The sequence below is a fragment of the Enoplosus armatus genome, chromosome 20 (genome assembly GCF_043641665.1).
Source record: "Enoplosus armatus isolate fEnoArm2 chromosome 20, fEnoArm2.hap1, whole genome shotgun sequence".
NCBI lineage: Eukaryota > Metazoa > Chordata > Actinopteri > Centrarchiformes > Enoplosidae > Enoplosus > Enoplosus armatus.
Window position 1 is genome coordinate 13,136,675 of NC_092199.1, and position 112,522 is coordinate 13,249,196.

The 112,522-nt window shown below is 42.2% G+C and overlaps 10 protein-coding genes across 13 annotated transcripts; 6 read left to right on the top strand and 4 right to left on the bottom strand.

The window, feature by feature from the left end:
* The first annotated feature begins 13,717 nt into the window (after positions 1–13,717).
* fscn2b (fascin actin-bundling protein 2b, retinal) lies at positions 13,718–22,299 on the top strand. 2 transcript variants are annotated; one of them, XM_070927308.1, is made up of 6 exons: positions 13,718–13,810; positions 14,008–14,734; positions 20,723–20,879; positions 21,437–21,558; positions 21,689–21,877; positions 22,094–22,299. In XM_070927308.1, the coding sequence occupies exons 1-6, from the start codon at positions 13,718–13,720 to the stop codon at positions 22,297–22,299; spliced, it is 1,494 nt and encodes a 497-aa protein (XP_070783409.1). The 2 variants fall into 2 exon arrangements, with proteins under 2 accessions (XP_070783409.1, XP_070783410.1); XM_070927309.1 differs by having other exon boundaries at positions 21,689–21,856.
* Positions 22,300–25,461: 3,162 nt separating this feature from the next.
* On the bottom strand, positions 25,462–29,847 carry faap100 (FA core complex associated protein 100). Its single transcript, XM_070927685.1, has 8 exons — positions 29,692–29,847; positions 29,464–29,582; positions 28,413–29,305; positions 27,915–28,053; positions 26,879–27,806; positions 26,657–26,779; positions 25,920–26,006; positions 25,462–25,593 (listed from the first exon to the last, which is right to left on the bottom strand). Exons 1-8 carry the CDS (start codon positions 29,845–29,847, stop codon positions 25,462–25,464), a joined length of 2,577 nt encoding a protein of 858 aa, XP_070783786.1.
* Positions 29,848–30,399: 552 nt separating this feature from the next.
* On the top strand, positions 30,400–33,605 carry birc5a (baculoviral IAP repeat containing 5a). Its single transcript, XM_070927436.1, has 4 exons — positions 30,400–30,564; positions 31,704–31,813; positions 33,087–33,204; positions 33,353–33,605. The coding sequence occupies exons 1-4, from the start codon at positions 30,457–30,459 to the stop codon at positions 33,443–33,445; spliced, it is 429 nt and encodes a 142-aa protein (XP_070783537.1). The 5' UTR covers positions 30,400–30,456; the 3' UTR covers positions 33,446–33,605.
* A 666-nt stretch (positions 33,606–34,271) lies between these two features.
* tmem235b (transmembrane protein 235b) lies at positions 34,272–39,107 on the top strand. Its single transcript, XM_070927630.1, has 4 exons — positions 34,272–34,449; positions 34,592–34,672; positions 34,824–34,961; positions 38,878–39,107. Exons 1-4 carry the CDS (start codon positions 34,272–34,274, stop codon positions 39,105–39,107), a joined length of 627 nt encoding a protein of 208 aa, XP_070783731.1.
* Positions 39,108–41,811: 2,704 nt separating this feature from the next.
* LOC139303804 (uncharacterized protein C16orf52 homolog B-like) lies at positions 41,812–49,701 on the bottom strand. Its single transcript, XM_070927659.1, has 3 exons — positions 49,596–49,701; positions 43,424–43,636; positions 41,812–42,130 (listed from the first exon to the last, which is right to left on the bottom strand). Exons 1-3 carry the CDS (start codon positions 49,699–49,701, stop codon positions 41,946–41,948), a joined length of 504 nt encoding a protein of 167 aa, XP_070783760.1. The 3' UTR covers positions 41,812–41,945.
* A 1,153-nt stretch (positions 49,702–50,854) lies between these two features.
* On the bottom strand, positions 50,855–56,544 carry uqcrc2b (ubiquinol-cytochrome c reductase core protein 2b). Of its 2 annotated transcripts, none has more exons than XM_070926764.1 (14): positions 56,458–56,544; positions 55,160–55,246; positions 54,598–54,747; positions 54,336–54,400; positions 54,185–54,241; positions 53,671–53,795; positions 53,075–53,172; positions 52,926–52,983; positions 52,656–52,751; positions 52,321–52,520; positions 52,073–52,153; positions 51,869–51,945; positions 51,345–51,498; positions 50,855–51,229 (listed from the first exon to the last, which is right to left on the bottom strand). In XM_070926764.1, exons 1-14 carry the CDS (start codon positions 56,488–56,490, stop codon positions 51,146–51,148), a joined length of 1,365 nt encoding a protein of 454 aa, XP_070782865.1. In that variant the 5' UTR covers positions 56,491–56,544; the 3' UTR covers positions 50,855–51,145. The 2 variants fall into 2 exon arrangements, with proteins under 2 accessions (XP_070782865.1, XP_070782863.1); XM_070926762.1 differs by lacking the exon at positions 55,160–55,246 and adding an exon at positions 55,022–55,123 and having other exon boundaries at positions 56,458–56,542.
* A 561-nt stretch (positions 56,545–57,105) lies between these two features.
* LOC139303429 (NHP2-like protein 1) lies at positions 57,106–58,550 on the top strand. The gene is made up of 3 exons (XM_070927248.1): positions 57,106–57,281; positions 57,467–57,587; positions 58,074–58,550. Exons 1-3 carry the CDS (start codon positions 57,279–57,281, stop codon positions 58,334–58,336), a joined length of 387 nt encoding a protein of 128 aa, XP_070783349.1. The 5' UTR covers positions 57,106–57,278; the 3' UTR covers positions 58,337–58,550.
* Positions 58,551–59,862: 1,312 nt separating this feature from the next.
* On the top strand, positions 59,863–62,577 carry crym (crystallin, mu). The gene is made up of 8 exons (XM_070927351.1): positions 59,863–60,055; positions 60,147–60,297; positions 60,731–60,793; positions 60,897–60,998; positions 61,160–61,343; positions 61,514–61,635; positions 61,831–61,915; positions 62,027–62,577. Exons 1-8 carry the CDS (start codon positions 59,889–59,891, stop codon positions 62,098–62,100), a joined length of 948 nt encoding a protein of 315 aa, XP_070783452.1. The 5' UTR covers positions 59,863–59,888; the 3' UTR covers positions 62,101–62,577.
* Positions 62,578–64,379: 1,802 nt separating this feature from the next.
* rac1a (Rac family small GTPase 1a) lies at positions 64,380–68,927 on the bottom strand. Of its 2 annotated transcripts, none has more exons than XM_070927116.1 (6): positions 68,636–68,927; positions 67,212–67,283; positions 66,850–66,967; positions 66,279–66,341; positions 65,383–65,538; positions 64,380–64,780 (listed from the first exon to the last, which is right to left on the bottom strand). In XM_070927116.1, exons 1-6 carry the CDS (start codon positions 68,668–68,670, stop codon positions 64,622–64,624), a joined length of 603 nt encoding a protein of 200 aa, XP_070783217.1. In that variant the 5' UTR covers positions 68,671–68,927; the 3' UTR covers positions 64,380–64,621. The 2 variants fall into 2 exon arrangements, with proteins under 2 accessions (XP_070783217.1, XP_070783218.1); XM_070927117.1 differs by having other exon boundaries at positions 64,380–64,752; positions 65,379–65,538.
* A 9,520-nt stretch (positions 68,928–78,447) lies between these two features.
* LOC139302935 (cytohesin-3) lies at positions 78,448–109,953 on the top strand. The gene is made up of 14 exons (XM_070926590.1): positions 78,448–78,529; positions 92,354–92,436; positions 92,826–92,890; positions 94,133–94,199; positions 94,400–94,518; positions 97,932–98,012; positions 98,130–98,242; positions 100,688–100,836; positions 100,983–101,094; positions 101,876–101,878; positions 105,207–105,283; positions 106,968–107,039; positions 107,178–107,332; positions 109,881–109,953. The coding sequence occupies exons 1-14, from the start codon at positions 78,511–78,513 to the stop codon at positions 109,951–109,953; spliced, it is 1,188 nt and encodes a 395-aa protein (XP_070782691.1). The 5' UTR covers positions 78,448–78,510.
* The last annotated feature ends 2,569 nt before the right edge of the window (positions 109,954–112,522 follow it).

Here is a 112,522-nt window from a genome sequence, read left to right on the forward strand (position 1 = left end):
GTGGTGTGGACATACAAAACAAAATACGTGATACTGTTGCCAACATCCCGACACTATAAAACCTCTTACTTCTTCCTGTTAATGAAATTCCAAGTACTTTGCAACTCACACAGGAAACACTTCAAAGTTTTTTTTAACAAATGTGCAGTGTTTTTTACCCCAAGGACGTATGGTACATTGAAATTAAGTAATTTGACATTATTTACCTATATTTTGATTTAATTTGGTTAAAGTTATCTGAAAAATGTAATGATGACAAAGAAAAATCTTTAAGGCCTGTTAAACTGAGGGAAAGACTTGGAACTCAATTTAGATAGATAATAAGATAAACTAAAAAAAAATTAATTACACTTTTAGCACCAAAGTAGAGTGAAATGCTTTTGATTGAAAGATGTAATCAGAGACAAGAAACCTTTACTTTTAATTGTCCAATATATTTTTGGTTCAAAATCCAAGAACGTGGTGTTCAGGATTTGCATGACAGCAGCTGAAAAACGACTGATTCTAAGTGGCTCTGCTCCTTACTGGCTATACTGGATATTCAATTTGTAGAATTTTCCTCCTGATCCTGCTTCCAGTGCTGTTATACAAAGCAAAACAGTGTGTGTTTTGATTTTGGACGTTTGCACAAGTTAAAAAAAGAAAAGCCTCCAGTTCTTTGAGATGACAAAGATGGATTTCTGCACTGAAGTGTTGAACTGATAGAAGGTGTTTGACTTCATTCTGGGGCTCATGAAACCACTCTTCAATTTCTCTAGCAGTGTGCATGCAGACATCATTATCTTGGAATATGGGGAAATGATGCACTAAAATGGCCTCATATTCCTCAGCTGTTATGAAGCCATACAAAGGAGCTATTGGACCCAATAGACTCCTGTGACACCTATAAGAGAAGCATGAAGACAGCTCATTAGATCATCTTACTCCTGTCCGTTGCTCAGGGCTCTGGGCATTGTGGTCTGTACACCGACTGCATCTTTGTGTATTGGCCTTGGCAGGAGGCAGTGTGTGAATTGCAGCCCCTGAATACCAGCTTTATGACGCTCACACTGCACAGGGTTGGTTGACACTGTGTCACAGACGGGTTGAGAGGTTGATTAAAATCTGCGGTCCCTATTTCTACGAATTTTATCAGCTTTCCTGTTACAGTAAATGTTTGTCTATCTCTGTGGCTGATCTTTGACTTGAAACCACTTTAACTCTCGGCCCCTTTCATCCATTAAATTAATGCATGAAAGAATTTTGTAGCTTTTGTGGGTGTTGCACGTGCAATTTGGACTCCTGTTGCTCATGAAAACCACATACTGATAAGGATTCTTTTATCATCACAATTTCAACTTTTCAGAAAATCTTTCTCTCATTTTTTTTTAATTTATGGCAGCTTATTTTTAAGGCTAACAAATAGATTTGCAGGCTTATTTTCTTGGCCCATAGAAATTCATCCAGCCCTTTAATGACAGCAAAAACATGAAAATCATTCAATCATGGGAGCACAACAGCAGCCATATACAGTAACAGCTGGGAGTTTCAGTTTTTATTGTGTTCAAGGACACTCAGACAGGTATATTCTCACCCTCCTGTTCAATCCAGACTAAGCAGTCCTGAAGATGGGCATGTTTTTACACGTTTTGTTCAGATCCAGAATCTAGTATCCAAATACATCTAAATGGGCATTTGGGTCATTTTATAACATTTTCTAATCTATCGCTGCTAAATTTGAGTGTGGACGTAGTTTGAGAAATAAAGATTTTAACTCTGTGTTCTCCTTCTGGCCAATGATTTTGACCACTTCATTAATGATGAAAGCTCCAGAAAAAGCTTGAAAGTGGACTTTGAGTTACAAAAAGGCTTTTTTGATCATACTGCTGCAAAATAGCTTTATGTTGCTTTTTTCCGTATGTTTTTCATTAGATCATTACATGACATTAGATTAGGCAAATGCACTACTTCATCATCTTTCATTGCAGTCAGACACACTTGTATGCATATTAAACTACATACAGTATGTGGTAGAGGTGGATATTACCAATCGCTGATTTCGGTTCAGATCGGTGCAAAGGTTCATCACTGACTATGTAGTTTGTTCACTTTTTTTTCTAAGTGAATGCATCACCGTTCATAATGTTCGGCGCTGATTTTGACCATCCTCAGCTCAACCTACATTCAGTTCAGTATAAAAGTAGGCCTGTACAAGCACTGTTTAGAAGGTTAATAGCTCAGCAGCCAGCTATTAGCGACAGTAAACACATCATTGTTTCTGTGGCTTTTAGTTGTCCTTTAGTAAGCCTTGCCAAATGCGACCGATTTGTTCAGTGACAGTGAGGATTCAGCGCAGTCAGTTCAGTTTGAAGTACCTGTGAGCCAATCACAGATGTCAGTTCTGTCGCTGTATGGTGTGAGGATGTAGAGGTGGAAGGCAGGCTACTGATGATGATGGCTTCCTGCCTTTTACATAGTCTACCCCCGGACAGATATCAATTAATTATTGCATTACGGTCACACATTAGCCCACCGGCCAGAAAACAAATGTTCCTCTGCAAACAATCAAAACCACGAATAAGCCAATGAATTAATTTATTCCTGAGGTGATGGCAGAGTCAAGCCCATGAAAACGGAACCAAACACAAAACCATTATTCAGAGCAGAAGCAATGCCATCTGGTTTGAGTTTATATCTCTATGTGCATGTAATTTGTGCTGTAGTTGATCCGAGTACTGTGTAAACACATTTTAATACACTGGGGGGGAAAGAGGGAGAAGAACATCAGGACAGAAACGAGTGACGTGGTAGCGTTCACTCGTTTCTCTTTCTTTCCTCCCTCTCTTTCCCCTCTCTCGGATACTTGTGGTGTGTTGATGGATTCAGCACACTCAGCAATATTTCAAGGAATGATAGAGGTGCAAAAAGAAAAAAACCTTTCATGGTAAAACAAACACGCTCCGAGCTGCTTAGGCTTGTGTTGACAAATGGGGAGGGAGCATTAAGTACAGTCAGAAATGGCAACGTGAATCCCCTGAAGAATAGAAAGGAAAAATCAGACTACTTGGTTAGACCATAACCATAACCATAAGGCTGGGTAAATCTCACACTGACACACACACACACACACACAGTCCTTTGATGAGCCTGGGGCCTAGAGGGAATAATGGTTAGCAACCTGAAAAATGCCCTCATCACAAAAGGCCTCCGACAGTAATAAATGAAATAGTTGAGCCAAACACATTAATCCATGCCGGTGCTTCTGTGCACATGTGTGAGTGTTTGTGTGTAACTGTGTGTGTGTGTATGTGCGTCACTGCTGTGTGTATTTGTCTGCTTAATGCTGCTGGTATCTGTGAGTATTTTTGTGTGTCCATACACACATGCATGCATGCAAGCCGGTGCGTGTGTGTGACCCAGAGAGAGAAAGAGAAACAGCTGCTTTAGTGTAAGAAAGTGAGAGGTAGTAACACGCTGTCAAAGCAAATGCTCTCGCTGTCACTCTCTTTAGGCTACTTCACACCGTGCTAATGTGGGAAACACTGTTTATGTCTGAAGACAATTGCATGTATAGTTTTCAGATTATGATTATGATTATTATGAAGCTGTCTGACAAAATCAACATAAAAGCCTGTATCAAGACCGTTCTCACGAGGAAGATTAAAGCATTCACTGTTCAAATGCCTTAGACCACCTACGTTTACCTGACAAGGAAGAAGTTAAGTCTGACTCCGTCAAAGGCAGAAGTGGCTCGATAGGAGGATGGTTGGGTCAACAAAGCGCGCGACTTTGACACAATTAGTTTTTAGAAAAGCCAATGTGGCAACTGATCTGGTCCCTGCTGTTCATTTCCTGTTTCCAACAGTTTCTTATAACCATGATCACGATCTTTCTGAACCTTAAAGGAATTGTTTGACGTTTTATTTGCTTTTTGGCGGAGGGTTAGATGATAAGATCGATACCACTCTCATATCAGTCTGTTAAATATAAGGCTATATCTAACCGGTCAGTTAGCTTAGCTTAGCACAAAGACGGAAACAGCTAACCTGGCTCTGTTGAAAGGTAACAAAATCCACCTGGTGGAAATACAGTATTTCTTCTGTGGTTCTGTAGGAGCTTATTAAACTTATCTTGGCTTAGGCTTGGAGACTACAAATATTTAGGTCTAATGAAAAACACTGTCGAGTTGCATTATGGGAATTGTAGGATGCAATTCAGGTTTTCCTTATCCACACTAAAATTGATGGCCTGTGTTTTCAGATTTATCTACCAGACCATTTTTAAGTTAAGTTATAACACCAACATAGAGAAAATGAAATATAGCCTAATTAATGTTGACATACTCTCTCTTGACCCCCAACCACTACTCACCTCACCCAATTTTGAATGTTTGGCTTCCCACTTCTTCTTCCACTCTTACCTTTCTCATCTTTCTCTCACTTTCTAAACTGTATACATTCTCTCTCTCTCTTTGTCTCTAAACTGTGTATTTTTAGTCACCATTTGGCCTCACCTTGTTCATTCTCTTTACCTTCGCTCTTTCTCTCTCTCTCTCTCCAAACTGTGTATATTTGGGTCTGTCTGTGGGGAGTCAGGGGTCATTATTAATCTTGCTAGCTCTCCTACCTTCAGGCATAACAGCAGGGCAGCATCTGTGTGTGTGTGTGTGTGTGTGTGTGCGTGTGTATAAGTGAGAGGGAAAGGAGTGGTTGCGAATGAGTCAGTTACGCTGTTCGAGCAAAGGTGTGGGAGAACATGTTTTTGTGAGTGCACCGTCTGTATGCCGTTTAGGTGTGTGTGTGTGTGTGTGTGTGTGTGTGTGTGTGTGTATGTGTGTGTGTGTGTGTGTGTGTGTGTGTGTGTGTGTGTGTGTGTGTGTGTGTGTGTGAAGGAGAGGGAAAGTGCATTTTGCCATGATGGATCATGAGAGACCCACATTCTTAATGCACACTCGCACAAGACAGACACCCATGAGAAATGAAGGGGGGAGAGAGAGGGAGCAGAGAGGGGGGGGGGGGGGGAGATAGAGGTGATGAGGAAACAGAGTGAGAGAGAGAGAGAAAGGAGAGCGAGAGCAGGGAGAGTCCCTGTTCCTCCTGAACTCATTAACCGTTGTCCTCTCCGCCCTCCCTCCCGCACTCCCACAATGCTGAGCAGCGGCGTGCATCAATAATACTGGTGACAGCACGAGGGGGACGGGTCAGACAAGCAACCGCCATCTCCCTGGCAACCACCACTACGGCCACCATTGCCACGACAACAATTGCCGAGCGCACACAGGGGGTATCCCCCTTCCCCGCTGGCCCAGCTCCCCTCCTGCAGCCGCCGCACAGCGAGGGCCGCCGTGCCTGCTGCTGCTGGATCAGAAGCAAGCTAAATCCGCAGCACGGCTCCGGCATAGGATGAGGCGAGAAAAAGCTGAGTGATCTCGATTCTGAGGTGAACTGAATGGACAGGAGATTCAATCTGAGCCAAGTTTAGCCGCATTATTCAACAATTCAAGAGGAGGAGGAAGGGTAAGGGATGTTCTGGTGGCAGAAATCCCCAAAAAGAGTCACTGTGGCTGGTCTGTGAGGCTCATGAAGTGTGGCTAACTGCATGGAGGACACAATTTAAAGAGAATGGTTGCCCTTCATCGTCAAAAAGACAGAATAACTCAGGTTCATGATACAAGAAGACAAGTTCAACATGATTTAAAAAAGCCTGATGGTTGCCAGTAGTATTTGATGATTTAGGGGTCGCTAAAATAATGGAGCTTTTTAGTCTCTCTCAGCTCATTTGTTTTGCTTTTATTGACCACATCTTCACTGCCTGAGCTGCTCTCCTCTTCCTCCATAGAAAGCTGTGTAGCAAAAAAGCTCTGATAAACCCACTGTACGCTAAAATAGAATTAGTTAGCAAATAGCTGTAATATGTGGAGAGCCAGTTGGTGGAGACCATGGCAAAGACAAACAGTGTCTTATGTTAAGTAAACAATTGTGATACGGTTGTAGTGGTGTACGTATCTGTCAGTTTTTTTCTGCCCCCTAGTGGCAAGAATTAGATGCAGCTTTGTTTGTGGTTTCATTTTATCACTGAGTGGAAGACGAAGCCTCAAATAGAGAGTAAAGGTCCGGCCTGCGCTGCTGGCAGGCTTTATTTCCAGGTTTTCCAGGTTTTCCATGATTTTCCGTAAACACGAAATATTGTAGAGTATCCTGTACTTTTTCAAAGCCGACTGTACTTTCTAATAAAATCTGAACACCTCATTATTTGAACAAAGCTCTAAGAACAATTACTTTGATATCATTCAACTCCCAGCACAGCTCCCATTAGGTTTTGACAGGGCGCCAATGTCAAAGCTTGTTAGGAGCAAACACATTTCTGGCATTGAGAATCACCATTTTGTCATTCAACAGGTTTAACCCGAATTGAATATGTTCAACTTTGATACAGACTCTCGTATTTTGTGTGTTGAAGGGAAAAAACTAATTACATTCAAGAAAAGCAAGAAGTTTGTTCAGCAACATCTATCAAATTGTGCCAATGGATAAAATCATGATAAAGAAACAGGCAGGGAGCGTTGCTGAAATGGATGTTATTTTCTTCCTTAGCTGTAATTGTAGTTGTAACTGGCTGGTAATGGACCAAATTAGTCTGCTAAAAATAAAACAAAGTTTGTGGCCCACACCAAAACATCTCAAGCAGTGTTTATGTGCATCTACTGCGAACCCTGCTCACTCATTTTTGTCAAACCATTAAAACATGGTTTCTTCATGAGAGCCATTAACCTATTTTGCTCGCAGGAATAAAAACCAATGAAGCCTCACGCAAAAGCATCGCCTACTGACAGGATTTGAAATGTAATGCGTGTCATGTGTAATATATCAACGTGTTGCATAAAAAAACACTAAACTAAGTATCAGTATTATTTACAGTACATGCAGCTAGTTTTCACAGTCCATGTTGTTACACCTCTTTTCTTCCAGTTTAAAGGCTGAGATGAGTTTAGATTAGCTTAAGCGATTTATATTTTAATAAATCCTTAATAAGACATTTGTACATTTTAATGTTGCAGATTAATATAATACTTAGGAAGCAAAGTTAAAAGAACCCAGGACTTTACCTACAACTAGATAGATAGATAGATAGATAGATAGATAGATAGATAGGGGCCAGAGGCTATACTCTCACACACCACATTTGATTAAGCTCCCTTGCCTGTTAATCTTTAGTAATATAATTAATTCATTAAAGGTTAATGGTCCTGTCACTGCAAAACTGCACATATGAATATGGACGTGTGTGTGTGTGTTGCGGTGCATGTCCAGAGAGAGCGAAGCGGCTGGCTGGCCGGCTTTATGAAGAGAAAATTAAGAAACAGAGAGACAGACACAGCAAACGTCTCGGGGAAACAGGCGATAACAGGAAAAAACGGGACGCTCCTTGCGCAGAGACGTCGATGCTTAGTTAAATATCATATCTACAAATCGTGTTTCCTTCGTATTTTCGGGCCGTTAAGAAGATCGCTGCGAAATGTCACATCTGAGTTCGCGCGCCTCCTGATAGATGTAGAGCGACGGCGACGGTGGCGCGGCTGCCCGCGCGAGCCCATGGAGCTCGCGAGAGGGATATTTCCTTTCCTCTCGGACGGAAAAACAAGGTGGGGAGGGGCGGAGGGGAGAGGGTGAGGGAGGGGGAGGGGTTGATTGCTGCAGCTTGGCCAATAATACAGTGAGACCCTCCACGGGCGGGTCTTGAGTGTGGGGTCTCAGCCAATGAGAGCTCGAGAGAGGGTCTGGGCCCCCACGTGTGTTCTGAGTCCCAAACAACAACGACCGGGCTTTAGGCCAATCACGGGCGCGCAAGGTGTTAATCTTGACGTGGATTGGCTCGCTGTTTTTCACAGAGTCCTCTCACTCATCACGTTTAGCCCGTTGTTATTAACTCTTTCCTACCACACAGGAAGGCGCTGCTCTGCCCATAAAACACGAACCCGCGCTGTAATAGCCAAATGTGAATTAATGAATGATTCAGAGGCGGTTTGTTTTTAGAAACGCGATACATCAGTTAATCCGGACTGTTTCAAAGCCTCGTTTCAGACGCATTTAAAGAAAAGCGAGGGTAATATACTGTACTATAGTGAAACACATGGGGCGACCAGAGCAGCGCTGCAGCCTTTTAAGCGTGCGTGCTTCCCTGATCATAATCAAATCAGCATGCAAGAAAACCAATGAGATTAAAAGCACATGAGAAATGCATACTTAGCAGCGAGGTATAACCCACATTCACACATCCAGGCTCCGGAACTGTGGGTCAAACCTGCTCCTGTTATGCCATGTAAAGCCTGCATTACATGGCAGAGGAACAGGCAAGGGTACGGTGACTGGAAGTGATTGAAACGGGGGAAATACTCCCCCTCCCACCCCTCTCGTTTTAATTGCACTGATGTTTTACAGTTGATAACGCTTTCACGTGTTGTTGACGCCTTTCAGTTTCTGCGAAGTCCCCCCAAAAAGCAGGAGACATTAAAAGCAGCCATTTTAAATAGCACTAAAGTCCTTCCCTCCTACGCTATGCAGTCACACAGGCACCAATACTGACAAACCAAGCATCAATCTTCTCTCTCTGTTTTTTTTTAACCTCCAAAAATATATAGGCAAGGTTCTCATAAAGGAGCCAGAGCAGAAGGCTGACACCGCCCCTCAGTGGTGGCTTTGGGGATTACAATTACGAGGATGCTCGTGTGTGTGAGGATGCAACAGTTTCAACATTCATACAAAGTAGAAGACAGCGATTGAAACGTTTGTTTTCTTACTGCCATTCTTTACTGAATAGTTGTATTGATTTTAGATGGAAGGCATTAATATACCTGTTTATAGGCTTTCAGCTGTTGTTGCTTTTTGTGCACATTGTGACAAAATGTTTTGTTGTTTTTTGGGGTCAAGTTTCTCTTGTTGAAAGTCTGAGAGGTGGTCTAATGTAGAAGGAGAAGAGAAGTGGGAAGAAGAAAAGGATGAGCAAAGAAATGGAGGTGTGTTGACGAGGAAAGGAGGAAGAGGTGGTAAGAAAAGGTTGATGGACAAAGGAGGACAAGTTTCACATGTATTTTACACAATTTTCATGTTGGAAATTGTAGATAGCAATTACAGTCTGGGTTTCCCCTTTCCTTTCCCTTTCCCCTTTTATTTTCGGACATGGCCGTCTTACAAACTGGTTCTTTTCTGGCATAACCCTGACATAGTTGTTTTTAATTGAATAACATTTTGCTTTGTAATACATACTCCCAGTCTCCCAAGTACAAATGTGGGCCCTGATACGAGTTGATCTTCACTGAAATGGACTCAGGGAAGAGAGGAAGGAAAGAGACAAAGCAAGACAGCAGCAAAACCCCTTACAGCTTGTTTTGGCATGCTTTTGCAACAGCAATAACAAGGACAACCAGTGGACTCAGAGATTGATCCAGCTGATCTCTCTTTCATTCAGTTCACAACCTCTAGAATTGAACTGAAGATGAGAGAGAGGAGGGGGGAGAAAGACTGAAAGAAAAAAGAGGGTAAAGAGGATGACTGGAGGAGGAAGAGTATAGAATGGAGACTGTGTGTGTGTGTGTTGCAGGGGGGTGTCTGTAGGAGTAGGGGGGCACTGTGGGGTACGAGGCAGCACCCCGCAGTCCCAAGTAATGGCAGAATAGAACTTAATAGGGTAGAAAAAAGCTGGAGGCTGTTAACTCAGAAACGGTCATTTTGAATTCCCCATTCTCTCTCTCAGTCACTCCCTTCCCTTTCATCCCTTCTTCCATGCACCTTCTATATCTTTAACTTGGTTTCCCTTCCCTGTCTGCCTGTGTAATTTTCCGATTCTCCCTCCGTCTCCCTACACCCTTAACCCGTCTCCCACGGTTCACCTTTCAGCTGTTTCCCCTTCTTTTCCTCTCTCTCACCTCCTTCTCCTTGTTCTTCATCTGCTCCTCCTCCACCACCCTTTTTCCTCTCCTCCTAGCCTTCACCCTTACCTTCCCATCCATCCCATCCATCCTTCCTTCATCCATCCCTGCCTCATCTCTCCCTTCCCTTCTCACCTCCCCCCTCCCCTCCCTCCCTCCTCCTCCCTCTGTGTCTCCTTGGAGGAGGTGTAATGATAGCTATTTGAGTGTCATCAGAGGACCGCTGTAATGGCTTCTAAAGCACCATCCCACGGTTGCCACGGTGAACCTGGCACAGCCGCCGTCCCAGAATAAGGGAGGAAAAAAAAAACATCTGGCTGGCTATCGACAGGCGTCACTGTGCCGACGGCAGCAGTAGTGTCGGCACATCAGCAGACGATGACGCGGCCCCCGGGGGCCACAGAGAGCAAGCTAATGATGCGTGGGATAGGATACATATGAGGAGGAAGTACAGTAATAGTGATAATAGTGATAGTAATGAAAATAATAGCACTGATAACAATAACAATATATTACTTTTTTTGATTTGTGAGCACTGTGTCCTCCTCCTACCTCCTGTATTCTCCCACTCTCTGCAGTATGTTTTCTATATATGTGTGTATTTGTGGTTTATATAAGACAGAGAGAGAAAGTGGATGTTTTTTTTCTCAGATGAGGATTTCAGGTATGCAAATGTGAGGATCTGATTTCCAATTCATTTGTGTTACTTTAAAGATAAGAAGTTGGAACACATACACACATATATGCACACATGCACGCTGCAGCTCCTCTTACCTAAAGGAGATTAGATGACTCGTCCAAGCAGAGACGCAGAGCGAACATTTTACAGTGAAGTGATTTATCACCATCATTAAGTGTGTTTATGAACAGACAGGTAGACTGGAAAGTCTTTCAAATGCTTTTGTCCTGATGCATATCATAAAGTAGGTGTGAAACTGCAACCTTATTGTACCCTGGTCATGCCCTTAAAGGCCCCTTTAATGTCTCAGTTTGAACTGTACATGTTGAAACCTAAAACTCTCATATGTTGAAGATTCACATCGGACTGTGTTGGACCTCCTGTCTGCAGAAAGCCTAGTGTAGTACATCAAGTACTTACTCGTACCAGTCAGTTTCAATGGCAGGTTGTTTTGTCTTTTATTTATCACAGCAATAGTCAATAAAAAGTAATATATTCATCCAATCACAACTACTTGTCAGTATTGCTATTTTACTAGTTTCTATGTGATGGATAGTTGGTTATATAATACTTACCAATACAAACTCTTTTTAACCAGGAGTGTTTGAATAAAGTGTCATTAAATAATTTCATTTAGATATTAACAGCTGATATACAGCACAGATGTGAAGAGTCAACATTTTAATGAACACTTTTCCTTATAATTTGGCCATTATTAAAAAGATATGACACACCTAGACGTGACAGCATCAGCTTAGGTATGAATCATCTGTTGGCCTTTGAAACTAGGTTACCCAGTGCCTATTGCATTACAGCAACTATAAAACTAGAATTATTGTTTATATTAGTAAAAAGTAACAATGACAAAAATAACTACAGCCACAGGTTTGGATTCATGTCTGTGTTGGTTCTAGGAGATTTATAAGGTTCCTATTTAAATATTGCAAGGATAAAAAAAAGAGAATTTTTATGATATTAAGACACTTGGATAGATGGTTTTGAAATCTGTTTTCTTCTGCAGAGCCAGTGGTCTGTTCCTGTCTTCTTGTCGTCTCTACAAACAATAAAACTACCCGTATAAATGCTGATTGTAGGTCCTTTAATGTATACTTATTACAGCAAGGTTTCAGTCTTTAAACAGGGAAGCGTCCCAGAAATGTGGGATGTCCGTTTGTTAAGTGTTCACACAGTCAATTACAGCACTCATGTCCTTCAGTATGTGTTTGTGTGTGTGACATGCATTGTTTATCACATTATACGTGAAGCACAGCAGTTCAAGTCTGGGTCAGGAGGAGTAAATCTTTGGGTGGGTGGTGTTTGCTATGAACCCTGGGACCCTCCACTGACCTTTGTATGTGTGTGTCTTTGTGTGTGTGTGTGTGTGTGTGTGTGTGGTGATGACGTGTATGTTGCAGTGGGTCAGTGAGTCTATGTGTATGTTTATAGCCATTGACAAGCAGAAGGGGGAGTGTGTGTGTGTGTGTGTGTGTGTGTGTGTGTGTGTGTGTGTTAGGGTAGTGGGGAGGGGTAGTGCTGATAGATTAGCCAGGTTGGGATGATTGGGTTGAGGATTAGATGGATTCAGGAACAGACACGTCTGTTTACTCTGCAAAGAAGACTTATAATAGGCTGATTGGCAAGGTTGATTACTCACAAACACACACAGGCTGACACACTTGCTGCACACACACATTCAATACCCCATATGTTGATTAGCTTATTATTGTTGCCTTGTCTCCCAAATTCAGATGTAAAGTCCGACTCCCTCGGCCTCTCGGACACATTTCCCATTAGGACCGACCCAGAGAGCTTGCAATCAGAGAAGGTGTGTAACTGAACCCCCAGCATAGGCAAGTAAGTGGAGCCTCGCTCAGGCAACTACCCCAAAGGCACAGGGAGTGCTCTGGTTACCCGGTGCTGTGTGTGTATCTGTGTGTGCATGCATTGTTTCTACTTACCTGTCTTTATGTGTCACAGAAAGAGGCGAAGTGCAGAGCTCAGAATAAAGTGCAGAGGCAGAGAAAGGCAGGATTATACACATGGCAGGTGAGAGAAAGGCAGAGAGAGAGAAGGAGAGGATGGCAGGAAAAAGCGACAGAGAGAGGCTTAAGATTACAGAGGCGAGCACCCTTTGTTGCTGAGTTCAGTTGTGATGGACGGCTTATGTTTAGGGAAAGAGTGAAGGAGACCGTCAATGTGCTACCATAAAATTTGCAGGACCGCTGAGGATGTTCTTCTTCACTGATCAAACTTTTGTCTGACAAACGAGGAACCTGGACTTCAAGGAAGGTGAAGAAGAGTGTTCGATGTGATCCAAAGATAGTACGAAAGGGAGCCAAAGGAGGGGCAAAAACAAAAACCCCAGGGAGGGCTAGTCAGGGGGGACCAGGTGATTGAGCCTTCTGGGTGAATAACAAGTCAAGCAAGAACAAGGCTGAGGCTGGGCGAGAGAGCACTGTTCAACAAGAGAGAAAGAGAGAGAGGGAGCGGGTCGACTGCAGAAGTGGAGATTAGCAGCCGAGAGCAAAATTAGTCCACAGCAAAAAAGAGAGGTTGACGGCGGACTAAAGAGAGATCAAGGTTGACTCAAGTCTTTGCTGCCTCTAACCTGATTAGGGTGAGGAGAGGTAGCAGTGGAGGGGAGCTGGGAGAACGGAGCAACAGAACGTGAGGGCCAGCAAGAGAGGGAGGAGAGGAGAGAGAAAGAATTACAAGAGGACTCCCGGTGAAAGAAGCCTCTTACATCTGGGAGCTGGAATTAGAGCCGCAGAAACTGCAGAGGGGAAGCCACAAAACCACAGTAAGTAAATTAGGAGGCTGTAGCTGGAAAAATGTATAATGAAGCCATGGGCGGGGGAAGGAATTTGTGGTCTTGGGAGTGCTTTATATACTGTACCTTAATGAATTGATTTCCTGTCTTAAATACTTTCTGATTTCATGATTCTCCATGACTTCATCTCCTTCCTTATTCCTCACCTCTTTCACCTTTTTCTATGCATGCCCCTCACTCCTGCATCCCATGTCAGGTCCATTTGCCTACTCTCTTTCTCCTTTCCCACTCTGTCCCCCATACCTAACTTGTCTCAGCCCTTGTTCTCCTTCTGTCTCTCACATTCCTGAATCCACAGGTGAAGATGCCTGCTAATGGGAACCGTCCCTTGAAGTTGCAGTTTGGGCTAATCAACCATGAGGGTCGGTACCTCACTGCTGAGGCCTTTGGCTTCAAGGTACAAACATCCCATCCAATGTAAAAGAAGAATTGGAACATATTTGCATGATTATTGGTGTCATAAATCTGCACAGGGCTGCACTCCTTTAGGCAGATGCGAAAGGCATTCAATAGCCAGGTTTGTTGTACATAGAACATAAGACCAAGGATGAAAAGCCTTCATGCTCTTTGTTGGAACATTTCTTTATCCATCAGGTGAATGCGTCAGCACCCAGCCTGAAGAAGAAGCAGATATGGACTCTAGAGCAAGACTCTCAGGACACCCAGGTGGTCTACTTGCGCAGCCACCTGGGACGCTACCTGGCCTCCGACAAGGATGGCAAAGTTACCTGTGAGGCTGATGGGCACAATTCAGACTGCCGCTTCCTCATCGTGGCTCAGTCAGATGGTCGCTGGGCCCTGCAGTCTGAGCAGCACCTCCGCTTCTTCGGTGGCTCTCGGGACTACCTGTCCTGCTTTGCCCAGGTAATCACAGATGCCGAGCTGTGGGCAGTGCACCTGGCTCTACATCCACAGGCAAACCTGCTGTCTGTGGCCCGCAAGCGTTACGCCCACCTCTCTACGGAAGATGGGGAGATCGCTGTGAATGTGAACATACCCTGGGGTGTGGCAGCGCTCCTGACCCTTGTCTACCTGGATGGGAAGTACTGCATTAAGACCTGCGACAGCCGCTTCCTCAGCAATGATGGGAAGCTCTTGACGCAGAGTGGGAGGGCCACGGCGTACACGCTGGAGCTGAAGTGTGGGAAGCTAGCCTTTAAAGACTGTGAGGGGAAGTATTTGTCTCCCATGGGGCCTACAGGCACCCTGAGGTCTGGCCGGTGCTCCAAGCCGGGCAAAGATGAACTGTTTGACCTAGAGGAGAGCCACCCACAGGTGGTTCTGATGACAGCTAATGGGCGATATGTCTCCATAAGACAAGGTAAGAAAACACAGACTCATCAGCAGGAGATGTCAGAAATCTGTTTTTGCCCTGAAGCCTTGCATGGATACACAAGCTGCAGCTCTTGCAGCTTCCTAGTTTCCATTAAATTTTACACAGAATCCCAAATGTCTGATTAAATGGACAATGGCTGACCTTATGTGCCACTGAGAGTGGTCACATGAGCCTTTAACTGACACACACTGACCTACACACATACATAATGAAGCAGAGGAGCAACAAATACTACAACTACTACAGTTACTACTACTAGCCTATATACAATGCATACTGTGCACTGATACGATCCCCAGAAAACTGAGCTTACAATTCACAGGAAGTACATTAACTTGTGGACTGGCTGAATATGCATGGCTAAGGGAATAGGCCACTCTCTAGTGATTGACAACTGATAAGGGATGCATGGTAATTATGGGTAATGTAGTCTGCACATCAACATGCATCGATATCACGTTGGATAGGGGCATTTTTCCAGGAAAACAAGATAGATGAGGCTGATATGGGAGACTATCAGCCTCATCTAGGAGACCTGAGACGAATACGTCATTTGTTTTAGGGCTGCAATTGAGGTTACGTTAGTCCACTGTTGGTTTTATTCCCCCCCCGGGGATCAATAAAGTATTTCTGATTCTGATTCTGATTTGCAGTGAGTTTTTCATGAGCTTTAATGTTGTGATAAAAAGTGAATGTTGTCAGAGAAGATGTTGTATTCCTGAAATGGTGGATACCCTGTTATAAAATGCTGAATATATTAGAAAACGTTTTACCAAACAATCTATCATCACTGGTGATCTTTTTGAATTTCCCCTTTCATTCCGTCTCAAATGTACCTCCTAGCTTTGTTGGGTAATGGTGTTAACAGTCTACGCTTTTGCCCCTTGGGCTCGCTGAAACAGCTGCTTGTAACCTATACGCTGTACAGTAATGCTCTGTTGATACTGTATTATGTATTTACTCTTCCGTCTTGTGACAGGCTTTTGGAGTGCGTTATTTGATCAGTATGCAGCCATGACACCACACTGCTTTACTGATGGATTACACCTGCTCCACATTGGCTTCAAAGTTGTTGTTTTTTTCTTTGATCGGTGTGAAAACTAGAAAAATTGTAATTGTGACGATCATGTTTCATCTAACCAGAAGTGCAGTAGAAGGACTTGCCAAGTGTTCAGTTGCTTATGGTCGAAATGGTTTGCTGGTCTGATTTGAAACTGGATTTGGGGTGGATTAGCATACACCTACAGTGCTTGTCAGCATACTTGGCCATGACACCCATCTGCAGGCTGCAGATTCTTGTCTGCAGGGTAGAGTTACTTCAGCCCTGGGTGCTGTAACTGAATCTCTCCCCGTTCATTGTTCCTGGTTAGCAGTGGGAGCTTCAGGCAGAAACCAAAGGACTGGGAGCACTGCAAACTGATTGGCTGAAGGGGGAGGAGAGATGTGGTGCAGGATAAAACACGCATACAGTGTAGCTTCATGTACAAATGTATGCACAGACAGAAATACTTGCAGCATGCTCACATTCCTTCTCTCTCTCTCTCTCTCTCTCTCTCTCTCTCTTCCTACACTTGTTCTGCACAAACAAAAGCTTTATCTGTCTCCGACACACTCGCCCACACACAACCATACCGTCTTGCTGCGGCGAGTGGTGAGGTGGTGTTTTGAATTATTGATGAAGTTGGCCCCTGTTCCTGGAAGGCGAGGGGGGGGGGGGGGGGGGGGGGTCTGCTTTCAGAAACCCAAGCTGCCTCTCACCTGGGGCCAAAGCTTCTGCCCCTCAGAGTCCTGCTCTAACCCGCTAATCTAACCTGCCAACCCCCAGCACATCAGTCGGCGCCGATATGCTGCTGAAAACCAAGGAAACAAACTGTTAAATGCTGTATTTAGCAACATATGACACTGGGAAATGGTCACATCAACGTACAAGATGAGATAAACGACTCAAATCAACTTCTCACTGTTGACATGTAACAACTGTTGACCAATGTTCTTATCAGTGGAAAAGTTTGTTAAATGGCCATGCAAGCATTAACTGACTTTCTGTGGTTTTCCAACTTCCCAGCAATTTTGTCCCTGAATAAGGAGAATGGATGATAGTTTGAAACAAACATTGAAAAAAATCGTTAAGTTGGACTAAAAGTGGGACAAAAGTACAAAATGGAGAATCCTTACATGCAAGTACCTCAAAATTCTTCCTTTCACTTCCTATCTCTGGGTTCAACATGATGATTAAAGGAGAAGGAGAGAATAGATAGCAGAGAAGGGAGGATACAACTCTCAAAGGACTTCAGGACAATAGGATGTATGTGGAGACAGGTGGGCTCTTCGTCCCCCCTAATGTCACCTGTGCCTTTACACATAAATTAGCACCTCTGCCTATGCTCCATTTAGTGCCGAGGAGTCACGTTGGCCATCTATTTTAAAGTGAGTACAAATGCAGTAAATGGGTTAGTGATAAAAGAGGGTCAGCTGTTATGAGGCAGAGCAGGAATTGAGATTTAAAAGTGTTAAAGAGAGGTTTTGTAGGCAGCAATGGGGTGCAGTATGTTCGGTTTGCCTTGAGTTGTTGAGTTTATTGCCTGCAGTGTGTGTGTGTGTGTGTGTGTGTGTGTGTGTGTGTGTGTGTGTGTGTTAGCATGTCATGTAGCTCTGTCATCATGTCTCTCATCACTTCGCTGTGTTCCCCTGGTCTAAGTGGTCCACTCTGCCCTGAGAGTGAAAAAGAGATGATAGTCCAAAGATACAAACTTTCCATTAACACACGTGAACACATGCACACAAATACATACATACACACAGGATGCATGCATGCACAGACACACACACAGCCCAGGAACAGATAAGTGAGAGAAAAAAATGAATGGACCGTAATAAAAGTTGTGAAGGATGAAGGATTAGGGGAAAGAGGGAAATAAGGAACAGGGGGATGGTGGCATCAGCTTACCATTAATAATAGATGTCAGAGCCATCTACCGCTGATGGATTAGTTAGGCCTGCTCCACTTGCAGGCTGCAGGTAGGACAACACCAGAAAGTGGAGCTGGATCTGGGGTCTGATCCAAAATGTGCCACTGCTGATGCGACCTATGTGTGAGTGTGTCTGTGTAGATGCACGAGGGAGTGTGCTGATGAGGAGTGCAACGCTGCATAGATAATCAGGGATGGATCGTGGCTATGATGACAACATCTTATTTCGCATGCTTGACCGACTGGTGTGTCAAAGATGGTCATCAGCACAGCCATTGATATCCTCAGATTGCTGGCGTGGATTTCAGCACATCTAATCTCTTTCTTCCCCTGCCCTGCTCTCCGTTTCCTTCTCTTCCTCCATCCTTCTCTCCTTCCTCTGTCTCCTCTCCTCTCATCTATCAGATAGTGAGCTGTGGGGTCCCAGCTGAGCCCTGTCGAAGGATCATTTCTGGGTTGAATTAGTGTGAAATGGACACATGGAATAGGTAGACAAAGCATGACATTGAGTCGGGATGAAAGAATGAGAGTGATGGGCCCCCAGGCATAAGGGCAGAGTGGAGGGGCAGAAATGTATGCTTCAAATGCACTTAAGATCAATGATAATTTAACCAGCTGTAAGACCTCATGATACCTAGTTTATCGTGTGTGAATAAGATGTGATTAAAGTGTCCCTGTAGCTCAGTAACCATGACATCTTTGTCGAAAGCCATCCCCTTTCTCTCTCCTCCAGTCTGTATCTACGGTCAGATATCAAATTATAGCAAAAGGCCCTCAAATAATCTTTAAACAGATGGGATTTACACCATCATGAACCACGAGCTAGGGCTTGAACAACTGGTATAAAAGATTTAAGTTGAAATTGGGTTTATTTTCTATCAAAAAACTGTGCTGTAGCCTGGCTTTTTCACTGGTACGTGTATGTGCATCTGTGTTGGATTATGCAGATGTCATTTATATGCATGCATCCATCAGTAGCCTTAAACCACTTGATGCAGCGTATCATAGTGAGCGCAGGTTTATTACTTGTGATACCCTAAGAGCACATCACTATAAAATGTAGGAGTAACCTGGGTTGGCCTCACTTAGGACGTACAGACAACGTTGCTTTTGGCCACGTTAGCGGATTGGCTCTCTAGGGAGGGCATTGTTGGTCTGTCGGTTGGTCCACCACTTTGGTCCAGACTGAAATATCTCAACAACTCGTGGATGGATTGCCATGAAATTCTGTAAGGACATTAAAGGTCTAGCGCCATCAACAGGTCAAATGTTTCATTCAGTTCATCATTCATTCATTTAGTGCTAATTAGCATTTGTTGAACATAACAAACATTATACCTGCTAAAAATCCATATGTTAGACTTGTTATTGTGACCACTAGTAGTGGAAATTACAAATCACTTTGTTGATTCGAATCGTTTGGTTCAGTTCAGCTCAAAGATTCGTATCATTTTTTATTGGCTAAGCGATTGCATTAAATTAAATTTTTCTGCACCTCTCAAATGTAGTCACTTGCAGTACCAGTTTATTACCAATAAACTGTGCAGACTGTTGTCACATAGAGTTTGTTTCTTTTTGGTAAAATAAAAGTACCCCTCTATACATTATGTATACTTTGTGATACATAAAACAATATAGCTGCATTTATGCATTTACATTTTTTAGCACGCTTTCCACATGTTTGATCATTCATAGCTCCATTAGCTTGAGGGTTGAGAGGGGCTGCTAATTATCTTCACGTCCTGCTAAGTGCGGACCATAAAATCCTCTGGTCTTTTCCTGTTTTCCCTTTATTCTTTTATTGAGGGGATTGAGGGATTGGACGGGTAGCACTTGAAAGCTGATTATATCAGAGCCCCGCTGTGCAGAGGGCAGATAGGCAGGGCCGGAGGTGGGGTGACGGTGGGAGGTGGGGGGTTTAGGGGGTCAGGGGTAAGGAGGAGGAGATGGGGGAAGGTAGAGAAGGATGACTGGAGAAGAGAGCAGGGAGAGATGGGGGGGGGGGGGGGGGGGGTACACAGTGTTGTTAAAGGATTAAGAAAATGTATTGGGGATGTTCTGGGATGCATCTAATTTGGGATTTAACTCTCTGCAATCTGTCTCTTGGTGGTGACACAATTGTTTTCATTTCTGCCAACATTTATGATAATGCTAACATATTACAGGGGCCTGTTGTAATGATAGGAACTGTAAATCACAAGGGACTTCTGAAACAGAGAAGAGGTTGATAGTAACGCTGTTTGCTTCTGAACCTGGAAGCCAAACCACCCATGTTTGGTTGGTCTCGATGTAATTGACACAGAATGTTATCTCAGTATAGCCGATAACAAGTATTACTGTGAGAAACATTTAGTGTGCGATAGGTTGCCTCTGTAAGATTTTCCTGCATGGGTAACACTTAGTTATTTAGCATCGGGTATTTTGTCCATAAATGCATCCAGAACCACAATCAGTGAAAATGTATTCACCCTCAGGAAGGTATATGCTTGGCACGTCACATCAGTTTAAGACGGAACCACTTGAAAATAACCCAACATCCCAGGATCAGACGTGATTACCAACTCTTTCATGCTGGGCCAAGCTAAACATAACAATACAACCTGATTAGCAAGCCGCTATGTCGCTGTTTTCCCAAACTACTTTTCGACTTGCCACTGAGAATCAAGAGAATATAAGTTTGTAGAGGAATTTGTTTATTTCATGCACCTATTCAGCACAATCAAATGTATTTTGTATTTTTGATGCTGCCTTAAGCCCATTGCCTAATACTCTAACCTCACCCACTCATGCATAAATATTGTAATAACACAACTGGTTCTGCAGTAAGTGCACATATGCAACATACAACACTGCAATACAGTTGAGAAATGTCTAAAATGGAAAGTGACCAGTAACACAAATTGTGAATAGCAGTGGATGGATGTATTTCTTCAGACACTAAATGGTCCTCACGTTTTCATGCTAAAGTATTAATGACAGGACGTACATGCTATGCCCCTCCCAGGAGTAAGCCTCGCAGCCAATCAGGAAGATGAGACGGACATGGAGACGTTTCAGATGGAGATCGACAAGGAAACCAGGAAGAGCACGTTCCGCACCAGCCAGGGGAACTACTGGGCACTGGTGGCCCACGGAGGCATCCAGAGTACAGCCACTGAAGTGTGAGTGCATGCTCTCATATCAGTTGTGCAGAGTGAAAACAAATATGTCATTAATGTGTCAGTTCGACATTTTTTATCAGAGATATGGGTTTACAAATGCAACTGAACTTTGACCTCTGAGTCCATGCGTTATAAATGCAAATAGTCATGATGTTTTATAAGAAATGAAGTGAATTTCAAGACACAATGGCATTTATTTGTTATCATTTATAGAATAATGCAACACTGTCACAGGACACAAGAAAATGTGGCGTTGAAAATGCAAGTCAGTCAATTTATTTATCAATCTATTGAAAATAGAAGTGATAGACTGATAACAAGAGGGATAGTTATTTGCAAGCATGAGATGGCAAATAATAGCATATAGTGAGAAATCAGTGGTTTGAGTACATGATCTCAACCCCCTAAACGTATCTCAGCAAATGTGATTTTATAGAAACCTCAGTATCTCTTAGTTTATCTTCTTTTGCATGTGCACTCAATATGTAATCACAATGTTTCCAAGAGCACTTCAGGACAAGGAAAGTCTAATTTTCTCTCCTGATGCACAACTGCAGGTCAGCGAACACCATGTTCTCAGTGGAGTGGCTTGGCCACAAGGTGGCACTAAAAGCTAACAATGGGAAATACATCTGCACCAAGAAGAACGGCCAGCTGCTCGCTGTCAGTGATTCCATAGGTGAGAGACTATTTGTTCTCCTCTTTTCTCTTCCACCCATGTCTTCACTAATGCACCTCCTCCCTCAGACCCTGCCTCAGGCTTCTCTTATGTTCCCTCTGATGTGCTTCCACTATTTACCTTTTGTCAGGTGAGGACGAACAGCTCACTTTGAAACTGATCAACCGACCCATGCTGATCCTGAGAGGAGAGAACGGATTCATCTGCCACCACAGGAACTCTAACACACTGGACGCCAGCAGATCGGTCTATGACATTTTCACTCTGCAATTCAGTAACGGGGCCTACCATATTAAAGGTCAGCACTCAAACAAGACTGGTTTGATCCCTCCTTCCCTTTTGCTCCCATCTCTCGAAGAAATCTGCATTTCAGCAAAGAAAAACTGGATGAAATAGCCTGATCACACATGTGTGCATATAGACAAACCCATCAACTAGAGTAAATCCTATGATGTGGACTTTCAGTTTGATCATCAGTCCCGCTCCTCCTGTTACTCCTGTCTGACTTGGTGTATTTACCCTTTAAATCCTGCAGGTGTGGATGGCCGGTTCTGGTACGTGAACAGTGTTGGGCTGGTGTGCTCAGACGGCGAGGTCCCCGAGGATTTCTCTCTGGAGCTCCAGGAGCATGGCCGCCTCGCCATCCGCGGCAGGAACGGCAAATACCTGCGAGGAGACCAGGGAGGCACGCTGAAGGGAGACGGACTCGGCCTGAGCAGCTCGGCCCTGTGGGAGTATTAATACAATCCAATATTAGAGACAGTTACTCATCAGAGGCGAGTTGCAGCCTGTACTGGTTTGGTCCCACTTTTTTTTCCCCTTCCTGTTACAAAGAGGTCGCAGCAGAGAACTCACGTATAACTGACTCACACGGGGGGAGAGAGTGCAAGAAGAGGAACTGACGCAGCATATTCAGCCAAGAACAGTCTTGATGAAGTGACCAATGACGTTGAAACAGCAAAATTAGTGTGAATGAACATTAGAGGTTTTTTGTTGTTCTTTTAGATTTTTTTTTTCCAATGAGCATTTGCTGCAAGATTTAATTGTCTGAAGCTAAACAGAAAAAAAAACTCCTTTCCATAGTATTTATGCTGTAAAACCAAACATCAGCGTGACATACAACTTTCATGGCATCTTCTCTTTCTCCTCGTCCTCGTCTTCCCAACCTTTCTGCCGCTCTTTACAGGTATTACATTATTGACAGCAAGGCGACAAAAGTGGTAATACAGGTGTGTAATGACACTTGTTACTCATCCAGTCCAAGAGGTACAGTGAACCAGGGTGCCATTTGAGACAGACAGACTCACCATTACGAGAGAGGTCACCTTTTAGAGGAGTTCAGGTCATTAGTGATGTTTGTTAGCAAACAAGAATGATTGGGTTTCTCGTAGTCACCTGTAGAAACAGTAGAAGACTTTAAGCAAGACGCATGTAAACATGGTAGTAATACTAACCTGCAACTGGAAGTGGGTGGATTTTTCATTTGTCCCTCTGTTATATTTTTCCACTTTTCTTCTTTTCTTTTATGAACATAAAGATGCAAAATACACCTGCATGGCTGGTTATGTTTTGTTTTATTAATGTGACATTTCTATCAGGATTATAGGAATCCAAACTTATCAAAGGACGCTTTCACAACTTTTAGATCTGGTCCAGTTTGTCTTACACAGACTGAGAGGTAAGTCATTCATTGGACAGTTTTGGCGACTGTCCTGCTGCATAACTGCACAGCTGGAAGCTTAACATCCACATACAAGCATACTCCAGTGTCCAGTGGTTCCCAACATAGGGGTTGGGACCCCCTAAAGTGGTGCCAGGATAAATGTGAGGCATCTCTTTGACTAAAAGGGATAAGAAAGAAAAACAATTAGGTTGATATTTCTCCCAAATAACTGCTCACCAGTCATGTCCATACTACAGCCATACCCTGTGATTAGGGGTCGCGGTAGCTTCATTTTTAGGGGGTCACAAGATTAAACTAAGATTTGAGAAGTTGAAAGTGGGTCCTTGGTTTTGATTTAAATTCTAGAGATAGAGAGATATGTGTGTGTCGGAACAGACAGCCTCACCTTTGTTGAGATCTGTGAAAAGGTAGATTCTGTAGCTGGAGCTGAGGAGTTTCACTGCAGGTGTTCCCAGCAGGACCTGGAGGAGTGTCCTCGAGTCAGCAGCTGCTATCCCTGAGAGTCATCTGCAGAGGTTTCCAGGGTCCATTGTTATGTTTGTCAAAGTCAAGTGGGAGTCGAGGAGGAGTTTCTGCTGAGGTTTCAGGTTGCTGAGCTTCACTGTTGTTTCCAGGCTCCACTTGTTAGCTGCCCTGTAGAAACCGCACAAGCATCAGAGATCAATATCTATACAGGGAGCAGAGACATCGCCCGTGAGTCTCCACAAGTCAGGACCTGCTGCTGCTTTGGGCATGTGGAGACCAGCAGCTCACACAGTGTACACCTTGACGTGAGCAGTGACCAAAGCAGCTGGTGCTGTGGTGACAGCTGGAGGTGCCTTCAGTTTCTCACCAGTCATGGCTGCTGTTTCACTGGTTTGCTTTTTTTGGACAGTTAGTGGTCGATGAGATCATAGAGTCTCTCTCTAGACCGGCCACTGCTGCTGCTATGGTACCAGAAGGCTTTAGTACTGTTCTTGTCATGGCAGGAGCAGCTATTTTCACTGTTTCTGATGTCGTGCTCGCAGGAATTTGTGCTGCTTTCACCACCATCTTAACTGTTCCTGCCGTAGGGTAAGCAGTAGTTTTCCATGTTTTTGCCATGACCTGAGCGGGAGCAGACACCGTGGTCAAACTGGGCAGCTGGTCACTGGTAGACCTGCTGTATCGGTTCCTTGTTCTCCTGCTAAATGTTGTGTTTCTTCAATTCCTTATTGAAAACAGTGATTATGTTATTCTGACAAACAGCCACCGACCCTGGTGGGACTGCCCTTCATCCTCTACTTCTTCTTCTTGTGATTAAGAGAATAAATGTTCACATTCTCTAGATGAAAATGATCCAAAGGCAGGAGGAACATCAGGTTCCACTTTTTAATGAAATATAAGGTCCTTCTTTATCATAGCACACACAGAGGTGACACCGTGGGTAGTTAGTGAGTTTACACCGGCTCTCTGTGTTCCTGTGCAGGTCAGGTGAACTGGAAAATCTGAACGGCCTGCAGGTGCATGTTTTCGAATTAAAACATATTTAGTCATTTTGACACAGTGGAAATGGTGGATTCAAATCAGACAATATTTTACTGGAGCCAAGGCTGGATTACCAACGGGAATACCAACTAAAATACATCATAAAACAATTTGATGAAAAATTTACTTGCCATATACTTGCACAACCTCTTAGTATGATTACACTACAGTGTGCACTCGTTCACCTACATCAGACACATCAGGAGACTGTGAACCAGAGGACCTTCACCCAGCTGTGAAACAGAGATTTTCCATTTGGACTGTAAGTGCATATATTTTTACTCCACCTGAGCTCTTCAGTCAGCTCGAGCTGAATGTAATGGTTTGTAAAGTGAAGTTGAGCTGAAGCACACAGCTAACAAAAAATGGTTAGAGCTGAACAACATGAGCAATAGCAAAACAATTATGAGTCACATGAGAATAACCATGGCGCGGAAAGAGTTCACAGAAATACAATTAATTTATTGTCATGTGACTGGAACCAAAAAATTGCTCTCCTATACATCCGATAATCTTCAGTCATGCCAGAAATAAATTATTTTTTGTATGGAATATAAAAACAGTAATGGCCATTTACAGTGATACAAAAGTACATTTAAAATAGCGATCACCCTTATGGACATTATTTTTCAATCAGCTTCAAAGACAGGTTGCATAACACAGAACAAGGCCTGGGGCAGCTGTGTAGGCTCGGCTGGAAAAGAAGAAAAGTGTTAAATTACAAGGAGAGGATTTTCTCGGAGTTCTCGGTAAACGCTGAGAAGAGATCGGGTCATCTGCCCCGTAGACACGCCCACGCCAAACACCCCTGAGACTCGACTCTGCTGGATCTGCTGCAACAGGTGCTGACAGGAGAGGAGGAGGAGGAGGAAAGAAACTTTAGAGGTAAACACAATCATAGACAATGACAAGAAGCTACTGGGTGCATCACTGTGGTCTTCTAAAAGTCTCGGGCTGATTGGGTTGATTTCTTCTTCTGTCTGTATTTAATAAAAATAAAAAAACTGGACTGAAAATAATGGAATAACATCACTTTGGGCTTTGGGATTTGCGATGGATACCTATCATTATGTTTATAGGCTAATTACTCATTCATGTAATTGATTACTGAAGAATAAAGACAGATGATTAGGTGATAATAAGAATTAATTGTCAGTGATGCAGGTCTTACCTCGGCCCGCTGCAGCGCACGTCTTAAACCTAAACTCTGGGCGCTCTTTGTGGCAGCAGCCCTCTCAGGAGCCCTCTGCAACAGAGTCTGTGTGAAGGAACGGAGCACACAATGAATCTGACGGAATTTCACATCAAACTTGCATCTAAAAAGCAGGGATACACATAATTATCAAGCCTAGAGAGATTGAGCTGAGGCACGGCAGTCTAGGATAGTCCAGTGCTGTCTAGTCCCAGCTACAGTCTAGTCATTGTGTGTGTGTAAGGGGATGATTTAGGTCTCTTAAGATACAAATTGGCAATGCCACAACATGTTTTTATCACTTAGTCCTTCCATAATCCTGTAGTATGTACTGTGACAGATTGATATTTTTTACATATTTTCTTTTCTGCATTTAAAAAAAGTTTAACTTTGTAAAGTTGAACAAAATAACATTTTCCAGCACTGTATGGAACTCCTCTCTCAATCTGTAACTTGCACCAGACAGCCTCTGTCTTTTCTTTTTCAGGGCGAATCAAAGCTAAACATCAAGCAGTGGAAGCTGCTTGGTTGCTTTGGAAACACGATAATGAAGAAAAATCTTTTCAAAAGTAAATCTTTAGATATGTCCTCCTCAAAAACATCCATCACATCTGTGACAAGTAGAACAAAAAAAGTCTGCAAATATCGGCCAAAACTCAACCTACTGTGAGTTTGTGTGAAACTGCTGTGAAGGTTGTCAGTGGGTGTGTTTGTACCTGTACCCGGCGCAGCACGGCGTGGTGCAGTCCGCACACTGCTGCTATAGATGAGCTCTCAACACGAACCTCCACTGTGGTCAGGGACTCCTCCTTCCCCACACTCTCCTCCCCTACATCCACCTGGAGAACAAAATGAGCACTCGTCCGTTTTCTTCAAATAACACAAGATCAAATATGCAGGGTAGCCTTCTGTGAATATAAAATTAGATCATTCGTTACCTCTTTTGCAGTCAGTTTGACTGTGTGTCCGTTTGGACCTCGAGCATGGACCACTGAGCTGCTGAGTGCAATCTCGTCTCCTCTGCGTCCCGTCTTCACTCCACCAGGACCTTCAGACAACAGCCATTCCAGTAGAGAAAGACACACGTTTTGGGGAGCCAACTTTGGCCCTTGAGGGTCCAAATCTGACACCAGCGTGTCCCTCAGTAACTCTGACGACACCCGTACATTTGCTGAATACTGCTCTCGCTCAGGCTTTGAAGCACCCTCTCCTCCCTCCGCCCTTCTGCTGCACCCGATCCAGCGTGAGCTTACAAAAGCTTGGATGGTATCCGCTGTGGTGCTGTTGGACTGAAATGGGGCCTTTTTATGAGTTGCTGTGGGACTGTTCACCTGCAGTGTGTGCAGCCAATCCACTGTCAATGTATTCAAGGGCAAACTGAAGCAGCTACTCTGCGAATCAGAAAGGTCTGCCGCCTCATCTCCCAGGAGACTTGACAGTGAGAAGATGAGTGAGCAGCTCACCGTCATAGGGAAGGATGCGTCGCCTGCAGCTGCTAGAGGCAGTGACACTTCTAACGTCTCCCCTGGATAGAGATTGTGGAATGGGAATGAAAAATTAGTGGAGGAGCTTTCCCCTCCGGTGCTGGGAGAATAGGACAGAGGAAACACAGTAATGTTCAGTGTCCAGCCTCCTTCCAAAACATAAGGACTTGAATTATCCAGGACACACGTCAGGTTCAGGGAGTCTTTCTGAAGCAATCTGCTCCACTTGGTCATGGCATGACATCTGATTGGCTTCTCCTGGATGGGAAGATGTTCCTCACTATTTGTGCTGGCTAATAGCAGGAAGCTGATGTTAAGCACCTGATTCAGGTGCCTCAGGATTTGGTTTTTGGATTTGATTTTGGTTTTCAGCGCCGATGCTCTAAAGGGAAAACAAGGAAAATCAAATTTATATCAACAGAAAGATAAAGATAACTACTAATGAATGTATTATATCAAAAATCAAAAAAAGAATCATGTTTGGGTATACCTGTCACAAACACCCCCGATAGCAGACAGGAGGTCCCTGACGCTGCGGCCCACCGGCGTGGACAATCTTGCGTCCTCTCTGCCCGCAGGTAAGGTAATCCTCTGCAGCTGCCCTCTGACAGACAGCCCCAGCAGCTGAACTTCACCTGGTATGTGAGGGAAAAAACAAAAAGTTTAGTCTTTAAACAACAACAACACACAAAGACGTATACAAGATAGAGGTAGTTAAGAGACTGAGGCTGAAGCAAACATAAAGGCTCAGTTCATTCATTGCGGCTAAACTCGAAGCATCTTAGATACAGAATACAGAGCAACAAAGTCGTTCAGAAAACTCTCTTATCACACTAGTGATATCAATTTATAATCAAACACGCTTGTCTGCCACGTACGTCATGTTAGACTGTTGTTTAGAACTGCGTTATTACACCTAAGTAAACCATAACATATCTATTGCCTAACTCACACAATGTTCTTCTATGTTCGGCCTGCGTCTGCTTACCTGCAGTGCTGCATGTAGGCTCAGCCAAGGCGATGACTCTACACACATTTAAGCTGGTGGGGGTTTGGAGGGCATCATCGGTCTTACTGGATGACTCTTCATCCCTCTCTTGGTTTTCTTTCCCAGATGATCCCTCTGATAGATTCAGTCCCAGCAGGTCTGACCCAGTGCTGTAGTAAAGACAGCTTTTATCCATACAGCCACACATCACAGGCCCCGACACACATCTCTCAATAAAACCAGCTACGTTTCCCCCTCCATCTGGCCCTCCCTTGTCCGTTTTGATCAGCACCATTCTCCCTCGTTCACCCACTGCCACCAAACACTGTGCATGTGCCGGACCCGTTTCCACGACAACAGATGCTCCAACAAATACGACCGGCTGCTCAAGGTTATGCAGGACTCTGGGCCGTGATCCTGGGGGGCGCAGTGGGAGGAAACACAGGCACCCATCTGGCAGGCCACAAAGGATAACCGGTGATTTGGCAAGGGCGGCGTCAATCCCAAACAGAAGTTTGAAGAGGACCGGCTCGAGACGGACTTGGCCGTGAGTTAAAGTTGCCTCTAATGAAGAAGTGGAGGAGGAGGATGGTGGTGCTGTATCACTAGAATGAACACAAATCAACACAGGCCTCCTTCTCATTCCTGCGTGTACAACACCAGAGACCAGTGGTAGACTGAATGACCTGAGCATCTCATAGCTGCTGGACGCTGACTGCTTTGGAGAATTGTACAGAGTCATCATCCAAGACGTGTCTCTGTGGGAAACAGTCAGGAGCACAGAGCCGACGAGGAGCAGCGATAACACCCCTTCTTCTGGAACAACAAGAAACTCAGAGGAGATTTTCAGCTCAGCTGGACTGGAGGATGCATCAGCTGGGGAGCTGTGAGCTCTGCAGAGGTGAGAGGTCACAGGTGTAAGAGGCATTGACAGGATTCAATTGAACACATTTTATACAACACATGGGCAATTATTCGGGGACTTGGAGGAACTGAATGAACCTAACTATTGTGAATGTAGTAAAATTGGACTGAATGTGAAGGTGCATACCTGGAGAGCAGAAATTGTAAACCGATACGATAAACTCCGCTCCCACAGGCTGCGTAGAGGAGATGCTTGTCATGATCCTCAACCAGGTCACTCACAGGACCAGGAAACTGGAGGACAGCCTGCAACAAAACACAGAAAATATGGATGAAGAGTTATCTTTACCACTTGACCAGCACAGAGTGGAGCTTTGCAGAGTAATTGGGATGCTTGATCAATGTAGTTACTTGCCGTGAGTTTTCTCTCCTGAATACTGAAGACACAGACCTGGTCACTGCCAGTGCAGAGGAAGACATCTGTCCCAAAACCAAACTGGACTTTCGGTGTGCATGACGTTCCTGAGAAGCCAAACTCTGCCCAGGTCTCAACAGCACACCGCCCTTCCATAGCCACAACACCGAAGAAGAGGACACTGTCTAGTCAGCATATGTAACGCCCGACACACTGTTAACACTGTTAGGGGAGTGAGGGATGTTAAAAGAGAAGGTTTGTGGCAAAACCAGACGAGATAATCCTGAACCAGTTGCTGAGGATGGGACGCCCTCACAAACTTCCGCGCGTCGCGTTTTAGACCAATAACCGCAAAGAACTACATTACCCATAGAAAGTAAACGGAAGTCTGATGCCAGACGGCGGGTGTGGGTTCTTTCTGGGCTCAGTGAAGATGGCAAAGGACGAGAGGAATGTGTTCTATCTTCTTCCGAAAATAATGTATTAAAGATGTATTTTTTTTGTCTGAAGTTTTAGCGCCATTAGCCTATCGCCAGTAGTAGTCAGGACAGCCGAGATCACTGGGTGGCGTAACTGTGCACTTTTCATGTTGTGAATCCATGAAGAAGAAGAAAATACGGGACACACGTGGTCTTCATCCGCCAATCAAAACAGTCGAAGTGAACATTCGCCGAAATTTGAAAACACCCTTTAGCTCGGTGGCTTTAAGTGGTGGTAATAGGTTCAAGCTAAAGTTATTGACATTTATTTTAACACCATAAAACAATGGACCCTTGCAACGAAGAGGATATCAAAATGTATTTTTATGAGAACAGGCTGAAAACTTTCGAGGGGTGGCCATTCGACGAAGACTGTTCGTGTACCCCGGAGAACGTGAGTGAATATAAAACGGTTGACTCTTGCTACGGTTAGCTAACACAACAACTGTTAGCTCTAAAGCAAGAAACAGCTAATATTCAAATGAAATACGCTGTAAACATAGCTAGGGTTCAGTTTTACCGCTAAATTAGTATATATTCACCCTAGGTATTGGAATATTTTAATTTAAAGTAACGTTAGCTCGAAAGATGAAGCTGAAAAGTTTGAATTTGAAACGTTACAGTAACATTTCATAGGTGGGTGTCAACTGTAACAAAAAATGTGTTGTTGCTTATATAATTCAGGTCGCTCTAATTTGAGGTAAACTAACAAAGCAAGTGCTCAAGATTATTGTTAATGTTATTAGCTAATTCCCCCCCGGGGGATCAGTAAGGTATTTCTGATTCTGAGCTATGATTTTACCTGCATAACTAACTTGGAGCTCAGGCCCACGAATGGCTTAAGTCAGGTACTACAGATATGATTAATATAAATAGGGCTACAACTAATTTTTTATTTTCATCGTGGTCTAACTTCTCAGTTATGTTTTCAAGTATAACCATTGAGTTTATACATTTTCAGAAACAGGAAAGAGCAGCACATCCTCACATTTAAAAGGCTGAAACCAACAACTGACATTTTGGGGTTGTACCTAACCATTATTTCAATTATCACGTAATCTGATGATTATTTTGTCCATTAATCATTTGGTCTATGAAATGTCAGAAAAAAGTGCCCATCACAATTACCCAGAGCCAAAGGGGGCATCTTCAAAGGTCGTTTGTCTGACTGGCAGCCCAAAACTCAGATATATTAAGATATTTAATTTACTATGATATATAATCGAGAAAAGCAGCAATTCGTCTCTCACATTTGAAAAGCTGGAACAAGAGAATGTTTTGGGTTTTTGGTTGGAAAATTACTGAAACGATTAATCGATTATCAAAATGTTGATTATTAATTTTCTGTGGATCTACTAATCAGTTAACATGCTTATTGTTTCAGTTGTGGCAATAAAAGATGAATAGAACAGTATAGTTGTTCATTAATTATCTGTCTATCAACTAGTCAATTAATTGACTAATCATGTCACAGCTACAAAAAATGGCTTCTTTTTTTTTTAATGTCGTCTGTCTGTTCATTTGTTTCTCCAGATGGCCAAAGCTGGCTTCATTCACACCCCTTCAGATAACAGCCCAGACATCGCCATGTGTTTCTTCTGCCTCAAAGAGCTGGAGGGCTGGGAGCCAGAGGATGACCCAGAGTAAGATAACCACATTACCAGGCTCATGGATCACAAATGCAAATAAAAGGACAGGAGATGTGTGCAGCTTCATTTCTTTATCAATTTGAAATCACCTTATTTTCCTAATTAGTCTAATTCTCTAGAGAAATAGGTTGGTGTTGTACAAAATATAATATGATTCAGCAGGGTATAAAGACAGATAGCTCACAACAGAATTATAAAAACAAATACTTAAGTAATAGTATGGGGACTTGTGAGAGACAGATTTAACAAAGCATGGTCAAATTTGAGGAAGCATAATGCAACTGGATAGCACCTATTTTAGATCCTCTCTGCCTGGTAAACAGCCACGTCTTTCAAACTCCACATTCTTCAGACTTCAGAGGACATATACTAAACTGTTTTTGCAGGCGAGTGGTACTCCACATGACTAATAAACTGATCATTAATGTGTAAAATCAATGTAGTGTCTTAACAAGGATGACTGGCCGTGTGTGTGTGTAAATTCATTTTTGAGGCAGCTCTCTTGACCTGGGGACGTTTTCCCCTCTTTGGCTGACAGGTAACAAAATCTAAATATAATGTCCAAAGACTCTAACGATAAAGGACCGCTTGCTGAAGCTGATTAATGAATGATTTTTGTTGTGACTAAGAGCTTCCGTCTTTTTCATTTGGTGTGTGTGAGTTTACTTGTGACCTCTCTTCCATTTCCAGTGAAATTTTCCACTTATGTTGTTATAATTCACAAAACTTTCCTCCTTGGTGTGTTACATCATTTGCAGTGTTTGCTACTGATGAAGCAGCACTTAAGGCATGAACTCTTTGTTACTCTGCAAATATTTTCTTTATATTCATGGTCACTGAAATGGCACCGCTCGGGTTACTGTGAAATTGTCACAGTTGTTGAACTTCACAATATGATGTGTATTCTTTAGTGTTTACTTGCGGTTTTCTCCACAGCAAGCAGACTTGCATTGGAAACCAGACTGTTTACTCCTCGCAGAAACCTTAAGGAAATACAAAGAGGTGTTCCAGGGCTATTCAGAAAATGCCATGCAATTACACCACAGCCACAGTGGACGTCTGAAACTCTGCTGAAACATTCTGAACAGGAGTTTCCCACATCCATATTCACTTTAAGTGATGTCCTTGGATGATGTAGAAAAAGTACAACAGTGCAGTCATTCTCATGTCCATTTTGCATGGTACAATGTCCATTCCTTCCTAATGGTCCTTGACATTAAATATGTTTCTCCTCATCATCACTCTTTTTTTTTTTTGTTGTTGCCAGAAAGGAGCACAAATCTCATTCACCATCCTGCCACTTCATCACGCTGAAGAAGAAGGTAGAAGAGCTGACTGTGGAGGAATTCTTCAAACTACAGAAGGAGAGGCACAAGTTCATTGTTGTACGTTCTTCAGAGGACTCCATAACTTTCATTACTGACTTGCTTAATGCATAATGTGTCAATTGACTGTCAATTGCCAAAACCCTAACCCAACATATTTTTTCCAATCTGCTCTTTTATCCTCCTTTTTCATTTCCTCCACTCACAGAACAAATCCTGTAACGAGGCCATCACCAAGTTTGAAGAGGCGGCCAAGTTGAGAAGAGCAGATATCATCAAGACGGCGATGGGTGAAGAGTGACACAAGAATAGATGCTGATGAATGAGATGGGCGGTGTGTGAGAGAGTAATTGTAGCTGGAAAGCAACTGACTGCTTTCTCCCTGAACTCATTTCCATGTTTCCTTCATATGCCTTCATGTCTTCTGTGTAAAACTGTACATCTGTCCTTTTTTATGTGTTCTGTTTCCATGTGATCTGTTTTTATTCATTAAAGATATTGTTTTCTGTACATTTAGTTATTTATGGGGGTGTTTATTCTGATGGGAAATGTACTTGTGTGTAGCCTCTATCTAAGAGGAAAGCTATACAACCCATACACTGAAAAGGTTATTGTGTTCCTTCTATGCCATCTTTACCATGAAAACTATTAGGGGGTGGTAATTTATTTGGACGTTCTTGGGTTGCTCTGTCCATTGTGGTGCTGGTTTACCAACCCCTGTAAGATATGAGGGCTGTGTGTGTATCCTTATTCTGCCTCCTTTTGTTTTGTTTAAGCGCAGCTGACTTTCCATATTCTTATTATTATCCATCTCGTGCGTAAACGTGTGTGCGCCTCCCAGATAAATCCAAGTCCCTCCCAGAGAGAAGCGGCTGCGGCTCGCTGACACTGTTCTCCTCTTGCAGCTCCGGGACTCGAGTCATTCATCCAGGGATAAGTTGGATCTCCGTCTCCATTCTGTAGATTTGAATTAGCGCCTCCTCGGGAAACATCCTGGACAACTGATACTGTGCGGGATGTTCACGCCTCGGAATGAATGAAAGGCTAGATCAACACGAGAAAATCCGCTTTGCGTTTGATTCAATCCGCCGCCGTTACGCGTGAATTAAACCCTCCATCCGCACAGGATGAAGGTTACCTTTGGCTCCCTGGTGATCTCAGCCGGCATCTGCGGCATCCTGAGCTTCGCTTTTTTGGCGACTTCCCTCGGAACCGAGTATTGGTACATCATAAAGATGAATCCCATGAACCTGAGCGACTTTGAGGACATGAGCTCCCACTCGGGACTGTGGAGCATCAACGAAGGTGGGCTACTTTTCCTTAACTTCCTCCCATAATGACTAAGCTCTCAACCAAGATATTTTTAATAACTTATTAGTGATGGAGTAAACTGACAAATGTCTATATAACTTAAGTGCGTTTCCCCCTTTTTAACCATAACCTCCAGGTGGGAAGACATATGCAGACACTATTGACTCTTTCAGTGCTGACCCCTCCAGATATTCTGAGACTGAGCTGCACATGCTGAGTGAGTCTCTTCTCCTCCAGCTTTAAAGAAACCCCGTGCTCATCATAACACACACTCTGCTAATGAAGTTTCACTATCAAGACGGCCATTACCTCCACAGATGCCCCATAACCCATCTGTTGTTGTGCATGTGGTGTGTGTTTCTACACAGGCATGCACAGTGCCATAGTGCTGGTGCTTCCCTTCAGCTTGGTCCTGTTGCTGTTCGGTGGCATCTGTGGATTGGTCAGCTCACTGGCTCGGAGCCCTGTCCTCCTCACCGGCACGGCCTCCTACTTCTTCGTCTGCAGTAAGTTGAGGTTCAGGTCTGCTCTCACTGTGTCCATCTTCAGCTCCACTGTAGGGCAAAGATCAGGCCCAGGGGTCGAGCTGTTACACCCCAGTGTCTCCTTGTAAATGTATGAGGTAATTACAGTGTGTGAAAACAGTTTTTGTTTTTTGCATCCACTGAGATTTCTTGGCAGCTTTTCAAGACGGATCCATTAAAACAAAAACAAAAAAACCCACTGGCACTCCAGGATGAATCTGTGCTACTAGTGTACCTACTACTACTGGTAACACTTCAAGGAGCTTCAAAAAGTAGAGCAGGGAGTTCCCATTTACACAGTACGGACTGTGCAGTCTCACAACTACTGTGCCAGTGTTTTCTGTCCAGAAGATAATGTGTCTTTTATGGCAATTAAGATTCAACGGTGGTTGAAGCGTTGAAATTACACATTATTTCCAGTAAGGTAGGAGAGATGGTGTTAATGAAAATGACATTAAGTGCAAGAGAGGTACGCATCAATGCTGCTTTGGATCATTTACCTCAATGTTACATAAAGCAGGAGCCATTAGGTGGTGGTATAAAGGAGAGAACGGTCAATTGTCCCGACACATGCTGTTGAAGATCGTTTTGCTCAAATGGCTGCATGCGGCGAGGAACAGTATCCTTCAGTATGGGTGCTCTCCATCTCTGTGCAATGCTCTCACCCCTTTTCTTTCAGTGTAAACAGCATTTTCCCCTCATACGTTTAGTGCGACAGTGGTACCTGTGCATGGAAAATTACTCCCACTGCTTTAGAAATGAAATTGAAAACTGTTATTCTTGGGGTTGGACTTGGTCACACAAAACACATTATTTAACAGATAATGGCATGCAAATTACAGCAAGGTCCCTTTGTAAGTAACTATTTCATTTGATGTTTTAGTTCTGATGGAAAACAGAAGCAGAATGATCAAAAATAAGATCAAAAGAGCCCAGAACAGGTACCATTTCTTTGTTTTGTTGGCTAAGATTAGAAAATCAGAGACTCCATTCATACTAGATTTAATGCACTGATGATATTACAGAAGAAAGTGGCAAACACTAGAAAGCTTGTAGGAATGTATATATGGCTGGAGTGTTGCAGTAAAGGAAAGCCACGTGGTTAATTTGAGCAGACGGTAGCACTTTATGTGCAGGGCTGAAACTGACCTCCGTTATCGTTACTGACGCCATGTGGTCCCAGTGACGGACGTTTATTACCACCCAAGACTGATGGGCTGTTTGATTTGGTCACATTGGTCAAGTATGCATGAACGGCAGAAGTGTGTGTGTGGTGTTGTTTCTGTTACATCAGAAGCGCTTCATCCTGTACTCTGTCTGAAGGATTATAAGAGCTTTTATTGGTCTGTGGGGAGGCACGACAGTGAAGTAAAATTGACTTGGAAACAACTGCATCCCAAATCTGCGTCCCTCTAACGTCTTGTGTTTCATTTCAGAACGACTGAAAGAATGAATGAAGAATGACATGACATGACATGTTCATATTGTAACAATACTGTTTCACTCTTTCACTCTGCTAAAACTAAAGGACGATATTGAAATTGATTAATCGTAATGTTAAGATGAAGTCTGAACATCAGGAAATCTAAATCAAGTTCATAATTAGAGTGAGAATAATTTAGTTAATAGAGCTTGATTACTCATCCGTTTTTTCTAATTAGACTTGCTAGTTACTCACCAGAGTCTTGTTTCTTTTGGTGTGTGTTTAAAATCTGTTCCACAAAGGTAACAGAATAAACGAAGAAAAGCTGTGTGTTTCAAAAAAGGGAGTCATGAGAATAAAAATGAAATTAGAAATACAAATGGTGTTTGTGTCACAACTAAAGAGGTCATATAGATTTATCAACAAAAATAACAATAACGGCTAGCAAAATCTCTTTCTATACTATGCTATACTACTATACTCCTGCTCCCTGTAAGCTACCACACACCTGACTTCATGATAATTATTTGACTATCAAACTAATCCTGTAAATTTGGGTTATTGGGACAGTTTGATTAGTGTTAACCATGTTAAAGCTATTATATTGACCTGGGTATTTACAGTAATCAAGTTATTCGTGTGCACACAAACAACAGTGCCTGAGCATCTGGCTGAGCTCGTCCCTCTCCTGCCAACGCCTTATGACCTCCATAAAGAGGGCCTTGTGATGGAGAAACACATACTCAAAAAAGACTCTTTATAGTCCCCCTTTAACAAGCAGCACATGGCAATGTGTGGACTGAAATAAAGGCTTGAATTAGATTGGAGCTGTCGTGAACTTGTTGACTGTCCGACTTTTAAAATATCCCACCCTCCCCAAGACAAGGCATTTCTTTCTCTTTGGTGTCTCTGTTGTCCCCCTTAAATCTTTGTTCAGCCTTCTGCTGCTCCTTAAATTTATATTATATTTAATTTACTTGATGTAGTAACATTCTAGAGTAAGTATTAAATGTTTAATGCCCAAGCATTTTTGGAGTGCATCCTATACAGTATATATATAAACTGATACTTAGAATTCTCTGTTAATTGCTTTGTTCTGTCTTCCTTCTGTTGTTGCAGCTACTTTCCTCACCAACCATTAAACAGCCTAATGAGTATTTGCCTGGGCTCCCTGCAGGCTCGTTCCATTCAGCGTAAATTCAGGTTTCCTCTGAAATGAGACCATTTACAAAGCGCTTCCATGTTGAAAACCTATCCACACTTATAACAGAAGCAGAAGTACATGTTGTGATGTCACTGATGTTGTGTAACTGAACACAAACATTGTTGTTATTATTGCTGATGCTGTCTACATTACAGAGCCTGGAAATCTGAATCTATTGTGACCAGTTACAGCACCAGCAGGACGAGGGGTAAAAACAGATTGTCAAACCTTTTGTGGAAGTTTTAGTTGTTGTAAGTAGTGAAAGTATTGAACAAATTAAAATTATGACTCACTCAAACCACAAGTGTCAACCTCATGGTGGCGCTAGAGGAAAAGTCAGAGGATCACCAAGGTGGTGGACAGGCTGACTGATTGACACACCAACACGGCCATCTTTCGAGCCATCTCTCTCCATCCCTGGCTAAAAATGCCCATCACAACTTCCCAGAGCCCAAACTGAGGCCTTGCGTGTTTTTGATGACTGTCTGAAAACAGTCCCAACCCCAAAGATATTCAGTTTCCTATCATAGAACATAAAAAAGCAGCAAATCCTCACATTCAAGAAGCTGGTACCAGTGAAGTTTTGGTACTTTTGCTTTAAAAAATGGCTTAAATGATTTATCAATTATCAAAATTGTTGCAGTCGTTGCAGTGAATCAACTATTAGTTTCAGCCCTGGCAGTAGCACTTTATCTGAGACGGTTTCTGGTCTGTTTCTCTGCTTCTCTGCTCCTCACCGTGAACTGCAGAAGAATGGGATGCAGCTTCCTCATCAGCCTGTAGCACCTTGGGGTGTAATTGTAATAAAAGGATTATTAGTCCCACCCTGGGTAGCCTCTGTGCTCCGCTTGCATCCCCTTATAACCAGTAGCAAGCTGTCAAAATTAAAAGGGTTTCCAATAGCAACACTGTGAAACTTGTGAGGACCGCGTGCGTCTCTGATGACTAGGTTGTCATGTAACCAGACAACACATGCGTCAGTATGTTTCCTGTCTCTCACAATATGAGATTTTGGGTGGCTAATGGCTTGATGTCATTGTTGGTTTTATTGATGAGCCCTCAGCACAGAGCACTGACTGGTGCAAATTTCCGTTTTATAATTGCTTGTGCATTGCCTTAAGAAGTCTCGAGTGTTCGTGCATGAAAACATGAATATATATATGAACTGTTTGTCCATTGATAGTGTGTGTGTGTGTGTGTGTGTGTGTGTGTGTGTGTGTGTGTGTGTGTGTGTGTGTGTGTGTGTGTGTGTGTGATGCATCTCTCTCCAGGTCTGCTGACCCTGTGTGGCGTGAGCCTCTACATCATCTACTCGTACCAGGCCCTGGCTGAGACGGAGAGGCTGGTGGGGCAGGAGGGTCTGGCCCATATTCAAATCTCCTTCGGCTGGTCTCTGGGTCTGGCCTGGCTCTCCTACTGCCTGGAGCTACTCGCTGGCATACTGCTGCTCATAGCTGCCCGTATGGCCAGGCTGCAGAACAGCAGTCCCACCGTGGCCTGACACAAGCCTCCACAGTGGATCCAACACATTCAGGATGTGGATTGAACTGTACTGGACTGTATGTGTTGCTGCCTTGTGGTTCTGCCTTAGAACAAGGTAACAAACAATAGCTGGATAGTATTAAGGCTTTGACTAAATGCAAAGGTTGAACTAAAGATGATTTGGACTGTTTTAAAAGAGCAATTACGCCCCCTTGTGGCGATAAGTGGCTCCTCATATCCACTGTCAGTGCACCTGACCATGTTGATTGTCATACTGTAGTAACTTCATCTGTGCCAAACTAAACTAGACCAGCTTACAAAATCACATCATTTCATGTTACTTTAAATCTATAGATCCATTTTTATTCTCGCAATATTTCACATAAACATTGGCTATATTTTAAATCATGCAGATTAATTTGATGTAAGCTGTATTTGTTTGTTGAAAAAGTGTTGTATATATTGCTGTGCCGTGCTAGTTTACATGTTTTTCTATTGTAAATGTGTAATAAATATTTCTTTTCATGTGACTGCAGCTGAAAAACGTTACGACTTATTATGTGTATTTCGAGCCCATTGATCTCTACACAGCAGTATCTGTATCATACAGTGTTCTGTCTTAGTAATCACTTTTACCTGTTACTTTTATCTGATTAATGCGGTTAGTGTGTCATATAGTTAAAGTGTCATGTTGGTGTGAAATGACTCACTTGCATTAATCAAACTTGAACGTCAGATTCTGTTTTGCTGTTTGTGAGCAATAATCTTGCTCCTAATGTGTGCATCCAACATGCTCTTATCTTTCGTATGCTTAAAAAAACCTTTATGTAATGCATTTGTGCAACTGATTTTTCTTTGAACATTTCATCCGATCATTTTCTGAAAAACCTCTTTCAAAGATGATATTTTAAAGTATTTGTGTCAGTTGTCAAGTCTATTTCTTTCTGTGAGTATTGTCAATTAAATATGTCAGTTTTCCACCGTAGAGAGATTGAAGCTACTCATCACTTTGTGGCACCAGAACAAACGTCGCTCTCTCCTCCTACTTTGTTTGTTGCCCTGAAAACTGCAACATTTGCAACAAAAAAACACACAAAGACAAAGCAGATACACTGCAAAGGCTTAAAATAGAAGTACTTGTGACTGGGAGATTTGGTTCGAAGGTCAAAGTCAGTGAGCCACACATTACCAAATACTTCACTAAAATGTTCCTATGGCAACCTATACATCTTGTGCATCTACACAGACAAAGGATGAAAAGTGGGAGTGAGATTCTGCTCTAAACAAGCTCTGCCTCGTTGTTGCAGACAAACATTAAAGGCAAAAAGCATCTGCAGAAAACTGAAGATTCATTTTGGCCATCAGAGGAACATGTATCTATGTATTTGAACTAAAAAGCAGCCTTCGTTTTTAGCTCTAACCTTAAGATGCTTGACGTGACTGATTGTTTTCAACCCAGAGACAAACCATGTAGTCCTCCAGCTGGAGTTTAAAGATTAAGGAAAATAACAAAACAAACAGCAATATGTTGGTTTTACAACATCATGTCTGAATTAAGAATATAATTACATTTCTTTTGCGTGATGAAGCTTCTTAACTGCCACTAGCTCGTCTGCATCTGGCCGTCTCTGACAGTAAACTGTTTTGGATTATAAATAATTACAGTAATGTGGTCCTGAAAGAAATTGTTAAAATAAATTGATGAGACCATCCGTGTTCCAATGAGTAATTTTTAATGAGATGAGATCCTCCATGCTCATTCAAGAACATCACAGTGCTTATAGAAAATGACACAGACTGGCTGTCTGTTCATTTATACAGAAATGAAGTTGGCATCAAAGTCTCAAATGTATAAAACAAACTAGTCATAAGTTCAGTAATTTCTTGATACAGTGTTTAAACTGGAAATGTTCAAAAAGTTGAATAATACATTCACTACATCACTAAAAATAACAAAGCTGTAACAGAGAGACCAGAGCAGGAGAGACCTGTTGGTGGGAGTCTTGCTCTAGTGCTCACCACTGATCCTGCAACACGTCCATGGATACAACTTTACACTCACTCACCCCCATAATGATACAGAGAAGAGCTGGATTTAACACAGATAGCCCATTTTACATTCCAGTTTGAACATTTTTATGCTAAATCATTTCATGTATCCAGAATTTTAGAATTAATGCCATGAAACTCAACAGTATTATAGTTACTTTAAGGTTAACAGCTCTTTAAGGCAAAGTGATCCACCACACATATTAATGGCAGGGAAACTCTGGGATACATTAGGCCTTTTAATAAAAAATACCTTTACAAAAAAACACAACCGAACAGTTAAACAAATAAATAAAATGTGGCCAGAATGTGAAACGTCATCGTATATATTACAGATTGTTCCATGTAGCTGTGGTCAGGGAAGAGCCTCCGTCCTATTGGAGGTGACTGGCCCATATTTGGTGCTTTGGCCAGTATCAGGCCTGACATCAGTCTAATCTCAATATGTGCATCTTGGTTGATGGGATGAAGAGGAGCATCTGTCATTAAATCTTAAGATGGCGGATAAGTCCTAGCGTTTTAATCCATTTCCATCATGGTTTTTAATATTCTCCCATCTGTTCACCACTTCACCCTTGTCGTTCCGGGGCGGTCGATGGTGAGGACCATTGGATGAAACGCAATGATTTCGGCCCCAGTTACGAGCGTCGTGACAATTCGTCCAAAAAGGAAAAACGCAAACAGGTGCTTCTCAGTTTTGTTCTACTTCGATGATACTTCCAACACTGCCACGGAAGAGTCCGTTCTAACAAAGGTTGCCTCCAATGGCTGTGTTTCTCCAAAGATACAAAAAGAGGAGGAGGGTGTGTCAGCCGGGCAAGCATACCTTCCCAGCAAACAGCAGTCCCACTATGGTGAAGAATATGGACAGAACGAAGAGCACGTAGGAGGAGCCCACCACTGTGTTGTTGGGGAGCTTATACGGCTGTCCTCCAACCTCGTTGATGTAGAAGCCGATTGGGAATATGAGGGCAGCCATGCAGAACAGGACCACTGGGACAGAAAGGACAGAAAGAAGAGCATTAATAGTGATTCCCAACTACTTCTGCAGTTGCCAGGGAGCATGAGGAAAGACTGCAGAGTAGCTCAACAAAGAAGAACTTATCTAATTATCCAAATATCAAATCAGCTGTACCACCTGAATACCTCGTGTTGGGAGTGCATGAGAAGTAGTTAGCAGGCCAGTAGATGAGTGGAAACAGTTAAATGCTAAATGTGTTGACATAGATAAAAATAGTTACATTAGCTAAAAGTAATGGATAAATTGTGAAATAACTAAAGGTATTGGATAAACTGGTTAAAAAAAGATAGCTACAAAAAATAAACAGTTAAAATTGTTAGCTATAAGTAATGGATAATTGGTTAAAACGGTAAGACTTGAAATAGTTAGATAAATGACATAGTTGAAACAAATGGCGGTGTAAATGAGGGTACTTCAGTACAAAACCAAAAACACTTCTGGGGAACTTTACTGCCCTTAGGGCAGCTTTCAGGTATTAAAACGTGTGGAAAAACTGTCCTTGGAACTAAGAACTGCCCCCAGTATTGATGGTGTACTCAGGACAACCTGCTTCATATTCTTCTATATCTATGCTCTGGTCCTCACTAATAGACAAGCTCTGTCTCTTTGCTGTAAAAATAGGAAGCAGCACATCAATTACAGCTCCTCGGCAGTCACTTTGTCAAGATGTTCATTATTACCAGACTAAAAAGCTTTTGCTGAAATGAAATGTGGAATTCTGAGGTCAAGGTAATCTCCATTTATTTCATCTGAGATTCTCAAGCAGCATCTCTTACCTTCACAGGCACTGTATAAACTATAAAGGGCAGTTTTGCCTCCTACTGTTCAGTTTATTTCTGACCTTGATGTGGTACTTTACAGCCAAAAAGTTTTAGCGTGACATTTAAGCAACTTTGCAGCTTTGATCTTCATAAATCCCGTCAACGGCTGCAAACTGGACACAGACCAATTATGTTTACCAAGGTCACGGACGCTTTATACCAAAGGAAGAAGATGCAAAAGATATAATGCTGAGACATCCAGTCTTCTAACACAGAACATTTAATGTTTAAGATTGTCTTCGACCCTGGAATGTCATTTGCTAAGAGAGAGAAAATCAGTTCTTTCTATACACGGTGTGGATTGGACACTGTATGGACATGGAGGTGCATTCCTATAAAAATATTGATACTATTGATTCAGTTCCCACATGGTGACACGCATCACCTGAACGCATCACAGAGACACACTTGTGGGCGGAATAAGAGGTGACAGTGAACACCTACTCCCTGTGAAGGCGATCCATCGGGCGTATCGGGCGGCCTCGCGGCGCCAGCGCGACATCACCAGCAGGCCACAGGTGGCGGTGAGGGAGATGATGCCCAGGATGATGAAGAAAAGCGTGATGATCCACTCTGGAGGCAGCTGCGGGGGGATGCAGGTCCGGTCTCGGCCGTGGATGGTCTGGCACTGCCGGATCAGACCCACAGTCAGAGAACCTAGATGGAGGCAGAGAGGAATAAAAGACGCAGCAGTTAAAAAAAACTCTTTCCTGTTGGATCATCAATAAAACGACAAAATCAGAGAGTCAGCTGTCTAAAAGCACTCCATTACCAAACTGGCTCAGACAAACCACATAAATCTGCAGTTTGTAGTGATGGGCTAATCGCTACAAGCGACCCCTTTCACCTTGTCATTTGATACATTGTTACTATAAAAATATTGGTTACAGGCGCTTTGATATTGTAGAAAAATACACCTGGGTTTTCGGGGGCTTTTAACTTTAAATTTTTTGTTTTTGTAATTGTAAGAGATAAGACGTTATCCAGGCTCCACAGTAACATCCATCATTCCAGATGGTATTTTAGCATTATATGAAAGGCAGCTTATAGCATACCGGCATAGCATATCTCAGTAACATATGACATAATTTGTTCATATGTTTAGTCTGGCTGTAAGACATGATGACCTCCCAGGAGACCCTCTGATTCCCCACCATGGCCGAGGGCCGAGGAGCCTGTTGGTATGGAAACGCTCTGATGGGTTGGTGTGCCAGCGGCAGCAGTGACCCCCAGTGATTCATGCGTGACGTCAAACAGGTTCAGGCTTCTGGCATGAACCACCAAAACATTGCAAAGAGAGAGAAACTGTCACTGACTACATAGAAGCCTCCACACAACACAGAGCACCTAAATGCAAAATTAAATCCTCCCACACCTTCATTTATTCTTTTGTCTCCCTCCTTTTCCTTACTTATTATCTTCAGCAGGCGGTTAGTGCCTGCCAAGCAGACACAGAAGAAAGAGGAGCTTTATACATTTTATGGAATTATTCAGGGAAATTTAAACCTGACTGAGGAATTAACATAATTGTCATGATGGCCAAAATTACAAGTAACCAATATCACAAAGAGAGCAGGAAAAACACAGGGAAGCACTGAAACATCTTTTAATTAGGAGGAAAATTAAATGAAATAAGCTGCTTTTGAATAAACACCTGGTACTTAAAGCCATTAAGACCCCCTCAATTTACATTTAACTGTTTAGTATTTTAAAAGTACATAATGTGTAAAAGATGTACAAGTAAAATTATGGATAAATACAACAAACACAACAAAACAGACGCCAGATTTTATCTACGCTCGAGACAATCCTAAAAAGACTTCCCACATAATGCTACTCCCATATCCATTATGCCATGAAAATAAAAATCAGCCCTTTAAATATTTATTGTTGGCTTGAGATGGCTGCAGTTCCCGTTCATGGATGCTGGGTGATGATAGGTCCAGGCTGAAGGGAACATCAGGCCTGCACCACATCCTCCTGCAGGCTGACTTATTCCCCCTATACACAGGACATCCTGTTCCCTCTCAACACATCCTCTCATACCGCAGGGTGGGGGACAATGTAAATAGTGCATTCATTTCCCAGCATACTGGACTCCATGGCAAAAAAAACATGCCATTATGGAAAGTCGCTTTTGTTTTTAATGAAAATATGATTAAGAGAGCAATATCTTAAAAACTTAAGTAACAAAAATGAGTGACTATGAATAAGAGCCATGACAGCATAATAATCTAATAAGAAAGAGTGAAAAGAAATGAGTAATTTTACTTTATATGTTTGAGAAGATCTACACATGCCTTCATTTTATAGGAGCCACAACAACTGTATGTGTTTGTCTGCTTACGAGTACTTCACGTATTAGTACTGTATTATACAGGGAATTAAGACTCGCCGTACTGACAGTTCCCTGTGATGTTATGGAATATCGTATGAAAGGATTCAGTTCAAGCATTTGCAATAGCTGACGATTATAATACTTATAATCAAAGATCAGTAATATTATACATGAGATGTCCATGATAAGACAGACCCATAGAGTCCTGACAGTCATACTGTGGCCTTACAAAACTAATACAAGACAGAGGCAGTAGGAAATAGAGCTGGTGATGTTTTCATTTCTCAAACAAGGATTATTTGTTAAAACGGGCTAAAGGGAGATGAGGAGAACAAAGGACTAGACCAGTTTAAACACAGTGTAGAAAAGGGTCTTAAAATTGCCCTGAATGCAAGTTATTCAGCATATGTTTTTTGACCTTTACTCATCCAGAAGGGGTTCAGTGCCTTGAGGGACCGGCAATCTGCCTTGCTTTTTAAACATCATATTTTTGATACTGAATCATTGAAAGTATCATTCAACAACTATTGGTCATTATTTAATATTTTAAAAGGTAACCAGAAATCACAAAAAAACATATATATGTGTATATTTAGATGGAGTATTAACTAACTGCAATACATATTGAAGCTGCTCCTTAAAAACTGAGTTGTATCCAGTGGTGGAGGGGATTCCCGTCCCAAGTACCTCATGGCATTGATTTTATTTGTTTACCTCTGTGAGCCTGCCAGCTGTGACTTCAGCTGTTTGCCAAAGCCATGGTGTGCATACTAGCCAGCACTCTGTGTGTGTGTGTGTGTATGTGTGTGTGTGTGTGTGTGTGTGTGCATGTGTGTGTTTTACAAGTGGACAACCTTAACCTGTACTTAGTGAACACTTTGCAAATTCAGACACTCCTGCTGCTTCAAATCTCTCAACACAACACAAGCACACAAACACACCAAGCACACATGCTCCTATTGGTGCACAGTTCCACACACACACACACACACACACACACACACCTTTTGACTTAGGTCAGTTTTGGGGACATTACATTCATTTCCTAGACTTACCCTAACCCTAAACTTAACCACTGACCCAAAAACCATCTTTTTCCCATTTGGGGATGCGGTTTTTGTTCCCAATTGGACAAGCCGTCCCCAACTGGTCTTTAGTCCGAAATGTGTCCCTGAAGGTAGCCTGAGTCAGAAACAAACACACACACACACATAGTGCTAACAGGCATGCATACCGACCAGTGGATGGCAAAGCTCTAGGAATGATAGAGCAGCTCATGAAAGCACCAGTGTTTGAACAGCAGCTCTAATAAACTAAAGCGATTCTAAACGATCATGATAACTAATAAGTTATCAAAGTGCATAGTCACAGTGAGCTTGGGCTTATCAATGAGTGAGAAAGTTTATTCTGTTTTATTCCCCTTCCTCTTCTGGGTGTTCAAAAAATCTGGAGAGCCAACAAAATATATTTATCAGAGCTGGTCTAAGTGCAGAGGCACTGTTTGAGAGAAAATTCTGAAACGCTCTTTCTCTTCATGTTTTTGACTTCTACGCATACACTAAGCACTCCCGGCCAAAATAATATACGTCATGACGGAGCCTAAGGAGCTTTAATTCTCCAGGTGGGAAGCATTACTCTCCCAGGAGGCCTAATTAAAAGTAACACATCTTCATTCCCAAACAACACTTCCCGCCTTCAGGAAATTACTACTCGGCTAATTAAACAGGAACGAAAGGCGTTTAGTACAGTAAGTATAGTCACTTCCCACCATCGTGTACTATGGCAAATGGGAGGGTAAAACCCTCAGAGTGTGAGTTGTTCTGAAATTTTGTTTTATGACGATTGAGAAAAAAAAGATTCAGCGCGTGATTACTCATTTAATTATGCAAGAAAAAGCTGCTTTTTATGTACTCAACTTGCAGCTGCAGTCAGTATTATTTTTACACCAAATTAAATCCCGTAATAACCACTCAGCACGCCTGTTACATGCTTATCTCTGCTCCGCTGTAGCGTTAGGATAGAGGCTGACAAGAACTTCGGGCAGCTGTGCATATATACTGTAGTGCTTTGTTTGTCTGTTGCATCAGTTTTAGTCAATGTTTAGCTTTTGGACTTTGCAATAAGCAGAGAAGCTGACTGTAAGTACAAGACTGTATTCACACACTTTAATTCTTGGGTTGATGTACAATCAATGAAATTTGCCTTCCCACAAATGATAATTATTGGCTGTGATATGATCATATTGGTGATAACTAATTCAATGAAGAACAACAGTTGACACTGATGTCAGATGCCAGATGCCGGATGCCAAATCATCAGTAGCTGTAAATCAGGGTTAACCTTTCAGACCAAATCATTTGTCCCTAGTGGTGCATAATAAATGTTTTTAAAGCTCCTGAAAATATCATTTCAAATCTTAAGTATTCTCTATAATATTAAATACCCGTGACTAAATACTAAACAATGAAAGTTCAAGTTAAAGAAATCATCCATTAGTTACGATTTGTTAGAGGGGAACTCCGATTCTACTTGATCCGTCAATTTGGTTGTGTGTTTTATAATTTCTACGCTGATGATACACAACTCTACTTATCCGTTAGGCCCGGTGGCATCTCAAACTTAGCTACTCTCAGCAAGTGCCTGGCCGAGATTAGTAACTGGATGTCTCAAAATGTTTTCCAGTTAAATCATAGTAAAACTGAGGTTCTGATCAGGCCTCCACTAACATCCTTGATTCATTGGCTACTAATAGGAATTCTTTTCCCAAAAACCTAGACTTCTTTGTTGGCTACCAGCTGAAATTTGATAAACACGTCAAGTCAGTTGTTCAGTCCTGCTACTTTCACCTGAGGAATATTGCTAAAATTCGCCCACTGTTATCTTTCCAGCAGTTGGAAATGCTTTTGTGTCCTCGTGCTTAGACTCTGTTACCTGGTTACAGTTAGTCCAAAACTCTGCAGCAAGATTACTTACTAAGTCCTCATATCTCACATCATCCCGTTTCTGATGTCACTACACTAGCTCCCAATTAAATTTAGGATTCAATAAAAGATCCCCCACCTCATCTATAAGGCTTTGAATAATCTTGTTCCACAGTATATTACCAAACTGCTATTGCCTTATACTTCTGGTAGGCCCCTCAGGTCCTCTAAACGAGGCATGCCAGTTGTACCTTGTTCCTGACTGAAAACAGGTTCTCAGTCCTGGGTCCCAGGTGATTGAAAAAAGTATTTTTTAGGGCCTTTAAAGTGCTCTGCACTATAATGACAGCATTTATTTACAATATGAGTGGCTCCTAAGGAGAAACCCCTGACACTGTAGGTGTCACACTCCCTATTTTATGTTGAAAGACAGGTGATGATGATGATGATGTTGATGAACATGTTACAATAAATGCCACCTAGCAGATGGTGAGACAACATTCGCAACATATAGTAGTTGTCACTTTGTAGTATCTAAACTTTGGCACTTTGGTTACATTTGCCTAACCTTTGCTGAACTCAGAATCTGCATTTGTCACATACGATCAGCCCTCTGTATTGTTGCAGTAATTACTGTTTCCTTCCCTTTTTGTTTGTCTCCAATCCTCTAAAACTGTGATTCCCAACGTAGGGTCGGGACTCTCCACGGGGTCCAAAAATAAATCTGAGCAGTCACCAGATTAAAGTACATTAATTGTACTGCACTGTATTTCTTTTTGCTGATACTGTATATATCTTGCTGTTTATTTTATACATATGCACATTACCCTGCAATGCTAAACTACCTTCTGTTGTCTCAGTATCCATACGCTGACAATGAAGTTGAATCTAATCTAAAATGAAAGAAAGAAATCTGTTTCAGATAGTTGTTTTTTTTACTTTTCTCTAATTTCTGCTTTTTTGGAGTGAAATACTGAACACTTTCACCTGAGAAGGAAAATTCCCTGCCTGCAACCCATGATCACAAAAAGGCCAACATCTGTGATGACATTACTTCATCTTAAGGGGTCACAAGCTCAAAAGGTTGAGGACCACTGCTCTGACAATTTAGCAGTGTTTGTGTGCAACTGTTGCCTGTAGGTTTGTTGATATTCAGCTGAAAACATTACCTATCCAGAGTCTGAGCACACTTTTAAATGCAGACATAGACATAGATGTCTGCAAAGCCTCATAAAACCAGTGCTGATGGACAGAGGACATTTTAGATTTAGAGTTTAATTTCATAGCCAATGAACTGACCTCCTATTAAGAACCATAATTGCACTTTTTCCAGAACAAAGTGCCAACAACAACCTACCAGCTGAGTCTCCGGTGCTGATCCAGTCCGGGTTGGCGATGCTGGCGATGGCGAAGATGTCCGCGGCGAGGAAGAGGCATCCTGATATCACGGTGAGTTTATCCATGTCGGTGGACACAGGTGGAGGTCAGAGTGTTTTTGTGCCACTATCTCACCTAAAGGGAGGCGGGACATTTAGAAGTCAGCAACATAAACCCCTATCTTGTGTCCCATCATCATCATCATCATCATCCCAGCCAGCGTTAAGGAGAACTCGCGGTGATAGTGAAGGGGTCGCTTTGATCCACGATTTGTCCGCACATCGTGTTTGATCCCATGCAGGCTGTTCCCTCAAAATATCCCCTTTCATAAGTCCTCCAACAGCCAAGCCTGGTCCGACCTGCTGGCCCTTCTCCAGCCCAGGAGGAGAGGATCGCTGCCCGGGCTCATGTGTTGCTCAGCTCCGGATGCATCCCGGTGACATTTGCAGAATTTACGGAGATCGTTTGCTTTAATCGCTGATGGATCCTCCAGCTGTGAAGACGGATTCATGCATTCAGTCCACTTATTTCCTGAGTGTGCATGGAGCCCCCGAGCTCTCTCCCCCCATATGGAAGCAGTTTCTCTCCTCTGGACGCACACACACGGAAAACGCCGCCCATGCTCACATCAAAGCGCCTTTTCAGGAGCTTCAAATCTCCGCACTCACACGCTGCACACCGTCATTTTACCCCTCTTAAACAGCTCCTGCACGCACTGCTAGTGTGTTTTGTGCAGGGCGATGCAGTCCTCTCTCAGCGATGGAAACTAAAATTCAGGCAGCTCGCGTCTCCATGTCTGTGGTAGTCAACTCTCGCGAGAAAATCCGTAAATGACAAGGGCGCTCCTGCCTCCTGGTAGGTTTGCATCACCATAAATTACGCCAAGGGTGCTAAAACACCTCTGTTGGCGCTGGATAGTAGCAGCTTTTGTAAGAGCTAATCCTCAAAAGTTGCTAAAAAATAAAAAGAATTGCTTGCTCTGGAGCTTTCGACTGTATTACACTGTCTTCCTCAGGAGATTGAGTGTGCTCAGTTGAACTGTAGATGTTAAAACTTTCCATGATTATGAACACATCTTGGACTTGGACACATGTTGAGAGTTGATTCTTATTTAGTCTGATTCGGTTGAAAGCTCCAGAACAAGCGAGTAAGTAGACCTTGAGTCAAGAATGAACTGTCATGCTAAAACTGATAGATTAGTATCAAAGACATCAAGCACCACAACAACACACTTAAAAACTCTGTAAGGTAGATAGAATTTATTCATTATTTTACATGAGCTATACAGTTAACGTGGACAGATGAGTGGAGCACGACATTGTTGATGCGCCAGAGCAGCACCACCTGAAAATATACTGTTACAACACCTATAAATACCCAGTGGTGCTATGACATTATATCCCTCAGAATAACATCATTTCAAAAAGATGATGATGACCTCTGGTTTTCTTTTTCTGTGTTTGTCAAAATGTAGAGGAAACAAATTCTGCCGTCAGAGTTGGGTTACAGTACGAGGAGACGAGGAAGGCTTTAGATCTCATCCACGAAGGGTGTTTTTATGAGGTTCCCGCTGGATGCCATAGTCTTCTTGCCGGACACAAATTTCTTGGCAGCCTGGGAATAAATGGCAAGAAAGTTTTGTTTGTTCGTGATCTAACGGAGGTAAATTCAGTAATTTATGACTACATCCTGACAATAACCAAGCACTGACAGCAACCAAATGTCTTACGTTGGCGACATCGGTCAAGGAGACGTTGTCAATGTTTTTGGAGATTTCCACAGAGGAGCAGTAGGATCCGTCGGCCAGAGCCTGAGTGCCCATGGCCTCCAGCAAACCCTCTGAAGTCTCCAGAGACATAAGGAACTGCCCCTTCAGCTGGGCCCTGCAGAGAAAACAAACACAAGCTCATCATGAGCCACAATAGTGCAAGCTCGCACCGTTTCCCTCTGTTTCCAGTCTTTATGCTAAGCTAAGCTAACCTGCAGCTGGCTCCAGCTGCATATTTACTGTACAGATAGGAGAGTGGTATCAATCATCTCATCTAATTCTTGGCAAGAAAGCGAACTTACTGAAATAACCTCCACTGCTTATCGGCTACAACTTCATGCATACTCATATTTTCAGTCAGATGTTACATAGGCAGTAATGATTTTAAAGTGGTGGTAGCACGATTTCTACATGCAATGATAATTTAGATTTTATGTTGGAGAGGGGCAACATATCAAAGTAGTGTCTCCGTCTGTGTGTCTTACTTGGCCCGAGTGAGGTCAGCAGCTGTGACTCCACCATCAGCAACAGCCTTCACCTGGGCAAGAGCGGCTTTAATCACCTGGAGAGACAGAAGAGGACATTTACCCTTTCCAGTTTCATTTGGGAAAAAAAGAGAGAGACTACAGCTACTTTGTGCACAGTTTGTGCTGATGCAGAGACTCTTGTCATGACTATGGGATACTCACATCACCAGCAGCTGCAGCCTGGGAAATGGTGTAAACCCCAAACAGACCAGAGTCAGAGTAGCTTGCATTGAACGCACTGACCTGTTCAGAAATAAAGAAAATGGGAATGTTTTGCAGGTACAGATTTGTCGAGAAGGTATAGAGTTTTCATGACAGATGCACAAAACACTACTTCAGTCCCATGTTGGGCCAGTCAATGCCTTGGTGTATGTTTCAAAAGTGTATATTGTAAACTGACAACCACTCACATCAAAAGGGTCAGCAGTTGCCTTGGTAACACCCTGGACCAGTTTGCTGGAGGCGCATGAGCCCCTCTTGACATGCAGACCAGCTCCCAGTAAATGCTGCAGGACACTGAAGGCCAGAGCCTCGCTGGTGCCTGCTGCTGCTGACTGGCTCACCACCGCTGAGTGGACCATGCTGCTGGTGCTGGGCAGACGAACCTCACCTAGAGAGAGGCAGGAGGAGGCGAGACAGGGAGGCATACAGGGGGTTAAAAATGTCTTGGGTCGGAAGTATTAAAGCTGCTGTAAAACTCCAAGTGGCATGCGAATAGCATGCAAAAGACGTCAGTTCAACTCACCTCCACGGTACTGAGCCTTGGCCCCGGTAGTGCCATCCCCGCTGCGGATGTTCAGGAACTGCTCCCCAACTTGCTTCAGCACTGAGTGGTCAACACCTGAAGGAAAGGCGAACATCATACACTTAAAGATCCTTTGGTCATTTAGGATAACACTGGGTATGTTACTTGACGATGTCCATTTCCATTAATAGCATCACATAAACACATCAAGTTAAAACAGTACTGATATCATTTTAGTGTTATCATGTTATAAGGTAAAACGACTCTTACCAAGTCCAACAAGAGCCATTCTTGAGCTTGTGAAGTTGTTCTGTACAAACTGGTGCAGCTGGAGAAAAGCACAAACATTAGAAAGAGGGTTTAAATGGGGGTGTTGACACCATAAGTCTTAAAACAATGAACAGTGGAAAAATACTTACATGTTCAGACTGGATGTTGCCAACCATGTGGTCGGGACAGTACAGGGAGTTACAGAGAGTGTTCTTGTAGGCAGCGCCATGCAGACCTTCAACCACACCTGAAAAAGGCAGAAAGAGGCATGATCACAAAGTACAATACTCGATACGATGTTAAAGCTAAAATATGCGTCATCTACCTAATTGTTAAACCATCATCTGTTGGTATATGGTGCAGTGATTGGATTTGGTGAACCTGTCTAATACCATCAACTTTTGTCACTTAAGTACACTTTCACCAACAATCAGATGAAACAACTTCATAAACTAGATGCTGGATGCTTCATCATCTTGGCTGGAGTTTATCGCGAGGAGACTTACTGCTTGGTAATACCATATACTGTCTGAATCTACAGCTTACTTATCATATTGCCATCTTTGGTCATTAATCAGGCTATGTTCTGTAGCACTCAGGTGAGAATAAAAAGTAAGAAGTTCTATGATCAACCAATGTGGATGTACAGACCTAAAAACCTATTTGGCATGAGGTCCACAGTTGGATTATTGCAGACCAAGTAAACAAAGCCTGTGTGTGCATTGCAAGGGAAATAAAGGCCCACCTATTTGAGCACTCTGTGCAGCCTGGGCCTTGTCCATCTTCACTCTGGGCGTGAGGTCTGACACCTCCCACGGCCGGAACTCTTGGGCTGTCGTCACGTTGATCAAATACTCCATGACTGTGTCACTGCAGGCAAACAATGAAGGGGGGGGGTATGCGTTATATTTATAGGGATATGAAGCGCTGAAACTGTGCTATCAAACGGGAACCTAACATAACCACTCCTGCAGCATAACCTGCCTCTCCAGTGAACCAAACAGTCATTGTTTCAGGAAAATATGGTGTAAGAGACTGCTTTCATATTACGCTGTCACCCTCATATAATTGACATTAATTCAAGCTGACCTCAGTCACAGTTCTTTGAGAAGAAGCAAACTACAAGGCTTTAACAGATACATTTCTAGTCTAAAAAGGAGTGAGTATTGATACTCTCCTTGTGCTAAAAACATGGGACGTTTCAATCACAATCCCGGTTAATTTCTGACTTGTGTAGTATTAATCACAACAAGACTCACATGTCATCTCTCAAGCAGTCAACGGTGTAGATCATGTTCTCTCTGGATGAAGTCACACTGCAGAGAAGCACAAACGTGCAGATAAGAATACTGATCAAGGAAGAAACTTTTATTCAGTGGTTTGTTGTGATGTTTCTTGGAGATTAATGACCTCAGGCTGCCTCCCACTGCCTCAACACCACGGCATATCTTGAAAGCTGAAGCTCCTTTAGTTGTCTGGAAAAGCACAAACGCCAAGTCAACACCAAGTGGAGACAGAAGGCAAATATTCATGCTTGAAAATATAAAATATAATTGGGTATATTCTTGCTCTTGTGCTTTATAGCTATATGAATAACACTATATTAAAAACTGGGGGAGAAAGGACGACCACGTGAATACTACATTATTAACAGTTGTTTGCAGTATCATACCAGGTTGGAGGCCAGCCGGAGGAGGTGGGTGACCCCCTGGTTGTCAGGGGTCTCATAACGGCAGCCGGCCTTAATGAACACTCCGATCTTGGAGGCTGGGGAATAGTTCTCCAGGGAGGCGATCACCAGTCCACTGGGCAGTCTGGTCACCTGGACAGAAGGATATTTATAGAGACGTCCCTTCATCATTTCCATCAAGTATAGATAGACATTTAGTTAAGACATCAGTTGACACTTTTAAAAGGATCATCCATGATCATTTGAACATTTAGTTAGATGATTTGAGATTTTATACAGCATACATATGCTACATATGTCTTTTTCTATAGACAAAGCAACTAATCTCGTCATTCTCAGACCCAAAACCACACTATCTGGACCCAGCCAACCCCAGCACAGCCATCTTCATCACTCCCCAACATACATGGATGTCCTGGTAGGAGTGGGCAGCCCCTGGAGAGAGCTTGAGGCCAGCCAGGGGCTGGGCAAGGGACTGGCTTGTTCTGGCAGCCGCATGGAAGTGTCTCTGTGGGAGAAGAAAGACAAGTCAACAACCACTGACCTGCACATCCTGCGGCTGAAACTTAACGTGTTCAGCAAACCCACCGAACTCCACCTTACGGGCAGCCTGTGCCGCGTAAAGCCTTGTCTGGAAAAACAGAGAAGATGGGAAGGCGGGACATTACAACTAATGTGTTGCTGGCTTGCTGACTGATGTGAGGGCAGTTTGAGGAGAAAGGAAAACAGAGGCATGAAAGATTGTGTAATGGGTGGTGTTACATACCTTTACAAATCTAATAATTTTATTCAGTTCGCTTCCTCATATAGTACACATAGTGTAGCTGTGCTCATTGTGCAGCCTTGGTGCTGTTAAAATACTGTATGTTTTCTAATTCCTCAACAGATCATACATACATAGATGTTCTAGTAATTGCCCCTGAACTGATTTCAGACAGATGGCAAAATAATCTCATCACAGTCTATTTAGTAGCTAACTTTAGTAACTTCAATTTAGTAACATTGACAACAAATGTAAAAACAGTTAGTCTCATTTTAGATCTACATTAGTATTTCAACCAGCACATGAAATGCCTTCTGTGCGCCAATTCACCAGAACCTGGTCGAAATATATTTGTGTGTTTTATAATATAAATAATATGAGGCATTTTTTTCACTACATGAGGTTAGTGTTGTTATAATAGAGAGCACCGTTTTTTTCTTATGGTTAATGATAATCGCTGACTAGACTTGCATTATATTTTCTACTTCCTATGTTTATTGTTATGCACTAATGTAACACGGCAAATTCCTTGTATGGGAAAACCTACTTGGCAATAAACTTGATTTTGATGTTGTACAATGTTAGACAACTCTCAAGCGTTAATACAGTTGGCTATTATGGTTAATACGCTTGGAATAGAAATGTAAGGTAAGTAAGCCTCACAAGCTTCAGCTAACGTCAAAATTAATTGTAGGAGGTATGCTAGTTAAATCAAGTCTACAAGAAGCTAACTAGCTCTCACTTGTGTTGTAATGTTAAGAACCTTGAGGTAACAGATAGACCCTGAGTTGAGTGAATTGGCTTTAACAGTATTGAAGTGTATGTATGTACGACCCGACCTGTCTGTCTGGTGTCATTATGTAACGTTATTGTTAACGGTGGTTTAGTGCTGGTTAAGCACAGAGTCATGCCAGGGTTCAGTTGACTGCTTCCTCGTCTGCTCTTCATCACACCTTGTCAGGACGCGACCCTGAATTTTTACTCCGTCCGACAATCACGCAAAGAGTGAAACGCTCGTCTGACGCGCGTACAGCTGTCCCGACACACAAATATATCAGATAGGTTAGCTGAGTCCTTACCGAAAGCTGACTGATTCCCCGAATCCCCTTCATCGCCCCTCTCTCCTTCAGTCAGGACGATTAAGCAATATGGCTGGCGTGAAAGTGCCCTACCCAGAATGCCCAGCGCCTTCCTCGCTCGAAAAAGTACCGCTGAGCGAATGAGCGCGCGCCCTCTGCTGCCAAGGAGATGGACAGACGTGTGACAACCACAAACTGTAAAGGTTGAACAATATCGTACTGATGTGTTCAGAAAATCAGTTCAAAATATATATATTTTTTACAATCCTTATAAAACGAATAGAGCTAACCGTTATGTTTCTTCTCCACTCAACACCTGCAAATAAGAATAAGGAAGTGTCCGTTCAAGTTATACACCAATGTTATCTCGTAACACACATTCTCAAAAAATTAAAGAATGATAAATAAATAATGATTAAAAATGCGAGAAAACAACACAAAATACATAATGTACATATATTGAAAACCCTATAAGTAAATACTGGGTAGCAATAAATCTAATTTTCACATAGGCGTATGTAAAATAAAGTAAAATATAAGTTCAAATTGTATTGTAATTGAGCAACAAAAAGGGGGGGGGGGGGGGGGTCGGTTTTAGCTGTTGTCCCCAGTGCGCATGTGCATCACCCCACACGTGCGGTGAACGTTTGGACTGGCTGCATGCAACACAGCTCAGAGACTTCGTAGCGCCACAGAAAAATATTACCTACATAGAACATATATTACGTCTTGTTGCCCTTTCTAACCTAGGTGAAAGAAAATAGTCCTCCGTGAAGCATTTCGCCGAGAGGGCCGGAATACCAGAAAAAAAACTATTCACAATGGTGAGTGTTGTGTTCCGAATGAACTAACAAGCTAACAGACTAGCTAACCATTAGCAAGCTAAAGAAACTAGGCTGTAGAGCGAACTAAGCTTTCTTTAACTCATAACATCCTCGTGCTTGTCCACTTCATACACCGCTTTCCCGTAGTTAATGTGGGTATCTTTTGTTTTATGCACCATGGCCAGACTGAAGCGCAAGTGAACCCAAAGGCCTACCCGCTGGCCGACGCCACGCTGACCAAGACCATCCTGGACCTGGTGCAGCAAGCCTCAAACTACAAACAGCTGAGGAAGGGGGCTAACGAAGGTGAGGAAACATACGTTTTGGGACAATAATGTTACTATTCAGTGACTTCACATTCAAACTGGTAAACTGGTAATGTGACTGTCCGCCACTTCCAGAGGAAATGTAAGCTCAGAAAAGTCTGTGCAACGTGGTGTCTGTTCAGGTTAACGCAAACAGCCTCATATGACGATTTACTGCTGCTTTTGATCATATACGATAAATTAAATGCATTTGTTTGGATAAAACTAAACCGAATTAAGAGTAAATGTTTAATGGATCACTGTATTATACATTCCTGTGTGATGTAAAGCCTATACAGTCCTGAAGACTTGTTGATTGTTAGAGTGGTGGTGTTTCACTATTAGACACTGAGAATACAATGTGGTGGTGTATCTCAATCAGTTGTAAAAGCAGTAGGCTGCCAGTGCAAAGCTGCCAACACAGTAATTAAAGTAATAGTGATGATGTAAAATACATAATACTAACTATGGTCATCTTCTTCCCCAGCCACTAAAACCCTGAACAGAGGCATCGCTGAGTTTATTGTGATGGCCGCTGATGCTGAACCACTGGAGATCATCCTCCACCTGCCACTGCTCTGTGAGGACAAGAATGTACCCTACGTGTTTGTCCGGTCCAAGCAGGCCCTGGGCCGGGCCTGTGGGGTGTCGCGTCCCGTCATCGCTACCTCAGTCACCATAAAGGAGGGGTCTCAGCTCAAACCGCAGATTCAGTCTGTCCAAATGGCTATTGAGAGACTTCTTGTGTAATATTTTTTGTTGCACTGTTGTGACAGTCTCCTTGGAGAAAAAAAGGAGACAAATTCCAGATTGAAAATAATCTTGTCTCCTGTTTGATGAAAAACAGTTGATAAGCATGACAAGGAAACTTTTTTTTTTTCATACTTTTTAGGACGGTGCGTCCATTTCAGTGTATCTGTTTGCCATGGCATCAACTGATTCATAATAAATTTTTTTATTTAAACCTGGTGTTTTCATTTTGTATATTTTGATTTTCATGTTAATGTATTGGATTGTGTAGTAGTAGTAGTAGTAAACATTTAACAATATCATGTGTCCAAGGTTTTTTGTAATAGTTGAGTGGTAAAGATGAGGATCTGAGAACCGGTGTGCACCATGTATGGCCTACTATACCAGCAAGCTAGCTCCTGGCTACTGTGTGTGTGTGTGTGAAGTAGCTGCTAACAGAGTTAGCTTGTAAATGTACTTAATGGGGAAAATTAAGAGCCAACTCCTTTTAGGTACCTGTCAGTGCAACACCTCTATCCTGACTGACAGGTCACTGTGGTAGTGATTTGTCAATCACAAGTTACCCTTCTTTGTCAATTTTACTCTAAGTGGGACTACAATTTACAAAATGAACATAATTCTCTATTGGAGGCTTGAAACTAGGGATTGAGGCCATAAACTCATCAGGAAAATGTTTACTGAGGTAATAAATCAAGTGAGAAGTAGGGTCATTTTCTCATAGACTTCAATACAATAAGACTTCTTTCTGCAACCAGTGGAGTCGCCCCCTGCTGGCCATTAGAAAGAATGCAGGTTGAAGGCACTTAGACATTGGCTTCACTTTTCAGACCCAGTGGTTGCTGCTTGTATATGACATTTTAATACTGAAGCATCAATGCCTCAGTAGCATTTTACTGTTGAAGATGGTTGAGGTGGAGCTAGTTTTAATTAACCTACTTAATGTACAGTGAGCTAGTGGTCCAGCCAAGCCACTGTAGAGGTCGGCCTCCTCCAAAGGGTTACAAATACATCTCAAAAGTCAAAGTGTTGGTCTAATCTTTAGCACTGCATTATATTTTAAAAGCTTATCATGTGTAATAAGTAAAATCTGTAAAATGTATAAATGCGGTGGAGTGAAAAGTACAGCATTTAAAGTGGTATAAAATAACACTCAAGTAAAGTACCTAAAAAGTGTATTAAAGCTCAGTTCTGTAGTACATTTACATATTTATTTTCATATCTAATTACCTGTAATACTTAAAGTAAATATTTTGCTTGTAATACTTTTGTACTAAATTCTTTGTAGTAGTTTTCCATTAGGGTGACTACTTTCACTCAACCTCCTCGACATGTCGATATCTAAACCACATATTGTTTATCCTAATGCGTTCTTAAAGAATGTATACTACTACCACAAAGCCTACTCTGCCCGTGTCTGCGACACTTATCACTCCTTCCCACAGTGTTGAAACAGCGTTACTGCGGCTCTTGAATGCAACTCGGAAAGTTCACAGTCAGCGGCTCGAACTTTGGACCGACCACTCGCCAGTTCCTCATCTGAATCGCAGAAGCCATGGCTGACCCCCCTGTCATCATATGGGAGCGTGAAGTGGAGCACCTGCTGCACTACAGGGAGCTGATCCCCCGCGTGGAGGACGCTTTGGGGAAATTCTCCAGCCGGAACAGCGCAGAGGTGATCCAGCCTGTGCGCACCGCAGTGCCCCTGCAGAAACACAACGGGTAGGCCTGTTCTGTACTGCCAAGCGTAGCTTTGATTTAGTTAATTAACAATCTGTTGCTACTGCTGGCTGACACTCAATCACTTGTGCAGCTTCCTGGGTGTGATGCCAACATACATGGAGAACGACGGAGTCCTGTGCACAAAGTTAGTGTGTTTCTACAAGAGGCAGAGTGGCTCAACTTTGCCAGCCACTCAAGCCACAGTGGTGCTGCTGGACCCAGAGTATGGGAACGTGAAGGCTGTGAGTAAAACTAATGCACGCGTAACACTCAACATTCAAAGCACGGCAATAAACTGGCTTTCGTAACTCTACATAAAAAATAACCAATGCAAACATTTAGGCCCTGCAGCGTTAACAGCTTCACCCAACCAGGTCAGGGATGGCAGGGCAAGCAGCCAGACAAAAATGTCCAGATTAACAGGAGAAACGATGAGGGAGAATTGTTCGTTGTTGTTGGACAGGTTGCTCACGGCAGAATGGTGAGAAGCCGGCTGTCGGTGAGTAAAGGCCTCCTCTGAGTTACAAACACTCATCTAGTGCCCTGGCCTGGACAGGATCCAACACCCATCCATTTAAAAGGGACCAACTTTATACTAATCCCAAAATAAAGTTGATTTTACAACAAAATAAGAGAAATACACAAAAGGGACTGCATTCTGTGTGGGTCACGCAGGTCATGGATGGAGAGGTCATCACAGGCATGAGGACAGCTGCGGCCTCGGCCATCTCTGCTAAGGTACCATTTATATTAACACGCCTATTCACACTCTCGAATCTTGCGCTCGTGCTCCAACTTTGACTCTCTTGGGTCTGTCCCGGTGTGTTTTTTTGTCACGCAGCTGCTGATGAGTCCTCATGCAGAGGTGCTGGCCATCTTGGGGACCGGCAAACAGGCCCTGAGTCATTACAATGCCTTCACAGAAATGTTTTCATTTAAAGAGGTATGATTATAAAAAATGTCTTGTTTGAACAGAGGCCTGCATTTATCAGTTTAGGGCCATGTATGTTTGATAAGGGGCGGGGTGGGGCACTATTCTCTTGTTCATGACTGACTTTTTCCCAACACAACATCCGTCATACTTCCCCTGGACCTTCACCACAGGTGCGAGTATGGAGCAGCTCAGGACAGAGAGCGGAGAGGTTTCGCAGCTCTGTGAGTGGTCCGGTGACGGTATGTGTCTCAGTGGAGGAGGCGGTGAGGGGAGCAGACGCCATAGTGACAGTAACACGGTGTACAGAGCCAGTGCTCTTTGGTCAGTGGGTCAAACCAGGAGCCCATGTGGCAGGTGAGAAGAAATAATGAACACTCAAGCAAAATTAAAGAGGAAATAGGTCAGAATTTAGGGAGCGTCTTTTAAAGTTTTGGGTGAATCATTTGGCGTGCGTACTGTGAATTATGTTGCTACGAAAACAAAATGAGTGTATCCTGCTGTGTTTCTCTCCTGTTGCTGAGCAGCGGTGGGAGCTTGCAGGCCAAACTGGCGGGAGCTGGACGACGTGTTGATGAAGGAGGCGGTGGTGTACGCTGACAGCAGGGAGGGAGCAATGGCCGAGTCCGGTGACATCATCCTCTCTGGGGTCAGTCCGTCATTGTGCTTTTGTAACCTGTGCCTCATTGTTAATCAGAATCAGAATCACAAATACTGTATTGATCTCTGGGGGGGGGGGGGGATTGTACAAAATCGAATCGATAGGATAACTGAGGTGTGCGTTATTGGCTCCCTTTGCAGAATATGTGTGGGGGAAAAATATGATCGTGGATCTTGTTTTCAGGCTGAAGTGTTCGCAGAGCTTGGAGAAGTTATTAATGGGACAAAACCTGCCCACAGAGAGAAGACAACCATGTTCAAATCCCTTGGTGAGCCCCACCTGATGTAGGCCTAGTCAATATCACGTGGAAAGTACGGATCCAGGTATTTTCTCATGGTATTCGGCGTAGCTGTGACTTATTTTGTTTGTTTTACAACAGGAATGGGAGTTGAAGATGCAGTGTCTGCTGAGCTTGTGTTTGACCGATGGAAAGCCACAACCAGCCATTCGTGAAGTGGCCATGTAACCTACCTCAATCCTGACCTATCTGTTTGACCTTTATGGCACACAAGCTGGTGAAGATCAAGGGGAATATAAGAAATAACTGAAAGATATTATAAAAATAATGTCTTTCAGTCCAAATGAAGTTTGTCCATCCTGGAAAAAAAAGCTACTGCTGTATAACCTGATAGTAGTTGATGAAATTGATTGGTTTGTAAAATTTCAGAAAATAGTCAGAATGATTAAAAATAATTTGAACTTATTAAAATAATTGCAAGGAAAAGCAGCAAACGTTTGAGGAACTGGAATCGTGAAATGTTTTTACATAAAAAATGACAATTACTAAAATAGTTGCCATTCATGTTTTGTCAATCGATTAATCAACTAATTGTTTCAGCTGTACTTGTATATATTGTTAGGTACAGATCATTTATAAGAAACCTCTTAAAATCTTCATTTGTAAAATAACTAGTAACTAAAGCTGTCAGATAAATGAAGTACAATATACTTCACTCATTTCATTGCATGAAAAGAAAACACTCAGTACAAGGACCTCAATTGTGTACTTAAGTAATGTACTTGATTAAATGTACTTAGTTACATTCCACCGCTGCATAGCTTTCATGCTAACATGCTGATGTTTATCAGGTGTAATGTTTACCATGTTCACCATCTTTAGTTTAGTATATTAGCATTCACACTCACTGACATTAATGGTTACATGCTGAGGTTTAGCTGGTATGCTTACAAAGTTCGCCATCTTAGTTTAGAGTTTTAGCATGCCAACATCCACCTCGTAGCACAAAATACAAAGTACAGCTGGGGCTGATGGGAAGGTCTTAAGTTCTGATCAAATGTTGACGTGCTGGTGGCGCTAGAGGAAGTGGTGGACCAACAGCCGACACTTCCGTCCCGAGAGCCACGTCGCTAGCATAGCTAAAAATGCTGAGCGTTCTTCTTTTTGTCTTTTTTTATGATTGTAAATCAATTTTAATTGCATTTTAGACTTTCACTATTTTCTGACATTTCATAGACGAAATGAGAAGGAAAAAAATAACTTATTGCAGCCTTACTTATATTATTTCCCCAAACTATTGTGTTTTGGAAAGAAGGTGTAAAATACAACTGAGTATTTTCAATGAATTTATTTGCTTTTTAAAAAAAAAAAAAAAAAAAAAATCAGCATTTTACTATGTGAAAATGAAACCACATTTAGCGAGAAAGTAAAACCCAAGTATGCACTTCCATCGCGCCACTGAAACACTGATCAAACATGGGTCCAGATTTACAGTGGCTCCCCAGGGCACCCATGCAGTTGATCATTGCTCATTTCAAAATTAAATGTATTTGCTGAATAGTCACTGCTCAAGGTCATACTGTACAACAAAAGACAAAATCAGTTGCAACCTCCGAGTGCTAATACACTGGCTCGTAGACTAACACAGTAATAGATGGGGTCAAGGTGACACGGTGATATGAATGAGAACAGAAAATAAGCCTGAATATCCAAAGCACTTTCTGAGCAAGAATTTAGCGAGAACTTCAAATGATGATAAAACCTTTTAGATAGATTGAGAATGAACAAGCACAATAACAGTGGCCGCACTGCACCTTCACATGCCCGACAGTCAGTCTAAAAATACTGTGTTCACGTAACACATACCGAGAGGAAAGCAACGGATTCATCTAGAAAGGTTTTAGGAACAAAACAAGAGAATTACCTGTTAAATATCTAGCAGAGGCTGTGTGAAATGCTTGTTAATTGTAGAGAGTAACTATTACTTGTCTTAGCAGCTGCTACAACAATGGTTATAAGTCATTTAAGGGTTAGTGTTTCTACATGACTGCATGATGGTATCTTGTACAAAATTAAAAGGAATTTTAGTGTTCATGGATTGACTACAAAGTGATGACCGTCGACGGAGTTTTGGCAACACCTCAGTCTAGTCAGATGACACATGTAAACAAAACGGTCCGTCAACCACAGCTGACAAGAGACTGATGATGAAAAAAGGAGAAATTAGCTTCTAAAAAAACTTGAAATTTCATCAAGGTAGCAGGAATCTCTTAGTGTGTAGGGGGAAAGAGTGCAGTGCAGGACCTCCTTCTCTTATGGAGTTAAATCTACGGTATTTTCATGATAAAAAATCACGTTCAAGTAGTGTTTCTTCACAATGTCTGAGAAAAATTACATGAATATTTCTTTTTTTGTAAAATCCTCCCTGTTTCTCCTTAAATCAACCCAAATAACCCCCCCACCCCACCCCCACCCTCACATTCCCCAAGGCCTTAGTAAAGTCACTTCATTTCTATCAATCTGAAAGGACTAAACAGATGTAAACAACCAGAAACCAGATCTGACAGAAAACCTGCTTAAATCTGTGAAGTTCTTTCAGATGGATCTACCAGAGCTTCTATATAAGCAAGGACACAGGGGGTGAACAGATTTTTGGGGAACCCAGCCATCATCTTCCTCCCTCTGAGTAGGCGAGTTCTGACTGCAACCATATTTTCTACTCCCTGTGGTTCTCCATTACAATATTCTGCACTTCCTCTTCCTCTTCTTGATGGGCGGGGGGCACAGGACCGCCCTGATGGCTTCGTCAAACACTGTCTTAAGGCCGCGCTGCGTCAAAGCTGAGCACTCCAGATACTTCACTGAACCTGGCGGGCAGAGGAGAGGAAAATCGGAGAAAGCAGAGAAACGTGTCAGCACACCAGCCTGTTTTTGTTTGCATAGCATAATAATACAGTATATTTGAAGCTTGAGTAATACGAGTGTGACTGTACACTGTAATATCCCACACAAAATTTTCCACACTTTAGACTACAAAGGGTGCATATGGTTTTAAAACAAATGTGGCTTTTTAATACCCTACAAAGGGTCGCTGGAAATGGACTTTGAATGACGTTATAAACCACAATGAGTAAACAAAATGCTTTCAAAACCACCTTTACCAATAGAATGTTTTTAACCATAACTCTTAAGTATATAAAAAGAATATGGTGTCTTTGGGGACATCACATCTTTCAGTTGCACAGAACATCATGCAACCATCTGTCAAATGCAGAAACTGAAATTTAAAGGAAATTTAATGCAATATTAGGAAATAAACCTTATTCATTATTGATCTCATTTCACAGGTTGATGTTGTTAAGTTAGCAAAACTTAACAGCATCAATTTTAGTTTAGACAGCTACCAGAAACACTACTCCCTCTTAGAAACCAACATACCGACATTAATATTATCTAAACATTGGATCTGTGTATGTGTAGTGTTACAACTGACTTATTTCTTTAGCCATGGCCAAGCCCTGAGGGTAGATAATGGGGGACAGTTTCTTCTCCTTGAGCTTCTCGATAGTGTCCTTGTCGTCTCTCAGGTCCAGCTTGGTGCCCACCAGGATGATGGGCGTGTTGGGGCAGTGGTGTCTCACCTCAGGGTACCACTGAGGGAGGAGAGAGGAGGACAGAGTCAGAGGCTGCGGGATGCAGATGGACAGGATGGCCGACAGTGTGGAATATGAGTGGGTTGCTAAAAGAATTTCTTTGTTCTTATCCAAAGTCAACATGATGTGACCTTTGAGGAACTTGATAGCAACAAGAGGACACAAACTTCCACCAACACTGAACAATTCACAGTCCTGCTGTTACAATGTGTGACATTTACTCCTGTTACTTTACCAGCTGAAGCCCAAATAATCCCCTTCAATTGAATTACTACCTTTGAAGTAGCTGCAAAATGAGAAAGAAAAACATGCATGTCCATAAAGCAAAACAATGCCCACTACGCTTCAAGACAAATTAGGATGTCTTTTAAACAAAGGGCCATTGTGTATCTACAGGTGACTGAAAAATGTTTTTATGGCTGCATCATTACATCAAACAGAGCATTTTGGATGTCTTCTGCATATTTATCTTTATATTTTTATATATTTTGGGACCATGAGATTATGACTAGTACTAAAAGTACTTTCTTAAGGGTTTGAAATCAAGTTAGTTTTAGAGCTGTGTCAAAACTGGTAATTGTCTGATGACTGAAATCCCAGATCTGGCTCTCTGTCAAAATCGAATCAATTATTCCTCCATCCAAGCTGATCTGACCGTGACATTTCATGGAAAACTCTTCAACCCTACCGTCACTGGCAGAGGTAACAAACTGCAGAGATGAAGAGCAGGTTGTTCTCACCTTGGCACGGACGTTTTCAAAGGAGGCTGGACTGACGAGTGAAAAGCAAATCAGGAACACATCCTGAGGAGAGAAAATAGCAAGCGTTAATTATATAACATTAAAAAACAGCTTGACCACAACCTAATATTTCAATTAATCAACACTATAAAGCTGAAGATAAACAGATATACAATATTGACTTAACAGACTCCAAATATTCAGATATGAGGGTCCACAAAACAAGACAAATCTGGATTCTGTAGGTTAAATACTAACTGACTTCCAGCTCCCTGTGAGTCTCTGGCACAGAGGCCAGTTTGTTGTAAGGACAAAGAGTGCAAACAAGAGCTCCCTTTCACTTCCTCCAGCCGTCCTCCAGACAGTGTATAGGTACTGTGGATACAAGGCTCTACTCTGCTGAGTGCAAAGACTCAGGCCAGTGAATAGCTCTAAATCAATGCTGGCAAAGTGAAGCGAAGTGAGCAGCGCTCATGCTAACATTGTTTGGCTGATACTTGTCTGTGTACAGCAGAGGGTCTGAGACAAGCGGTTGTCACTACTGTGTATGAATGCATGCATGTATACATACGGTCTGTGGGTAGGAGAGAGGCCTGAGCCTGTCGTAGTCCTCCTGTCCTGCTGTATCCCACAGGCCCAGGTTCACTGGTTTCCCATCAACCATCACATTGGCAGAGTAGTTGTCAAAGCTGTAGGGAGGGAGGTGGACATTAGGTTCCAAATTCAGCATGCTATAATGTCCAGCATTGTAACGTATAATACAATGAAGAGATAAAGTTGTGCATAGATTTTAATATGACTGTTATCTTCCCATCGCACTGGTGGGCTAGCTTCATCATCTACACCTTGGCACATTTCCATTTGCTGACCATCTCCATGTCACAGCTGTTCACGAAAAGTGTGTGTGTGTGTGTGTGTGTGTGCATTACTTACACTGTGGGGATGTACTCTCCAGGGAAGGCATTGGTAGTGTAGCTGATGAGCAGGCATGTTTTTCCCACAGCCCTAGGATTAGAAAGGAGAGCAGAAAGATTGGCAGAGAAGATACAATGATGAGAACTGAAGATTGCTGCTTGGTTTATTCTCACACTTTTGTTAATTACACCTGACAGGTTAACAAGTCAGGCTAGTCCAGTTTAACCTGTGTTGCCTGACTTGAAGAGATGTCATCAATGGAATTAAGCTTTTAGCTTTTGTGTTTTTTATCTTTAATATTTTACTTGTACGTCAGTACTGGTGTTTGCAGTATTATTGTCAAATAATATGAATACAGGATGTGCACTCAGTAACAATGACACATCAGGGGGGGAGGCAAACTCTTGTGCACCACCACAGCCTCAAACATAAATCAACAGTGCCCTCACAGAGTCTCAAAAAACAATAGAAAGTTAAAGTGTCTGAATGTTTCAAGTTATGACTTTGCCGGTTCTAACCTTTGGTTTGAAAGGACATTGAGGTCAAAAAAATTCAGACATTAGCTCATTATCTTTGTGAAGACATTTCCATGTACACATTTTTATTTTACAGTTTAGTTTTATGCAAGTAATGCTCTGCTTTTTTAAAAGCTTATTTTTTATTTTTGCATTGAATACTTTTTATATGTTCTAAAACTTGTCAGGAAAATACTCACTACATTAAAAACGGTGACACTTTTTTTGCCTAAAGAGGTAAAAGGCGTTTTGTAAGGTCACAGTTTGTCGAGTTTGTTTTTATTCTACGTTTGTCATAAATATGAAGAATTAATGTGTCAAGTAAAACGACTAATGTGAAGACCTGCTTCTTTTGCTCTCTCTCTCTTAAATCACCCCTAAATGGCTGGCTTCTTTGGGTTACTGAGTAAACATATATAGATATGTATATATCTATTTGCCAGGTTAAATAATCAGCTACGCTAGTTTTGTAAATCACAGGGTTATACGAGGTTGGGTGGGATTTCTTGTAATTCTAATATCCCGCACAATACGATTGGTTCCAAGGCCTTAACTGGCTGAATGGTTAAAGGATGAATGGTTAGAGTGTACAAAACATATCTAAGAGACCAATTCGAAAACTTATATCTAGGACAAGCTATCAAGTAGCTAGCTTAGCAGTCGACATGGCAGCCTGCGTCATGTCTAATAAATGACATACTGTGACCCATTCAGTCACACCTAACCGGAGCATGTAGATAAATCTGTCTGACCCAGCTGGACTGAGTGCAGGCACAATAACAGCTGTCGCTCAACTTGGCATGTTATCCGAGGCTTGTTAGCAGCTAGCCAACTGTTGGTAACTGGGTCAACTATGTTAGCTTTAAACCGATATCATATGAGTCAAACTGGGATTTTTTTATCTTTTAAAAAGATAGTTTAACTCACCCGTCCCCCACTACCACACACTTAATGGCCTGCATCGGACGGCTCTCTCGCTAGCAGCCTAGCCAACGTTACAGCAGCTCGATCTCTGTTAGCTTAGCTAGCTAACGGCGGCTAAAATAAAGCAGTCGGCGTAGCTTGAAAAGTACAACGTAAACAAAGTGAAAGGGCCTCGACCGCGGTTCAAAAAGTTGGAAATGTTGTCGTTACAGAAAGTATCCCGGCTTGTCGCTCCCTCTCGTCAACACCCGGTGAAACTCCAAAGTTGTAATCCAGGCAGGCAACACCCAGGAAAAAAAAAACTCTGGAGTCAAGATTGAGAAAAAAAACGCCCACAGTTTGGAAGCTGCAGCTCCGAGATCCCTGCAAGTCACATCCGGTCAGAGTAGGACAGTCAAACACTGCCACCTACTGGTCATAACGGCAACAAGCCACTGAGAGACGATAGAAGAAGAATTACAGTCATACGGAGCCCCAGAAGGGTCATGGAGATACTACTACTTTTGCCTTCCCTCGCATTAATGTGATGCACTTTACGACCCACAGTTTATATAGTCATTAGCATCTTTGACCAATTGCAGCAAAAATATTGTATAATTAATGTATTTGCATTAATAATCCAATTGCATAATCATGTAATGCTCGGAAAACAGCCATTTGGCATAATGAGTAATTTTACATTTGATACTTTAAGCATATTTTTTCAATAATACTTTTGTACTTTTACGTTGGTACATTTTTATTTCCACACTGTGGTACGCTACTTTTACTTAAGTAAAATATCTAAATACTTTTGCCAATCACTCTGCAGTTTTGCATGTGAACACGAGAGGGCAGCATTTTACAGTTTTACTATAAAAATGCGGTCTATGATGGATTACTGTCAAAATCGTTATTGCCAGGCTGAAAAATATCAAATGCAAACATCTAACAGACAGACAGACAGACAGACAGACAGACACACACACACACACACACACACACACACACACACACACACACACACACACACACACACACTCACTCTCTCTCTCTCTCTCTCTCTCTGTATCTTTCCTCAGTTTCTTTCAAGTTTAAAGTCTTTAACCATCATCTTTGTAATGGTATTATATCTCCATCAATTAATCACTGACTCCATGGCAACCATGCAGTGTAGCATCAGCTTTGTACACACACACACACACACTCACAGGGGAGACACGCACATTAGTAACCTTGACTCTGGGTTATGTTATTGGGGGATTTTTCCAGCAAACAACACATTAATAGGATAAACGTCGCCATTAAGTGGGGGGTTAAAAGCATCGCAGAGAGATTAATGAAGGATAAACAGGCCTGTCGCTGCACATCAGGGAGGCTGTAAAACACCGTGGAGTCACACTGCAGAACATTAAGATGTCAAACTGAGAAAAGATATTAAAGGGGAAATCTGCTCTGAGGCAGTATTCACACATCTCCAGAAAAGAAAAAAACATTTTATAGTTTAGTATGTCTTGAATGAGTTTCAATAATAATAATATTAATTTAGCAGGTTTTTTGTTTTTTTAGCAGTGCACCTAACTGCAGTCAGGCCACAGATGATTTGGAGCTCCGTTATCAAAGTGCTTCTTGCTAGACCACTTTTATCACTAATAGTGTTGCTTTAACTGCCTTTCAACACTATATTGTTATTCATTATTATTATTATGTGCTGGATGATTTCTTGGCTGAAGCAAACAAGATATAACGTGTTAATTAGTGAGCTTTAGAGGTGCTGGTAGGTAGGTTTTGTTACCTTTGCACAGAGCCAGGCGAGCTGTTTCCAGTCTTTATGCTAAGCTAAGCTGCTTGTAGTTTCAACAACAAACATAAGAGCAATATCATATCATGTGCTCTGTTGTTGCACGTGTGTGGTTTTGCTTAGCTAGACTTGTGCCTTTAACAACCCAATTTGAAGAGAAATGTGGGAGTTCTGTCATCGTGGCTATGACAACTGGCTTTGGAGGAAGGATTGGTACAAGAGCTTCGCGTCAGAGATGTGAGGAAAGAGGTTTTAACAAGCCTGAACTACTATTAAAGAGAACTTTTTTGGTGAGGCCTTGTTGTGCACTGCCACGCTCATCTCTCTCCTCCCGCATCCCCATCGGGAGGATGCAGTCCACATGCATCTTCCTTCAAACTGCAGCTCAGAGAGTCATTTCATCAGATCATTATGCTCAACCATTAGCTCTCTAAGTAATCACCAAGATTTAATGACCCCTGTCATGGCGCTCTCATTTGCATCGGAGTCAGATTGACAGTCTGCAGGCAATCAACACTTAAATGCCAGAATGTGCTCTGTAATGGTGGCACTCACAACAGAGTCCACAGGACGTCTGCTATCACACAATGTAGAGAAAGTCAACATTTTGAATGGGGTGAAAGGAGGAGAGCGCTAACAAGTTATTCCCTGGATTTCATCATTTCAGCTAAACTGAGCGCATAAAGCAGATGGCTGAACCCAGCCGAGGCTTTGGCATTTGTGCCGCTGCTATCTCTAGTTCCCATATGATCAATGTAAGTCTGTATACCATGGTAATAAGATCCTGTAGATAACTATCGTTGCTATGAATCATTCAGCAGCTCGAACCGTGACATCTGATGAATTTTTTGAGATGGATTCGTCTGTAGAAGCGAGTCTGATTAGGGCATTGCCAATGTGCATTTCTGATCAGATAATGGAGTTTCATAAATGTGTTTTTTAATGCTACAGCTGCAACAAAGAACAATATTTTGCCACCCATGAAGGCCTTTCTATCAAACTCACCCACTCACTACGCATACATGCTCATAAATACACTTAAATACTCTTCACTCCTGTGCTAAATCTGCATGTACAGCTGCACAACACAACAAATCCCACCGAATCAATTCCTTTTTATTCTTTGAAAGCCGTGAACTGCCTCCAGACGCTCCCCGCAAACTTCCTCAAACCTCTCATCCGACTGCATGTTGAGCTGTGACAGAAGGATGTACTTCGGCTTGGTTTCAGGCAGCTCTGTGCAGCTTGTTTATTAGCCAGTGGCAGCAGATGTGAGGCTCCCTAAAAATAAAACGCACTTTTGAAGGAGTCCTCGCTCTGCACCAACAGCAACACGCAGCATATGCAAGAGCTTTTAGTCATCGGATGGAGGATTACTTGTGTCCAGTCCATTTCTTTTTCTTGATGACGTTCCAACAAATCAGCCACGAGTCATTTTTGCAATCAGATTCGATCAGATGTAGTAGAGCTGTTAGGTGCGTCACGTGCTGCTGGAGTGGACGTGATGGGACGTTTCCAGCCTCTGGGTCAAACAACAGCCAAATGGCAGCCCTTTGCTCCCAGTTGGAAAGATGTCCCACGTGTTTCCTTTGTCCTCCCTCTCATTCTCCAGCTCTCTCTTCCGTTCTTCGCCTGCTTCACTCTCTCAAACCATTGTGAGGAAGGAAGTGTGTCACATTACTTGGGTGTGTGTTTGCATTAGCAGGAATGTGTGTGGGACTATTGCGGAGGCTTTTGACAGGATTCAGGGATTCCTCAGAAAACTCAAACCTCAAACACAAATGGGTCATATTTTCAAAAGAACCCTAAATATGTTTTACACAATCATTTCCAGTAGCAGACTTTCCTCATTGACACACAAGAGAGGTGACAAATGAAGTGTAGCTGGCTCGGCCCTATTGCTAAACACAGTCCACATAAACGCAGCAAGTTATTTTAGGAACATTTCCCTACGTGCCAAACAGACATATTGGAGGGCTGAGTAGACACTGAATAATAAGCGTGTCTCAATCAAAATAAATCAGACTCTAATGCAGATGACGGAAACTCTGAAGCTGTACAGCTCAACGTTTACCTCATTATAACAGCATGGGTCATGAAGCAGGTTACTTGCTTACAACGTTGCTGCCGTACAAGAGATGCGCTGGATGGATCCGGTTCCACGCAGCACAGGGTCATTTCCTTTATGAGTGCAACAAAAGTTCAGGGCACAATTTTTTTGGGATGTTTGGAGGACAGAAAAAAAGCCTGACTGCCACATTGAAGAGGTACTGACCAGAACAGAAAAAAGACAGGCCGGAGAAAAGCCTTTGAGAAGAGTGTGTGTGGATTTGGGATGGATTCTGGGTGTGTGTTTGTCTGCCGGAGAGGATGTCTCCGTATGTGTCTCTGTGTGTACCAAATGGCATTGTTTGTGCTCTTTGAGATTCCACTTTTGATGAATTGTTGTGAGTTACTTCTTTTTAGTGTAGCCTACTCTCCTTCAAGGTTTGTGATCTCCTGCATTTCCCAGAAAACCCCCAGTGAAGATAAAGTGAGACTCGTATTCAGAAAGTACATGTCTCATTCTGGTCTATGTAGGCTGCAGTATCAGAGAAACTGGCTTATGGCAAATTGCAAAAATCTCAACATGACATATGCGTGCTCTACATCTGGCCACTTATCTATAGGGAAAGGAAAACACAGGAGTAGTACTGTACTTAAATAAGAAGAGTTTTGAGGTACTTCATTTGAGTATTTTCATATTCTGCTACTTTATACTTCTACACCTACAACACTTCAGAGCCATATATTATACTTTTTACTCCTCTACATTTAGTTACAACTTGAGTTACTAGTTACTTTGTAGATTCAGATGAAAAACACAAAATATAATCAAGAAATAAAATATGATGTATTATTATAGATTAAGATAAGATAAGGGGGGAATTCAGAAGCTAGCAGTGTATCAAGCAGTAGTTACAATTAGTCCCACCTTTCCCAGCTGCAACATTAAAGTGATAATAATTATAATCCAGTGATATAATATACATCATTCTGAAATGAGTCATTTTGCATAATGAGTACTTTGATGCTAATACTTTTGTACTTTTACCCAAATAAAATGCAAGACTTTTATTTGTAACAGAGAAAATCAGAACATACATGTCTTGTGGTTGCATTGCATTCTGGTCTATGGAGGCTCCTGCCAGCAGAGGAGAAAATTGGCATTGAAACCACAAAGTCTCGCCATGATATAATATTGTCTACATTTGGTAACTTGCTGGGGGACGATTACTAAATCCACCAAACAACAAAATAGTTTGAGTACATCACGTGTTTGCATTTGCTCGGATGAAACTGTGATACAGCATGGTAAACTGCAGCTCATGCACATGGTTGTCCATGAGCACTCACCAGGACCCCAGGTCAGTCCATCCTCTCCCTGGCTCTGATGTTTTAATATGGCTGACATATGCTGCCTTGTAGGGAACCCGCTTCCAGTGAAATATGAAGTGCATCCATGCAACGTTTTTTTCTGCCGGCTTGTAAACGGAGGGAAAATAAAAACATTTTAGAGCGGGCAAAAATGATGTCAGACTGAGGCCAAGTTCATGGTTCAAAAATGAATCAAAGAGGCTGAGCAAAACAAGGGCTGACTCTTACATCTTCTGTTCTTTATGTTTCTATTTCAGATTAACTTATCTCAAGATAAGATATCCTCAATTTGACAGAGACGGATGCTTCATTTCCAAATGATGGTAAAACACTGTGCACATTGTGAACAGCAGCTGAATTAACTCTAGTGTTTAATTGATTAGAGGGAAATAATTGAATTGTAGGATGGAGGGAGCTCTTGCTGGACTCCACCCTTTTGGTTCCACTGTAGCTGGAAATGGAGCCTCTTCCTGTTCTGGTCCGGACATCTGCACTTAACACAGGATTATTCCCAAAACTGACGGCCTCCACTTCCCCGACACAAAACCCCCTTTACTTTTTGTCTAAATGTCAGGGACATACACCGGAAGAAAAAATGAGAGAAAAAGAGAGCTGGCAATGAAGACGTCATGCGTCCAATCAACTTTGCCCTCGAGTTTGTCTGTACGCATGAAACCCGCTGTGTTCGGGTCCTGGCTGCAGGCAGGTTTGAGGGTGTGTGAGGAGGAATTTATGGGAACAGGCTATAACTACCAACGCTGTGGAGTCAGTATTTGTTTATGCCTGGAGCTTTTGAGGGGGAAAAACATGTGAGACGATTCATTTTCTATTTTAGGGAAGAGAGTTTTTTTTCAGTATTCTGTCATCCAGAACATTTCATTGAGAAACATTTTTGAGGAAATGATAATAAAGACTGATCTTTATGTCCCTGGAGAGCGTAGCATTTGTATCAGCAACATGTGATCAGATCATGAGACTGATGCTCTCTTTTGAGACTGAAATAATCGATATTTAAAGGTCATTAAACCATGCAGACTCTTTGAGCTTTGGCCATTTGATCTTTTGGCCATTACACACACTGTAGTTTACTATAGTAAATATATAATATATATATATATATATATATATAACATACACAGTAATCCACCTTACTCCACTACTGTCAGTTTAAGACATTGAAACAAGTGAAGCTGATCTCAAAGAGAAAATAAACATCACTTTACCACTTTTTGTCTCTTGTTTTTAAAGACAACTTATCCTACACTTTTGCAAATATGTGTACTTTTTAATGTCCTACATCATGAGCAAATTTGCACTGATTGGAAATGCCTGTAAATTTAGTCTGTTACTCATTCCAGTAACACTGAGGTCATTGCTGGAGCATGAAACAATGGATACATGCATCAGTTATGTCACCATGGCCGTGCTGCCAGCAGGTGGACTTTTAAAGCAGGAGAGGTGCACCGAGATTAAACCACAGAAGGGAAACTAAGGGTGGGAGTAGCGTACCAGTTTCCATACTTGTTGCATAACAGTTCAAGCTTTGCATGAGCAAAAGGAAAATCCAGCATATTCAAACTCACTGTATAATTCACTGCAACAATCACACTGTGTCTGCGCGTTGAAGGTCAAGCATATATGTACATGTTAAGGTTGGCCACTTGCAGTAACAATGAATGAATACATGAATCAAAAGATATAATTCAAATTAGAAAAATGAATAAACTGCGCTGTAAAAAGTGAAAAAACAGAGCTGAGTGATGCTATTTCCTCTCTTTGTGCGTGTACAACTTGCCAAACAGAAATCATGACTTCTCCATTAGATAAATTCTATGTGAGCAAAACACAGGTCATTACATTAGCAGCACCCTGCTGCTATTACAGCAAACCAGAAAGAAAGAATAATGTGCTCCACACATGGGACAGCACCAACCCAAATGTTCAACCCTCCAGAGACTGTAGACCAGATAAAAATAGATATTTTGTGACAATGGGCTACCTGTACTGCATGTTCTGCTCACATGATTATAGTAGATTATACAAAATAGCAACACTTTTGATAAAGAAACCACCAACATTGAAGGCTGGATTACAGAGTGGGCACTTCTAAACTGATTCATTTCCTGGTCCTGCATTATCGACTAATGTTACCTAATGTCAAAATCTAGTTTAAACATCTTTATTATTTGAGATAGTGATTATTTTAGTTAGCCAAATGACACAGGTCAGATCAGATTTCATAATATAGTAAGGGTGTAGGAGGGCAGGCCTATCACATCACTTCCTCTTCTGTAACTTTCTTCCATTGTCCCCCTGCAGTGCTGCACAATGAGTCCTCGGCACAACTCCCTTCCTGGACCACACGCTGGGTCCTGCCTTCACATATTCCTCGCTGCAGCACGTCACTGCTGGTGTGGCCGGGGATCTTCCCTGGAAGACCCTCAAAGTAAGTCATGAGCTCAAATGGGCAGGGACAGACAGGAAGTACCAGAGCTGGATTCTTTTGGCCATGAGCCTTCGAAGGTGTCCTCATGCCTGGAGTGGGGCGGATGTATGAGGTCAGAACCAGAGAAGCAGGTTTTTAACGCAGATTTTAAGAAGTTAATCAAAGGTGTTTTTAGGAAGACTCTTTGAAGCAGATGCGTGGATCATAAATGAAGCAAATAATAAAATCAGAAATACAAATTTGAATGTACATGCATGCACTAAAACATCTCCATCTGATCTGCAATAAAACCAAAGGCATGTTTATATACGCTTATCAGTGCACCTTCACATTATTGATTAAGAGGTTTAACCCCTGACTGAACTTAAGGAGCCTGCCCTCTGACCTTAAAGAGTAACTAAACTCAGTCTGGACGGCTGGAGGTCTGTAGAGAGTCCAGATGGATCTACTTCTTGGCTGCTGTTTGCTGGTGGAGTTGAAAAATGTGCCTGCGCTGAACAACCCAGAGAGTGACGTGTGTGGTCCGACTCTTGACTTTGTCCACTGTCTGCTTAGGCTTCTTTTATCTTGTCCACACATGTAACTCAGTTGTGTGTCCTCACTGGTCTGATATCTTCATGAGAGAGAGTTGTTAGTCGATCACTGTTTATGGCTAAAGGTGACGGAGGAGGGGTGTTTTAAATTCACAGATGACAAACAGTAAAAACTGTTTCATTGTGTATCAATACTCAAATGGAGACTTCACAGACTGGTGGCTGCAGCTCAACTGCACCATGTAGGTCAAAGGTTCTTTTGTACAGGTCCTGTAGAGGTCAACAATGCTTTTCTGCCATAAAAGATTTAGAAAAGTGATAAATCAAGTCATTCTTGTGTGCAAAGATTCAGAGTGATCCCCTTAACATTAAAACACAGTGTGACAATGGCACATATATATGAAGTATTGGTGTGTTTTTAAAACGACTTAGTGCTAAGTTGAGACTGAAAGTTCGTTCTTGAAAACAATCTCACCTCAAGGTCCATTAGTGGCTGTTCTGGAGCTTTTGATCGTATCACACGGCCTTCCTCAGCTGATGGAGTTTACCTGTTGTTGCTGAATTGCAGATGTTCAAATTCCGATGGACTTTTTGTCCATATTGGCTGAGGAAGACCATGTGATACAACAGAAAGCTCCAGAACTTCTAATGTTGGCTGAAATGTTGGCTCATCATTAATCCCCTGAACGATTGAAATGTACAGTGCATCACTTTTAACTAATGAAGAGGTGAAGTGATTCTTAAAGCATTTAAAGGGACGTGTCCTTTTTTTCTACATCCTGGCTCTTCTCAGTGTCCCTTTGGCCGCCATTCCTTCCGATTAGAGTAACATCTTACTCAGACCCTCAGGGGGGGGGGGGGCAACACTACTAGAGCAGAACCAGTTAGGGCCGGCCACATGAACGGTCAGACACGCTATAAATCAGCCCCCAGTTTAACCCGTTTTGATCTGAATCAAATTGAGAATGAGGGCCAAATGTATTCAGACAGGACAGGCTAATGATTAACACCCACCTTTATGTTCAACTTCCTGATAAGTTGATTAGATAATTCCATTTATTTATGACATGTTTACTGACAACATGCCCTATTGGACTCTGATGTAACTGAACTCAGCAAATGACACTGAAAACTATGGAAGTGACCCCCCCAAAAAAACTTTGTCCCATAGACCCCTACCAAAAACATCCTCATTTTCTGAGGATTTGGGGGGTTAGGCATGGTTGTTGTTTTTTTATAAACAGTATGTGTGTGTGTGTGTGTGTGTGTGTGTGTATGAGGTGTAGGTGTGGGGGTGCTCTTAGCAGGGGCGGGGCTTGCTGACGTCGCCGTGGTTGCGGTGCAGCTAATGTGAATGCAGACGGAACAGCTGAGGATGGAGCAGAGAGAGAGAGGAGCCCCGCCGCCGCTGCTGTCTCACATCGCGGTCAGACACCTCGGAAATATCCCTTCTAACAACTGAAGGACCTGCCTTTCGTTTACACGCAGACTGCGGCTTGCCTTTCTTTCTCTTTTTCCTTTAATTCCGCCGCGGTGACATCCACGCACCAGTCCACTTCAGCCGTCCGTCTGTCAACACACCGGCTTCGACCGTCTGTCAAAGAAGAAAACCCGCAGAAAACCACTCAGAGAAACAGATTTTCTGCGAGGTTCCAGCCGGACACACCTTCCGCCGGACTGCCCTGTCACCGCTACAGCCAACATGGATGAGGACAATCACGGTAAGGCTGTTTCCTCTCAGCCCGTGAGCAGGGATGGATGGACGGCATGGATGGATGTGTGTGTGTGTGAGTCAGGGGGACTCGGAGGTATTTCAGAACCAGGATGCTGTGTGTGTGTGTGTGTGTGTGTGTGTGTGTGTGTGTGTGTGTGTGCGTTTGCAGACCTACATAGAAAAACAACTAGCTGTCATGATTTAAAACCTGACAATAAAGGAGCATTTCTCAGAAATACAGTGTTGGTGTCCTCACAGGTGGGAAAGAGGCTGTTCATGTACATGAACATGTTTAGAAACGCTGAAGTCATGGGAAAGAAATACCAGAAAACACTGCTTTTTTTTTTTTTTTTATCATGCATGCACCTTTTCCATCTGTTTGATGTCTTGCTGTAAGGCTTTGAAGTTGCTTTCACTATCTCATTACGTCTGAAGCCTCTAAACTGGTGGGAATAGATAAGATATCTGAGTGGCAGCCTTCCATGTGGAGGATAGACTCGGCAGGATCTACATCCTTTCACAAAAATTAAACAAAGACAGAAGAATAAGCCCCTATAGGGTGATTTGAGTTGTATAGTGATACCACAGGAGATTAAACCACTACAAAAATATGATTAGGTTGCTAGTTTACTACAAAAGCTGCAAAGTATGTGCAAAACACCACCCAAAATCACTTAAAAGATAATAGAAAACAGAGGAATATAAGGAAATGCAATTATTGAGTTGCATATAGAAACTAAATGATGTTGAGCTTAAGTATAATAGGTGTTATAGACCAGTTTTACTCACTCAGTAGTGAATATTAAAACAGTCATAGAAGGTAAAAATCAACTGGACTAAGAAAAAGTGGTCATAATCTGAGCATTTAGTGACTGCGATTCAGTGATAACGCTGAATGGATTGAACCTGTGCCGCTGCATGTTGAACCCAGATTACTGCGAACATGGTGGCTCCCATATCAGTTATTATATGATAGTGTCGAAACCACACATGCAGCATGCGTCTGGGCAGATAATCCAAACCGCCTTGTGGGCTGAGGGCCTTGAAGGCAGCGTAGTGTAAACAAGCGGCTGTAGTGTGATAACAGTTTGTCAGTTAAACTGTGAGAGATTAGCAGAGCCAGGAGAGACCCTTATCAGGACTTCTGAACAGTTTGAGTATAAAACCAAGAAGCTTTTCCCTGAAGTTGAATGGAAATGGGAATGACCCAGTTTGACCTACTTAAATGACCTTAATTTACATGTGTGCATACAGAGGCTGTGGTGTAGTAGGCATCACTATTCCTGTCTTTCTATAATCATACTCTTCATGCCGTTATATTGTTACATACATTTTCATTATGTTTTGGGGGGGATTTCCATAAACCTTGCTGTGTATATGCATGGTCCCCAGAGGATGAGTCCCAGGGTTTTTGGTGACCCCCTGACATTTCTTCTACAGTGCCAACTTTGGACAGGAATTCTGCACAAGACATATCAAAGTCTAATGGGCAAATTACCATGAAACTGACAACTGGAGGACATTCATGATCCAGGGGGGAAGAACCCTTCATATGTTGGACACAGCATCAGCGGCACTCCATTAAAAGAAGAGGTCAACTTTGCGTCATCAGAGGTCATCATTGTGTGTGTTTCAGGGAAAAGGATTTAGTACGTCATCATGGTGTAAAGGTTGTTTCAGAGGCTTGTTGAAAATAATAATATTCTGAAATCACAGTTTAGGATTTGTCCTCTTTGTAAATGAGAAAAAATGAGTCCATCACATGTTCTGCCTGTGCCCCCACCATACATGAGGCCAGTCAAAGAGATGCCAGTCACTGAATCATGTGACGAGGGGCAGCAGAGGCACGCTGTCTGTGATCAAACTGGAAACACAGGACACATGCTCGGAGAGATTATGTGCGGCACCGCGCAGTGTGTGCGTGTGAATTATTAAAATAACTTACCATAAATGTTGAAGTAATTAAGAGCTCTCGTTCGCTCGCTCGCACTCTCCCACTGCCTCTTGCCGTCATGCTCACATCGCTTAACATTGTTCACATGCACACCCTCATACGCTGGTATCACAGCACAAACACTTAGTGCTAAATTTGTCTTCCCCAGTCACTTACAGCAGCTGAAGTCAGAGTTACACCTTCATCGAGAGCAGACTAATACAGCACAACATGTCAGAGTCAGAAGTGTGTGTGAGTGTGTGCCTTTTCTGTTGTATTACCTTGTGTAAGTTCTCCCAAATAAATATTTAGGCAAATATGAGCATCGATCAGCTTGGTATCGGCAGATAACCAATATTAAAGGACTTGGGATCCGGGCCAAAACCTCTTGATTGGGACGTCTATACAAAGATTTTAAGACTTGGGACAAAACTCATGATGTCAAAGCCATTTCCTGGGACCTTTCAGCTCAGTGGCTGTGAATCCTTTCAATGACAAGCTGTGCTGTGTTGCTCTGAGGTGCTTTTTTGCATGCCAACATATGCGCACATTACTCTCGTGTGTCCACATTATCTCATGCGTGCATGTACAGTATGCATGCAAACATGTTCAAAGTTGGGGCTATCATTTGTTCTGCACCAGTGAACCAACAGATGTCATGATACTCTTTAGGATTAATGAATAGTATATCAACAGCTAAGGCTGCAACAAGCCGCCTCTCATGAGGCTGAAACAGTATGTGGGGAGCTGCTGCATTTGGGTGGTCAGAGTTACTGATTACCCACAGCCCTATAATCAATATTTTTATATTAATAATGGAGCAAGTGACTCCCTGTAATGTGAAAGGGGTAGCTTGTAGTGACGAACCCTCAGAGAATAAGCACCTGCAACTCTGCAGTCCCTCTCAGCTCTTTAAGCTCTTTAACTCATTGTTTTTGGTTTTAGGGCTCACAGCTTTACTGTTTTGGTTCAGTTTCACCGCTTTCATCAGAGTCCAAATGCAGCAGGCGGCAAAAAAGAGACACAAAACGACACACAGTTAACGACTTGCTGGTGAACAAAGTGGAGCATTTAGCAGCTTAAGAGCCAGATATTTCCCTCTGGAGAGCTAAAGGGAGATGGAATATTGGACTTATTTTGTCAAACTAATACTAATGTTTCAACTGGACGTGTAAAGAAGATGCTGTTTGCTAACACGTTCATCTTTATAAGGTGATAATATGTCAGTGTTGTGTTTCCAGCTTTATGGGCTGCCCCCAAGTGGCCAAAAAAAACAAATCATGCAGGTTTAAACTGTTATTTTAGAGTCCTTCGATTGTGAAAGAAGATTTGCTGGAAATTTGCAAATAACATCAATCAAGGTTTCTTAAAAATGTGGCACAGCAACTACGCAGGCAACACACAGGAATGGATTTTAGAGGCATACTCCCTGTGCAGATGGAACAAGTCCTCTCAAAATAAATATAGAAAAGAGACTACTGGTCTAAGTTTGGATATGCCCCATCAGATCATTCCAGTAGGGGACATCATTGGTGGAATAATGGTGGTGTTGGTCCATATTTCTCAGCTAAACTTAGCTACAAAGTGAATGAAACTATAAACTGTGCCAAAGTGCATTATTTGCGGGCCTCAGCTGAAGCATGGGATTCATTAGTACATGTTTACTGCGCTCGCTAATCAGAGTTGGCGCTTCTCTGCTCAGTTTACATGCCACAGAGCAGACAGGGCCTGGCCTCAAAATGGATGAAAATCAGCAACAGGCTTGAAATCCTAAGTGTTTTTATTACTCATGTGTCTGTTTTTAGCATCATTGTATAGCTGGATGGAGAAGTGGAAAGAACACAGAAGCAGGAGTTGGCTGGAAAGCAGTTCACTGAGCGGCTGGATGGAGGCCATGAATTTTAACACTCAGCTTTCTTGTACTTTCTCTTCTTTATAGCCGCTCTGCGATGCCTCAGTCAAGGGATTAATACGGGCTGAGTAAATGGCTGTTTTGGAAGTTAGGGGTATTAAAACGCTGAAATGAATGGAATTCACCTTTTAAACGTTTCCTGCGCCTGAATAAAGATGTCTGTGATGACTCAGGCTCCTAAACAAAACATGTCTTGTGTTTTTCGGTGCAGACGCCACAAGATGTGCTAAAATGTTTGTTTATGGGGTCCTGTGAGGTTTCTCTGACCATATTTCCTGTGTAAGTGTCGTGATAACCCCGCTGTGTCAATCAACGCTCTTCTGTCTATCTGACCGTGGGAAAAGCTGAATGGGAAAGGCCTTTCCTTCAATTCTTCTACTCTCTTTGCACTGAATGTGTGAGTGTGTGCTAAAATAACAAATCATATCTGACTGCAGCACTTCTGTTTTGTCTGTGAAGGCCATGGGAGACATAAACACTCGCCATGGCTCTCTTATTGGTCTGATCTTGCAATGAAATATCTCCCTGAGAAAGAAAAGCGGTGCCTTTCTTCTCTGCAATTTTTGCAATCATCTCCTCAAACTTAATGGACACCTGACTGTATGCCGCTATTTCATATCACGTTCACCCCAGCAGGCATGAAACCCAAGCTGAGGTGGCTTTTAGAAAACCTGAATCAACGTACGGTAAGTGTGATTTCTTGGCGTCTAGCACTGTAGTTCTGGGGGGGATTAGTTGGTAAGAAGGGGAAGTTGGTGTGATCGGGGTACAGTCTCTGTTGTGGCTGCAGGGTGAGTGTGTGGGAGGACGTCAGGCGGTTACTCGAGGCGAGCTGCGGCTGCTCTCTAGCTATACTTTGCCCTGGGAGGCAGGCTGGCTTATTGTGAGTGGCTGGCGCTGAATGGCTCGACAGCAGCAGAAGAGAGCTCAGACATCTGTGTCTCTCTGCATCTGCATGTTTCGTTTACCTAACGTCGCCTAATAGACGTGCTGCAGTGCTGCACGTGGAATCTGCTTATATGTGAAATGCATCAGTCCTGAAACAGTAAGTCTCTTAGTTGGTCGACAGAAAATTAATCGGCAAAGTACAAATTTTTTTAAAGCAAAAATGACAAAACATTCACTAGTTCTCAGCCTCAGACTTAATATTTTGTTTAATTAGTTCAAAAACTGAGGTGTAAAAACAAAATGTTGGGCTTTCACGGGGGGGTTATGTGAGGATTTTGTTTTGATAGAGAAGTTTCCACCTGTTTCCAGTCTTTATGCTAAGCTAAGTTTACCGGTAGCTTCATTACCGTGTAGATATTTTTTATTCACAAGAAGGTAAACAAGTGTATTTCCTAAACTGTCAAAGTATTCCTTTAAAATAATAATTGACCAGTACCAACACCAGCAATACTGCATGGTGATGTCTAAGCGTATCTTTAGCTATAAACCTTTTATAACTTAAAACTCTTTGCTTTAATGTGAACGTCTCTTATCATTTGCATCACCTGGCTGCAGAAAGAATTCCCCCTTGGGTATAAGACCATGGAGTTGGATTGAATTCACCACGTCCAAATTTCCTGCAACACCCCAGTAGCCTGAAATAAATGTCTGCTATGGTTTAGGCAAAATGTGTCTCTTATTTATGTCGACACAGATGCCAAAAAATGTGCTAAAATGTGCTCTTTACAATCTCATTGGTTGACCCGGCAGGCTGGCTGTGTTGTTTAACGGCTTAAGGGGAGATTTGGAAAGAACAGAAATTCATTTTGACTGCCAAGATTATGGGTTTTGTGGCGCAACATTAGAAGATTAAACATACAGTACATTATACCACATGCAACAAGACAAATACACAAACACGCAGACACTGACAGTGCTGCTGCGTGACGTGCAGGGATTGAGCCAGAGCTTGCAACAAACTGTACTATATAAGTGTTGAGAGAGAAGACTACATATGGGCCTGATTAGGAGAGAGACTGAGGAGGCTTCCTGACATGTTCCCATCACCATGGCAGTGTGTGTGTGTGTGTGTGTGTGTGTGTGTGTGTGTGTGTGTGTGTGTGTGTGTGTGTGTGTGTGTGTGGGTGTGTGTGTGTGTGGGTGGGAGACAAGACATTGTGGCTGTTTGTCAGTAAGACAACATTTCTGCTGTTGTGAATAGAGGTGCTCTTTGCCTGGAATTATTGCTTGGAGCTGTTGAGAGGGGAAGCCCTTCAAGCGCGAGACAGAGAGCAGATGGGAGACAAAAGGAATGGCAAATTAAATGAGACGGAGCTGGGGAGGAACACAGACAGACATTAAGGGCAGCAGAGATGTACTGTGTTCGAGTAATCCACACCAAATTTCAGTGGAAGGAGGGTTTAGAGAAAACAGGGTCCAGCTGACCATACAGACAGGATGAAGAGGAGAGGGGTGGGGTGGGGGGAGTGTTCAGAGAGGCTGGAGGGTAGGCGTGTGTTTCTTGGCTTCTGGGCTCAATAGAAATGGAGAACCACACCAACGCCCAGCTCATTCTCACCTTAATAACACGTCCTGGCACTCCTTCATTTCATTTCCTTTCTTTTTATGATCAAGTGTGTATTTTCTCTTCTGTTCTGTTTCTAGTAGACTTACTGAGGACAGAGCTGCTTTTTAATGGAACGTCTTTGATCCAGCAGGTAGCCATGGGACAGGTTGATATTTAACGTGATCCATCTATGAGGATCTGTAGTGAACTTGGAGCCAATACCAAGAGAGACCAGTTATCTAAACTTTGTGGGTGGTTTCTGTTGTTTTGATCAAAGGTAGCTCTGGTCTCATTGCGAGTGGGATCACGGAGGTCTGCCAAAGTCAGTGTTTTTGCGGGCAGGCGCACAAGCATCACAGGAACCTAATGAACCTCCAAGCAGGCTGGAGGCCTTCATAGAGCTACATGTCCTTTTCACCAGAGCTGCACACGGAAAGGTTTGAAGTTAGTGCCAATCATCCAGGTTGACCCTCTCCCTGCTGGCATCTGCTCATAGTCAACCTCTGGAGATGTCAAAACTCATTTCCTCTCGTTCATTGTTGTGAGCAGAATGAAAAGCACCCAATATAGATTTCAAAATTGAACCCAAGCAGAGATATCTATCACAATAATGGAGGCGAGTGTGTTCGTATCAGATAAAGCATTACACTCATTCTGCTCCCCGTCAATCACCTGACACCTTCAGGAAGCAACTGCAGTGTCTGTCAGGAAATAATCCCTCAAACAGATGTCGCCTTTCAACATTTATTGTCACATCCACGTCTTCCATCCTTGTTTGTCAACACCAGGATTATTTCTGAGTTATTATTTTACAATAATAAATGCAAAAGACTAGCAGCTATGTGAGGTTGTACTTAAATGCTGAAGCCAACAGGCTAACATGCTCATAATGACATAATGCTAACTGATGTTCAGCAAGTAATATTTACCATGTTCACCATTTTAGTTTCGCAAGTTAGCGTGCTAAAATTAGCTTATTAGCACAAAACACAAACAGTTGAGGCTGATAAATGTATTTAGTATTTGTATTTATTTAGTTATGAACCAAAGTATTGGACAAATTAGAAATTTGGAAATCATCCTGGGGGGGGGGGGGTCCACGATGCTAGCATGGCTAATGTTGCATTCGTATCGTTTAGACAGTAATTGTGAGAAAGAATTGTGTGAAACGCTCCAAATAGCCAATAGATTCCAGAGTGATTGGAAGTAATGTGAAGTAGATGATGATAGTACTAAAAGAGACTCTATGTACACCAGTACTCAGCCTCTGTTTGTTGAATTTTAGATAATGTAGCCCCGTGAGAGAATACAAATGAAAGATATAGACGCTTTGACAGCTTCCCTCTAAATTCTGTCTAAAACCTGGATGATTGTCTGAGATCTGTTGCAGTGAGCGAACAGGGAGCCACTTGGACTGCACTCAGCCTGTGAAAGCCCCTCATCCTGCCCGGATGCCAGGAGAAATAGCATCCATCTAATTCATTCTCAGGCCGATCAAATCATCAGATTGTGGTTACTTTGGCCGCCAGCATATGGCAGTGGAAGCCCCTCAGATTCAGCTTGCGGTGTCCACTGAATCCAATATTGACATAGTGCTGATGCTGAGCAGATGTGTGATATAAGGAGGACATCGTGTGCAGACCACCTCCAATGCAGCCCCACACTCGCACAAATGCACTCACAGCAGGGGGTCCCTCCCCAAAACTGCAGATTAATCAGAGCAATCAGTGTGAGGGCTCTTCAGCTCCCCGAGCCCCAGATTCTCCTCGTGACCCCAGCAGTAGTTAAAAACTAGAAGCCATATTAGCCCCCCAAATCTCTCTTCTCACGCAACGGTCAGGACTGTTGTTACTGAACTATTACTGTACAGCCTACAGCACAGCGTGCTCTAGTAATGCAGGATTTCTCAGGCACAGATGCAACACACAGCACAAATACACATTTATCAGGAATCCATACAATCTGAAAGGAAGTCATTTGCTTGTTAAGACAAACGTGCTACTTGTGTAGGAGTAGTCTGATGTTTTGCTTCTCCCCACACCTAATTAATGTAGCACAATAATGATCCAGCATACGCACACACACGCTTTCATGTTTTCTGTTCTAATTGATTTCTGTTTGTTAGGTCTGTCCTTGTTTTTTCTTTTGTTCTTTCTCTCTGTGCTGTGAAACTGCTTTGTTCTCAAGTGTGTTGTATGTAAAGTGCCATGCAAATGAAGGTACAAATGAAATGTTCTTGCAGTAAGTGATGTATTTACGCAGAGCTACAACAACTAGTCACTTTTATTTTCAATTAGTTGACCAACACAACAAAAACTATTTTGATAATCAATGAATCATTTAAGTAATTTTTCAAGCAAAAATGCCAAAACATTCTGTCCTTCCCGCCACTCAAATAGTTTTTTCTGTGTCGTATGTGATATTAATTTGAACATCTTTGGGGGTTGGACAAAAGAAGCGATTTGAAGACGTCGCCTTGGGCTTTAGGAAATTGTGAACCAGACAATGAATTGCTTAATTGAGAAAATAATCTGCAGATTGCACAGTCATGAAAATGATTGTTAGTTACAGACCTAATTTTACAGTTTGAAGAAAAAATTAAAACACGAAGAAGAAGTATGGTCGAAGCTAAGCATAGAAAAGAGCCTTGCAGATGAATATTTTTTAATTTAAATTTTAAAGGAGACTAGAATGAAATGAAAAGATCGGGTTAACTTCGCATATTCTAAGACAAAACAGCTCTCGCAAAGTTAAACAGCAATTAATTGAAAGTTAAACGACCATTAATTAGAAATACTACAGCTACCATGAAAATGCGCATGTATGGCAGCGTGGTTTCTTCCATATACATGATATTCACCGACGCTCTCTATTAATGTCATTTCCCCCAACTTTTCAGCTGTAATCTCTGCAGTATAAAATGTCTACACCGTCTTTATTAAACATACAACAATATCACAATTTTCTTTTAAAATGTGCTATTCTTATCTAGACACATGGCGTGAACCACGGACATACTGTGGCGGTTTTGTTCCAGGGTTGAAGTTTTGCGTTTTTGTTTTTGGAACAGAACCATGTTTCAGTTTCATTTTATCTCTGTTGTTACATGGCAGCATGCTTTTTGCAGCATGCATGTAGACTCCTGTGTGCACGACCTTTCACCCTCAGCATTCCTACATTGTGCGCCTCTGCAGACAGCTACTCCAGACTATCTGCCGCTGCCCATACTGTCACATTACTATATCCAGCATCAGTGATGCAAAGTAGGTTGAAGGCAGGCAACGGCTGGTCGGCGGCAACATCTGTGTATACGCTGTTATACATCATACTTCCGCTCTAACAGACTCGTGTTGGGCTTACAGAGCGGCTGGGAGGGCGAGTGTGTGGGATTAGTGCCAGCTGGCCTTGGTGTGTATGTGCTCATGTTCTAGCCGCATGTCTGTCTGTCTGTCTATGTATGACCCAGGCTTTAATACAGAACATGTCATTGTCTACAGTTAGAGGGATTGGGAGCGGCGGGTTTCAGATTAGAGTCTGGATCAAGAGGGAAGTTTCACTTGCCTTCCTGCTTCCTCGCATGTGTCCCAGTGCACTGCAGGGCCAACCAGGGTAGCAGGGTTATCTTTTTTTAAAGCTCACCCACTTTAAAAGACATTACGGCGTTTAAAGTCGCTAGTTTAAAGCCAGTGGATCTGGACAAATCCTCTCTCACTCACACGAGTCATTGAAAACTGGGACCGCCGCCAGTGTTAAGTGAGCGTGGGATTTTCACTCTGAGCTCCATGTGCTTCAGTGTACTCGCTGCTTTTTATGTGCATGGATAGGGAAGTCCTTGAATCATTTCTCAAGGCCTGGAAATTGATTTTCTTTCCATCTCTGTCTGTCCACTCAAACAAATGGCTTAAACAAACATTGTGAAAGTTATGAAACTGACTGTTGTGTGTGCCAAAGCATCCCTGCATTAGTGTAAATGCCATCAAAGCCTCTGGTTTCAGTGGGTGGCCAGGGACAGTTGTTAGTTTTGGGTGTGAAGCGCAGCAGGGGATTTACTCCTGAAAGTAGGTTTTGAGGGATTTTGTTTTTAGGGGGGGGAATTACTGGAGCCTCTTGTTCTGTGGTGCACATGTTGGAGTCTAAACCCTTTGGACCCTCTCAACCCAGCGCCCGATATAGCGGATTTTGGAGCTTTCACATAGCAGATTTCTTTTAGAAGTCACAGAGGTTAAAATGGTCTAGTTTTTTGCACATTTACCTCACACACAAATTCAAATCAGCTACCCCGCTATTGGAAGATCTGACCCTCCCAAGGTCTATTGTTTACTATGAGGCAATGACTCACACCGTAATTGATTTTACTAGATTATCATTCAACCGTGGCTGTGTTTGGTTTGAGCCAATGTGGAGGTAACAACCAGCGTTGGCCCCGTGACTCCCCCTGTGCTTGCTGAAGTCACTAAACTCATTTCCTGAATGAGTCATAAAAGGTCGCAGAAGGAAGTGTGTTAATAATGTAATTGGTGGACCACCTCTGTAGAAGAGCCCCCTCACCACTAAACAAGATTATCCATTGGAACAGAGACGTTGGCACTGGTTTTATAGTCCCTCTCTGTTATCAAGCGTGTGGTTTGAAGGAGATGTATTACAGTATATCCAGTGAGAGAGACCTGGATTGGAGGATAACGGAAATGCTTTCCCGTTAATGGCGGTAGTCTTCTATTAACGGGAGCATCCTCTGCTTTTCATTAGATTTGTAATGAATCAAGATTGTAATGATGCACATTATTGTAGCCAGTGGATATCTCCATTAGCTAATGCACAGCCTCAGGCAAATGGAAAACTATGGCGCTGTCTGCTGCTGGCACATCATCTCCCTCTGAGCAACATGTTCAAAAAGACAAAGAAAATGCTAATATTAAGGCTGCACCTAATTAATTCTTTCTCATTATTGATTTATCTGCTGATTATTTTCTCAACTATCAATAATGGTTTGCTCTATGTCATGAAGATATAAAATGCCAAATCACAAGTGAACATATTCAAGTAGCTTGTTTTGTCCGAGCAATAGTTCAAAACCATAAAGTATTAAGTGGGATGAAGTAGTCGTAAGTTTACCATCATAGAAGACAAAGAGAAAGAGAAAGATGTTTCATTGACATTTTTGTCTACAGACTGGCTAGCAGTGTGCAAGTGGTGCTTTAAGCTAAATGCTCGTCAGTATGCTAACATGCTGACGTTTAGCAGGTAATGTTTACCATCACATGGGCAAATGAGCCCTAAACACAAAGGACAGCTGAGGCCGATGAGGAATGTCATTATTTTTGCCGGTATTAGTCATAAATTGAAGTATTAGAAAAATTGAACTTTTGACCCGATGATGGCGCTAGATGATTTTCAGCTCTGCAAAATGTAGTCCGGTTTGTGTGTGATCTCTGTCACACCAGATCAAGAAAGAATAGAAAAACGATGTGCTTAAACCTCGGGCCATTTAGTGCCAACATGTGTCAGTCTGTGTGTCAGTCCCTCAGTGAGCAGTGCAGTGACAGTGTCAACCTTTCTTTAGTTTGAAATGTTGACCTTTAATTACAGTGTCTCCTCAGGCCAATCACTTTTCCCCCCAGGCTTTGTCAAAATGCGACTGGTTGTATCTGAGTCAAACATTTTCACATTTAATTTTGATGCCCTCATTTGTTCCACATTTTGGGAAGTACCCTTATTTTCTTTCTTGCCGAGAGCTAGATGAGAAGATTAATACCACTCTCATGTCTGTCCGTTAAATATGAAGCTACAGTCAGCAGCTTAGCTTAGCATAAAGACTGGAAACAATGGGAAACAGCTAGCTTGGCTGTCTGAAAGTAGCACAAGTTGATCAGATAAACAAGATATAAGATTTTAATTAGTGAGCTGTAGAACTTCTGGTAGGATTTTCTTTCCTTCAGAGAGAGCCAGGCTAGCTGTTTCCCCATTTCCAATCTCTATGCTAAGCTAAGCTAAGATAGCTGGCTGCTGGCAAGCCTTATATTTACTGGACAGATTTAAGAGTGGTGTTCCCATCTAACTCTTGGCAAGAAGGAGATTAAGAGTATTTCCTAAAATGTAGAACTATTGCTTTAAGTTTTAACTTTCCCCCAGGATACCTTTTGCTGTGTTTGAGATATCCTGTCGGACAGATGGACTCTTCCCTAATTTTATTGCCTGTAGGCCAAACATTCAGAAAACATTCCTCAAGTAGAAGATTAAAGAACTGTGTAAAACAGCCTTGAAACTTTTTAAGAGCACTAATTGGCTTTAGAGCCACATTCACAGCGCTCATAGTTGTATTGCATAAGTGCTTGTGAGGTTGCCGGAGGTAAGCAGCGCTAATTAACATCTTTATTTTCATTCTTTTCGTCATTGTGCATTTATATCCCCCTCTCTTGTCAATTAAAAACATGGCCCACAAAGGAAATCCCTCAGCTGTTTCTCCCGCTGTTTACCTGACCCTCATCACGGCGCTTCAGGATTACATAACTAGGTTAGGAAGCGCCTTTTGTCCCAGCGTTAATGTGAATACCATGTATAACAATACTTGGCTCCCCTGAACGCAACTCTTTTACAAGCTAGTGAATTAAAAGTGGGCTGAACGCTTCCTCTTGAGCCCAGTGACCTTGTTTTACTTTAATTGGTGCTGCTTCCCGCCCGCGAGGGGAAATAACAAGTGATGTTTTTTTATATCTCTCCTTTAGCAACATGTAGGCACAAATCTTCGCCTGTGATATTAGATGTGCCATTTTCCCATTGAGAGATTTGCGGTTTCTGCCTCTAAGCTGGCTTAATGAAGCAAAGATCGCGCATAGGCTCACTGTGCTACAGAAAGAGAGATGAAGTGTGCGTGGGGGAGAATGACACAGAGAGAGAGAGAGAGAGAGAGAGTGATGAAAGATGGAAAAACAAGATTGAGACAGAAAGTGAAGAACAGGGGGGAGGAAACACCGAAACAGAGAGCGAGTCATCCTCTTGCTCTTGCTCATTTTTGCCCCGGAGGTCTGAAACCCTCGCGGCCTGGAAATCAGGGTCGTAGGCCGTGTTAAATTACCAAATTCACTTTTAATGAAAGAAAACTTAATCTGGATTGGTTTTATTAATAGAATTTTCCCCATGAGCCAAGTGGAGAAGGAGGGAAGGGGCAAAACACTTTCAAGTGGAATAATTAAGACCCTTCGCCTTCTCTCTTTCTCTAGTTAATTAAGACGAACATGCAGGCTCTTGATATGTGTTGCTGAACAAGGCGAAACAGTCACTGCAGCAGCAGCAGCCCTGTCACTTAACTGTATGAGGAGGATTTTTTTTTCAATTTTTCCATCTCTGGCTGTGAACTCCTTTAAGAACTTGAGGTACTAGATTGGATTTAGGGCTCACTTGTGTTTTTTCTCATCTGCGGCGAACTGTATGTGGATGTGAGCTGGGTACAAATGAGGGTTAAGGTGTGCTGTGTTTTGTCCATCATGTGTTTCAGTTCCTGAGGATCTGTCGCTGGAGGAGAGGGACGAGCTGTCAAACATCCGACGCAGGAAGAGAGAGCTGCTCGATGATATTGAGGTGCGTGTTTGGGAATATGAGCGTGTACAGTAGGAACAGGACACATTTGAAGCCACTGCTCATTAGCAGTGCACTGTAGCTCTGATGGCTTTTTCCATTAAATGTCATGTAACCTGGGAAAAATATCAAAAATATTTAGAAGTACAGTATATTCTTGTTATAAATTTTTAACTTTAGTCACAACCTTTGACCTGTTCATTCTTTTTGCCTATCTACTGCAGCACTGTAGCTCTATTTGCATGCTGTAAGTAATGCAAATAGACCTACAGTACATCTTTGCACGCCCAATTTGCTCACAAAAAAGTCATGAATGTTCCACTGCGTACAGTGCAGTCTCTGTCCTTTTAACTTAAAGAAAGAAACCGACATGTGTCACTCTTGTCTCTCAGAGGTTGAAGTTTGAGATAGCAGAGGTCATGACGGAGATCGAGCAGCTGACGTGTGTTGGAGAAAGGTGAGTCGCTGAAGTCGAGGTGCTTTGTCATACCATCTGCTGCACCGGTGGAGTTAATGCATATTATGTTTACATCTCTAATGTATCAGTAACATAGTATTTAGCAAGTATTTTTAAGCGCTTTGAGGCTTTAAAATACAGGTGTTACATTAGAATCTAGGCATAGCTGTATTGTATTGCATTAGGTTGTACAGGTGTACCTTATAAAGTGGTCACTGAGTGTCTGTCATGACTCATTTACCTAGAAACATTATGACACCAGGGCCAAAGCAATAATAGTCTTTAAAATGTTCTGGTAATTTGTAATTTATTTTACATTATTATGTTTCAGAACCGTCTGCACACTGTCAGCAGTAAATGTATTGTTGGGAAATACTGAACCCTAAAAAACAAAATCAAGGACGATGAATTGAAATATATTACTAGTCCTTCAAGTCACTAAAATTATCAGAAAAATACAAAGAATGTGACCTCTATAGTCCTAAATACCACTAATAGTGGTTTTTACTTTACCTTAGGTGACTCATTGCCTTTATCTTAGTTGAGTTTTGGATTTGCATGTTAGGACAGAGTCATCAAAGGCAGCTGGATTACAAAGGTGTTTTTTGTTTTAAATGATGGAGGCTGAATATGCTACAATGTAACTGGAAACAATATGACTTTATATGATGGTAATATTAGGTTGTCATAGCTACCTGGTTGTTTGTACAGATAAAATATTGACTTATTACACCTATTGTTTGTCAAAATGTTATCAGCACCGCTCTATATAATATACTATATAATATAACAGCCTGGCTAGACAGCAACAGCTGCATAAAACAAACAATGGGCAGCATATGTGCTCAGTATAAATCAATCAGGCGTGTTCTCTATACATAAACAGTGTGTGCTGTTTGTCACTAAGGTCATGTCTGCTTTGTCCTCCCATCTGTCACTTTATCACCTGTGTTACACACTCACACACACACACACACACACACATTTGAAGCCTGTAGACTTCTTTTTTTTTGTTGAGGTTGACTGTGTGCATATGTTTTTCGGATTAGACTCAAGCATGTACACATACACATATAATGGCAAGAACAGATGTGGCAGGAAGTAATACTCAGAGTTGCGACTATAAATAAAGTATATTGTTGTGTTTGACAATCTGTTATTTTCAGTGTTGTTTAGGGTAAATAAAGGAGTAACCTTATTCAATTTATATTAAATCCCTACATTTATGTTTCTGTGTTGCAGTAAAACTTCCCAGAGAAACAAACAGATCGCCATGGGCAGGAAGAAATTCAACATGGATCCAAAGAAGGTAATGTGTGTCTTGTAACAGCTTCATGTCTGCACTGTAAACCGCCACAGAGCTCCAGTGTCTAGTAGCCTTGAAAGGAGCGTTTTTTTCTTTTTCTGAAACTGGTGTGAAGAGAGATCAGTTCACAGCCGTGAAACCCTGTCATTTTCCATCATCCCTCCTCAACTGAGATGAACCTGTTTTCTCCTCTTCCCCTCCAGGGAATCCAGTTCCTGCTGGAGAACGACCTCCTTCAGCACACTCCCGAAGACATCGCCCAGTTCCTCTACAAAGGCGAGGGCCTCAACAAGACCGTCATCGGAGACTACTTAGGCGAGCGGTGAGACATTTATCAGGCTGCCGGAGAAAGTCCTCCTTACAAGTGATTCATTAGAGAAGGAAGGAAATTATGGGCTGAATTTATAGATTATAGAGGGAGAACATGATTGACCTCCCCCCAGCATGAAACTGTGTCTTGTCATAGTCCACCCATGTGAACTTGGTAGTAAAAGGGCCATCCAGCTCCTCAAATCTCAGGTCCGACAGCTGGATAATGAAGAAGAAGGGAAGTCCTGCCGCCAGTGAGATCCGAAGACGAGATTAGATGTTAAACATACTGAATGAGGCGAATAGGGACAAAATACAATGAATCAAAAAGCAGGAAAAGAGAGTGCACATCAAAGGTTTAGTGTCCCAAATTTATTAGGCCCAAAACCACAACTTTGTTATGTCCAGCTTGATTCATCATTTGTCCAGATTTAATTTGGAATAACTCATTTGGAAAGGTTATTTTAAATTAAAGGAAGTATCCTGAGAAAATCATGAACTGCACACACTTTACATAATATAAGGTAATCATCAGTGCTATTTCTTTACATACAGCACTGTCAGTTTTGCTCCTCAGTATTCTCAGCAATGATTCAACCTATTGTCAATTCAATTCATAATCCTTACATTTGCTGTTCTGAACACTCAGTGTGATACTGCACCTTAGCTCTTTTACATTATTCATTCTAAAGTGATGCATTTTTTATTTCAGGCAGCAGTAACCCTTTTTTTTACATGAACACATATCATATCAACAGTTTAAAGTTTTTATGCACAGTTTTTTTTTCTTATCGGCTAACACTCTTACCAGTATATCTGTATTAAGCCAGTGTCTCCCGATATATCGACCTGGACGATTTATCGATCTAGCTCTACTTTGTTTTGAATATGCAGAAGAAGATTTGGGTAGTTAGCATGAGTATGAAATATTCATTTTATCAACAGAAAACCTCATGAAAAAAAGTGTCACGGGCAAGGCTGCGCTCTTTGATTGACAGGTGATCTTTGAGACGTGTAGAGCAGAAACAGTGAGTGATCAGCACAGCAAATGTCACAGGAGAAAATGTCATAGAGAAAGAAAACATTGTGTTATATCCAATAGTTTGACATACTATAAAATATTTTTATTGTAAAGATTTTTTACATTGATTTGATATATACACAAAAAAAGGTTCAGTTTGTATCTAGTGCAAAATACAAGGCGAGTTAGATATGGTAATATGGCGTATTCATGTACAAATGTAGAGATGCACAAAAAAATGATTCATTAAATAAATCAAATGAAATTTCAATAAACTGAATCTGTGCTCTCTCTGTAGTCCGCTACAAAATTGAATTCTCATAGGCTGTGGGACAGCGTTAGGATGGAGTACTATAAAGACAATCCCAGTTGTGCTGTAACACTGGTGTATTCGTTGTTTGACATCTTTACTGACCGAGGAAGATTGCTTGTCAGGTCTGCGATGTATTGTTTATTGTTTATTGGGATCCCGAGTAGTTTTTCTCTTCCTGGGGTCCATATTCAAATAAAATACAACATTAACATTGCATCCAACAATACAATTACATCAAATTCATACATATGCTAGACATTACCACAATTTAAATCAATTGACAGGCAGAACAAAACAACAATAATAATCTCAGTTCATCTAAACATCCATATTGCAAAAAAATCCAAATAGAAATATTAAAAAAATCAAAGGAAGCCTATTTTATTGTCAGGCCTGTTTTGTATCTGGGGATGGTGAATGAATCCGTATGTTTGGCTGACTGCACTCTATACACTGACACAACTGAAGCCAATTTTGGTGCTTTGTTTTGGTCACAAACACACTGTTTTCCCTGTGTGAACAAGCCAAGTGAAATGTCATATTGTCTCCTGGCACAACAAAGTAAAAAATAAATAAATAAATAAATAAATAAAGCTTGTGTTTGGTAAAAGTCTTATAAAAAGGATCATAAGAAAAGCACTAAACTAAACACATGCTGCACTGCCTAAACTCTTTCTATGCAGGAAATCACATCAACTACAGTCTTTATTATCTTAGGTACTGATTGTGCCTCAGTAGACAGATGAACAAGAGTAAGAAACAATAAAACACACACACAAACACGCACTGTGAATGATGCTGAAGGTTTGGGGTGGGGGGGCTCTGGGGGGGTGCTCTAGGAGGGGGGGTAGTAGGCTTTATTGTTGGCAGTAGGTTTTATTCAAGGAGAATCATCAAAGAGGCCACCTACCCAGTGGAAATCACACTAAACACAGGCTGATGGTTTACACTCAGTAATTACCACTAATTGAGCTTATGCAAGAAGCAGGAACCTATCATTACATGCTGAGCAGAGAGGGGGAGAGATGAAGAGATGGGACAACAGGAGGGAAACAGAGAGAGAGACACACGTGGAAAGGAGATGGAGAGAAAACAGCCAGAAGGAGGATAGATAATGGGAGATGGATGCAGGCTGAGTGGGTGATCGACTACCAGTTATTGTTCCTGTATAATTCAGCTTTGTTTGTCTCATACAATACACTCACTGTTATCACACTGAGAGACACATATATGTATATGACATTTTTAATTGTAACAGCAGGACGCATTCAAGTTTCTTTGTAATAAATGTACCTATAGCAATAACCTTCTATTTAACCCTCATAGGACTGGATTCATTTCATTTGGCTGCAGACGCCAGTATAGGTTACAATACAGTCACCAACACTCAGCGGAGAAAAAAGCCTCCAAGCCATCGTCCAAATAATCCGAGAATGTTATTGCAATACAAGTTTTGTTGTTGTTTGCTTCCCGTAAGCCAACCCCCTCTGTCCTCTTCTCAACCTCTCCACACTCTCTTTCCACAAAAAAACACAAAAGTCTGAAGATTCCTGGTTTCATTTGAACAATACACAAAACAAAGACGATACAGGATGAGGATCATGGACCCTGATGTACAACAAACATGATCAGAGAGGCTGTGACCGCAGCCTGAAAGCAGCTGTTGACTTTTCCTCCAAAAACCCCTCCGATGGCCAAACAAACCTCTGACAAAAAGGAGCCTGTGTGGGTTTGGTTTGAGCTGCCCCCCCCCCCCCCCCCCCCCTCGGGTGGAGAAACACTCAGCATTGGCCAGCTGTTTAAATTGCTTCCAGACTCCACGCTCAGGTCCGGTATGAATAAGGGCGCAGACATGACAGGAATGCTGAGAAACAGGAATTCAGGTTGAGAAATGCTTTCATGGAGGAAATATGGTTTTCCCCACCCTGTCTCCTGGGTTCACACTGTGTTCAGAGTTATCTTAAATCTTCTCTGAGGTATTTTTGAAATATCCTGGATGGTCTTCTTGTTCTTTGGAAAAAAAGGAATGGCTTGGAGATAGAATAATATTGGAAAGCTGATTTTTCTCAACCATCTTTGTTTTTTTCACCAGGGATGACTTCAACATCAAGGTGCTGCAGGCTTTTGTGGAGCTGCATGAGTTTGCAGACCTCAACCTCGTCCAAGCACTACGGTCAGCAGAGTTATTAACTCAAATATTGAGAAGAAAAAAGTTAATTACAACGGCTATGTCCTGTGCACCCTGACTTCTTGTGCCATCAGGAATTAAACCTCTCCCAATAAATTGTAGGCAGTTCCTGTGGAGTTTCCGTTTGCCAGGTGAAGCCCAGAAGATCGACCGTATGATGGAGGCGTTTGCCTCGCGGTACTGCCAGTGCAACCCCGGAGTCTTCCAGTCCACAGGTCAGACACAAAGCAGGCTACTTTACTGTGTAAACCAGCGGTTCCCAACCTTATGTACCCCCAGAGGCCTGTCAGATGAGATCCAGTGCCTCTTCATCGACCCCACCGGCCACATTTCAAATGTGTTTTTATATAAAAGTGGATATTGTTACCAAATATTGTATACAAAATATTGGGACCTCTCCTAAATTTAATAGTCAATGTTTGGGTTGCATTCGTACTACTAACACTCAGGCAGAACCTTGACGTTTCAGCATTTATCCATGACTTTTAGCTTTTCCATTACCATTAATCTAGCTATCTATATTGTCCATTTATCCATTACTTTTAGGTAGCGTTAACTATTTGTATCATTTATAAATTACTTTCAGTGAACTATTTATTACTTTTACTTTCAGCTAAATATTTATTACTTTTAGATAACCATTTAATCCATTACTTTCAGCTAACTATTTCAACCATTTAAACCATTTTCATGCACTCTCAATTGCCACAGTGTTGATGTTACAGCTGACTCAATGCAAATTTCTTCTTTTTTAAGCAAATCGTAACTTCAGTTTTTCTTTTATGAATTGAGCTAATCTTTCCACTTGGAAACTGTAAAAGTGCCCCCTGGGATAAGTACCCCTGGTTGGGAATCAGTGGTAAACAGTCACGTTGTCTAGTGTGAAATCCAATATGTTGGACAAAGTCAATGCACTGATAAGCAGCCTAGCCTATTGTGCCAACATAAGTACAGCCCGAGGGTCTAGGATGCAATGAGCGATGGCCTGTTTTTTTTTTTAATGCATTTCAATCATTAAACCTTAAGAGTTACTGTAACTAAAGCTCGATGAGGATTAACCAGATTACAGTAACTACAGATCACAGCAGGAGAGGAGTTCAGAGTAAACAACCAGCAACAAACAAGGGACATCCATTATTCAAGAAGACTCAACCTGGCTGAGTGATACATGGCCTTGTGATAAACAAAGCCTACAACTACAACAGTCAGTAAATAATTAAAGACGTTATAGAGCAACATATTGTGTACAGAATTATTGTTGTCCCATTGCGGGAATACTCTAAATTCAGTTGATGGATTCCCTCCTCAGCAAATCAACTGCTTTTAAATACAATGCAATTATGTATGGTGGTAAAGCTACACATACACGTTTTTTTTTTGTACTTTTTAGAGATATGGGTTCTACAGACAGCGACAGTATGCAGGATGAAAGCCTCAAAAATGACACGGCTTGTAAATCTTTCAGATGCTGATTTAGGCCTTGTTACTGTTCACATTTTCACACCCACATAGTGCACGTTTCTCTGAGATGTAACAGTGCCAGACAGTTTGATGAATAAAGTGTGCCTTCTTTTTTCATTGGGCCCATAAAGTCTGCACAATCTCTGCATAGGCAGGCATGCATGTTTGTGTGTGTGACAGTTGTAGGTGCAGCTTAGAAACATGTGTTTAGCAGTAACTGAGCCCATAAAAACATAAAATGATCAGAGATCTCTCAGTGCTTCATCATGCTCATCAATTTTTTGATCACGCTGACATTCCTCTCACAGTTACCAGCACCTCTTGCCCCGTAGTACACACTGTGTGCAAAGCTCCTCTATTTTTCATAGAGAATGTGTGTTATCGTGCAGACAATAGGCAGCACCAGGACAGCCACCACCAAAGTGTGTCAGTGGAAGGAGACAGACAGAAGGGAATGAATGATTCATTTACAGGCAGCCACTGGCCCGTGTGTGTCTGAACATTAACACCCCCCCCCCCCCCCCGACTTACTTTGTCTCTCACTCATACTAAACCAGTCTTTCCTCTGTGTTTGTATCCATCTCACCCCTACCAGCCATCGAGAAAATGCCTACATTTAGAACAGTTACGGCTCACTTCCCTAATCCCGTTTGCGGTCTATAATAACAATATCACAAACGGCAATATATGTAAGAAGAAACGGAAACACAAAAGGTCATAATACAAAATATCCCCATATGCTGACGACATTGTCTTATATGTACAGAAACCTGAAAATGTCGCACCACACAAGCTAAAAACAATTAGGTTCCCTGTCTAATGTACAAAGTAAATGTCCACCATAGAAAATACAAGGAAAATAAAAACTGGGCTGGGCTGTAATGATCTGATATGTATTTCTGATATGCGTTACTATCCAAAAATACAGTGGCTATGGGAATTATGGTAAATGTGTCGTATTTTTGGGCAGCTTATGTCTTTGTCTGTTATTACTTGTTCCATCTACGCATTATTCAGCACTGTATGAGTAATTTATACAACTCTCATGTAATTTAGACCTGGTAGTAACATGCAATCTGTATGTGATAAATACAGTGGATACCCAGGTACAGATTGTGCGTTAACACCAGGTATAAATGGGGTCTCTAATGCAGGACATACACTTATAACCCATTTGATTCTCTCGCTGTTGCTCTCAGATACCTGCTATGTGCTGTCATTCGCTATCATCATGCTCAACACCAGCCTACATAATCCCAACGTCAGAGACAAGCCCCCTGTGGAGCGCTTTATCTCCATGAACAGAGGCATCAATGAAGGAGGAGATCTGCCAGAGGAGCTTCTCAGGGTGAGGATTTCTCTGTAATGAGGATGTGTGTGTGTGTGTGTGATGATTGATCTCTGTGACCGTTCTGTCACACCTACTCCATACGGATGACGCATTTCCTCCACTGTTACCCTTTTTGATTAATAGTTTCTCTCCCCCGTCTGCAGAATCTATACGACAGCATCAAAAACGAGCCCTTCAAAATCCCAGAGGACGACGGGAATGATTTGACGCACACATTCTTCAACCCAGACAGAGAAGGCTGGCTCTTAAAGCTCGGTATGTGCATTTAGAGTCACAAAAGTAACCTTGATTATGTTGATTTATGTCAGCAGAGCCTCGACATCAATTTGATGAGCAGTGTCCCTCATTTCCCTGGTGATGACTGTTGGTGTTGTTTCTTTGTGTGATGGGCTTTCAGGCGGCCATGTTGGATGTCGACAGCTCTTGGGCAACAATGGTTGAAAACAGCTCATTGTGTTGCTTAACTTAGAATATGTCAATTTAAACATTAAGTCCATGCGTGTCAAAAAGAAATGATGCAAGGACCCTACTGACCTTCATGAGCGGAAGCTAACACCAGTTTCACCTGTAAAAGATTAACATTTAGCTAACCAGGCGCTAATTCAATGAAAACCTCTGCCTCACCAGACTTATAATGTTAGTAACAACATTAAGTAGCACTACAAAAACACATTTTAGTTAGCTCACGATTTATACCCACGCAGCCCCATTTTTGCCTGAAAACTGTCCACCTTCATGATGGTGCCTTTTCTCTCTGCGCCCTTCATCTCGTGACCTCTCCTCTTTGTTTTGTCTCGTATTGTCTCTCCTCTCCTTCCTCTCCTCTCACTTAAAGCATGCTCCTTTTTGTGACTTCAACTGCTGTCTCTCTCCGTCTCTCTGGCATGGTGATTTTTTGAGCTTGTTGTGTCTTTCAAAATCCTTGTGTGTTTTTTGTTCCCTCGCTCCTTCTCTCTAACCTTTCACCCTTTCACCTTTTGTTCTGCTCTTTCATTCTGTTCTGTGATGGCTGTTCCTTCTTAAATCTCTGTATTAGGAGGTAGGTAACATTCCTTCCTCCATCCTCCCGGCTCATCACAGAGTGCCCTCATACTGGCATTGGCTGCCATTATCTCCTTAGCGCAACTGGGCCCCTGAACATGCTAGCCGCCTCATTTAATTGGCTTATTGTATCAGAGCTGTTATTGGGCAAATGACAACAGCATCGTGAAGTGATGGGTTATCTCATTCAAAGGCAAGGCGAGTTGGAGGTCAGTGATCTCTCTCATTCTGCATGGGGATTGGCTGCATTCCTCTTGGGGCTCTGGAGGAGGCTGGATGATGCACAGGGCTCGTCTCAGTTGGTGCACACGCAGAGCACTAATTATTATCCCAAGAAGCCTTAGCATCAACGATAACATCCCCTTTATTATCCTATTAAGGGTACTATGATTACAGGATAAAGAAGGAAAAGTCATGTATGTCAGAGCCACAAGCAAATAAGCGAAGGGCTTTTAGCAGATAAAATGGAAAGCCTATGTAATTGTAGATTACAATCATTAGTCCACATTATTTAGGGTTATTTAAACACCTTATTTGGAAGTGAAAATTAAGGTGAACAGTACTTTCTTATTAACACAACTATATTTACTGTAGTTGCGGTGCATGCTGTTTAACAATGCTGTGGATCATTTTATTGGAGATTTCAGGTGTCTTCACCTTCGAGATTACTTCCATATTGGTGAAAACTACTTATTTAAACTGCACTTGTTAAAATGAATAGTGCAATATTTTGGAAAATATGCTTATTTGCTTTTTTTGCTGACAGTTAGATGAGAGGATTTGTACCACTCTCATGTCTGTACGGTAAAAATGAAGGTACTGCTAGCAGCCAGTTAGCTTAGCTTAGAACAAAAAAAAACGGAAACAGAGGGAAACAACTAGCTACCTGGCTCTGTCCAAAGGTAAAAAAGATCTGCCTGCCAGCATCTCTAATGCTCATTACTTAACATGTGCTGCTTCCCCTTGTTTCCAATATTTGTGCTATGCTAAGCTAGCCAAGCTGCTGGATGTAATGTTAGCATACAGACATGAGAGTGGCATCAATCTTCTCAGCTAACTCTCGGCAACAAGGTGAAAAGTTTGTTTTTCTTTAAAGCTGTGGAGTCACAACATTTTATATGACAACCCTTAAAACATTAGCAAGTCAACCAAACGACTACATCAAATTCTTAATTAACGAAACAGCTGCCTGCTCTGGAGTGTTTTTCCCAAGTAATGCTAACGTTGCTCTGACATAATTTTGACATTTGCTTCCTCGTGGATTCCCTGAAACAAACACCCAGGGGTCAGCTGAACGGGTCACATCATGCTCTGTACCATAAGAGGCCGCCCTATGCGTCATGCAGCTCCCATATAGCTATCTGCCAGAACACACAGTCACGCTCCAGCTTTAGTGAATGGGCTGCTTGAGTCTGCGCTGTGGGAATGCGTACCTACCGCTGCGTGGCTGGTCATGCAGTGATATAATAAAGGCCTATTTTCATTCCTCTGTTCCTGCCCTACAGACCTCAGTACCCCACACTGCTGCGTCTCCTCTTCCTCTACAAATCCCTCTCCCTTTTGCTCTCTACACCACCAGCTGCACTTGCCACATCATTTTAGCTGCAATTTTTCCCATTAGTGAATTCCTCACTAATTTTAGCTCCATCAGCCGATTCCCTGCTTAATGAGAGAAGTTTTTTTTTTTAGCTTGAATGAAGCTGGCTCATCAGGTAGTTCAATATGACATATTGCTGCACTGCTATGAGGCTGTGAAGCTCCATAAGCTCTCATTACACTACACTGTTAACCAGGACTGCTGCCATGCCTGAATCCATCATCATCCAGTGTGAACAGCATGTCAGAAAAATCAGTTATTCAGACGTTCTTACAGTATATTTAAGAGGGGTCACAAAGACAGCACCTCTGTTGGCCATGAGTTTATGTTTTAAGAAAATCAGAGTTCAGCGTGTATGGTGGGACAAATGCAAACACCTTTTCCTGTCCTCCATATTCATTTGACCTTAAGTGAATGGAACATGGAGGTGTAACAGGAAAAGCATTATGACTGGACTTGTTCCTGTCTGGCTTATCTCTGTAAAATACAAATTGTGTTATACAAGTGTTCAGCATGTAAACGGACAAACATACCATCGAATCAATATTTAGATTAGATAAATGACCAGTAAGTGTGCAGTATTGTGGCTGTTCAATAATACAGATTATGAAAATGGAGTAATGCAAGACCCCTTCACAATTTTGAACCTTCTCACATTTATTTGCAATCCCTTTCCTGAGTGTCCATAAACAAACAAGCAAATGATAAATCTGCATTACAAATGTGCAGAAATCCACAATAATTAATCAGGTTTTCACGATGAAATGAAACATATGGCTAAGGGGGATAAACAGCGATCTAGATTGCCATATGGTTTACTGTAGCAGAATAAAACTTATATTTTGTATTTAGCCAACAATAGTACACTATATTTTACATGCTCATTCCATTTTAGTGAGTAAAATGCAGTTGAGGCATCTGAAAGTGGACATCGCTCATACATAATGTAGATGTTAGGTTTTACTCTAGCTAGCAGTATAGAAAGAAAATCTGGGTCAAGTGAACATTACATATTGATTACATCAGTAACGGCTGCTTTGTGCTTATTCTGTGAAGTCAGCAAACATGTCATCATGGCGCACATATTGCAGACTGTACATTGACATCAGCCACATTATGTTTTTCTGATTACATAGGTAAACTGCTCATTGCGTCACTGATGGTTTAATTAACAGAAAATCCAATAATCCCAATAATCTACATTTATCTGACGATGGAGGCAGATGGAGGGATTGTGTCTCTTATAAGGAGATGTCCTGATGTTATTCCTACATTCAGATGTTTAATTGTAGAATAAAAAAGAAAGGGTTTGGTTCATACGGTGTACAGTACGAACCCTCTCTGCAACAATCATGAGTCATTACATTTTTCTGCCTCGGTTCTTCATTTTTAAAATATCAGCAGAGACTTTTAAAATCCATCACTCTCACTGGTCAGACCAGTTGAGTGCTCTCCTGCTTTAGTTGTCACATGTATTTGGTGTAGACATGTCTGTGAACGGTTTTCCATCGCTCGCCTGCAGAGCCCTCAGGCGTCGCTCTCTTGAGACTGGGAGGGGGTGCTAGAGGGAGTATCCAGGCTCTGATTGAGCCTAATAATGCAGAGAGCTGATGATCAGAACCAGATGTAGCACGTGGAGCCGAGGTCTCCTGCAGGTTAGCCTCGACATGCACAAACACTGTCACCTCCTCAGTCTGAATTCAAAATGTTGTGTGTTTCTCCCTCGCAGGCGGCAGGGTGAAGACATGGAAGAGACGGTGGTTCATTCTGACAGACAACTGCCTCTATTACTTTGAATACACAACAGTAAGTAGGCAGATTGATGTGTGCTTATGTGTGTCAGAACGGACTGTATCATATGCACATGACAGCTATTTTGAAACTAATCTTGGTCCAGCACATAACCCCCCACAAAACCAAAAATTGTTGTTTTTAGACTTTAGTTTTTGTATGGTTCGCACATTTCCACTCTTTATCCTAAGCTAAACTAACTAGCTGCTGGCTGTGGCTTCATATTTAGAATACAGATATGAGAGTGGTATCAATCTTCTCATCTAACAAGAAAGCACATAAGAATATTTCTCAAAATGTCGAAATATTCCTTTAAGAATCTCAAAAATATAGTTTTGCATTTTGAAATATTTCGTTGGTAGTCTAACTAAGTCTGTGAAACAGCTAATGTTTAAATATAATAGTAAAGATAGATTTAGTGTGCCGATTGTAAGTTAAAAAAAACAAAAGTAATCCCTCTCACACACTTTAACACACACACACACACACACACACACACATACACACAGAGTTAAAGACAGAGGTCTTTGCCTTCCAGCTCTGCCTCTTTGACCTAAATGAACCTCACTCCAGCAATTAACATGAGGCATCATGGGAAACATCTGCAAAGTCTATGGCACACATCTGGCCCTGCTAAGCCGCAAGCCAAGTGCCTCCTCCAACCCGCTGCCCGTCGTCCCATGTTCACCCCAGCACCCCCATTTCTGAGAAACCCCCCCCCCAAACACACACAAATGCAGCACACTGCAGCGGGGGAACACACGCTCAAAAAGGCACACACGCAGCCAGCTGTGAGCAGCCGTCCCAGGGCATTTCCTCCCCCCTCTGTGCCCCCTCATTAGTAGGAAGATGACAAGCAGGACATGGGGCTGTTCCTCAAGGTCCCCCCTCCCCAACACAAACACGCATCCCTCACATCTGGCCCCGCAGACACATAGCAGTCGCTGGAGGATGGAGAGTGTGGGGTTACGTCTCCCTCGGGGGCTGTCCCCTACGTGACCAGGATGAATAAAAACCTCCAGTGTGCTTTTATCACCACCTTGATTTTTACTTTGATGCTGTCAGGCTCAATGTAATGTCAAGATAACAGTAAAAACACTGCTTTGCTGCAGTGGAAATTAAAGGTGCTGCATGTAGCATCAAAACATTTGTTCTGCATCAACTTTGAGACGTCAGTACATTTTTAGTTTTCTAATTTGTAGCTATAGTAATAAGATCCATGCTAAAAATAGCAAAACATAAAAACATAAATCAGTCATATACAACATATTTAACACCAAATGACAATAAAAACTATATTCTGCCTTTATTGTACGCATTTACTTATATCTTATTCTGACTAAGAGTCTACGTTCACGCTAGCGGCTCCGTGTGGCTGTGCTTTGAGCTAAATGCTAATGTCAGCAGGCTAACTTACTCACGACGACAATGCTAACATGCTGATGTTCGGCAGGTATGACGTTAACCATATTCACCGTCTTAGTTCAGCGCATTAGCATGCTAACATTTTCCAATTAGCAAAAGCCGTGGTGTGATGAAGAGGCTATCTAACCATGGTTTCAGTCCTGAATATTAACAGGTACCACAACTATCTATTCATTTAAGGACACAATGGAGCAAAACTTCTGTCTTCATCTTAGATGATGGTAAAGAGACACGGAGTGACGTGTTGATGCTGACTCTTTGTGTGTGTTTCCAGGATAAAGAGCCTCGTGGGATTATTCCTCTGGAGAACCTCAGTATCAGAGAGGTGGACGAGCCCAGGAAGCCTGTAAGGAGCGACCCCAGACACTGTCCCTCTAAATCCACCTTCATCTTTTTTAATGTCATACAGAGAACTTCAACTTTGTAAAAAATACAACTTGTGTTTTCTCAGAGATGTTATTTTTTCCTCCTGATTCCTCCCCAGAACTGCTTTGAGCTCTACAACCCCAACCACAAAGGCCAGGTGATCAAGGCCTGCAAGACAGAGGCGGACGGGCGGGTCGTCGAGGGCAACCACGTAGTGTACAGGATATCTGCCCCAACGCCGGAGGAGAAGGAGGAGTGGATCAAATCCATCAAGTAAGACACGGCGTGTTAGTGTGGATCCTTTTACACTGAGAGGGCACTTAGCCAACGCCGGGCTGCTCCCATGTGGGACTTTCTCATGTCTGACCTTGACTGTAAGACCCCCAACACACACACACACACACACACACACTCACACAGAGCTGTGAGTTTAATCATAAATGTGCAGACCAGCACACACACACACACACACACACGCTGGTGACTAAACGTGACTCCGTTTCTCACACTTCCACACAGATAACACTCAGAGGTGATTTCTGCTCTGCTGGATAAGCTCACTTCCCTTTTGATTAGGGCTCAGCAAGCAAAGACAAAAAAGAAAAAACACACACACACACACACACACACACGTACTCAGGCACTATGCCTTGCTGCACTCTTAGAAGTGTTTTGGCAGCCTTTACACCTGATTTGTGGCATCCAAACGCTGCCTTGTTAACCAGGAAGGAGAGTAGAGGTGCAGCAGTGAATTGGACCCAGTGGGTAATCAACAATCAGCCTGCTGGTTATCACCCACTCAGCTGCAGCTTCACCGGCAAATATGATCAATATCACAGCAGAAATCATATTACACAATCCTTCCATGCGCTAATGATATTAAAAAAAAGCACTTAGCATTGACATATGTGTATCCATTAATGAAAGCGATGGGTTTTTCGTTACTGGAAATCTCGTTGGGGTGAGCCTGCTTCATGTACAGTTAAAGTGATTGGAGGGAGGAGAGTAGAGGTTATTTTTCAGTTGACCTTCAGATGACACGCTGTGTGTATTACACGTTTCACACACAGGCCTCAGAGTGCTTTCAGTGTAAGAGCACAAGCGTGAACTCTTATTGTTTTAGTCTCTTCCTGTCACTGTTGGAACAGTAACGATCACAGGTTGGACTCAGCAGGACGGAGTTGTGCTGCCTCAAACACACTGTCACTTGACTCAGCTGCTGGGGTGGCAGACTGTCCTGTGGTCAGCAGATTCGCACACGCACACACAGTATATCCACACTGTCCCACCTGACTCATCTGCAAGGCTGGAAAATGCTCTTGTGGTAACTGCACACACACACACACACACACACACACACACGTATAAGACTGGTGGTCTCAGCATGTCGTTTGTTCTGCTGCTGGGAAAACATCAGGTTACTCAGCGTTATTCCCGCCCTCGGTGTGTCACCAGAGGTGGAATGTGACCAAGTACATTTACTCAAGTACTCATTTCAAGGTACTTTTACTTGAGTATTTCCATTGTATGCAGCTTTATACTTCGACTCCACTACATTTCAGAGGCAAATATTGTACATTTCACTCCACTTCATTTGTCTGACAGCGTTAGCTACGAGTTTCTTTTCAGATCACAATTTTTCATTCCCTTCCTATCCAATGAAAACCATGCATCTCCAAATTAGTTTTTTTAAATTGACTTTTTCTGATAAACTGAAGGATTACGTGTTTCTTTATGGGTTGAAGTGTTTTCCTACTTATTAAGCTAAATGGACTATTTAAACAGCCCCGCTTGGATTAGCTGGAAAATGCTTTGTCACAAAGCTGAAAACTGGGCTGTTTCTCTGAGCTCATGCAAAGTTGACCTGTTAGAGATTTGAGACATTTTTCTGCAGAATTAGTACTTTCGCTTTTGATACTGTCTGTAAATGTTGCTGATAATACTTACATACTTTTTTTTGAATGCAGGACTTTTACTTGTAGTGGAGTATTTTCGCAGTGTGGCATTAGTCCTTTCACTTAAGTAAAAGATCTGAATACGTCTTCCACCACTGTGTGTCGGTGACAACACTTCAGGGCATGATGGAGCTGCATTAACACACAACGCAACAATTAAAAGCAGCTTGAATCAAATTTCTTACAATAACAATGTATCAGATGAGTGTGTAATGTGAAAGGGGTCGCTGACAAGTAATTATCCCCCTACTCTGCCAAGGGTTTTACGGCCTTTCAGCTCATCGTTTTGGTCACCTATGTACATTTTGATTGATGGTTTTCTCCCCTGACACAGCTTGAAATTGACCACATTTTCGTTGCATTACAGGGTGCGTTTTGTTGTTTGGTGTGTTGTCTGTTTGTGCAGATAACAAATAATGAGATGTAGAGATATTTCTAGCACAGCAGGAGTTTGATTGAAGAACAGGTTTCAGAGGCATAGCAAATCGCTGTAAATGTCAGGTGTTGGTGTTGATCACTCGAAGTCAAAGCGAACAGGCTTCTTTCTAGATCCCTCACAATGCGGTGCAGACACAAGACGTGGCGTGTTTTTGGGTAAGATGCACTGACTGACGGAGACAAGAAAGATTAAGGTCAAGTTTGTACACTGAGAAATCACTGGACCTCATCCCAAAATAGTCCTGGAATGCTCCAAAACATCACAAATTGATCACGTGTAATGGTGTTTTGATTTGAGCATTTGACTGGTAGTATAAATACATCTTGCTCACAGTGTTGACAAATAAGTCCTGCAGACAACAGAAGAGTCCAGACGGTGTATGTAGACGTTGATCAGTGATCCGTTCCTTCCTGTCCTCTTTCCACAGAGCAAGCATCAGCAGGGATCCTTTCTACGACATGCTGGCCACCAGGAAGCGGAGGATAGCCAATAAGAAATGATGACTGTCCGCCTTCAAAACACACCTGCATCGCCACCATGTCTGTGACCAGCAGATTCCTTGTGTGAGTGTGTGTGTGTGTGTGTGTGTGTGTGTTATGGGGGTCATAAAGGCCTCCCATTTGTTCTTTCAGGGCTGGAGGACAAGCAACAGACACAGGTGGAAGGTTTTTTTTGCAGTTTATTTCCACCTGAAGATTGTCTGCACCTCAATTCTTGGTTGATGTGAAGGTTTTAATTACTCTGGCACAGACTTTGAACACTGATGTGCAAAATCTTTACCAAGCTGGATGTTAACAAATGGACCAAAAGGGATGAGGAGTACAGTTCTGGAGGAACAGCCATGACTGGACTCACAGTCTGGCTGTGATTAGACTGCCCTCTGCTGGACATGTTAAGGAATTAAGTCTCGTGAGAGGATTTGAAACCTGAACGCCCATCCTCATCATGTGGCACTCCTTTCATCCTTTCATCCAGACCGGCTCGCCTGGTTGGTTGAGTGTCGTCTGCCAGCAAGACTCCCTGATGCCAGTCAACACCTTTATCATCTTCACCTCACACGTCCTTCGACAACTGCCAACACCAACAACTTTTTGTAGTGTCCTCTAACTACAGAAAGCCTCAAGCTTATAAATCAGCTGGTCTGGTTGTTAGCCCTCAAGTGACTGTAGCTGTATATGCAAACACACTGATTTATTCTAGAAAATGAAACTCAAGCTCATATACTTTTTCCATTTACAGTTTGCGCCCTTATTTCTTCTTTGAAGGGAGACATTGATAATAATGCTGAACATATATGGAGTGTATTGACCCAAACTGTCGTTTTACGTATTGAAGATCCACCTCTGTGATTAAGTTCATTTCTTTTGTATTTATTTTCTTAATTTCTGTAACAAGAGGCAGCCCCCGATTTACATTATGCATGTATAGTATATAATGTACATACTGTTTTTTTTTTCTCTTTTCTTTGTTGTGTTTATGTAGCATGTAAATCATAATGGCTGTAGCCTATACCCGTTCACCTTTTTAGTTTAACAGCTAACAGTTTACAATAGTGGAAGAGGGACTTTGTGCAGCTCTTTGTAGAGCAGTGAAACGTCCTCGCACTGTGTTATTACTAAAGATCAGATAATACATGATGCTATATGAAAGAAAAACTCACTATGCCAAGTTTGACAAGAGAGTATAGGACACAAGCGGGTTCAAAACACCCTTGAATATCATGTGAATTCCAACTGGAATCTTAAGACTGTTTTTTTCCCAAACAGATCAAACTAACTTGCAGCCTCATCGTTCATTAGTACACGGTTTGATCTCAGTTTGGGAAAACTGCTCATGAATACTTTGATGAAGACTTTGAATAAAAATACATGCTGATCAGAAAACAAGTTTTTGTGTGCATGTGAATTCAGTGAGAAGAGTTTGATCGCTAAAACGTACCAGGTCTTTGGTTTGGTGACTAATATGTCGCCCTGCTGACTCAAATAGCTAGAAAAGTTTGTGTAATTAACAAAACCTGAATAAAGAAGAGCGCTATCAGTCTCCATCCTCACTTAATGTATCTACATCATAATTTAACTGTAGTGGGAAGTTTGTTCAACAAGAGGCTCAAATACAATCAATCTATTCCTAGAATATAATACAAAGGGAGACAGGAGCTTTTCAAAAATGCCTGGCAACTTGTCAGTCATTCATTCCAACGCAGCTTGTAAACAAAGTCAAAGACCAAGAATGGATTACAATTTCTGACATTAACAAATGTATTTTAAGGCTTTTACCTCATACAATGTATAAATCTGACATGCTAAACTAAAGATATAACAGCAGTTTTTCAACTTCTGTCTAAAGTTGAAAAAAAAACAAATCAAAACAAAAAAACAAAAGCAAACCATACTCATTACCGACTTTAGTCCAGAGAATACGGTCAAAATTAACATGTTTCTTTTCTAAAAACGAAGCAAAACAACAAAACATCTACTGATAACCCTGATACAGGATTTTTACGTATAAAAATAACTGATAGTACAGTTCAAAATTAAATTCACAGTATTTTTATGACGCTAGAAGACACAAACTGTATTTTTCATTAAAAAGCAAAACACAAATGGTCCACAGCCATGATAACAAATTTTTGAATGCTTTTTTTAAACGTTTAAAAAGAAAAAGAAAAAAAGAATGTGAGAGGAGGGAGGGGCATGATCCAGACAAAAACCTCTGCATGTGTGAAAAAGTTTAAAAATGACATTGTGAATCTTAGGCTTCAGAGCAAAATGGAAACAAATAAACAAAACAAAACAAAAAAAAGCTGGGAAATGTCCTCAAGTCTGTCCAGGGTTAACATGGAGGTATCGGTCAGCGACGCCTTGTTCCCATCACTGCACTCATCTGTCTCATTCATGAAGATATCTCCCTCCATTAGTTTGTCCGCTTCCAGTGGGATCAAAGAAAAAACTCAAAAACATTGCGGCTCTGTAGACATGGTGACATCTTAAACTCACAGCCAACGTAATGCCTTACAGTTCGTCTCTTAGGCAACGAGTTTGCCTTTTGTTTCGTTCTGATTTGAAGCAG

Bases quoted from the DNA above. Each gene is read 5' to 3' on its own strand.
- LOC139303429 (XM_070927248.1), top strand. The intron at 57,588-58,073 runs GTGAGGAAACAT...CTTCTTCCCCAG, and splicing joins GAGGAAGGGGGCTAACGAAG to CCACTAAAACCCTGAACAGA.
- LOC139302935 (XM_070926590.1), top strand. The intron at 98,013-98,129 runs GTCAGCAGAGTT...AATAAATTGTAG, and splicing joins AACCTCGTCCAAGCACTACG to GCAGTTCCTGTGGAGTTTCC. The intron at 100,837-100,982 runs GTGAGGATTTCT...CCCCGTCTGCAG, and splicing joins TGCCAGAGGAGCTTCTCAGG to AATCTATACGACAGCATCAA.
- birc5a (XM_070927436.1), top strand. From the start codon at position 30,457: ATGGACCCTTGCAACGAAGAGGATATCAAAATGTATTTTTATGAGAAC. The intron at 30,565-31,703 runs GTGAGTGAATAT...TTGTTTCTCCAG, and splicing joins GTTCGTGTACCCCGGAGAAC to ATGGCCAAAGCTGGCTTCAT. The intron at 31,814-33,086 runs GTAAGATAACCA...TGTTGTTGCCAG, and splicing joins GAGCCAGAGGATGACCCAGA to AAAGGAGCACAAATCTCATT.
- faap100 (XM_070927685.1), bottom strand. From the start codon at position 29,847: ATGGAAGGGCGGTGTGCTGTTGAGACCTGGGCAGAGTTTGGCTTCTCA. The intron at 27,807-27,914 runs GTATACCCAAAC...TTTTCCCTTTAG, and splicing joins ATCGGGGGTGTTTGTGACAG to AGCATCGGCGCTGAAAACCA. The intron at 25,594-25,919 runs GTAAGACCTGCA...CTCTCCTGTCAG, and splicing joins GTGCGCTGCAGCGGGCCGAG to CACCTGTTGCAGCAGATCCA.
- crym (XM_070927351.1), top strand. From the start codon at position 59,889: ATGGCTGACCCCCCTGTCATCATATGGGAGCGTGAAGTGGAGCACCTG. The intron at 60,056-60,146 runs GTAGGCCTGTTC...TCACTTGTGCAG, and splicing joins CCCCTGCAGAAACACAACGG to CTTCCTGGGTGTGATGCCAA. The intron at 60,794-60,896 runs GTACCATTTATA...TTTGTCACGCAG, and splicing joins CCTCGGCCATCTCTGCTAAG to CTGCTGATGAGTCCTCATGC.
- uqcrc2b (XM_070926762.1), bottom strand. From the start codon at position 56,490: ATGAAGGGGATTCGGGGAATCAGTCAGCTTTCG. The intron at 54,748-55,021 runs GTATGTTGGGGA...CCTTCTGTCCAG, and splicing joins ACTCCTACCAGGACATCCAT to GTGACCAGACTGCCCAGTGG. The intron at 51,230-51,344 runs GTAAGACATTTG...ATTTATTCCCAG, and splicing joins CCTTGACCGATGTCGCCAAC to GCTGCCAAGAAATTTGTGTC.
- LOC139303804 (XM_070927659.1), bottom strand. From the start codon at position 49,701: ATGGATAAACTCACCGTGATATCAGGATGCCTCTTCCTCGCCGCGGAC. The intron at 43,637-49,595 runs GTAGGTTGTTGT...GCCTCCATCTAG, and splicing joins CAGCACCGGAGACTCAGCTG to GTTCTCTGACTGTGGGTCTG. The intron at 42,131-43,423 runs GTAGGTGTTCAC...TTTCTGTCCCAG, and splicing joins ATGGATCGCCTTCACAGGGA to TGGTCCTGTTCTGCATGGCT.
- fscn2b (XM_070927308.1), top strand. From the start codon at position 13,718: ATGCCTGCTAATGGGAACCGTCCCTTGAAGTTGCAGTTTGGGCTAATC. The intron at 21,559-21,688 runs GTGAGAGACTAT...ACCTTTTGTCAG, and splicing joins CGCTGTCAGTGATTCCATAG to GTGAGGACGAACAGCTCACT. The intron at 21,878-22,093 runs GTTTGATCCCTC...TAAATCCTGCAG, and splicing joins TCAGCACTCAAACAAGACTG to GTGTGGATGGCCGGTTCTGG.
- rac1a (XM_070927116.1), bottom strand. From the start codon at position 68,670: ATGCAGGCCATTAAGTGTGTGGTAGTGGGGGACGG. The intron at 66,342-66,849 runs GTATGTATACAT...TTCTCTCCTCAG, and splicing joins CTCTCTCCTACCCACAGACC to GATGTGTTCCTGATTTGCTT. The intron at 65,539-66,278 runs GTGAGAACAACC...CTCCTCCCTCAG, and splicing joins TTGAAAACGTCCGTGCCAAG to TGGTACCCTGAGGTGAGACA.
- tmem235b (XM_070927630.1), top strand. From the start codon at position 34,272: ATGAAGGTTACCTTTGGCTCCCTGGTGATCTCAGCCGGCATCTGCGGC. The intron at 34,450-34,591 runs GTGGGCTACTTT...CATAACCTCCAG, and splicing joins ACTGTGGAGCATCAACGAAG to GTGGGAAGACATATGCAGAC. The intron at 34,673-34,823 runs GTGAGTCTCTTC...GTTTCTACACAG, and splicing joins GACTGAGCTGCACATGCTGA to GCATGCACAGTGCCATAGTG.